Genomic DNA, 144,179 nt, shown 5'->3' with positions numbered 1-144,179 from the left:
AGTTCATAGTGTGCAGTGAAATCAGAGTAAGCATTTTCAGTATAAGAGAGGAGTCTGTACAGCTATGCAAGACTAAGGGCCTGTTCATACTAGAATGCCGTGCAGGAAACCCGCATTCTGTGCCAGTTTCCCGCACCACATTCCCATCTCACTGCCCTTGTGATCTGCAGCAGGTGTCAGTGCAAAGGCAACGACAGCCCAAATGCACATTGCAATTGCAGGGTCCAAACGCAGTGTGTTTGCCCACACCTGATCGCATGGAATCAAAATGAATAGGCGGAAATCGCACTTCACATAACTGCATGTGAATCACACATGAACACGCAGAGCAATCCTGACAGATTCACATTCAGTTCCTTGTGCAACTGGGCCCTAAAAGTAAGGCAGGAGTTCAGTTTGAAGACTTCTTTGGTTTAAAAAGGTGTTAGGCCCCATTCACACTATGACGTGATACAGAGCGTTGCGTTTATGCGCCTTTTGCACACTACACGCATAGGACAACCCATTAATTTCAATGGGCTGCCTGACAACGTGGCAAATATGTCAAAGTAGCTCATTTAGTTTCTTGAGCATTGAGCTTTGTGCGCCCCCCCCCCCCCCCCCCCCCACGCCAATGGAGAGAAACCACACATCTATTTGCAGCATTTGGCATGCCATTAAAGCAGTAGTAAAGTCAAATAAAAATTAAAAAATAAAAGTCTGGTCTGCCTGCAAGATAATATAATGTGCTAGCACATTATGAAAGACTTACCTTTCAACAAAGCTCTGCAGTGGCCCATTGTCAGCGCTGCTGGGGACCCCATGTTCTCCCGTTTAAATGGCCGAGCCACTATGATGTCACTCCTGCATATGCACATGGAGTCGCAACCGTGGCACAGAGCTCTTAAGGGATGGCATGAGTATGCCGCTCTTTCAGAACACATTCGCTGGTGACATCAGCGGCTGCCAAACAAACAAATATATATCCTAAACAGTGCTAGGAGGAGACATTACTTTTACCTGCAGGTATTACCAGTAGATAAAAGTCACAACGTTGAGTGTACCACCACTTTAAGGCTGCTTTCACACTGGGGCGGTGCAGGCGTCGGCGGTAAAGCGCCGCTATTTTTAGCGGCGCTTTACCGTTGTTTTAGCAGCGGCCGAAAAAGGTTTAAACCCGCCCGCAAAGCGCCGCTGCAGCGGCGCTTTGCCGGCGGTATTGCCACGCTGTCCCATTGATTTCAATGGGTAGGAGCGGTTTAGGAGCGGTGAATACACCGCTCCTTCACCGCTCCAAAGATGTGGCAAGCAGGACTTTTTTCACTGTCCTGCCAGCGCACCCCCCCAGTGTGAAAGCCCTCCGGCTTTCACACTGGAGTGAAAGGGGCCGGGTTTTTTCAGGCGCTACACAGGCGCTATTTTTAGCGCTGTAACGCCTGAATACCGCCCCAGTGTGAAAGCAGCCTAACAGTGGATAGTATGGCTATTGTCACAGGCGATTTTCTGGCATTTGGTGAACAGACACGTGATTTGTGATTGTGCACATATTCATAAACTGCTCAGATTTGAATAGGACCTAGGGCTGGTTCTTTTTTTTTTAATACTTTGACCACAAGAGTGGAGATCAGCTTGAAGATTTCAGATTTTGTCATAAACACACAAGCAAAATAAAATATTGACATACATTTTTCTCCTGTCGAATTCTGTGGGTTCTTAATAGACACTATATCGCCATCTTCTGGCATGTTACAATTACTACCAATTTATGAAGGGTACTGGGGTAAAAAAAAAAAAAAAAAATATATATATATATATATATATATATATATATATATATATATATATATATACACACACACATATACATACGCAGTATCTCACAAAAATGAGTACACCCCTCTCATTTTTTTAAAATATTTTATTATATCTTTTCATGTGACAACACTAAAGAAATGATACTTCTCTACAATATAAATTTAGCACTAACCCCCAAAGGAGCAGCTGATTTAATTGGGCTTACCGTTACCTTCTTGACCTCGTGTGCATCTAGGACTTTCCCAAGGGCCCAAGAACTGTAGAGACTGACACCAGATCCACTTAGAGGGATTTTTATTTGCAAAAATAACGAACACAGTCTCTCAGCATAGGGTTAGAGGGTTTAGGTAGGAAAGTCCAGGTACTCTTAGTGCTAAGTGAAATAGGAAAAGTCTCTCACACTAGGAAATCCAGAGAATAGCCATTCCCAACTGGATCCTCACCCTTATCGGATAGTCCTTCTCTCACCAGGCCTAACAGTCAACAGGGTGTTTCAATCAGATACAGACTCTGCCACAGACTTGTTGTAGAACACTTGGTTAAAGTCTCTGCCACAGATTGTAGACGACTCAGAAAATCCTCGTATGGTACCAGTGTCTTGCAGCCGGTGCGGCGATACCACACAAGACTAGATTCACTTGGGGTCCTTGAAGTTGTCCAGGCTCTTGCTGAGAAGCCAACCTTTGTGTGGCCTTCTCCCAAAGAATCCTCCCCTGGAAACCTTCACAGCTCCTGGGCCTCTCCACAAACCGAGACGGCAAGGGACCACCTCTGAATCCTTCATTCAGTTTCATTGTCTCAGGCTAGCCAGCCCCGAGACTTGTAGTCGGGTGGATCTGCACCCCAGGACATGAGAGTCCTGGGGGCTGGTCAGGAGGACCAGGACCAAACAGCCAGAAAGCACTTCTGGACCGGAAACCCGAAGCACATGATGTCAGCACCTTAAGTACCCTCTCCCAGAATGCACAGCATGAGTGACACTCCCACTGGGCTGATTCCGAGAGAGAGTAAATCCTTAATGCACCCAACTAGACTGCATTCTTGACCCTGCCAGGGATGACAGCGCCACCCATGGGTCCAATTAGCCATTTTCCCTCCCCGTTGTCATGTGACTTGTTAGTGTTACAAGGTCTCAGGTGTGAATGGGTGGCAGGTGTGATAAATTTGTTGTTATCCCTCTCAGTCTCTCATACTGGTCACTGGAAGTTCAACATGGCACCTCATGGCAAAGAACTCTCTGAAGAACTGAAAAAAAGAATTGTTGCTCTACATAAAGATGGCCTAGGCTATAAGAAGATTGCCAAGACCCTGAAACTGAGCTGCAACATGGTGGCCAAGACCATACAACGGTATAAAAGGACAGGTTCCACTCAGAACAGGCCTTGCCATGGTTGACTAAAGAAGTTACGTGCACATGCTCAGTGTCATATACAGAGGTTGTATCTTTGGGAAATAGATGTATGAGTGCTGCCAGCATTGCTGCAGAGGTTGAAGGGGTGGGGGTCATCCTGTCAGTGTTAAGACCATACACCACACACTGCATTAAATTGGTCTGCATGGCTGTCGTCCCAGAAGGAAGCCTCTTCTAAATATGATGCACAAGAAAGCCCACAAACAGTTTGCTGAAGACAAGCAAACTAAGGACATGGCTTACTGGAACCATGTCCTGTGGTCTGATGAGACCAAGATGAACTTATTTGGTTCAGATGTTGTCAAGCGTGTGTGGCAGCAACCAGTGGAGGAGTACAAAGACAAGTGTGTCTTGCCTACAGTCAAGCATGGTGGTGTGAGTGTCATGGTCTGGGGCTGCATGAGTGTTGTGGGCACTGGGGAGCTACAGTTCATTGAGGGAACCATGAATGCCAACATGTACTGTGACATACTGAAGCAGAGCATGATCCCCCTCCCTTCAGAGACTGGGCTGCAGGGCAGTATTCCAACATGATAACGACCCAAAAACAAATCTCCAAGTTGACCAATGCCTTGCTAAAGAAGCTGAGGGTAAAGGTGATGGACTGGCCAAGCATGTCTCCAGACCTAAACCCTATTGAGCACCTGTGAGGCATCTTCAAACGGAAGGTGGAGGAGTACAAGGTCTCTAACATCCACCAGCTCTGTGATGTCATCATGGAGGAGTGGAAGAGGACTCCAGTGGCAACCCATGAAGCTCTGGTGAACGCCGTGCCCAACAGAATTAAGGCAGTGCTGGATAATAATGGTGGCCACACAAAATATTGACACTTTGAGCCCAATTTGGACATTTTCACTTAAGGGTGTACTCACTTTGTTGCCTGCGGTTGATCAACTTCCAATCCACGGCATACAGGCATATGGGGCTCAAATGGAAGGAGGAAATCCTTATGCTCACACGTTGAAACCAAAAATCAAAGAAATGTTCCACATAGTGTGATATTGTCAAAAAATTACATTTATTTAAAAAGAGTAACAATGGAACACTCACATTTAAGAAATGCATAAAAGACTCACAAAAAGTCAAAAAGAGGCACAGTAATGTTGGCAGAAGTGGACCCAACACGTTTCATCTGATTAGACGTCATCTGGGGTATGACCTACTGCCAACAACCACGCATTTAAATAGGCTATGTGGCCCCAAACTAAAATAATTGATAACCGGAAGTTCTGGTAAAGATTAGCGTAATTTCCGCACCGTTCCTTGGGTTCGACCCTTACCCACCTCCCAGTACTGCCTCTTTAAGGCAATACAGAACCAAGTATTTTATATGGAGTTTGTTAATGATAACAAGAAAGGCAAAAAAATAGATCTAGCAACAATAGATAGCCCAACGACAATAGATCCCCTCCAGCAACAATGCCTACCCAACAGCCAGCATCAATTGACCATTCAGCAGCCAGCAACATTAGACCCCTTGCTCAACAGTAGATCCCAACCAGCAACGATTGACCCCCTGCAACATAAAACCCACCCCCAGCAACAATAGATCCCCCATCAGCAACAATAGATTCCCCAGCAGCCATCATCAATAGACCCTCCAGCAGCCAGCTACAAAGACCACTCCCTCAACAGTAGATTCCTCCTAGCAATGATTGACCCCCCTGCAACATAAGACCCACACCCAGCAACAATAGATCCCCCACGAGCAACAGAAGTCCTCCCCAGCAACAGTAGACCTACCTCCCCAAGAATAGATCCCCTCCAGCAGTAATAGATTCATCAACAGCCAGCTTCAATAGGCTGTCCAGCACACCCCAGCACCCCTTGCCATTCAGTTCTGGAGGTGGCGGAACTGCGTTCCCCCAAGTTCCTTCTGAAAAACAGCCCTGTATATATATAGATATATAAGTGCTGCATTTTATTTTATTTTTACATTATTCAGACTGGACTATGGCTTCCCAGCAGGGTTGATGGCTGCAGGTGCCTAGACCAAGAGTGTCTGTTACACTCTCTTTCAGGCTGCCCAAAGCCAGCGCTAACAATCCCCCCCCCCCCCCCCCCCACACACATACACTCAGACGAGAGAAGAGAGGGCTCGATCTGCTCCTCTTCCTCCCGTCCCTATCCCACTGTGTCTACTCACACTTCTCAGAAAAGGAACGTGCGGGTTGGAAATTTGAAGTACAGCAGGATCAGATACATCTGGATGAGAGGTGCTGACTGCCAAGGGGTAAGTGAGCTCACCATCCATCCCTGTCTGTGACTGAAGTCTCCCCCTTCTCTCTCTCCTGCCTCTGAGTGAGTACACTAAGGTAAATCAGGGTTCTCAGAACACCCCTTACTTCAGGGTTCCCCTTTACACCAGAGGCCACAGTGTTCCCCCTTACATCAGAGTCCTCTCCATACATCAGCGTTCTCAGTGTTTCCCCTTAAATCAGGGTTCCCAGAGTATCCCTTATGTTAGAGTCCCCAGAGTTCTCCCTTATATCAGAGTCTGCACAGTCTTAGCCCTGTACACATGGTCAGACATTGCACGACCATGCAATTGTCAGTTAAAGCAACGCAGTGCCGTATCACAAAAAATGGCCCGGTCATTAAGGGGGTAAATCCTGAAGGGGCTGAAGTGGTTAAAGAGCACCTGTCATTTCAGATGAATCATGGCAGTGCTTATTAGCGGGCATCCACTCACCTGCTGCCGCCATATCCTTCACCTTGTTGTGTCACTGCCGCATCACCAGCCATCCCATTAAAGTGAGTGGGACTGTCATGAGTCAACAGCTGGTCAGAGGAGGAGCTGCTGTGGGACAGGGATGACAGTTGCTCTTTAAAAATTGTGATTTAAATTGAGTCGATTTAAATCAAGCCTTTTTACTAGTGATTTAAATCACAATTTAAATAGTGATTTGAATTGACATGATTTAAATCAAATCCACCCTAAGCCCTTGTACACACGGTCGGAGATTCCGACAACCAAATCCGTCGGATTTTGTCCGACGGATCTTGTCCGAAACTGTTGCATACTGTTCCAAAGCCAAACAGGAAGTGAGAGGAAATCCCTGTAAATCAAGGCAATCGCCAGTGTCCTCACTGGAAGATTTTCCTTCTAATACTTTTCTAGGGACATCCCAAAATTTGGGCAATTTCTTTAAGCCCTTGTACACAAGGTCGGAGATTCCGACAACCAAATCCGTCGGATTTTGTCCATCAGATTTTGTCCGACGGATTTTGTCTGAAACTGTTGCATACACACAGTCGGACAAAGTTGTCAGAAAATCCGATCGTACTTAACGTGATGACGTTATTTCATTAGGACGGGACTACGTTCAGGCTAGTAGCCAATAGCTTTGGTCTAGGAATTTGATCCGAGCATGCGTGGCACTTTGTCCGATCGGAATTCTCTACACATGATCAGACAAAGTCCGATCAGATCATGTTGTTGGTAAATCTTATAGCCCAGCTGGAAAACTTGGTTCGATGGAGCCCACACACTGTCGGATTATCCGACAACACGGTCCTATCGGACATTGTCCATCGGACTGTCTGACCGTGTGTACAAGGGCTTATGCCTCGTACACACGGTCAGATTTTACGACGGGAAATGTTGGATGTGAGTAGGGATGAGCCGAACACCCCCCGGTTCGGTTCGCACCAGAACTTTCGAACGGACCCCAAATTCGAACGAACTTTAGAACCCCATTAAAGTCTATGGGACTCGAACGTTCGAAATGAAAAGTGCTAATTTTAACGGCTAATATGCAAGATACTGTCCTAAAAAGGGTTTGGGGACCTGGCTCCTGCCCCAGGGGACATGGGTCAATGCCTAAAATGTTTTAAAAAATGGCCGTTTTGGCGGGAGCACTGATTTTAATGACGATTAAAGTGAAAAAAAAGTGAAATATTCCTTTAAATATGGTGCCTGGGGGGTGTCTGTAGTATGCCTGTGAAGTGCCACGTCTTTCCCGTGTTTAGAACAGTCCCTGCACAAAATGACATTAAACGGAAATAACACCATTTAAAACTGCTTGTGGTTTTAATGTTATATCTGGTTCCTGCAATATGGTTGAAAATCATTGAGAAAAATGGCATGGGTAGCCCTCCCTGCCCATTACCAGCCTATTTGGGTCTTGTACGCATATTAAGGGGAACCCTGTACCCATATTAAAAAAAGGAAATGCGTGTGGCCCCCAGGCCCTATATACTCAGAACAGCAGTATACAGGCGGTGCAAACAAGACAGGGACTGTGTAGGTTTGTTGTGTTGAATCTGTTTGTAATTTTCAACTGGTACATTTTTAAAGTGTAGCTCCAGTCAAAAAAACTATTTTTAAGCTTTTTGGAAAACATAGGGAAGGGTTTTCACCCCTGTATAATTTGTTGTGTCGTCCATCTTTTTTCATCTCACTTGCTGTTGTCTCCTTCCGTTTTCAAGTAGGAGATGTTTGTAAATTGGATGTTTGAAAGTAGGGGCCTGCCCTATATGCTCTGCAGAAATGGCGGAACAAGGTGTTGGTTTTGCCACAACATTGTAAGCCCTCAAAGTGACTCTTGGTGGGCGCTGGAGCGCCCTGCTGTGAACGATTACTGTATTTGCTGGCGTATAAGACTACCTTTTACACTTAAAAAAAATGCCCAAAAATTGGGGGTCGTCTTATACGCCGGGTATACAGGTATACGATGGATGTCAGCCCCCAAATGTCTGCTAATACTGTATGTGGCTTCAGCAACAAACAGTATACGCCGTTGAGCCAATCCCGGCGAGCGATGTATTCTATTAATGAATACAGAGCCTGCTTGGATTGGAGTAACAACCACTGCCAATCCGAGCAGGCTACATAGAGTAGCCTGCTCGGATTGGCTGAGAGAGAGAGAGAGAGAGAGAGAGAGAGAGAGAGAGAGAGAGAAGAGAGAGAGAGAGAGAGAGAGAGAGAGAAAAAGAGAGAGAGAGAGAGGGAGAGGGAGAGGGAGAGGGGCTGATGATGCTACAGCCTCTGCCAATCCAAGCAGGTGTTGTATTCATTAAAATAATACACCGCTCACCATACTTCCCTGGGTAAATCCATTCACTGATCTCCTACTACTATACATCCTGCTATTTGCCTTTGAGGTCTCAGGCACCCAAGAGGGACAGGTAAATCTGGGACATATGACAGGGGGGTTATTAAATGCATTTTGGTGGACAATTCCCATAGAATGTAACCCAAAAGTGGTATAGGTTTGGTTAGTGAAAAATTCTACTTTCCAGAGTTGTGGCATTCAATAGATATCTGTTTGTGTTATTATTGTTTGATTTACTTTATGACATAACACAGCATGGCGGATGAGTAGTTGGCATTCTTGCTTTGTATTTTTTAATCGTTCTAATATTTTTTTAAAATGGTGTTGCCTCAGAAGGGGGGTAGTCTTATACCACGAGTATTGCCCAAAACCTATGTTTTCACTTGAAAAATAGGGGGTCGTCTTATTCGCCCAGTCGCCTTATACGCCGGCAAATACGGTATATCAAGAATTGTAATTACATGCCATTGTTGAACAGTGGTAGAAAAATTGACCTTTGGTGGTTGTGGTGCTGGTGCCACAACACTATAAGTCCTCACCGTTACTCTGGGTGGGCACAGGAAGGGGCCCTCCTGTGAAATATTATATCAAGAATTGTAATTACATGTCCCTGTTAAACAGGGGCAGAAAAATTTGGCCTTAGGCACTGCTGCTGGTGCCACCACACTACAACCTCTTCCATATACTCTAGTTTTATTGCAGGAATTAGCCCTGCTGCAAAGCATTGCATCAAAAATTGTACTTAAACGCCCCTGTTAAACAGGGGCAGAAAAATTTGGCCTTAGGCACTGCTGCTGGTGCCACCACACTGCAACCTCTTCCATATACTCTAGTTTTATTGCAGGAATTAGCCCTGCTGCAAAGCATTGCATCAAAAATTGTACTTAAACGCCCCTGTTAAACAGGGGCAGAAAAATTGGGCCTTAGGCACTGGTGCTGGTGCCACCACACTACAACCTCTGCCATATACTCTAGTTTTATTGCAGGAATTAGCCCTGCTGCAAAGCATTGCATCAAAAATTGTAATTAAACGCCCCTGTTAAACAGGGGCAGAAAAATTGGGCCTTAGGCACTGGTGCTGGTGCCACCACACTGCAACCTCTGCCATATACTCTAGTTTTATTGCAGGAATTAGCCCTGCTGCAAAGCATTGCATCAAAAATTGTAATTAAACGCCCCTGTTAAACAGGGGCAGAAAAATTGGGCCTTAGGCACTGGTGCTGGTGCCACCACACTGCAACCTCTGCCATATACTCTAGTTTTATTGCAGGAATTAGCCCTGCTGCAAAGCATTGCATCAAAAATTGTACTTAAACGCCCCTGTTAAACAGGGGCAGAAAAATTGGGCTGATGGAATCAACCAGAACCAGAAATGTTCTTCCAACATATCAGCGGAGGAGGAAGAGGATAGACAATCAACATAACAGGACAGTCACTCAGCATCAGCATAGGCAGTCTTGAAGGGATGTGATATTTAAAAAAAAATTATTCTGTTACATCAGCTTCAGGTGCTTGGTAGCTGTGGGTGATCCAAGACTGATTCATCTTGATGAAGGTCAGTCGATCAACTGATTCGGTGGACAGGCGCACCCTGTGATCGGTAACAAAGCCACCAGCAGCACTGAAGGTGCGTTCCGAAAGAACGCTGGATGCAGGACAGGCCAGTAGCTCAATTGCATACTGTGCAAGCTCTGGCCAGTGATCCATCCTCAAGACCCAGTAAGCCAGAGGATTTTCGGTGGGAAAGGTGTCCAAGTCTGACCTTGCCCCTAGGTATTCCTGCACCATGTAAATCAGACGCTGGCGATGGGTGCTGGAACCGATCATACCTTGGGGCTGCAGACTAAAAAATTGTCTGAAAGCATCAGTCAGATGGCCACCTTCTCCACCGCTCCTTCTGACCGATGCCTCAGCAACACGTTGTCCAGGACCAGGAGTTTGTAACCTCCCAGTCTCTGGGAACGCGTTGCACAGACCTTTCTGCAAGGCCTCCCGGAGATGTCTCATCCTCTGCTCCCTCTGCGATGGCAAGATAAGGTCGGCAACCTTACCCTTGTACCGTGGATCAAGGAGAGTGGCCAGCCAGTAATGGTCCCTCTCCTTGATCCGAAGAATACGAGGATCCTTCCGCAGGCTTTGCAGGATCAGAGAGGCCATGCAGCGTAGGTTAGCTGAGGCATTCGGTCCGGAGTCCTCTGGGTCACTAAGGACAACATGATCCGCAGCTACCTCCTCCCAGCCGCGTACAAGTCCACATGTTTCTTGGGACTGTAAATCATCCCTACAAGACTGCTGCTGCTGCTGCTGCTGCTGCTGATGCTGAGTGCCAGCCTCCACCTCCATGCTGACACAATCATCCTCCTCCTCCTCCTCATCCTCTTCCTGTGTGATGGGTGGCACAGCAGGAACACTGTCTGGATAAAGGGGGCCTTGAGAGGCAAGGAAGTCCTCCTCTTCCTGCCTCTGTTCTGCCTCAAGTGCCCTGTCCATTATTCCACGCAGCGTATGCTCCAAGAGGTGGACAAGAGGTACAGTGTCACTGATGCATGCACTGTCACTGTTCACCATCCTTGTGGCCTCCTCAAACGGTGACAGGACAGTGCATGCATCCCTGATCATGCCCCACTGGCGTGGTGAGAAAAAACCGAGCTCCCCTGACCCTGTCCTGGTGCCGTAGTCGCACAGGTACTCATTGATGGCCCTCTGCTGCATGTGCAGCCGCTGCAGCATGGCCAATGTTGAGTTCCATCTGGTGGGCATGTCACATATAAGGCGGTTCTTGGGCAGGTTCAACTCCTTTTGGAGCTCAGCCAGCCAAGCACAGGCATTAAATGATCGGCGGAAATGCACACAGACTTTCCTGGCCTGCTTCAGGACATCCTGTAAGCCGGGGTACCTGCCCAAGAACCGCTGCACCACCAGGTTAAGGACATGAGCTACACAGGGCACATGGGTCAGTTGTCCCTGTCGGAGGGCGGAGAGGAGGTTGGTGCCATTGTCGCAAACCACCATTCCTGGCTTAAGCTGGCGTGGCGTCAACCACCTCTCAGCCTGCCCCTGCAGAGCTGACAAAACATCCGCCCCAGTGTGGCTCCTGTCCCCAAAACAAACCAGCGCAAGCACGGCATGGCATCGTTTTGCCTGCGTACTTGCGTAGCCCCTGGAACGCCTATGGAGCACCGCTGGTTCTGAGGACAGAGCACTGGAAGAGGCCATGGAGGAAGAAGAAGAGGAGGGGGTGGAGGAGAGAGGTGTGTCACAACCAATAGTAGCATTTTGGAGGCGTGGTGGCGGAACAACCTCCAACACTACTGCACCTTGTCCTGCATCCTTCCCAGCTGCCAGAAGAGTGACCCAATGGGCCGTGAAAGACAGGTAACGTCCCTGTCCATGTCTGCTGGACCATGAGTCAGCGGTAATATGCACCTTACCGCTGACCGCCCTGTCCAGCGAGGCAAGGACATTGCCTTCCACATGCCGGTAGAGAGCCGGAATCGCCTTCCGTGAGAAAAAGCATGGCGTTTGGGGACCTGCCACTGAGGAACCGCACATTGTACAAACTCACGGAAGGGGGCCGAGTCTACCAACTGAAAAGGCAGCAGTTGAAGTGCTAGCAATTTAGCCAAGCTAGCATTCAACCGCTGGGCATGTGGATGGCTGGGAGTGAACTTCTTTCGCCGGTCCAGCAGCTGGGGCAGGGACATTTGCCTGCTATAATCGGACGTGGGTGTACTGCTAGCAGAGTGCCCGGAAGCACTTGGCTGTGACACACCTAATTCTACACCTTCATTCCTCTCAGAGCAGGTTTCAGAGAGGACTGAAGGTCTAGTGGGGTTGGAGATGCCAGCTGATGAGGAGCAAGGAGAGGTCCGCTTTGTTCTTTGGTGTGGGTCTTTGAGGTACGCTTGCCAACAAGCTGCATGGCAGGTCAACATATGTCTGGTCAAGCATGTGGTGCCCAAGCGGCTGATGTTTTGGCCACGTGAGATACGCTTGAGACATATGTTGCAAATAGCAGCGGTGCGATCTGATGCACTCGTCTCAAAAAAGGCCCACACCAAAGAACTTTTAGAATAACGCGCAGAGGCAGCGCTCTGCACAGGCGGAGCTCTGCGGTGTGATTCAGTCGGTGTGCTGCCCCTAAGCTGGCCCCCGGAGGGCATCCTGCCTCGTTGGACATGTGCCTCCTCCTCCTCCTCCTCTCTCCTTCCAGGCACCCACGTGGAGTCAGTGCCCTCATCATCCCCTCCCTCTTCATCGCTGTAGCAAACCTGGCAGTATGCTGCAGCTTGTGGAACATGACTGCCAGATTGCTGTCCTTCTTGAGCATCCCCTCTCTCTGCGCTCACGCTACTGCCTTCCTCTAGCTGAGTGTCATCATCAGAGCCCACAAAACACTGGGCATCCTCCGGGAGCATGTACCCAACACTGTGCTCAAAGAGTTCAGGAGACTCCTCAGGAGGACGTGGTGGGTCTAGGGAAGGAGTCACTGATGATGACATTGAGAGGAGGGAAGACGATGCGTTGGCAGCTGCTTTGCTAGTACCCTGAGACTGGGTGAGAGAGGATGAGGAGGATGAAGAGGGCTTGGTCATCCACTCTACCAAGTCGTTGGCATGTTGCGGTTCAACATGTCCAGCTGCCAAGAAGAAGGACAAGCGTGTCCCATGGCCACGTGCTGATGACAATGCACCGCGTCCACGACCAGCACTGTTGTCTCTAGACACAGAGCCTGCTTGCCCTCTTTTATCGGCTTGCGCCTGTCTGCCTCTCCTTGCTGGCCTTCCAGACATGGTAATGGCCTGAAGGGAGTTGGGTAAAAAAGCAGTTGGGTAGTGTATATTGTGCTAGAGGCACACAACACCCACTAACTCCTGCAGATGCCTTTATTATAGAACACCAGAGATAAAGGGGTATATACAGATGTATACTGTGCTGTGCTGGAGGCACACACAACTTCCAATAACTCCTGCAGATGGCAAGTGGGCTCAAATAGAGAACAGCTATGTAGGTGGATATAGCGGTATGTACTGGGTACAGAGCACGCAGACAGCACGCACTATCTCCTAACACTACTGACTGCAAGCTCTATTATAAAAGATAGATCACTAGCTATATAGGTGAGGTGAATATAGCGGTGTATACTGCGGTCAGGGCACGCAGACAATAACCACTACACAACAGCAAGATCGAAAATCGGCCAAAAACGATCGGTGTGTACTGTGTTGAAGGTACACAGAACACCCACTGCTTCAGACGCCAACACACTACACAAGGCCGCCGCGATGGCGGCCTTATATAGTGTGGGGCGTGCACTACACAGCCTGAGCTATGATTGGCCACAGGCATCCTGCCTGTGGCCAATCATGGCTCTCCTCGCTGCTGGCGCTGCGATTGGCCAAGCATGCGGGGTCACAGTGCATGCTTGGCCAATCATGAGCCAGCAATGCACTGCGCCATTGCAGTGCATTGTGGGCCGTGAACGCCACACGAAATTGGCGCAAACGGACCAAAATGTTCGGACTTCGCCGAACGGACGAACAGCCAATGTTCGAGTCGAACGTATGTTCGACTCCAACACGAATCTCATCCCTAGATGTGAGCTTGTTGTCGGAAAGTCCAACTTTGTGTATGTTCCATAGAACATTTGCTGTCGGACTTTCCACCAACAAATGTTTGCTAGCAGGTTTTCAAATTTTCCGCCAACAAATCTTTGTTGTCGGAAAGTCTGATCGTGTGTACACAAGTCCGTCGCACAAAAGTTCACGCATGCTCGGAATCAAGCACAATTTGTGTGACCATGTGTATGCAAGACAAGTTGGAGCCAACAACCTTCGAACAAAAATCCACAGTTTTGTTGGCGGAAAGTCTGATCGTGTGTACAGGGCATTACAGTGTAAGGGAACTTTCAGATGTAAAAGTGTAAAATGGGAATTTTTACAGATTCAGATGTAAAAGGGGAACTCTATGGACTCTGATGTAAAGGTGGACTCTTATGATTAACTTCATATGATTAGAAATGTTATTTAATTGAAAAATATATGTATAGTGTCAAAAAAGGTTTTTTAAGGTAAACCAAACCTAAGAAAGTGGGATGTTAACGGTGCAATAAATCAAAGTTGTATTCATAATTGAAATTTTTTATACAAAATTTATTTATACATAATTCATAAAAACAGAGCAGTGATCTGTATAATCATACTGAGGTTATATACAACTTTGTGGTCCAATAGATGGTAAAGTTGAGGTAGTTGCGATTGATTTATCCCGACATGTTTCGCTTAATGCTTCATCAGAGGATAAGCCAACTACCAACATAATAAATTCAAAGAGAAAAAACGTAAATTAATTTCGCAAAATACATTTCTTTGTACATCATTCATACAGATAATCGGCATATATAGTGTTTGAGGGACACGAGTAAGGTTCAAAAAACGATGGAAATATGCTCACCCCTATTTTACCGACCCATTCGTACCCCAGGAAGAATTATATGACTACCAGATGGATAGAAGAATGCAGGGCAACAAGTACAGCAGCCAGGCAATATAGCTGGAGAGGGCATAGACGGCGGCTGATTGGGACAGAAAAGTTATATCATATGTCAGCATACTATTTATAAATAAAAGCTATGTTGTTATATTATTTTGTACTGTAATCAATATATAGGAATAACCTATAGCCTTTTTAATGTATTTTATTTAGTATAGCAACCATTTTCAATTTTTTTTTTTTTTTTTTTTGCATTTTACTTTAAATGAATATTTTATATTAGTGGAGCCCAATTACTGTTTATTTAAATACATCCACTTACATTTACTGACGATAAAGTAGAATTTCCTTAATATATTTTATTTCCCAGGTTTTATATTATATCCACCAAGGTATGTAAGGAGTTCCCCTTCAGATTAAAATAAGCCCGGAATGATAGCTCACCCACACGGGCTCTACAGCCTGTTTACACGGTATCTAAGAAAAAAAAATAAAAATGCATTTCCCATTAATTGAAGTGTGAAAAAAGAAAGAAATTCATTCTCAGCAATCTGATGTTAAAGTTACTAACCAGCCAGCAAAAGTGGACTTCCTCCTAGCGCGGCTCCCCCACAATAGAGCCGAGTGTTTTGTGTCCCAATATATATGCCGCCGTCCATCGAGCCGGCGTCTGACGTCACCGGCTCGATGCGGACGTAAACAGCGGCAGTGCGCATGCGCGAGAGAGCCTTCGGGGGAATCTGGAGACTACATTTCCCACAAGGCCTCGGTGCAAACACCGGTATTCAGGGAAACGTAAAGGAGGGGATAGTCAGAGCACAGCTAATGCAATGCTCTGGCCAGCACACTCGTATTGCCCCAAGATGTATGTTTCCCTGTCTCACATGCAGGGACCATCGCTAACCAGTGGGCAGCCTGCCAGATCAGATATAATCCAATCCAGCAAAGGTGCCCTCGGGCGTCCATATGCTCCCCTCCAATGCCAAAGTGCCAAAAGCAGCCGACCAGAAGTCATGCATCACAATTACATGCGACATTCAAATAGCATGAGTCGCATGGCAAACCACACGTGGGGAGCGAAAAAGGTTTATAGATAAAAACCAATGGGGGAGAGAAAGATATAATTAAACAAGGGGGACAAAGGGATATATATACCCCTAATATATCAATCGGTGCGATCGCGATAATGGACCAAATTAATCGCGAAATCCGTGTATATATTTTTTGGAAAACTCCATCTCGTGTCCCAAAAACAAGATTCACAATCAATTTTGATATCGATAATATGAGGTATCACAGACAAGTGTAGATATATCTGATATGTCAGGATAATTAATAATTATATAAATAATAATTAATAAAAAACAGGACGAAATAAAACAAGACTAAACAAGAAAAAACATAACAAATATCCCCCCCCCCCCCCAGACCAAAGATCCAACCTCAATGAACATCAATTGCAGGCATTACATTCTTTACAATCCAATTCCAACTTGATAATTAAACCAGCGGATAAAGGAGGTAACTTGGTTGTCATGGATAAAGAGCAATATGTTCATATGTGTCTCAAAATTTTAAAAAATAAAGATTGGTATCGCCCTATTTCAACTACGATAATTACTAATTATGAGATGCAATTCCGCAATATTATATTTAAAGTATACAGATCAGGAACTATTGACAAAAATACCTGGGAATTTTTGAATACTAAAGATCCTAAGATACCTACCTTTTATGCGCTCCCGAAGGTTCATAAATCCATATTAGAACCTCCAGGAAGACCAATAATATCTAGTTGCCAATGTTTAACGGAAAACAGTAGTTCACTAATTGATAACTATTTACGCCCACACGTTACATCACTATTTTCCTATATAAAGGATACGATAGATTTACTTAAAACAATTGAGGGAATGTCTTTACCCCCAGATTGCTGGCTTGTCACTATTGATGTGGAATGTCTCTACAACGCCATCCCCCATGATAAGGGGGTGGAGGTTGTACGGACATTCCTCAACGAAAGAGGCCCTCGAGGTGCTAAATATACGGACTTTGTAATTGAACTGTTGAACTTTGTGCTTAGACACAATATTTTCCAGTTTGATCAGACCCATTACCTCCAGGTGCAGGGGGTTGCGATGGGGACTAAATGTGCCCCATCGTATGCCAACCTGTACCTGGGGGGATGGGAAAAAGAACTATTCTCGCGAGAAGATATGACACCGATGATTGAAAAAGTCCTTGCCTGGTATAGGTATTTGGATGATATCCTTATTTTTTGGTCTGGGACTGAAATTGAATTAAATCAATTTTTCCAACAAATTCTGATTAATAACTATAACCTTTATTTTACCCTTAAATATGACAGAAGGGAGGTTGAATTTTTAGACCTAAAGATTCATGTTGACTCTGAAGGCCTACTGACCTCCTCTATCTTTAGGAAGCCGACAGCTGGAAATACTATTCTACATGCCAATAGCTCACACCCACCGTCCCTGATAAGATCTATACCGTACAGTCAATATCTCAGGCTCAAACGAAACTGTAGCCAGGAATCAGATTATAAATTAGCAGCTAGAGACTTATATGATAGATTAAGAGTACGTGGATATACCCACAAATGCCTGAAAAAAGCATATAATTTAGTTCAACAAAAAGATAGGAATACCCTTATTTTTACTAAAAAACCTGCTAAAACAGCTAAAACTGTAAGACTAGTTACCCGACATTCTAATCAAAATAGGAAATTTAGAGATATAATACAGACATTTTGGCCTCTACTATTGGCCGACCCAGTGGTGAAGAAATATGTTAATGAATATCCTGAGATTACTTACAAACGTGCTCCCTCTTTGAAGGACCGTTTGGTACATAGTCATTATATTGACTGTGACAATGAACCCAAAATAGGGAAATACGGTTCCTACCCATGCGGACATTGTGATATGTGCAGATATATGGCTAGCTGCAGTAGATTTAAATTACCAAATGGAAATTGGCACCAATTGAAATCCTGTGTGATCTGCTCCACACCTGGCATAGTGTATTTGGCACAGTGCCGGTGTGTAGTGATGGACGAACTTCCGACGGGACGTTTCGCGAACGCGAAACGCGAACGGACACAAACGTTCGCGAAAACGACCGTTCGCCGCGGGCTCCATTGACTTCAATGGGAGGCGAATTTCGCAAACCTTTAGGTCGAATTTGCGGCCACGGGGTAATTATTAGGGGGTAGCACGTAGTCCCACCACCTGGACAATAGCATAATACATGTATGAGGTGAATTTGGGATCGATAACTACAAGCATTTTTTTTTTATTTGGGAAATTGTTCTGACAATTCAGGACTATGGAGCTAATGAAGGCAATGGAGGAGAGGGAAGGTCAGGGACCAGGGTAGGCAAACAAGAGGGTGCAGGAGATACAGAGCACTGACAGCAGCACCGTAATACAGAGCACTGACATCAGCACCGTGACATACAGCGCTGACAGCAGCTCCGTGACATACAGCGCTGACAGCAGCTCCGTGACATACAGCGCTGACAGCAGCTCCGTGACATACAGCGCTGACAGCAGCTCCGTGACATACAGCGCTGACAGCAGCTCCGTGACATACAGCGCTGACAGCAGCACCGTGACATACAGCGCTGACAGCAGCTCCGTGACATACAGCGCTGACAGCAGCTCCGTGACATACAGCGCTGACAGCAGCTCCGTGACATACAGCACTGACAGCAGCTCCGTGACATACAGCGCTGACAGCAGCTCCGTGACATACAGCGCTGACAGCAGCACCGTGACATACAGCGCTGACAGCAGCTCCGTGACATACAGCGCTGACAGCAGCTCCGTGACATACAGCGCTGACAGCAGCTCCGTGACATACAGCACTGACAGCAGCTCCGTGACATACAGCGCTGACAGCAGCTCCGTGACATACAGCGCTGACAGCAGCACCGTGACATACAGCGCTGACAGCAGCTCCGTGACATACAGCGCTGACAGCAGCTCCGTGACATACAGCGCTGACAGCAGCTCCGTGACATACAGCGCTGACAGCAGCACCGTAAGCAGCCCCAGGAGGAAGTCAGCACAGCACAGGGATGGTGTGATCCCCTCATAATAAGAACCCCCAGGAGGAAGTCAGCACAGCACAGGGATGGTGGGAGCCCCTCATAATAAGAACACCCAGGAGGAAGTCAGCACAGCACAGGGATGGTGGGAACCCCTCATAATAAGCAGCCCCAGTAGAAATATGACACCGCTCAACCTCTTCAAAGAGGAGGGTAGGGGCATATAGTACGGTGTGCTTTTTTGGGTCAGGGAAGTGAGCCAAATGAATTAAGAAGGTCTGTGTGCTTGATTCCAAAAATTGTTTATAGACATATACATGGTCTACTGATCACATGTGTTGAATTCCTCCGAGATCCATGCCTCATTCATTTTTAGAAATGTGAGGTAGTTAACACTGTCGTGAGCTAGGCGAGTACGCTTATCGGTCACAATCCCCCCTGCTGCGCTGAACGTCCTTTCGGACAGGACACTGGATGAGGGGCAAGCCAACAGTTCGATTGCAAATTGGGCAAGCTCTGGCCAGAGGTCAAGCCTGCCCACCCAGTAGTCTAGGGGTTCATCACTCCTCAGAGCGTCCACATCGGCCGTTAACCCAATGTAGTCGGACACCTGACGGTCTAGGCGTTCCCTGATGCTGGATCCGGATGACACCTGTCGATGGGTCGGCTGAAAGAATGACCTCATATCCGAAGTCACCAACACATCTTCAAACCGGCCTCTTCTTGCAGGCGCTGTTGGATTGGTACCCGCAAATCCTTCTCTGGGAGTGGGAATTGCTCCTCTGCCAGCGCACGCAAAAGCAGAATGCAGCATTTCTCGAAGCAAGGCCTGGAAGTGCTGCATTCTGACAGCCCTCTGCGACGGCGGTAACATTTCCGCCATTTTGTGTTTGTACCGGGGATCTAAGTACGTTGCCACCCAGTACTGGTCCTTGACCCTCATGCTTTTTATACGGGGGTCCCTATTAAAACACTGGAGCATGAAGGCCCCCATTTGCACTCAAGCGGAAGGTATGTGGTGGTGGTGGTGTTGTTGGTGGTAGTGTCTTTGGGGGTGCACATAGCAGAGAGTGAAGAAGAGGGTGCAGATCGAGAGGATGAGGAGGGTGCAGAAGAATAAGGCTGAGTGAGCCACTCAACCAAGTCTGGTGCGTCCTTTAAAGTAATTGAACGCACCTTCTGCAACTTCCCACTTTGGCTCAAGGCTGTTGCTCCTGCCCTACCCCTACCACCCCTGCGGAAGGGCCTGCCTCTTCCTCTGCCTGTCATTTTTTAAATCACCCTGTGACAAAACTCTTAGTCCCTATACCGCTGAAGGACTGCTGCAGTATAGGGCAGCGGTCAGCAGTAGTGCACGTCAACCCTATGTATTGTGGACCGATAGCGGTCCTTACAGAACAGCAGACTGTACTGCACTCAGGCCTATGTACCGTAGCACCCTATACCAAGTTACCAGTCCTTATAAAAACTTTTGTGGACCAAGCAGGTTGTGTGTTAGTGTTTAGCAGACTGTGCGTCAGTCCCTATACCGCTGAAGGACTGCTGCAGTATAGGGCAGCGGTCAGCAGTAGTGCACGGCAACCCTATGTATTGTGGACCGATAGCGGTCCTTACAGAACAGCAGACTGTAACGCACTCAGGCCTATGTACCGTAGCACCCTATACCAAGTTACCAGTCCTTATAAGAACTTTTGTGGACCAAGCAGGTTGTGTGTTAGTGATTAGCAGACTGTACGTCAGTCCCTATACCAATGAAGGACTGCTGCAGTATAGGGCAGCGGTCAGCAGTAGTGCACGGCAACCCTATGTATTGTGGACCGATAGCGGTCCTTACAGAACAGCAGACTGTACTGCACTCAGGCCTATGTACCGTAGCACCCTATACCAAGTTACCAGTCCTTATAAGAACTTTTGTGGACCAAGCAGGTTGTGTATTAGTGTTTAGCAGACTGTGCGTCAGTCCCTATACCGCTGAAGGACTGCTGCAGTATAGGGCAGCGGTCAGCAGTAGTGCACGGCAACCCTATGTATTGTGGACCGATAGCAGTCCTTACAGAACAGCAGACTGTACTGCACTCAGGCCTATGTACCGTAGCACCCTATACCAAGTTACCAGTCCTTATAAGAACTTTTGTGGACCAAGCAGGTTGTGTGTTAGTGTTTAGCAGACTGTGCGTCAGTCCCTATACCGCTGAAGGACTGCTGCAGTATAGGGCAGCGGTCAGCAGTAGTGCACGTCAACCCTATGTATTGTGGACCGATAGCGGTCCTTACAGAACAGCAGACTGTAACGCACTCAGGCCTATGTACCGTAGCACCCTATACCAAGTTACCAGTCCTTATAAGAACTTTTGTGGACCAAGCAGGTTGTGTATTAGTGTTTAGCAGACTGTGCGTCAGTCCCTATACCGCTGAAGGACTGCTGCAGTATAGGGCAGCGGTCAGCAGTAGTGCACGGCAACCCTATGTATTGTGGACCGATAGCGGTCCTTACAGAACAGCAGACTGTACCGCACCCAAGCCTATGTACCGTAGCACCCTAGACAGACCAAGTTACCAGTCCTGATAAAGAGCTTTGTGGAACAAGTGAGTTGTGAATGATTAGCAGACTGCAGCAGAAGGGCAGCAGTCAAGTATAATATTCTTTCTATATTTGGAAGAAAGAATATTATACGTGTACAAGCCTATTACCGTACCACTGATACCAGTCCTGAAAAGAACCTTTGTGGAACTAATAGTAACAGCAAGTCTTTAAAATTATCCTCACTGCCTGACACACTGCTTCCTGCCTGTCCCTATACAAATTGGCAAAAAAGAGTAGGCTGGAACGATTAGCTGGAACAGCTCTTTTGTGGACCTGATAGTAACAGCTAATGATGATGATGATGATGATGATGAAGAAAGACTAATCTGGCTGAGCTGTCCCTAAAATAGCAGCATACAGCGCTCTGTCCCTTTATCTAAACTGACAAAAGAAACTCAGGCTGCTGACCTAACACCTATACCAGTCCTGAAAAGAACTTTTGTGTACCAAATAGCTAGCGTTTTCTCTGTCCCTACTCCACACAGGATCCTTTCCCTACAGTGACAGAAGAAAGAATGTAAAATGGCCACCGGATCGGGTGTATTTATAGGTTAGGGGGAATGTCCAAGTGTCCATGAGCTGTCATGTCTCAATTGGTTGTCCTGTAACACATGATAAACGTGTCACGAAAGGTTAAAGTTCTTGTATACATTAAACACGTAAGTCCGCCGGGGCGAACGACGGAAAAAGGCGTTCGAACCCGCGGACGGCGAAAGTCGGAAATTCGCCGCGAAACGACCGCCGGGCGAAACGTTCGTCCATCACTACCGGTGTGGAGGATTTTACATAGGCAAAACAAAAAGAGCCTTCTCAATACGGATGAGAGACCATATAAAACCAATTCTTAATAAAAAAATGACCACAGCAATCGGTAGGCATATAGGCCTACATCACGACTTTAACCCAGACTATATTAAATTCCAGGCATTAGATCATGTCCCACTCTCTTCGAGAGGGGGAAGCGTTGACAAAAAACTCTTACAGATAGAAGCAAGATGGATATATAATTTAAAAGCAATAATATTTCCTGGGTTTAATGAAAATTTGAGTTATCGATCATTTCTCTGAGGATCTTTGGTCTGGGGGGGGGGATATTTGTTATGTTTTTTCTTGTTTAGTCTTGTTTTATTTCGTCCTGTTTTTTATTAATTATTATTTATATAATTATTAATTATCCTGACATATCAGATATATCTACACTTGTCTGTGATACCTCATATTATCGATATCAAAATTGATTGTGAATCTTGTTTTTGGGACACGAGATGGAGTTTTCCAAAAAATATATACACGGATTTCGCGATTAATTTGGTCCATTATCGCGATCGCACCGATTGATATATTAGGGGTATATATATCCCTTTGTCCCCCTTGTTTAATTATATCTTTCTCTCCCCCATTGGTTTTTATCTATAAACCTTTTTCGCTCCCCACGTGTGGTTTGCCATGCGACTCATGCTATTTGAATGTCGCATGTAATTGTGATGCATGACTTCTGGTCGGCTGCTTTTGGCACTTTGGCATTGGAGGGGAGCATATGGACGCCCGAGGGCACCTTTGCTGGATTGGATTATATCTGATCTGGCAGGCTGCCCACTGGTTAGCGGTGGTCCCTGCGTGTGAGACAGGGAAACATACATCTTGGGGCAATACGAGTGTGCTGGCCAGAGCATTGCATTAGCTGTGCTCTGACTATCCCCTCCTTTACGTTTCCCTGAATACCGGTGTTTGCACCGACGCCTTGTGGGAAATGTAGTCTCCAGATTCCCCCGAAGGCTCTCTCGCGCATGCGCACTGCCGCTGTTTACGTCCGCATCGAGCCGGTGACGTCAGACGCCGGCTCGATGGACGGCAGCATATATATTGGGACACAAAACACTCGGCTCTATTGTGGGGGAGCCGCGCTAGGAGGAAGTCCACTTTTGCTGGCTGGTTAGTAACTTTAACATCAGATTGCTGAGAATGAATTTCTTTCTTTTTTCACACTTCAATTAATGGGAAATGCATTTTTTTTTTTTCTTAGATACCGTGTAAACAGGCTGTAGAGCCCGTGTGGGTGAGCTATCATTCCGGGCTTATTTTAATCTGAAGGGGAACTCCTTACATACCTTGGTGGATATAATATAAAACCTGGGAAATAAAATATATTAAGGAAATTCTACTTTATCGTCAGTAAATGTAAGTGGATGTATTTAAATAAACAGTAATTGGGCTCCACTAATATAAAATATTCATTTAAAGTAAAATGCAAAAAAAAAAAAAAAAAAATTTGAAAATGGTTGCTATACTAAATAAAATACATTAAAAAGGCTATAGGTTATTCCTATATATTGATTACAGTACAAAATAATATAACAACATAGCTTTTATTTATAAATAGTATGCTGACATATGATATAACTTTTCTGTCCCAATCAGCCGCCGTCTATGCCCTCTCCAGCTATATTGCCTGGCTGCTGTACTTGTTGCCCTGCATTCTTCTATCCATCTGGTAGTCATATAATTCTTCCTGGGGTACGAATGGGTCGGTAAAATAGGGGTGAGCATATTTCCATAGTTTTTTGAACCTTACTCGTGTCCCTCAAACACTATATATGCCGATTATCTGTATGAATGATGTACAAAGAAATGTATTTTGCGAAATTAATTTATGTTTTTTCTCTTTGAATTTATTATGTTGGTAGTTGGCTTATCCTCTGATGAAGCATTAAGCGAAACATGTCGGGATAAATCAATCGCAACTACCTCAACTTTACCATCTATTGAACCACAAAGTTGTATATAACCTCAGTATGATTATACAGATCACTGCTCTGTTTTTATGAATTATGTATAAATAAATTTTGTATAAAAAATTTCTATTATGAATACAACTTTGATTTATTGCACCGTTAACATCCCACTTTCTTAGGTTTGGTTTACCTTAAAAAACCTTTTTTGATATTTCCAAAAAGGGATGAGGTGTCAATTAATGGGGTACTGATGGAGGTTTGAATCATTTCCTTTTTTGACTATATGTATAGTGTATTTATACTATTAAAAAAATGCTGTGCACCACTAAAGTGTTCGGGTTTGACGTGAAGAAAAGGTGGCAACCCTAGAGTGCGAGCTGCATTTAGGGTGCTATTACTATTGTAGCGGATGACATTTTGGACAAAGTGTCATTCGATTGTAAATTTAGTTTTTTGCCTCAGAACAGTAATGGGGTTCTGAGGGTTAATTAGGTAGGTTAACGTTGACATCAGTTTGGCTGGGCTGTGTTAGGCCGCGTACACACGGGCGGACTGTTCGCCCAACTAAGTTCGTCAAACAATCCGACAAACAGTCCGTTCAAAATTAGCATGAACGGACTTGACCACACACGATGAACGAACAGTCCGCTGAAAACGTGCGTGATGACGTGTACAGCACGTACGACGGGACTAGAAAAACGACGTCCTATACACTGCAATGCAACCTTCGGCCGTGTAAACCCTTTCTGAGCATGCGCGATACTTAGTCCGTCCAACTTGCCTACACACGAGCGGACTGTCCGCTGAAACCAAGTTTGGACGGACAAAACCAAGTTTGAACGGACTGTCTTACGGAAATTCCGTAAGACTTTGTTCGTCAGACTGTCCGCTGAAACAGTCCGCTGAAGCCCACACACGAGCGGACTGTCCGCTGAAACACTGTTCAGCGGACTAAGTTGGGCGAACAGTCCGCCCGTGTGTACGCGGCCTTAGAGTTCTGCCTGGTCATGTGTACAGTGAGGTGCACATGACAGGCCAGAACCAGGCCTTGTTGGATGTTTTGGGTATCAGCTTCCATGGAGCCAATCAGTGGGTGTGCCGGGCCCTGCTTGGGAGTCTGGGGAAGGGTACTTAAGATGTTGAGGTCACGAGTTATGGGAAGGTTAGTTCATGAGGCCCTAGCGGTCTGTTCCTGTTTCCTGGACCGGGGTAGCCCCACGAGGGGTCCCGGTCATGGAGCGTTCTACGCTCCGCAACATGTTTCTGTTGGTTACCCCCAATAGACCCGCCTGGTCTGGGATAGGGATCCGTATTTTGCCGAGTCTTAGAACGGGCTGGTCCAAGGCGCAGTAACTGAGGGAGGATTCAAGGCGTCTGGGTGTGCTCATGGCTTGGAGAGGCACCACAGCTCGTGAAGGTGACTGGGGGAGGACTCTTCGGAGGAGGGCCAACAAGCTGGCATCCTGAGAAGTGCCTGGTTACTGAGTTGGGAAGGACATTGACGAATCCACGCTTTTTCCAGTACTCTCAAGGAGACAGAGAATGTTCCCGGTACTGAGGAAAAAGGTTCCTTTTCACTTTCAGTTACAACTTGTTCAAGGTCAGAGATTTTAAAAGTTCTGAATCAAAGTGCTGACTGCCATAATCTCTGGCTAGAGATTTGTTCAGCCTTGAAGCGCCCAGCTGCGAGTGGCTACTCTCTGGGTGGTACTAGAGACTAGTGATGGCCGAACGGTTCGCCCGGCGGTCGTTTCGCGGCGAATTTCCGACATTTGCGGTCCGCACGTTCGAACGCCTTTTTCCGTCGTTCGCCGCGGCGGACTTACGTGTTTAATGTATACAAGAACTTTAACCTTTGGTGACACGTTTATCATGTGATACAGGACAGCCAATTGAGACATGACAGCACATGGACACTTGTACATTCCCCCTAACCTATAAATACACCCGATCCGGTGGCCATTTTACATTCTTTCTTCTGTTACGATAGGGACAGGTTCCTGTGTGGAGTAGGGAGAGATAAACCACTAGCTATTTGGTACACAAAAGTTCTTTTCAGGACTGGTATAGGTGTTAGGTGTTGATAGGTTTGCTGTGCTGCTGATTCTTGCAGCAGCCTGAGTGTCTTTTGTTAGTTTAGAGAAAGGGAAAGGACGGTGTATGCTACAGGGACAGCCAGATTAGTCTTTCATCATCATCATCATCATCATCATCATTAGCTGTTACTATCAAGGTCCACAAAAGAGCTGTTCCAGTAACCACTAATCGTTCTCTTTTTTTGCCAATTTGTATAGGGACAGGAAGGAAGCAGTGTTGTCAGGCAGTGAGGGTAATTTTAAAGACTTGCTGTTATTATTAGTTCCACAAAGGTTCTTTTCAGGACTGGTATCAGTGGTACAGTAATAGGCTTGTACATGTATAATATTCTTTCTTCCAAATATAGAAAGGATATTATACTTGACTGCTGCCCTTCTGCTGCAGTCTGCTAAACATTCACAACTCACTTGTTCCACAAAAGTTCTTATAAGGACTGGTAACTTGGTATAGGGTGCTACGGTACATAGGCTTGAGTGCGGTACAGTCTGCTGTTCTGTAAGGACCGCTATCGGTCCACAATAGATAGGGTTGACGTGCACCACTGCTGACCGCTCACCTATACTGCAGCAGTCCTTCAGCGGTATAGGGACTGACGTACAGTCTGCTAATCACTAACACACAACCTGCTTGTTCCACAAAAGTTCTTATAAGGACTGGTAACTTGGTATAGGGTGCTACGGTACATAGGCTTGAGTGCGGTACAGTCTGCTGTTCTGTAAGGACCGCTATCGGTCCACAATAGATAGGGTTGACGTGCACCACTGCTGACCGCTGCCCTATACTGCAGCAGTCCTTCAGCGGTATAGGGACTGACGTACAGTCTGCTAAACACTAATACACAACCTGCTTGGTCCACAAAAGTTCTTATAAGGACTGGTAACTTGGTATAGGGTGCTACGGTACATAGGCTTGAGTGCGGTACAGTCTGCTGTTCTGTAAGGACCGCTATCGGTCCACAATAGATAGGGTTGACGTGCACCACTGCTGACCGCTCACCTATACTGCAGCAGTCCTTCAGCGGTATAGGGACTGACGTACAGTCTGCTAATCACTAACACACAACCTGCTTGTTCCACAAAAGTTCTTATAAGGACTGGTAACTTGGTATAGGGTGCTACGGTACATAGGCTTGAGTGCGGTACAGTCTGCTGTTCTGTAAGGACCGCTATCGGTCCACAATAGATAGGGTTGACGTGCACCACTGCTGACCGCTGCCCTATACTGCAGCAGTCCTTCAGCGGTATAGGGACTGACGTACAGTCTGCTAAACACTAATACACAACCTGCTTGGTCCACAAAAGTTCTTATAAGGACTGGTAACTTGGTATAGGGTGCTACGGTACATAGGCTTGAGTGCGGTACAGTCTGCTGTTCTGTAAGGACCGCTATCGGTCCACAATAGATAGGGTTGACGTGCACCACTGCTGACCGCTCACCTATACTGCAGCAGTCCTTCAGCGGTATAGGGACTGACGTACAGTCTGCTAATCACTAACACACAACCTGCTTGTTCCACAAAAGTTCTTATAAGGACTGGTAACTTGGTATAGGGTGCTACGGTACATAGGCTTGAGTGCGGTACAGTCTGCTGTTCTGTAAGGACCGCTATCGGTCCACAATAGATAGGGTTGACGTGCACCACTGCTGACCGCTGCCCTATACTGCAGCAGTCCTTCAGCGGTATAGGGACTGACGTACAGTCTGCTAAACACTAATACACAACCTGCTTGGTCCACAAAAGTTCTTATAAGGACTGGTAACTTGGTATAGGGTGCTACGGTACATAGGCTTGAGTGCGGTACAGTCTGCTGTTCTGTAAGGACCGCTATCGGTCCACAATAGATAGGGTTGACGTGCACCACTGCTGACCGCTGCCCTATACTGCAGCAGTCCTTCAGCGGTATAGGGACTGACGTACAGTCTGCTAATCACTAACACACAACCTGCTTGTTCCACAAAAGTTCTTATAAGGACTGGTAACTTGGTATAGGGTGCTACGGTACATAGGCTTGAGTGCGGTACAGTCTGCTGTTCTGTAAGGACCGCTATCGGTCCACAATAGATAGGGTTGACGTGCACCACTGCTGACCGCTGCCCTATACTGCAGCAGTCCTTCAGCGGTATAGGGACTGACGTACAGTCTGCTAAACACTAATACACAACCTGCTTGGTCCACAAAAGTTCTTATAAGGACTGGTAACTTGGTATAGGGTGCTACGGTACATAGGCTTGAGTGCGGTACAGTCTGCTGTTCTGTAAGGACCGCTATAGGTCCACAATAGATAGGGTTGACGTGCACCACTGCTGACCGCTCACCTATACTGCAGCAGTCCTTCAGCGGTATAGGGACTGACGTACAGTCTGCTAATCACTAACACACAACCTGCTTGTTCCACAAAAGTTCTTATAAGGACTGGTAACTTGGTATAGGGTGCTACGGTACATAGGCTTGAGTGCGGTACAGTCTGCTGTTCTGTAAGGACCGCTATCGGTCCACAATAGATAGGGTTGACGTGCACCACTGCTGACCGCTGCCCTATACTGCAGCAGTCCTTCAGCGGTATAGGGACTGACGTACAGTCTGCTAAACACTAATACACAACCTGCTTGGTCCACAAAAGTTCTTATAAGGACTGGTAACTTGGTATAGGGTGCTACGGTACATAGGCTTGAGTGCGGTACAGTCTGCTGTTCTGTAAGGACCGCTATCGGTCCACAATAGATAGGGTTGACGTGCACCACTGCTGACCGCTGCCCTATACTGCAGCAGTCCTTCAGCGGTATAGGGACTGACGTACAGTCTGCTAATCACTAACACACAACCTGCTTGTTCCACAAAAGTTCTTATAAGGACTGGTAACTTGGTATAGGGTGCTACGGTACATAGGCTTGAGTGCGGTACAGTCTGCTGTTCTGTAAGGACCGCTATCGGTCCACAATAGATAGGGTTGACGTGCACCACTGCTGACCGCTGCCCTATACTGCAGCAGTCCTTCAGCGGTATAGGGACTGACGTACAGTCTGCTAAACACTAATACACAACCTGCTTGGTCCACAAAAGTTCTTATAAGGACTGGTAACTTGGTATAGGGTGCTACGGTACATAGGCTTGAGTGCGGTACAGTCTGCTGTTCTGTAAGGACCGCTATAGGTCCACAATAGATAGGGTTGACGTGCACCACTGCTGACCGCTCACCTATACTGCAGCAGTCCTTCAGCGGTATAGGGACTGACGTACAGTCTGCTAATCACTAACACACAACCTGCTTGTTCCACAAAAGTTCTTATAAGGACTGGTAACTTGGTATAGGGTGCTACGGTACATAGGCTTGAGTGCGGTACAGTCTGCTGTTCTGTAAGGACCGCTATCGGTCCACAATAGATAGGGTTGACGTGCACCACTGCTGACCGCTGCCCTATACTGCAGCAGTCCTTCAGCGGTATAGGGACTGACGTACAGTCTGCTAAACACTAATACACAACCTGCTTGGTCCACAAAAGTTCTTATAAGGACTGGTAACTTGGTATAGGGTGCTACGGTACATAGGCTTGAGTGCGGTACAGTCTGCTGTTCTGTAAGGACCGCTATCGGTCCACAATAGATAGGGTTGACGTGCACCACTGCTGACCGCTGCCCTATACTGCAGCAGTCCTTCAGCGGTATAGGGACTGACGTACAGTCTGCTAATCACTAACACACAACCTGCTTGTTCCACAAAAGTTCTTATAAGGACTGGTAACTTGGTATAGGGTGCTACGGTACATAGGCTTGAGTGCGGTACAGTCTGCTGTTCTGTAAGGACCGCTATCGGTCCACAATAGATAGGGTTGACGTGCACCACTGCTGACCGCTGCCCTATACTGCAGCAGTCCTTCAGCGGTATAGGGACTGACGTACAGTCTGCTAAACACTAATACACAACCTGCTTGGTCCACAAAAGTTCTTATAAGGACTGGTAACTTGGTATAGGGTGCTACGGTACATAGGCTTGAGTGCGGTACAGTCTGCTGTTCTGTAAGGACCGCTATAGGTCCACAATAGATAGGGTTGACGTGCACCACTGCTGACCGCTCACCTATACTGCAGCAGTCCTTCAGCGGTATAGGGACTGACGTACAGTCTGCTAATCACTAACACACAACCTGCTTGTTCCACAAAAGTTCTTATAAGGACTGGTAACTTGGTATAGGGTGCTACGGTACATAGGCTTGAGTGCGGTACAGTCTGCTGTTCTGTAAGGACCGCTATCGGTCCACAATAGATAGGGTTGACGTGCACCACTGCTGACCGCTGCCCTATACTGCAGCAGTCCTTCAGCGGTATAGGGACTGACGTACAGTCTGCTAAACACTAATACACAACCTGCTTGGTCCACAAAAGTTCTTATAAGGACTGGTAACTTGGTATAGGGTGCTACGGTACATAGGCTTGAGTGCGGTACAGTCTGCTGTTCTGTAAGGACCGCTATCGGTCCACAATAGATAGGGTTGACGTGCACCACTGCTGACCGCTCACCTATACTGCAGCAGTCCTTCAGCGGTATAGGGACTGACGTACAGTCTGCTAATCACTAACACACAACCTGCTTGTTCCACAAAAGTTCTTATAAGGACTGGTAACTTGGTATAGGGTGCTACGGTACATAGGCTTGAGTGCGGTACAGTCTGCTGTTCTGTAAGGACCGCTATAGGTCCACAATAGATAGGGTTGACGTGCACCACTGCTGACCGCTCACCTATACTGCAGCAGTCCTTCAGCGGTATAGGGACTGACGTACAGTCTGCTAATCACTAACACACAACCTGCTTGTTCCACAAAAGTTCTTATAAGGACTGGTAACTTGGTATAGGGTGCTACGGTACATAGGCTTGAGTGCGGTACAGTCTGCTGTTCTGTAAGGACCGCTATCGGTCCACAATAGATAGGGTTGACGTGCACCACTGCTGACCGCTGCCCTATACTGCAGCAGTCCTTCATCGGTATAGGGACTAAGAGTTTTGTCACAGGGTCATTTAAAAAATGACAGGCAGAGGAAGAGGCAGGCCCTTCCGCAGGGGTGGTAGGGGTAGGGCAGGAGCAACAGGCTTGAGCCAAAGTGGGAAGTTGCAGAAGGTGCGTTCAATTACTTTAAAGGATGCACCAGACTTGGTTGAGTGGCTCGCTCAGCCTTACTCTTCTGCACCCTCCTCATCCTCTCGATCTGCACCCTCTTCTTCACTCTCTGCTATGTGCACCCCCAAAGACACTACCACCAACAACACGACCACCACCACCACCACCACATACCTTCCGCTTGAGTCACTGGAATTATTTTCCGATCCATATCAAGAGGACATTTCTGATGCGCAGCCACTCTTGGTATTGGATCAGGAAGAGGAGGTAGCAACAAGCGCTACTCAGCAGTCTGACGCCAGTACCCAGATCAGCCCAAGGAGGAGGTTGGTCCCCGGTGTTGCTGCCTACTCCGAGATCTCTACTTATAGCGGTGGGGAAGGTGACGTTGATGATGACGTGTCTAGTGATGTCACGTGGGTGCCCACAAGAGAGGAAGAGGAGGGGAGTTCAGAGGGAGATATGGACCAGCAGATAGGGAGGAGAAGCAGCAATGACTTACATTGCACAGCAGGGACAAAGCAGACTGCAAATGTATCAGGAGCGAGTCATCGACCATGTACGGTCACATCTGGCGCTCCCAGGACACCGGCACATGGCTCCGCAGTGTGGGCTTTTTTTAACGTGTCCGCTGCTGACAATAGCGTTGCCATCTGCAATCTTTGCAGTCAACGCGTTAGTCGCGGTAAGCCCAATACTCACCTAGGGACGACCGCCTTAAGAAGGCACATGAGCAGCCATCACCGAGCCCAGTGGGAGCAACGGAACACACAAAGCCACACTGCAGGCTCTCACCGTCCAGCCTCGTCTTCTACTTCTCCTTCTCCTCTCTCCTCACAATTGTCCTCCACTCCACCTTCCATCACGCCAAGCTCACATTTTTCTGCAAAAAGGCAGGCTTCCGTGGGCCTAATGTTTGAGCGTAAAAAAATGATGACGCCGGATAACCCTCTTGCCCAACGGTTGGCGGCTGGCTTGTCAGAACTCATAGCCCGCCAACTACTGCCATATAAACTGGTGGACTCGGAGGCCTTTCGCAAATTTGTGGCCATTGGAACACCACAATGGAAGGTCCCAGGAAGGAAGTATTTCTCAGAGAAGGGCATCCCAGAGCTATATGGCCATGTTCAGCGGCAAGTGAATGTATCTCTGGCACACAGTGTCGGTGCCAAGATACATCTGACCACAGACACGTGGTCTAGCAAACACGGGCAGGGAAGGTATATCAGTTTTACTGCCCACTGGGTGAACCTTCTGACGGCCGTCAAGCATGTAACCCGTGGCACCCGTGTAGATTTGGTTTTACCGCCACGGATTGCATGCAGGCCTGACTCTTCTTCTCCTCCTCCTACTCCATCCTCCTCCCTCTCCTCCTCAGCTGCCTCCTCCTTTTCCGCTGCTAGCGTCTCTTCCACTGCACCGCCCAAGCTCCCCAGAACCTATTCCACATGCCAGGTGAGACGTTGCCATGCCGTGCTGCGTCTGTTGTGCCTGGAAGCAAAGAGCCACACTGGCCCGGCACTCCTTTCAGCTTTGCGTTCACAGGCAGATGAGTGGCTAACACCGCTCAATTTGACAGTTGGTAAAGTGGTGTGTGACAACGGTGCCAATCTGCTTAGCGCATTGAAACAGGGCAAAATCACGCACGTGCCGTGCATGGCACACGTCTTAAACTTGGTCGTGCAGCGATTCCTTGTCAAATACCCTGGGGTCCAGGACATCTTGCGGCAGGCAAGGAAAATCTCGGCCCATTTCAGAAGATCTTACACGGCCATGGCTCGCCTTGCTGACATTCAGCGGCGACACCATCTGCCGGTCAGACGTCTTATTTGCGATTGCCCGACGCGATGGAACTCAACCTTCTATATGCTTGATAGGCTGCTCCAGCAGAAACGTGCAGTTAACGTCTACCTGTATGAACTCTGCGAAAGAAACGGTTCTGGGGAGCTGGGTTTTTTTTCACCGCGCCAGTGGCTGCTCATGCGCGACACATGCAGACTTCTGCGGCCATTTGAGGAGATCACCAAACTGGTCAGTCGCAGCCATGGCGCCATCAGTGACATGGTACCTTATGCCTTCTTTCTGGAGCGTGCATTGCGTCGTGTCATTGATCAGGCTGTGGAGGAGCAGGAGCGGGAAGATGAGGAAGTCGCAATGCTGGATGAATTCCCAGGGGGGGCTACTCTATCTGAGACAAGTCAACAACAGGAGTCTGATGAGGAGTCAGAGGAGGATGGTGCCGGGGCGGATGAGCAGGAGCAAGAAGAGCATGCTTTAAACCTTTCTGGGATCCCTGTTGTGCGAGGATGGGGAGAGGAGAATGAAGAGGACGACATTATCCTGGATGATGAGCAGGAGCCAGGCCACCACACCGCTTCCACTTTAGTGCAAATGGGGGCCTTCATGCTCCAGTGTTTTAATAGGGACCCCCGTATAAAAAGCATGAGGGTCAAGGACCAGTACTGGGTGGCAACGTACTTAGACCCCCGGTACAAACACAAAATGGCGGAAATGTTACCGCCGTCGCAGAGGGCTGTCAGAATGCAGCACTTCCAGGCCTTGCTTCGAGAAATGCTGCATTCTGCTTTTGCGTGCGCTGGCAGAGGAGCAATTCCCACTCCCAGAGAAGGATTTGCGGGTACCAATCCAACAGCGCCTGCAAGAAGAGGCCGGTTTGAAGATGTGTTGGTGACTTCGGATATGAGGTCATTCTTTCAGCCGACCCATCGACAGGTGTCATCCGGATCCAGCATCAGGGAACGCCTAGACCGTCAGGTGTCCGACTACATTGGGTTAACGGCCGATGTGGACGCTCTGAGGAGTGATGAACCCCTAGACTACTGGGTGGGCAGGCTTGACCTCTGGCCAGAGCTTGCCCAATTTGCAATCGAACTGTTGGCTTGCCCCTCATCCAGTGTCCTGTCCGAAAGGACGTTCAGCGCAGCAGGGGGGATTGTGACCGATAAGCGTACTCGCCTAGCTCACCACAGTGTTAACTACCTCACATTTCTAAAAATGAATGAGGCATGGATCTCGGAGGAATTCAACACATGTGACCAGTAGACCATGTATATGTCTATAAACTATTTTTTTAATCAAGCACACAGACCTTCTTAATTCATTTGGCTCACTTCCTTGACCCAAAAAAGCACACCGTACTATATGCCCCTACCCTCCTCTTTGAAGAGGTTGAGCGGTGTCATATTTCTACTGGGGCTGCTTATGATATCCCTGTGCTGTGCTGACTTCCTCCTGGGGGTTCTTATTATGAAGGGATCACACTATCCCTGTGCTGTGCTGACTTCCTCCTGGGGGTTCTTATTATGAGGGGATCACACCATCCCTGTGCTGTGCTGACTTCCTCCTGGGGCTGCTTACGGTGCTGCTGTCAGTGCTGTATGTCACGGTGCTGCTGTCAGCGCTGTATGTCACGGTGCTGCTGTCAGCGCTGTATGTCACGGTGCTGCTGTCAGCGCTGTATGTCACGGTGCTGCTGTCAGCGCTGTATGTCACGGTGCTGCTGTCAGCGCTGTATGTCACGGTGCTGCTGTCAGCGCTGTATGTCACGGTGCTGCTGTCAGCGCTGTATGTCACGGTGCTGCTGTCAGCGCTGTATGTCACGGTGCTGCTGTCAGCGCTGTATGTCACGGTGCTGCTGTCAGCGCTGTATGTCACGGTGCTGCTGTCAGCGCTGTATGTCACGGTGCTGCTGTCAGTGCTCTGTATTACGGTGCTGCTGTCAGATGCCTCTATCACGGTGCATGTGTCATTCCGGTATGTCACGCTGCTGGTGATCATCTCCTGCACCCTCTTCTTTGCCTACCCTGGTCCCTGACCTTCCCTCTCCTCCATTGCCTTCATTAGCTCCATAGTCCTGAATTGTTAGAACAATTTCCCAAATAAAATAAAAATGCTTGTAGTTATCGATCCCAAATTCACCTCATACATGTATTATGTCATTGTCCAGATGGTGGGACTACGTTTTACCCCCTAATAATTACCACGTGGCCGCAAATTCGACATGAAGGTTTGCAAAGTTCGCCTCCCATTGAAGTCAATGGGGCCCGCGGCGAACGTTCGGTTTCGCGAACGTTTGGGTCCGTTCGCATTTCGCGCTCGCGAAACGTCCCGTCGGAAGTTCGTCCATCACTACTAGAGACTTTGTTATGTCTGCAGTTCAAGGTGCCTGAGTTCTTCACCCTTGCCCTCTGTTCCTATATGAGACTGTGTTGTTGGATGTTACCCCTGCAAAATAAAACCTTTCAAAAGGACTTTATTGGTAGTCCAAATTTGTTGGGTATGAACCCTGGGAACCCCTAGACGTGGAAGAACAAGCCAAGTGAAGGTAAACGGTAAGCCCAAAAAGTTAAGGTCGCCCTGCCTGTAGTGGAAACTCATGTGGAAGATGCCTTTTCCCGTATTGTGTTCTGGTGTGAACCAGCCCTTAAAGAAGTGCTATTGAGTTTAGGAAGGGCCATGTACACTGCCCGCACATTAAACCAAAGTCGCTTAGCATGTGGGCAACTGTTAGTTTTGGCTGCAGTGATCCACATGGAGGTGGCAGTGTGATGTGTTTTCAGCACAAACACACACACACAAAAAACACAAAAAACATACACACCTACACAGGATAAACTGGATGGACTGTTGTTTTTATTCAGCCTTACCTATGTAGCAAGGTATCAGGCCTTCTTTAGCCTAATGAGAACATCCAGAGCCAAAAGCTGCTTATATCCTTCAGTATAGAGTGGGTTGTAAGGCATAGTGGGTGTAATGCAAGATAGATTCATGGGTGCCAGACACTTCTTGAATGCAAAGAGATTTTATTTTTCTTGAACAGAATTATGGGAGGGAGGGTTTAGGGCCAGGACACCCTTAGGTAGTTGCAATATTAATTGGCAGACTCCGAGACTTCTACAGGTAGACAGCCATGCAGGGAAAGGCATCCAGCAAGATACCACATCTGCATGTGTAGGAATGCTGTCTCCTATGGCAACAGTCTTCGAACAGTTCCTAACCCAAGTTATAAGGAACTCCTTTAATTTCTCTACAGTCGCTTCTTGTAAATTCTCAACCCACTGAGATACCAGTCTATCTCACTAGAGTTGCTGATTCAGTTTCCACTGAATCCCTTGAGCTCTTCCAATCTTCACTTTAGTATCTTCCTCATGCGTCACCCCCGCTTCTCTGTTGGGTCCCTAGCTTGGCACTCCAGATACTTCTCAAGCTTCACTCCACTGGCCTGCTCGGTCCCTGGCTTGACACACAAGGCTGCTCTGCAAGCGTCACCTCCACTGGCTGGGTCCCTGGCTTGACATCTGCTGAAGCTTGCCAATTCTTCACCATCCCTGGTTGGTGAGAATACTGCTCTGGTACTTGCTTCAGCTACTCACTGTGGTCTCTGGTAAAAAAGCAGTTGTTCCCTTAGAGGCGACAGCTTCCCCTCTAGCTCTGATCACGTCAGGTTCTCCGGCCGGCAGAGCAGTCACTTCTGGTTGGACTGCAAGCCGCAATACCAACGCTACGCTGCTCTCTTACTTCTGTATAGGTCCTCAGACAGCCTAGCAGCCAGATGTCCCCGGAATAGGCCCAAACTCTGGTCTAGCAGCCTGGGCAATACAACACACGTCCACCCAGACAGCCGTCCAGGTGGCACAGAATATCGATCACCTGACTCCACCCATATATATAGGTTCTCTGAGTAGGATTTAAGAAAACCCCCGCCCATTGGCTGAGATACCCCATATACTCCTAATCTGTCCTTGCTTTGCCCTTATCTTATCTAATGTCACCAGGTACCCGGCCACCTAGCGGCAGAAGAGAGAAGTGCAGCAATTCTATAATTAGGGTGAAATCAATTGATCCCTAACAATGAGCCAAGGTAACTACACCTGGCAGGTAAATTTAAGAGCAACATCAGGGTGCTACATTGTTAATATCTTAGAAGCAGTTATGGGGGTTTTTGTCCTACTGTTTTGCAACTTGACATTCATTTTCACTTTTGCAGCTTGATTTCCTTTTTTACATATTCTTGTTATGTAACCAGGGCCGCTGATAGGCCAGTACAACTGGCCCTGCTGTACCGGGCCTGACCAGCAGGGGGGGCCCGGGCAACCTGAACTGCAAAGTCAATTTTTAATGAAAAAAATAAATATTCTCCTCCACCGATCACCGTCCGCACCCCCCGCCATCAACACAGTGCTGACTCTGCTCACCGCTACATGGAGAGATAGCTGGTTGTTTACTGATTGATCGGAGCTCACTGATAGCTCCGCCCCCCCATCTTCGGCTCTCACGGTACCTTATTCATGCCGGTAAGGCAATACAAATGATGTGGATCTTAAAGAGGGCAAGGGGTGCTGCTATAAGGGGGGTCTCTAGGGGGGTACTCTGATGTAATGGGTATCTTTCTTTCCTTCCACTCCCCCTGTACCACTTACCCTCCCTCTGTGCTGTGCCCTCCAGCTCCCTCCTTTACCTTACTCTTTTGTCCTGTGCCCACTTACCCTCCCATGTACTGTACCCTCCTGCTGCTCGGTCCTGTGCCCACTTACCCTCCCCCTGTGCTGTGCCCTCCTCCCCCCTGTACTGTGACCACTTACCCTCCCTCCTGTGCTGTGCCCACTCCCCCTCCCCCTGTACTGTACCCTCCTGCCCCCTGTACTGTGCCCACTTACCCTCCTCCTGTGCTGTGCCCTCCTCCCCCCTGTACTGTGCCCACTTACCCTCCCCCTGTGCTGTGCCCTCCTGCTCCCTGTACTGTGCCCACTTACCCTCCCCCTGTGCTGTGCCCTCCTGCTCCCTCCTTTACTATACCCTCCTGCCCCCTGTACTGTGCCCACTTACCCTCCCCCTGTGCCGTGCCCTCCTGCTCCCCCTGTACTGTTCCCTCCTGCCCCCGTACTCTGTCCACTCCCCCCCCCCCCTGTTCTGTGCCTTCCTGCTCCCCCTGTACTGTACCCTCCTTCCCCCTGTACTATGCCCACTTACCTTCCACTGCACTGTTCCCACTTACCCTCCCCCTGTGCTGTGCCCTCATGCTCCCTCCTTTACTATACCCTCTTGCCCCCTGTACTGTGCCCACTTGCCCTCCCTCCCTGTGCTGTACACTCCTGCCCCCTGTACTGTGCCTGCTTACCCTTCCCCTGTGCTGTGTCCTGCTCCCCCCTGTACTGTGTCCAATTACCCTCCTTATACAGTTATTTATCACTTGAATTATTTTTCCCATTGTGGGTGTGAGTGGGGCCTCATGCCTAAGTTTTGCCTAATGCCCCGTACACACGTTCCGATTATCGGACCACAAAAGTCGCTTTCGGACAGGTCGTTCGATAATCTGATCGTTAGTACGCAGCTTTCGACAGCCGATCACAACAGTCCGTCCAACTAAATCCGAAGGAACACTTTGGTCGGATGACAGCCCATCGTACGACAGTCGTGTAGTCAGTACAGTATGCGTCCGATAAAAGTCATTAGACAAACACCACGCATGATCGGAAACATGAAAATAAACCAGAAGGACACACAGGTCACACGTTTTTGACATCATTTAAAATACGTAGCTACGCACGACGGAAGATTTTTCCCGAATCGTACGACAAAAGTCTTACACACATTTTGCACTGTTGTATTCAATCTTAGTTGTATACAACAAAATGTGAACGATCGGTCTTACGATAATCGGAACGTGTGTACGGGGCATAAGGCCCCACAAAGCCTAGAGCCGCCTCTGCCCTGCCAATACACCTGAAAACTATCTACAGTAAACTATCTTTAACGAGACCTGGCTTGTTGTTTTTTCAACCTTTGTCATTTGTTTAATATCCCTAATTCAATTTCAAAATACCATTTTATTTATTCATTAATGGTTTGTATTACATATAGATATTAACGAGGTCTGTTCTCATCTGAAAACAGTATTTCTTTTGGATAATCAAACCTATAACTGGCTGGAGAAAAACAAATATTACTTGTAGACAAACCTACACTTTGTTTCAAGGCGGGGTCTGGGGAGGGGCAATGGGTGGGGCCAGGGGTGGGGCTGAAGGAGGGACCAGGGGCGGGGCCAGGGTGGAGCTGAAGGGGGCCCCATCAAGTAGGCTGTACGGGGCCCCATGATTTCTATCAGCGGCCCTGTATGTAACAGTTAAAATTATAGTGTTCCTTGATATTTTTTAAATGCATATTTATTTTTATAATTATTTTAACTTTGGACATAAGCCACATAACATATAGGTTGTACCCCAATAATAAAAAGTCAGCCCAGTGCTCTAGAATACCCTCTTAAACCAGGTATTTAGCCATGCATTCAGTTCTCTAATCTCCCTCTGTCTTTTCTGTGTTGTGCATGGCAATATTTCAGGGAATATCACCTTGGAGGTCTTTCCCTTCAACTTGCATCCTAGTTCTTTAAATTGATTCTTAAGGATCCTTCATCATCCATACACAGTAAATTAGCGTGACCTAACACAGACACTATGTGAAGCACAAGGCAGCCTCCGTCTCTGATTTGGCAGGTAAAAAGGAAGAGTTTGTGGGACTTTAAATGAGGCAACGCCATGTAAAGAGAAAATAACAGCATAAAAATGAAATTACAATAGATGATTTATTTATTACAATCTAGAATACATATCAGATATTTTTTATCAAATAGATAGTTAGTCACCAGACCTACACTAAATAGCTCATAGCATGCAATACAGATAAAAAATAGACATGGCAAATATACATGGTAAAATAAATTGATTGTAATAGAACCAAGTAACTGTTGGCATCTAGTGGCACTCTGCAGGATATGTATTCTAGATTGTAATAAATAAATCATGTATTGTTATTTTTATTTTTTGCTGTTATTTTATCTTAACATGGCATTCCCTCATTTAAAGTCTCACAAACTCTTCCTTTTTACTTAGCTTCATCATCCATGTAACCTGTAATTGGTTCCAACATGAACAGCTGGGTCATGCTCGTGCCCTAGTAATTTATCAACCCGGTCCACCACATGAACCCTGGCACCAGGGAGACAGCAAACCACTCCGTTGAGGCAACACATTATTCTATCATTCCTTCTAATTATAGGATCCACTATTATCCCTGTATAGACTTACCTTCATTACCCTCACCACCACTACTAGATGGGCTGCTCTTCTGGCTGTTAGGTGCAGCAATGACATCAAGGTCTGCTACCTCACCTCTGAGTTTTCCACATTTTAAGTTACACTCTTATTATGAGGAAACACAGATACAAAGCCTGTAGTAAAATAAATATACAACAGGTCAGCCAATGAACATGAAATATGGTAGATAAAATGTACAATGCTGAAATATGAGTGCAGCACACAAAATCCACATACATACATTAAACAAACATTGACGTTCAAAACAAAAAACCTAAAAACAGCCAAACATGGATCTAAACTTGGCTGGTTCAGCAGGAACCGGACTAATTTCGATTCATGTATGGGCACTGTGGTTGTACCGAGGTCGATCAATCAACTGGCCTTCTGTACAGCCACTCTGTGGGGCTTTCCCTGCAGGGGGCCTGAGGAGCGCTGCTGCACACAGAAGGCTTTTTATCTTAATGCATAGAATAAATTAAGATAAAAAAACTTCTGCCTTTACAACTCCTTTAATTCTCTGAATAGTCTACATCTATCCTGATGTTTAGGCAGGGCTGCTCCTAAATTCACCTGCCAGGTGTAGTTGCCTATTGTTAGGCTCATTGTTAGGGATCAATTGATTTCACCAAGTCTAGAATTGCTGCACTTCTCTCTTCTGCCGCTAGGTGGCCGGGTACCTGGTGACATTAGATAAGACAAGGGAAAAGCAAGGACAGATTAGGTGTATATGGTGTATCTCAGCCAATAGGCAGGGGTTTTCTTAAATCCCTTTGGCCTGCTGGGAGAGACTATATATTTGGATGGAGTCAGGTGATCTATGTTCTGTGAGGCTGTCTGAGTGGACATTTGTTGAATTGCCCGGGCTGCTAGGCTGGAGTTTGGGCCTATCCCGGGCACATCTGGCAGCTAGGCTGTCTGAGGGCCTATCCAGAAGCAAGGGAGCAGCGTAGGATTGGGCTGTGGCTTGCAGTCCAATCAGAAGTGACAGTTCTGCCTGCCAGAGAACTTAAGCAAGTACCGGAGCAGTATTCTCACCAACCGGGGGCGGTGAAGAAATGGGAAATTTCAGCAGGTGTCAAGCCAGGGACCCAGCCAGCAGACGTGATGCTTGCAGAGCAGCCCTGTGTGTCAAGCCAGGGACTGAGCAGGACAGTGGGGTGAAGCTTGAGAAGTATCTAAGTGCTAAACTAGGGACCCAGCAGATAAGCAGGGGGTGATGCTTGAGGAAGATACTAAAGTGAAGATTGGAAGAGCTCAAGGGATTCAGTGGCAGTGAATCATCAAGTCTAGTGAGAGAGTAGTGACTGTAGAGAAAGTAAAGGAGTTTGTTACAACTTGTGTTAGGATTCATGCATCCCTACACATGCAGATGTGGTGTCGTGCTGGATGTCTTTCCCTGTATGCCCGTCTACCTGTAGAAGTCTCGGAGGCTGCCAATTAACATTGCCATAAGGGTGTCCTGGCCCTAAACCCTCTCTCCCACAATTCTGTTTAAGAGAAATAAAATCTATTTGCATTCAAGAAGTGTCTGGCGCCCATGAATCTTGCATTACACCCACTATGCCTTATAACCCACTCTATATACATAGGGATGAGCCATAACCAGAACATCCGAACATGCAAAAAAGTTTGTTCGAATACGTGAACACTGTTAAAGTCTATGGGACACGAACTTGAAAAATCAAAGTGCTCATTTTAAAGGCTTACATGCAAGTATTTGCTCTAAAAAGTATTTGGGGACCTGGGTTCTGCCCCAGGAGACATGTATCGATGCAAAAAAAGTTTTAAAAACAGTTGTTTTTTCGGAAGCAGTGATTTTAAGAATGCTTAAAGTGAAATAATAAAAAATAAATATCCCTTTAACCACTTTAGCCCCGGAAGAATTTACCCCCTTCCTGACCAGAGCACGTTTTGCGATTCAGCACTGCGTCGCTTTAACTGACAATTGCGCGGTCGTGCCTCCCAAACAAAATTCACGTCCTTTTTTTCCCACAAATATAGCTTTTTTTATGGTATTTGATCACCTCTGCGGTTTTTATTTTTTGCGCTATAAACAAAAAAAGAGCGACAATTTTGAAAAAAACACATTATTTTTTACTTTTTCCTATAATAAATATCCCCCAAAAATATATCATTTTTTTTTTCCCTTCAGTTTAGGGCGATATGTATTCTTCTACACACATCGGACATTTTTGGGACCATTGTCATTTATACAGCAATCGGTGCTATATAAATGCACTGATTCCTGTGTAAATGACACTGGCAGTGAATGGGGTTAACCACTAGGTGGCAGCGTAGGGGTTAAGTGTGTCATTGGGGTGTGTTGCTAATTTTGGGGGGCGTGGCTGTGTTTTACAGATCACTGATCTCTGCTCCAATTACAGGGAGCAGAGATCAGTGTAACTGTTGCTAGGCAGAACAGTATGCTTGTTTACTTTAGCATCGCCCTGTTCTTCCTCTCCGTGAGGCGATCGCGGGTATCCGTGAGGAGATCGCGGGTATCCCAGCGGCGAACGAGTCCACGGGACCCGCAACTGGACTCACGGAGCCTCCCGCAGGCGCGCCAGTGTGCCCCCACCGCCCTTTTAAAGAGCAACGTACAGGTACGTGATTTTGCCTGTACGTGCCCTTCTGCCGACGTATATCGGCGTGAGGCGGTCCGGAAGCGGTTAAATATCGTGCCTGGGGGTGTCTATAGTATGCCTGTAAAGGGGCGCAGTTTTCTCATGTGTAGAACAATACCACAGCAAAATTACATTTCTAAAGGAAAAAAAGTTATTTAAAACTGCTTGCGGCTATAATGTATAGTCAGGTCCCGGCAATATGGATAAAAACCATTGAGAAAAATGGCATGCCCCCCCCCCCCCCCATTACAAGGCTCTTTGGGTCTGGTATGGATATTAAGGGGAACCCCGCACCCAAATTTAAAATCAAAATGGCATGTGGGGGCCCCCAGGCACTATATACTCTGAACAGAAGTATATATACTATACTGCCTGCCCTATATACTCTGCAGAAAATTGTCCCTTAGGTATTGGTGGTGCCAGAACACTGTAACCCCCACATTTACTCTTGTTGGGCGCAGGAACAGGCCTTGCTGTTAAATGTGCGTGTTAAATATGGGCAGAAAATGTTGGCCTTGAGTGGTGGTGCCACAACACTGTAAGCCCTCACATTTACTCTTGGTGGGCGCAGGAACGGGCCCTGCTGTTAAATATTATATCAAAAATTGTAATTACATGCACCTGTTAAACAGGGGCAGAAAATTAGGCCTTGAGTGGTGGTGCCACAACACTGTAACTCTCACAGATAATCTTGTTGGGCACAGGAATGGGCCCTGCTGTGAAATATTAGATCAAAAATTGTAATTACAGTACAGTGCAGGTATAGTGCAGTTGCTACTACTTTTCTGGTGGTGTACACAATACACAATACAGTGCAGCCATAGTGCAGTTGCTACTACTTTTCTGGTGGTGTACACAGTACACAATACAGTGCAGCCGTAGTGCAGTTGCAACTACTTTTCTGGTGGTGTACACAGTACACAATACAGTGTAGTGCGGTGTTGTAAAACAAAATATACATCATGTCCGGAAGGCCACCATGGAGAGGCAGACGCACACAGGTCACTAAAAGAGGGTAAGCAGGCTCTGTGTCTACAATCAATAGTGCTGGTCGTGGACATCCTCTGGAGGTGCCCGTGGGGCATGCTTGTCCTATTTCTCTGCTGCTGGCTGTGTTATTGAATCAGAACACGCAGAACCTACAGTGTCGGGTACATGATGCTGAAGGATGAGCAACGATTTGAAGGCTCCGATGTTGGTTCCCAGGTTGAAGAAGGGAGTAACGTGAGCCTAGAGAGAGGGGGTGCCCAAGAAGGACAAGAAACTGGCAGTCATGTTGCCCCAGCTGCAGCATAGTGCCAAGTTTGCTCCAGTGACGAGCAAGGAGTGGATGATGAGGTCACTGACTCTACTTGGGTGTCTGATAGAATAGAGGAGGAGGAGGAGGCACAACTCCAATGAGGCAGGATGTCCTCTAGGGGCAGCTTAAGGGCAGCCACCCTACTGCATCACACCGCAGAGCTCCGCAGGTGCAGGGAGCTGCTGACTCCCCGCTGATTTTGAAAAGTTCCTTGGTGTTTTTGACACGTGTGCAGCAAATCGCATCTTTGCTGTTTGCAACCTATGTCTGAAGCGGATCAAGCATGGCCAGAACAGCAGCCTCTTGGGCACCACATGCTTGACCAGACATATGACGATCTCCCATGCAGTCTGTTTCCCATATACTATATTTGAGATTTAATATCTCTCAGATATGATTTGGGTTAAATGAGAGTTCTTTGTCCATGAGTGAAATCTTTAACACAGTAACAACATTTATTGCTGAGTAGTTGAAAGTCTAATACACAACCATCTATCTATAGTCTACACCAAGGAAGAAAATATTAGGTTAAAATAAGACAATTACATGAAGGAATAAAGAGTATATTCTTTAAAACATTAACCTACAAAGATATTTAGTTACAAGTAAAATGTAGACCTTTCCCATAATTACCCTTTGCACCAAGGTTCCATTCTGATGGCTGCTCTCCCATAAAAGTGTGTGTTTCCCTCCCATCTAGTCTGTGTATATCATTACAGGCTGATGCCTCATTGGTTGGCATAACGTGGATCTGATTGGTGAGCTTCCCTATTCCTGGTTAAGGACTGGCTACATCTCCAATCCCTATACTTTGCATCAGCCCCCTTTAATGCAAATCCTTATGACTATTCTGAGCTGGAGTTTAACTTGAATTTTCCCAGGAAGTTCAGTATTGATTACGGGTTGGCCTCCCTTCATTGTACAACCCAGAATGGGATCCTTTGAAGTGAGTATGTCTAAAACAATGAGGTTTGGATCCCATTGTTTGTATACACAAGCCTAGGCACCGACTTGTCTGGTCTACCAGAGATTTCTGTGAAGATAATATGTTCCGCCCTACATAGATACAAGCTAAATGAAATATATTCATAATTACAATATTTTACATAAACTCATAAGGCAACAAGTCCATTGGCAATAGCACTTGAAAGACCCACATCAAAGAAAAAGGCAGACTTGCTCCTCATCTGGGATCTCCAAAGTTACTATACCTCCATTCCTCTCTGCACTCCCTGTACTGAGAGGAATGAAGGTATAGGAATAGGTGTCCCAAGTACTTGCAGCCAATCTACTAGCAGTACACTACCCTACCCTACCCTACTACTAATTTCCCTACCCCAGTTGCTAAACCATAAAAAGAAATTTGGTCCCAGCAATCCACATGCTCAGCGTCTGAATGCTAGCTTGGCCAAATTGCTTGCACTGCAACTGCTGCCTTTTCAGCTGGTAGACTCTGCCCCCTTTCATGAATTTGTGGAATGTGCTGTACCTCAGTTGCAGGCTCGAGAAAAGCCTTTTTTTTTTTACGGAAGGCCATTACGACTCTCTACCGGCATGTGCAAGGCAATATTTTGGTCTCATTGGACAGGAAGGTCAGCAGTAAGGTGTATATTACCGCTGACTCATGCTCTAGCAGGCATGGGCAGGGATGTTACAATTCCTTCATGGCACACTGGGTGACTCTGCTGGCACCTGGGAAGGATGCAGGACAGGGTTCGGTAATATTGAAGCTTGTTTGCCACCACACTGCCAAAATGCTAGTGGTGATTCTGCCACAGCTCTCTCACCCACCCCCTCCTCTTCTTCTTCCTTTATGGCCTCTTCTGCAGATTTGTCCTCTGAACTAGCGGTGCTCCATAAGCGTTCAAGGGGCTAGGCAAGCACTTAGGCAAAAAGATGCCATGTGGTGCTTGAGTTGGTCTGCTTAGGAGACAGAAGCCACACTGGGGCAGAGATTCGTTCAGCTCTGCAGGGGCGGGCTCAGAGGTGGTTGACACCATGCCAGATTCAGCCAGGAATGGTTATATGCGACAATAGCACCAAACTTCTGTCCTCCCTCTGACAGGGACACTTGACCCATGTTCCATGTTTGGCACATGTCCTGAATTTGGTGGTGCAGTTGTACTTGAGCAGCTTACAAGATCTCCTGAGGCAGGACAGAAAAGTCTGTGGTCATTTCTGCCAGTCATACAATGCCAGTGTTCGGCTGGCTGACCTTCAAAGGGAATGCAACCTGCCTACCAACCACCAGGTGGAACTCAATGTTGGCAATGCTGCAGACACAGCAGAGGGCCATCAATGAGTACCTGTGTGAGTATGGCACCAGGACAGGGTCAGGGGAGCTTGGCTTCTTTTTGCCATACCAGTGGCTACTGATCAAGGATGCATGTGCTGTCCTGTCGCCATTTGAGGAGGCCACGAGGATGGTGAGCAGAGATGATGCATGCATCAGTGATACTGTCCCTTTTGTCTTCCTGTTGGAGCACACAATTTATAGAATAATGGACAGGGCACTTGAGGCAGAACAGCAGGAGGGTGTGGAGGACTTCCCTACCTCTCAAGGCCCCCTTTATCCAGTATTCCTGCGAGCCCGCCAAACGCACAGGAAGAAGAGGAGGAGGATTGTGTCAGCATGGACGTGGAGGATAACACTTAGCAGTCTTCAAGGGATGGTTTTCAGTCCCCAGAAACCCAAGGAGTTGTACATAGCTGGGAGGAGGTTGTTACGGATCATGTGATCCTTAGTGACACAGAGGACTCAGAATCGAATGCCTCTGCAAACTTACACTGCGTGGCCTCCCTGATTCTGCAAAGACTGTGAAAAGACCCTAAGATTTGTGGTATCAAAGAGAGGGATCATTACTGGCTGGCAACTCTTCTTGATACACGTTACAAGGATACGGTTTTAAAACTCGTCCTGCCTTCGCAGAGGGAGCAGAAGATGAAACAGGAGGCCTTGAAGAAAGGTTTGTGCAATGTATTTCCAGGCCGTGGGAGGTTATAATTTCCTGGTGCTGGACAACGTATTGCTAAGGGTTTGTTCATTCAGAGAAAGAGCAGTGGAGAAGGTGGCTGGCTGACCGATGCCTTTAGACAATTTTTCAGTCTTCAGTTCAAGCAACCATCACCAGTGTCTGCATTACATGTTGCAGGAATGTGTAGGGGCAAGAGCAGACTTGGAGACCTTTCCAACAAATCATCCACTGGGTTACTGGGTCTTGAGAACTAGCTCAATATGCAATTGAGCTACTGGCCTGTCCTGCATCCAGCATTCTTTCTGAATGCACATTCAGTGCTGCTGGAGGGTTTGTAATGGATCATAGAGTGCGCCTGTCCACAGACTCCGTTGGTAGGCTCACATTTATAAAAATGAATCGTCTTGGATCGGCAGCTATCAAGCACCTGATGCTGATGTAACTGATTGATTTTTCTATAGATGTGGGGTCCCTTGAAGATCTGTGAGGGGTTACAATGTTGTGGCACCACCACCATCAAAGGCCCAATTTTTCTGCTGTCCCAGCAGCAGGAATAAAGGACAAGCGTGCCCCATGGCAACCTGCAGAGGATGCACCATGTCCATGACCAGCACTGTTGACTGTAGACACAGAGCCTGCTTTCCCTCTTTTATTGGCCTGTGAGCATCTGCCCCTCCTTGGTGGCCTTCCGGACATGATAGGGATTTTGTTTTGCAACACCACACTACACTGTATTGTGTACTGTGTACACCACCAGAAGTGTAGGAGCAATTGCTCTATGGCTGCACTGTATTGTGTACACCACCAGAAAAGTAGTAGAAACAGTACACCACAGAATGCACTGTAGATATAGGCTACACTGGATGCTACAGTCATTTTAATTTTGAAAGTAATTTTTTTAATTTTGAAAGAAAATTTTTGTTTGGGTACAGTCTGGTATGACTGAGAAATTGTCCTTCAAAGTGTGAGAGAGCGCTCAAAGCTAAAAATTGGTCTGGGCAGGAAGGGTGTATAAATGTCCTGTATTGAAGTGGTTAAATCCCATTTCTTCCCCATTCTGATGCTCAGTTGCTCAGTGTTAATAATAAATGCGGCGCTGCCAGCAAACTATACTATAATATATAAAACAATAATAAATAAATGACCAGTGAAATAAGTGAATCCACCTCACACAGTGTTACTATGTGCAATGAACGCAATAGACACTAAAATTAGTGCGTGTATAAAACCATCATGACATCATACATAAATAAATAATCAGAGAAATTTTGGACGTGACTAAAATAAAAAATATATATAAAAAGTGCACATAAATGTAATAAACAATATAACGTGCTGACTTATTTAAAAGTCCATGAAATAGCTTCGTGAGTGTATAATCAAGTCCATGCAAAAAACGTGATTTCCAAATCAGTGATATTCCAGCAAACAACTTCAGTGCCAAAACAGGTGCACCAAACCGTTTCCCCCAGCCTCTCACCTCAAAAGCTTAGTAAGCAGACTCAGAGTAAAGCCCAAAGGCTATTCCCTTCTCTTCCATCCAGCAGATAGTACAAAGCTGCACATTCCTTTCCCAGACTCTTCCGTTACCTCTCAGTACAATGTACGGCACGCAGAGTATGCAAATAAAGGACAGGGGGGGACTCTCATGTGTAGTAATTCATAAAAAGAATTTAATGAAATAACTATACACTTACATTAAGGCTAAGAACAGCGGGTAACATCGAATCATTCGAACTTCCGGTCTCGGCTGCGACCGGAAATAACACGTGTAGCACCACAGCTCCTTTCCCTGACGCGTTGCGTCACTCCCTCGTGACTTTCTCAAAGGGTTATGGGAGCTGTAGTGTTAGATGGAGCTTATATGTGGTCAACGTCGTCGCCATGGTAACCACGACGGCGCCGCCACAAATACACACTGAATACAGACTATAACATTCAATAGCGGTATTGATGGTATGCATATACCATCCCAGGCATGTGGAAAATACAAATATAGCATATAACTTTTAAACACAGAAGTTGATGTATATAAATAAATATAGAACATCTAATACATATATATACATAAAGGGCGACATCTAGTGGTAAATTACCAAATGACTTCCTCTAATGCAATTCAGCCTTCAAAGTAATAAGTAAATGAAAGATATTTATGCATCATTAAAAAATTATTTTTAAAATAAATATAAACAGGTGTCTTTTTAATGTGAAATGCGAAAAAATATATTAAAATACATAAAAAACCTTAAAATTAAAAGATGGAAGGAATAGTTGAAACAAAATCTGCAAAAGGTATAAAAAAGGGGGGACGTGATGTTTTCTAATGTATTCCCCCATTTACACTACCATCTATACTAAAATGCATGTAGACCTATACAGTACCAAATATAAAAAATATAAAATATGTAAAAATATCTGAGATCTAAAACAATATAATACGGATGCGGTTACCGCAGAATTTAAAACTCACATCAATAAAAAGTTAAAAAAGTTTTTATGAAAATTTCAAAATTAAAAATTCGAGATGAAACAATTAAGATCGAATTCGACATTGTGGCCTAAAGGTGTCAAAGTACGGAGTTCGTGTATCCAGCGAGATTCAGCCTGGCTAATTCTGATCACCTTATTGTCACCCCTCCAATGTGGCTTGTACTTCTGAATGCCACAAATAATTAATGATGAGGGATCTTTTTGATGAAATTTGGCATAATGTCTGGACAAGCTATGTTTGTCGAAACCTTTTTTGATGTTCTGAACGTGTTCCCTAAGTCTTTTCCATAGCTGTCTTTTTGTCCTTCCCACATACTGGATATGGCATGGACATTCTAAAACATAGATCACCCCTTCACTGTAACAGGTGATGAGATCATCAATTAAATATTCTTTTTTAGTTACTGTAGATATGAAAGACTTCTTTTTATTTTTTTCTTTTATATGTCTACATGCATAGCACCTCTTGCATGGAAAGAAGCCTTTTCCTTCAAAGAACGAAACCGGTTTTTTAGGAGGATCTAGGACATTTTTGGCCAAGCTGTCCCTCAAAGTGGGAGATCTCCTATAAACAAACTTCGGTATCTCTGGTAGAATGTCTCGAAGATGACGATCCATTTTAATAATACCCCAATGTTTTTTTATAATCTTTTCTATCTGTTTATATTGTATATTATAATCCATAATGATGGATACCCTATCCTGTTTTTCTGAAGTAGTGGTATTATCTTGTATTAATTTCTCCCTATCTAATAGTGCCACGCTTTTTATTTGTTCTTCAATAAAGTCAGTGTGATACCCTTTCTGGACAAATCTCTCACCAATTCGTTTGGCTTGTTCAAAAAACATTGACTCATTAGAGCAATTGCGTCTTAGTCTAATCATCTGTCCCCTGGGTATATTATCAAGCCATCTATGATGATGGCAACTATCCAGAGGCAGGTAACTATTTCTGTCTACTGTTTTAAAATGGGTAAAAGTGTTCAATATTATCCCTTCTTTTTCAATCAGTTGCTGCCATGTGATTGGCTGATTAGCAATTACCAAGCAATTGAACAGGTGTACCTAATAAAGTGGCTGGTTAGTGTATGTGCTCCTACTATGGAGGCTCTCAAAATGTATAGAGTAAGGACTACAGATAATACTGGGCTGCCTTGTCCGCGGCCTCTACAACTTCGGAAAACAAACACAAAAAGATTTTTGTGTAATTAGTATGGTATTTGTAAAAAAAAAAAAAAAAAACTGTATGACCAAGACCACGCAGGCTCGGAAATGAAAGAATCCCTTACTTCCGAAGTTGTACGCTGTCGATATAAGGCTAGCATGCAAAAAATAAAATAAAAGGGATGATCATCCAATATTCTTATCATGTGTACAAGGCTTAAAGCGTAACTCCACTTTTGTTGAGAAAAAAAACATTCCCCTCTGGGTGATCTTTGTTCATTGCAAGGATTATAACAACCTTTGTTGCAGATTCCTTCTTTTGTTATTCTGAAATCGATGTATGTTCCTCTGTGCTGAGTGGATCTAAAGGGAGTGGTTTCATAATTATCTATCAGCTGTGCACCTGCAGGGCACTAATGAGGAAATCTGCTGGGCCTGCATCTCTTTAGACGTGTTCCTACTGGGAGTATATCACCAAAAATTACATTTTTTTGCAGGGGATGCCTAAAATCCGACTTGTATCTTAGGCAGATTTTGGGCAAATTGCAAATCACACAAATGGGAAAATATGTTTGTGTGTACAGAACAACTACATGTAGCCATATTGCTTTGCATTTAGATCAAATTACAGTGGCTGCAGATTAAAAAGGAAAGGTAATTTTTAATAACATTCAATTACAGTATGACTTGTGTCGCAATTGTATACACTATATTTGAAATGTGCAAAAAAAATAAAAATGATTGCGCTAATCTGCAGGATAACACAAGGAGCAGCTACATATGAATGTGACAAAATTTCTAAGTGTGAAGGAGCAAAAATGTAGCGCTGGTGATTGAAAGGATACCAATGTATAATAAAGTGCATAAATAACAAGTGTTCATAACAAATGTTATGTGAAAAAATGTAAATGAATAAACATCAACATATAACAACTAAACTGGAAAAACGTAAGTCCGTGAAAGGGAATATAAATATAAATCAGTCCAAAAAAGAGTTAGTCCCAATAATCAATAGGACTGCCACAAACACGGTGGTGCATAAAACCAGGAATGATTAGTGGATCTCTGAAGAAATGACTTTGATGATGTAAAAGAAAAGATGGCTACTCTTAGGCTGCTTTCACACTGGGGCGGTATTCAGGCGTTACAGCGCTATAAATAGCGCCTGTGTAACGCCTGAAAAAAACCGGCCCCTTTAACTCCAGTGTGAAAGCCGGAGGGCTTTCACACTGGAGCGATGCGCTGGCAGGACGGTGAAAAAAGTCCTGCCAGCCGCATCTTTGCAGCGGTGAAGGAGCGGTGTATTCACCGCTCCTATACCGCTGCTACCCATTGAAATCAATGGGACACCGCGGCAATACCGCCGGCAAAGCGCCGCTGCAGCGGCGCTTTGCGGGCGGGTTTAACCCCTTTTCGGCCGCTAGCAGGGGTTAAAACCACCCCGCTAGCGCCCGCACACCGCCGCTAAAACGACGGTAAAGCGCCGCTAAAAATAGCGGCGCTTTACCGCCGACGCTGCTCTCGCCCCAGTGTGAAAGCAGCCTTAAGGGCATCAGTAGAAGTCCTTTTTGGACAAAATGCATAGGGCCTGGTTTCTCCGCTCTCCATGTTGCCTTTTTTTTATATATTGTAATCACCATTTTTTGTTTTACTTGTATGTGATTTATATGCAAATAAATGGCCATCTTTTTTTGACCTACACCATTGGAAGCATTCTTCCTTCTGTTTTACATATTACCGGCTTATGAGCTGATTTTAATCTCCGGTGGGTGAATCATTGTTTGGGGGCCTTCCTTCCATCCTCCTGATTCCATCAAGAGAAGACTGGATTCCCTGAGGACATCGTGGATCATTCCATATCAAATGAGGGACTCCTGGCAGCCTGCTGCACTGTCTCTGTACGATCGTGTGTCCATCCTTTTATGCTCGTTTGACCTGGTGTCGCTGAGACGTAGGTCTGTTGGCGCCATCATTTTTTTACATCATCAAAGTGATTTATGCAGAGATCCACTAATCATTCCTGGTTTTATGAACCACCCTGTTTGTGGCAGACCTATTGATTATTGGGACTAACTCTTTTTTGGACTGATTTATATATATATATATATATATATATATATATATATATATATATATATATATATTCCCTTTCACGGACTTAAGTTTTTTCAGTTTAGTTGTTATATGTTGATGTTTATTCATTTCCATTTTTTCACATAACATTTGTTACGAACACTTGTTATTTATGCACTTTAATATACATTAGTATTCTTATACACTATATTATTTTTTTCTTTATTTGCTATTCCCCCCACGAAAGTGGAGCTACCCTTTAAAGCAGACCTCCACCCTAAAGTGGAAGTTCCGCTCATCGGAACCTTCCCCCCTCCGTTGCCACAATTGGCACCTTTCGGGGGGGGGGGGGGGGTGCAGATACCAATATAATACAGGTATCTGCACCCACTTCCAGGAATAGCTAGCCGCAGACGCCCTGCCCCCCGTTGTGTTCTGGGAAACACACACTTCCCAGGACACAGCGGGGACCAGTCTCATTGCACTGCGCAACTCGCACATGCACAGTAGGGAACCGGGCAGTGAACCCGCAACTCTTCACTTCCCGATTCCCTGACAGAGGATGGTGGCGGGGGCAGCCGAGAGATGAGCGATTGCTCGTCATCTGCTGCCGACATCGCTGGACCCTAGGACAGGTAAGTGTTCATTTATTAAAAGTCAGCAGCTGCAGTATTTGTAGCTGCTGACTTTTAATATTTTTTGTTTAAGGTGCAGATTCTCTTTAAGGGCTTTTGTGAATTGGTCTAATATTCACTTGTCATTGTGTATAGGAGAAGTCAGGCCACTAGAGGGCAGCAAACAACAAGGTAGCTGGCCGGGGTTCCAGTGTAATGCCGTTTCTAGGTTACTAGAAAATGACATTATCATATACTGCATATAACAGAGACTTTTGAAAAATGAAAGACCTTAACAACAATTCACATCCTTTACTATTTTTTCTTCTGCTGTTTAAAAAAAAAAATTATGTATAGGAGCACAGATATAGAGCACATTTTACATGTTTGCAGTGTTTTTAATATCACTATCTTTGGCAAATGTTCACTTTGAATGTAATAACAGGATGTTTAATATTGCAGGTGTGCACATATTTTCAGATATTTCTGTATATGTGTTAAATGTTTGTTCCGGAGTGCTGGAGTTGTGGTATCACTTACCTTGGCAAAGGTTTACCTGAAAAGCATTGTAGGGATCAATTATATCGCAGATTGGAGCACAATTTTTGTTGTATATATTTATATACAATATTTGTTACTAATATTTTAGTAGTTTGTTTTTTGTATATTTCAAGCAGCACAACACCATATACTTTTTTATCGATGATTGATATTGTAACACATTGTAGGTGCTAGCAGCAGCTTGGTTGGGTTTCTGTTAATTAGTATAGTATTGTTGATTAACACTTTATTCACATTTTAGTGGTAACACAGAACTAAAAATGTGAAATATTTATATATGAATATATAGGGTGTGACATGACACATTAACATTGCCAACAACTCATTTATGCATAAGTAAAACACAAATTGTTGCTATATTAATACATCACGAGTGAGTAACTATGAAAGTCACAACCTCATTTGCTCCTGCAATCACTGGGCTCCTGTCAGTGCTGGGGCATGTGACCAATGCCACTGTAGTATTCAAGTGGAGTCTACCTAAAAGTCAGCTGTTCAGGCAGAACCAGCCCATCAGTAGTTCTGCCATTGTCCTCAGCACTCTCACCTCAATAGGCCAGCCATGTTAGCCTGATGATCTTTAGTTAACAAATCCTAAGCAGCCTTCTGCGATTTAAAGGGGTTGTAAATGCCCACATATACCCAGTGAAGTGACTGGCCTCAGGTGGTACACAGGGATTAAACAAATACTCCTACGTCAGCTGTACCTGTTTATCTACAGCCATCTGTCCCCTACATTCAAAGTGCAAAAGCAGGGGGCGGAGAGCTGAAGCTACATCAGTGAGGAGAGCTCTGAGAGCTGATTGGAGGAAAGGGACACACTCAGGGGTCAAGTCCTGGGGAAAAAAGTGTGGGAACTCCCACCCAAGATCCACTCCCCCACCAAAAAAAAAAAAAATGTTACGCTCATATGCACAAACGCTTCAAAAAGTGGTATTTTTCATCCAATTTTCGTATTGTGTGTATGAAGCTTAACTGTCAGTACATAAAAAAAAAAAAAACAACGTTCCTCAATAAACATAAATACAGTAATTCTCTGAATAATCAGCATCATTCAATTGTGCTTCCATGCAAATGTGAACATCATGTTCTGATCGTTATTGGGGAATTTTATTTTGTATATAGAGTGTTTATGTGGTGAGTTTACACTTTTCATTGAATAGAGTTTGGATAACACAGGGTTAAATGGAAAGGTCATAAATTAACTGCACATTATCTGGACAGAATGCTTGGGGAGATAGTGATGTGTTCCTGCTTAGGAGATGTAGGTTAGCTTGGGGGGCTGCAAACTCTGCAGGGCTCTAACACACACTCGCTGCTATTCCAACCCTTCACATATTTCCAAATAAACTTCCCTCCTGGCATTAAACTTTGCCAGGTATTGTGCTCAGCTTACCACCCCAAACTGATGTTCTTCCCTCAGCTCACCTCTCTCCCTGCATGTCCTGTGAGCAGAATAGCTGATCTACCCGTCAGCTAGACCTAGACCTGATCTACCCGTCAGCTAGATGTGATTGACAGGTAGATCGAAGCGAAAGCTGTCATGGGGCCCCCTACTGGCAATGCCTGAATGGTCAGGTGTGCGGCACTTACTATTGCGAGCTGTGTCGGCAGCTGCTGGTGTAGCACCTGCCACACAGCTTGCATACTTCAAAGTCTTGCAAGACACGCTGCTAATGGGAACTGAGTTCCTGTTGTGGAAAAAGTACAGGAACTCCATTCCCATGCGTTCCCTCAGGACTCGGGCCCTGGACACACTCCCCTCCACACTGCTCAGAGGAACAGAGCTGAGGCTGTCAGTCAGCTGGAGGTCCCTCCCAAGAAGTGACTCATGCTTATAGCAGAGGAAGGAGGCAGCTGACAGAAATGACATTTAGCGTTCTGGATTGAGACAAGTACACACTATGGAGGGATATGCATTGTTCATGTTTAATGTCTGAGGTTTACAACCACTTTAGTATAAGTGGGCAACTTTAGAGTAACTGACAGAGACGGAATTGGTCGGTAGTTATTTATTGCCACACATACAGTTCAATGTAAACATTTGATGTACTTGTTGACAGGACATTTCACTGGCTGTCTGTAGATTCAAGTAGAACTCTTGTGACTTAACACTTACTAATAGTGCCTGACATTCAAAATATGTCACAGTTAATCTTAAGTGATATAACAAAACAGACGATTTACTGTTAAAATTCCTTTCTGCTCAGAAATTTTATGAGATCTTAGTAACTGTTAAAAGATCACAACATTATACACTATATTGCCAAAATTATTGGGACGCCTGTTTTCTCACATACATGAACTTTAAATGGTATCCCTGTCTTAGTCCATAGGGTTCAATATTGTGTTGGCCCACTCTTTGCAGCTATAACAGCTTCAACTTTTCTGGGAAGGCTGTCCACAAGGTTTAGGAGTGCGTCTATGGGAATGTTTGACCATTCTTCCAGAAACATATTTGTGAGGTCAGGCGCTGATGTGGGCAAGAAAGCCTGGCTCGTAGTCTGGGCTCTAATTCATCCCAAAGGTGTTCTATTGGGTTGAGGTCATGACTCTGTGCAGGCCAGTCAAATTCCTCGACCCCACCCACCTTGCTTTGTGCACTGGTGAGCAGTCATGTTGGAACAGAAAGGGGCCATCCCCACACTGTTCCCACAAAGCTGGGGAGTATGAAATTGTCCAAAGTGTCTTGGTATGCTGACTCCTTAAGAGTTCCCTTCACTTGGGCCAAGCCCAACCCCTGAAAAACAACCCCACACCATAATCCCCCCTCCACCAAATGGTTTGGAGGGATGACCCAATACTTTTGGAAATATAGTGTGGATGAACTTGACTGGCCTGTACAGAGTCCTGATCTCTACCTGATAGAACACCTTTGGGAGTATTAAGTTTGGAAACTTCTCGTCCACAGTCCCTGACCTCACAAATGCGCTTCTGGAGGAATGTCAAATAATCCCATGGACACACTCCTAAACCTTGTGGAAAGCCTTCCCAGTAGAGTTGAAGCTGTTATAGCTGCAAAGGGTGGGCCAACGCAATATTGAACCTTTACGGACTAAGACTGGGATGCCATTAAACTCCATGTGCATGTAAAAGCAGGTGTCACAATACTTTTGGCAATATTGTATACATTCATTTATCAGGTCCTGTAAAACAATCCTTACCACTCAGCATATATATACAGAGCACACTACTACATAAAGTGTAATTCTAGCCCAAGCCTTTCATTTTAGTTTTCAGTAGAGCATGGAAGAGATAGAACATCTGTCTGGTTTTCATGCTTCAGAACAACATATGTAGGGAGGTGCTGGGAACATTCAAACTTGCATGTGCAGTCAGATGTAGGAAAACTTCAAACAAGCCCAATAGCTTCGGCAGGGTGGCTCCCATGCAGAAAGGCTTCCTTCAACCTGCCAGTAGCTCAAACCATAGCATAAAAGAAAGGAGACGAAAGGGTCCAAGATCATTTTTAATTGTTGGTAAATCAAAATTGTATAAAAATGTCCAACATGTTTCAGGAGCAATACTACTACTCCTTCATCAGAGCTCAACCCAGGCTAAAATATGTATGGACTCAAGCAGCAATGAGCATCTAGTTGTCACATTATTACTCCATGAGAATAGTTTATTGCCATTTCTAATATAGATGTGTGAAGTTACCTTTTCCTCTCCTAATCACCCTGTATTCAGCCCCGATGATGACAAAGTTCTCACTGAGATAAAAAATTAGGGCAAATCTCCAGCAGGGCCTAAAACTGCAATAGAAGTCTGACAAAACTATTATTCTTCACATGTTTTGTTAATCTATAGTGCCTTTTGTAGAGACTTTCCCTGACTTCCTGTCCTGGTGACAATGTTGGCTTTAGGACATTAAGTGAGGCTAAATCTCCACAAAGTGGCCACAGAAAGCTCTAAAGCAGTGATTCTCAACCAGGGTTCCGTGGAACCTTAGGGTCCCTCCAGAGGTTGCTAGGGGTTCCTTTAGCATTGGGCCATTTCTGCCTCTCGGATAAGTTTCCACTGACATCATTGATCTTTTTAGCTACCTGTAAGGAGGTAATTCTTCCCAATGACCACAAGTGTAAGGACCATTCTTCCCACTGACCATCACACTAATGTATTAGGAGTTGTAGATTTATAATTTTTAGCAGGGGTTCCCTGAGACTGGAGAACTATTTCACGGGTTCATTTGTGTTGAAAAGGTTGAGAAAGGCTGCTCTATAGAATTGTTCTATACCTTCTCTGCTTTATTCAAAATAAAGTAAAGGACATTGCTAGAAAAACACAGTTATTCTGAGATCCCTATAGATGTAAAATGATTTATCCAGACATAGATAAAAAAGACAAATAATTAGGCTAAAAATGTATAAATATTTTAGACAGCTATGTCAAGTAACTAAGACTAAAACAAGGAGGCTACAGTCTTTGTAAGAGAATAGATGATGAAGTTGACTTCATGTGATATATAGAGGAACAGAGGTCTCTGTAACAATTATCCTGGGGCCCAGGTCTGAGGTTACTTTCTGATCAGTTCTTTCCAAGCTTTGTAGACGTAAGTTAGATCCTTGAAGAAAAACATTCACAAGGCCCCAAACTTTTATCTCCCCTCCTATGGCAGAATCCAGGAAACATTTTACAGAGCTAAAGACAAATTAATTCTGAAGCTGATGAGGTCCGTTCCAGCTCAGAGGAGAAAATCTAGCCTTAAATCTAATCGTTTCATGCAAGGTTTTTCCTGTTGTTCCATATTTGCAATGGAGAGGAAATTAAGAAGTTGGATTGCTGGCTATACTCTTTTGGAGAAGGGTATTCCTGCTAGAAAAAAATTCATAATATGCAGCCCTCGTTTTGTAGGCCAAGACAAACACAACCTGAGATATATTCTGCATGAGCCAAACCTTTGTTCTCCCGTAAGAGGTCTATCTATACCCATTGCTTCTTCAAGATCAATGGCGGGGCCCCATAGGCGACCAAATGACAAGGGGATTGTTCACAGCTTGGTCAACGTTCAATAAGAATCCTGAGTTTGGCCCTTGAGGTTGTTAAGTCTATAGCTGATACTTTCATATTTTTAGAATTCTAAAAAAGTTAACATTATATACTTGCATGTCTGTTGCATTCTCCTTCATTTTCTGCTAAGATTCCACAAATGTTTATCGGAAATATAAAAACAGCATAAGTAAGCCGAGTGCCAAGGTAAGGACTATAAAGAAGACGGCGGCGATCCATACATCATAACTTTGCGTTCTCATGCTAGCTGGAGCTTCAGAAGGGATCATGTTAGTTAGGTTCAGCATGTACCCCAGCGTCCAGCCAATGTCTGTGTCTGCAGCCTGTGGGAGAAGATTTCAAACATAGTTATGTATCTGTCCTGCAGTTTACCAGTTTTCTACTCTTTGTCATTCTACCCGAGCTCTGGGCTTAAATTTGTATAAAGGCCACGTAGGCCAGAATCATCAGTACAAAAGCATTTCATTATAGTTCTAGGCTGGCTATAAATGTGGGGACAGGGGAGGGCTGGGACACTTTTAGCCTAGGTAGGGACAATTTTTACTGTGCACTAAAGAAGGTACACCACAGTGACTGGTGGCCATGGTAGAAGATGGCTATTGTCTTAAAAGAGAAGTATGGAAATGTAAAATAAGAGCCATACTCACCTAGGTGGATGCAGCATCAGTCCAATGCTGCATCTGTCCCCCGCCGCCTTTAAGACCAAGAACAGAGTGATCAAGACTGCTGATCACTCAGTTCTTGGCCTTCAGTGAGCAGAGAGCCGGTGGCTGTCTCTCTGCTCTGCCCCAACATCGCTCACTGGAGTGCCAGCCTATGTAGGTGGTGGGAACAGCATGCTGAAACACCAAGATAGCTGCCGGTTCAGGCATCTGGGTGGATCCCAACATTAAAAGTCGTGTGAATATGGTTTTTGTTGGGGAAAAAAAAAATCATACATCTTGTAATGAACACATTCTAGGCACAAAATAAACCTGTTTAACTACTTGCCGACTGCTCACAGTAGTTTTACTGGGGGAGAAAGGCATGGGTAGGCCAGACAATGTTCCTGTACATTGCTGCCTGTTTTACTGTGAGTGAGTTCCCTGCTGACCCATGCTGTGATTGGACATTTGATCCCAAATACCTAGAAAGGGTAGTTCTGTAATAATTGAGAAAAGTCAAAAAGGAATAAACACAACACCTGTTTCATAAAACTGATGGAATTCCAGTTGCTTTCATTGAACTTGTAGGCATCCAGCAGTAGAGTGAGGATGTAGTTTGCATTGGCGCAGTATTCCCTCAATCGATCCGTCCTCTGCTTTGGGAAACTTGCCTGAAGCTGAACGTCGGCACAGATAGATTTACATGTGCATATAAATAGAAAAAAAATTAAATCCTGCTGCAACTCTAGACAAACTATTTTTCTTTAAGTTGTGCTCAGAGCTAAGGGTTAGATTTTTCCTGCTGCCTGTGTGCCCATTGGGGAAATTTAAACTCCCTTTCTGTCACTGGGACAGGAAGTGATAAGATGTCTATCTGATAGTGACAAAGACACCACGCAAAGCCCATTTGTTTAGAGAATAGTGGCTAAGATTTAGAACCTCTGTCGCGTTTCTATTGTTTATGTCTTCCTATACTGGAGACACCCATTCTACTTTTCTATTTGTTCTGCTTGGATGTCACTGGAACAGGAAGTAAAGGGAAATCTTCACAATAAACTCCCCCCAAAAAATTCAGCAGTATGTACTCTTCTTTTTTGACTGGAATTGGGCTTTAAATAACAGCTCTTGAAGTGAAAGAAACTCCAACCAAAATTTTGCATAGCTTTAGATGTGTGAATGATTAGAACCTCTTTACTGCTGCTTGTGCCACCACTGGGTAGATTTCTCCTTACTTCCATTCCCAGTGACAACATGACATAAGAAGTCAGTTGGGGACAGATGGTAATAAAGACCCTTCTTTCTAAAGATTAGGGATGAGATAGAACCTCTGTTGGGTTTTCCTCTCTGTCCATATCTCCACTGGGGACATTCTCTCCCGATTTTCTGCTTCCATGGATGAACGGAAGAATGGAGAAATCTACCTACAGGGAGCACTGAGAAGCTCTGTGGCTACTCCCATTGAAAACAAGAGACTTTTGGCTAAACCCAAACACCCCATCTACCACGAGGTCCTAGAGCCAGTAGGCCTACTTACCTCAGTCCAGTCTCGTTCGCAGAATGTTTGGATTCTGCTCTTCACTGTTGGCAGATCTTGTCCAGATGTCAAGTTCAAAAAGTCAAATGTATAAAAGAAAGCGGAGAATGCCTAGTAAGGGAATAAAAAATAAAGTTCTAAATCACATAACACAGGACACTTCATGGGGGAATTTCAATTATGTCTTCTACACAGGTACAGACCAATTTAATTGACTTACAAAAAAATTCCCAACAACAGGAGGCTGATAAATTCCCTCGAAAGAACAGAATTCCTTGCCGGTACAGCTGTTGAAGTCATAGATGGTTTTGAGCAGATCTTGGCACTGTGCGGAGTCCCCAGTACCGATGATGGTGATATTCTGCACTAGAGAAGATGACGGGGCGGACTTAACAGTACATGGGCTGTTATAGAGAGAAGATTGGGCAATGGTGGATTTGTATCCTACAGGGTAGCAGGGGATGTTTATAGGTTGACGTAGATCTTTTCCCTGCAAATAAAAGATAAATTATTGTTTTTGGAATTATAATAGGAACACGAGGGAAGAGACTGGATCATTTTGTGAACTAAATTAACTTTGATTTGTCATTTATTTGCTACATGTTACCATCTTGGTTATTATTATTATCATTTATATATCCATTCCAATAGAGATACAAAATACTTTATTTTTGTACTATACAGTACATTGATCACTGGGATTCAGACGAATCAGCATTTGCCCATTCAATGCAACCGGCAGATTGGAAGCTCAGTTCCTGCCAAAAACATTTTTTTTGGTTTGCAATATCATGGGTAAAATTCAGACCCTCAACTTTTTTTTGCTGCCTGCCACTGTGACATAAGAAAATAAATGTAATGTGTGGTATTGAAGTAATTATACTCATGCGGTAGGTGCTTTTTCCAATGAGTTGCACCTGTCCAAACTGTACTTTAGGACATGGCAGCCCACATTTACTGAACAAAATGGAAAGTTTTCATAGATATCAGTTGCCCACACAGGGATTTTCACCTTCAACATCAACTCAACAGTCAACTGAAAATGCCTAGCCACCCGACTCCCTTGTCATAGCACAGCTGCACTTCTTACGACTGCCTCTGGCTGTATTGCCCAGTTCTTCTGGTTCACTTGGCTCACTTAGCCTTTAGTTGCAATGCCCTGCTGCATGACCCACTCCTGACCTCTAGGTAGGGGTTCTCCTGACACCTCAATAAGAGCCCACTTGTCTCCTGTGACAAGACCTCCAGTCTCTTGGCTGGGGTACCTCCAACCCCTGGTTAAGACCTGCTGGCTCCAAACTGGGAGCCCTGAGCTATCATGAGCCTTGATTATATAACAAACCTGCACGCCTGTGTACTCACACAGGTTGTCTGCATCCAGTGTGGTTCCGTCCCATCCAAGACACTTTGGAACTTTCAAGCTCCAGGCCCCAAATCAGGTTTACAAAATCTATAGAGAGCCAAAAACACAGCTTTCTCTGCTCAGAAGCCATAGTCTGTAACATTGTATTAAACCTTAATGCAAATCCTGTGTCATTTTCTTCTACATTTTCACAGTGGCAGGGCCTCGCACTGTCAGATGGTTTAGTCAAATGTTCTCATTGAGAAAAACAGACAAAAGAAAAACAAAAAACCGATTGAGAGTATTTCTTAACCCTTTTTCTAGAACTAAAACTAAACTAAAGACCACCTCCACCACACGTTTTTTGGGTAAATATATATATATATATATATATTTTTTTCCTACCTTTTAAGAAGTACAAAGTTGTACTTCCATCCTAGCCGGGCTGCAGCAAAGTACGTAATTTCCTCTTCTGCAGCGAGCCCTCCTTCTCCCCTGCTGCCTTCTGGGACCTGTGTGTTTCCCAGAAGACGAGGTAGCCATTCAGAAAGTGCCGCACGACTCGCGCATGCGCAGTAGGAACCCGGCTGTGCAGCCTGATTGCCGGTTTCCCTTAGTTATAATGGCGGTACCTGCACGCAAGCCGGTGGACGAATAGGCCTCGGGGGGCGACATTCAGGGCTCCCCAGTTTTTTAAAAAGAAAAACTTTTTGGAGGCCGGAACTCCACTTTAAGCAGCAGAATTTTAGTGAATGCCTTTATTTTTTTTAAAGCTGAATACCAGATATGGCAATTTTTACATAGTTACATAGGTCCAGCTTGGACCAAAGTAAATTTGTATGTGCCCTACCTGTGAAATGGAAGCTGAAAATCACTGTAGTAGGCACCACTACTCCAGTCACCTCCACTGGCTTCCAGGTCCCCTGCTGAGCAGCTGCCCTGCTGTTTACTAGACACAGGGGGTTGCTGTTACTGGAAAAGGAAGACCTTTCATTCATACTCCCATCTTCCAATTATGGAGGATCCAGAGTGGGCTTAACATTTGCTTGGGTAAGTGACAGGTGAACTTTAGGCCACCCGTAGGAGGCTATGGGCATTGAAAGTATGCAGGCATCAAAATTTCCCTTTGATACGCATGCTTCCTGACACTCCAAAAATGAGGACTATGAGATTCCTGTTATATAGCTTAGCGTGTTTGGTTGGTTGGCTCTGCATGGTTGCTCACCTCCACTGCTTTTACCAACATCTGTTTCAGGGCCTGGTTCTGTCCATAGCACAGGAAGCTGTGTGTGTAGATACTGTAGGGGAAGCCATAAAGTTGAAAGTCTGCCCTTTGCCCTGGGTCTGCAATTTCCACCTTTGGAATGAAGCTGATTTGTGTGGAAGCTCCACCGAGGTCCAGAGCGCCGTAAATCTTCGAGGACACTGGGCGAACCCAACGACCACCAAAGGAATACTGTAGAAAAACACAGAGTAAAAACTATATAGGACTATACCCTTTTATACAAACAAAGATGTCACTAAACCACGCAATGTCAATATCATATTTCAAATGAAAACGATAATTTCATCTGCTAGAAATCAAATGATCAGATTGGAAAAGTCAATTAAAATATTGAATCCACTATTACATTGGGTATGGGAACTACAAGGTGTAATATTCCATCATTCAATGGTAATTTTAAAGATTAATCAAGTTCTGTCATTAAGGCATGACTGATACATAAAGAGGATGGTAATAAACTCAGGTTCCATACAGTGTATATAAAACCTAAATTATTCTACACAAAGTTTGGCATAATGCCTGGCTGTGAAGAGTTTTTCTAAAGCAGTATTAAACCCAAAAGCAAACATTTATTATATTGCAGCATACCATTTTTTTTTTTTAAAGAACAAGCTGTCCTGTAGATGTGGCAGTTAGAGGGTTGAGGCAAACCATTTACCACTAAAAGGAGTGCTTGCAATGATCAGCTTTTAATTATGTAAAACCTTTATCCCAAAAAGAACATAACTGTCCCTGTAACTGCCTAAAAAATGTGAGTTCAGGCTTCAATTTATTAGTGTATCCAAATGTGCTAGAACGTCTAACGCTCCCCTTCCCCCAGACTGACAATACTGCTGTCCAAAGGTGCCCTGTGCTCCTCCTTCATCCAGAGTGGGGGCACTTTAATACAGGAGGTATGTTACTCACCAAATTACCAGGTGAAAACAGAGGAGGAAAAGCCCAAAAAATAAATAAAACCTAATGCAGCCACCACATGTAATGATTGGTAAGCTGCAATATATTACATTTTTGGTTTTGGGTTTAATACTGCTTTAAGGTAGAACTATACCCACCTCCACTCCAGCTATGTGGTGTGTATGAGCACCTTCAATGGCTGTTGACATCTTTGATGGGTCTTCTTCCTGGATAACTACTACTAGCTAAATGTTTCTTACCTTAAAGCAAGGAATGCGTTTAGGTAAAAAATTTTTAGGCTTTATAACTACTTTATTGTTAGGATTACAGGGAGGAGTCGTGTTAGGATGACAGAACAGAGAAGGTTAGTGTTAAGATTACAGGGGGGAGGGTAGCATGAAGGTTACAGGGATGTACATGTGAGTGTTGGGGTTATAGGGAGGGTACTAAAGAGGAATAATGTGACGGGTTACTATTAGGGCTACATAAAGGTCAGGGTAAGAGCTACAGCAAAAATGTGTGTTAGGGTTACAGAGAAGGGGTTAGTCTTGAGGTTACAGGAGGGTTAGTGTTAGGATTACAGAGAAGGGGTTAGTTTTAGGATTACAGAGAGGGTAAATGCTAGGTTTAGGTTTACCAGTTGGGTAAGTGTTAGAATTACAGAGAAGGGTTTAGTCTTGAGGTTACAGGAGGTCTAGTGTTAGGATTACAGAGAAGGGGCTAGTCTTGGGGTTACAGGAGGTCTAGTGTTAGGGTTACAGAGAAGGGGTTAGTCTTGAGGTTGCAGGAGGGTTAGCATTAGGATTACAGAGAAGGAGTTAGTCTTGAGGTTACAGGAGGGTTAGTGTTAGGAGTACAGAGAGGGGGTTAGTCTTGAGCTTACAGGAGGTCTAGTGTACCTTTTGTACCACCACCCCCTCACTTTAGAATGTAAGCTCTACGAGCAGGGCCCTCCTATACCTTTTGTATTGTACTGTAATTGTGCTGCCCCCCCTATACATTGCAAAGAGCTGCTTAAACTGTTGACGCTATATACATCGTGTATAATAATAATAATAATAATAATAATAATAGTGTTAGGATCACAGAAAAGGGGTTAGTCTTGAGGTTGCAGAAGGTCTAGTGTTAGGGTTACAGAGAACAGGGAAGTCATGAGGTTACAGGAGGGTTAGTGTTAGGATTACAGAGAGGGTAAATGCTAGGTTTATGCTTACCAGTTGGGTTAGTGTTAGGATTACAGTGAGGTTAGGATTACAGAGATGGTTAGTGTGTGTAGGGCACAGATTCCTGTGGAGCTCTACACCACTACCAGTGCTGATCTAGTCTTGGCTTTCATGCACATCAATGAATTAGAAAAGATCGTAATATTGCAAAACAAGAGCACCCGCCTTCATAAAGGACTCCAAGAGGTAATTGATGGTTATCCAGCCATATGACCCTTCCTCCTTCCCGCTGATGATACGAGCTCCCCGGAAATCAACAGGGTACCTGCTGATGGTCTTTGAGACTTCGGATAGCACCATGTCTGATGCGGTTTTATTCTCAAGGCTATAAAACCAGAAAGAAAGAAAGGGAAATCAAATGTAAATGTTAGACATATTACCGTTTACATGCTAGAGTTACAATGCTTATTGCATTTTACTGCTACTAGGAAAGGAAAGACAACCTGTTTGGTAAACAGAAAAACAAATATGGAAGATGCTTTGCCAACTTGCTTTTCAAGATGCCACCTTTTGGAGCTGTCATTTTCATCTTTAATTCACTTTGTTTTGTTGAGCCACTGGCTTTGAAAATGTATCCTGCCAATGGCTCCAGTATTGCTCTCACACATAGATTGCAATTTTCTCCCGGACAATGTCAATGGTGACATCTTAGATCATGCATCATCCAGGATTAGTATTTAGGTCCAGGACTAAGATGCTGTTTTATAGCTGACACAATCATGTAAATCCCGGTGCCTGCACAGTCATTGGATGTATTTTTGGCAGGAGAGGAAGGTGTAAACAAACAAAAGTGTGTAAAAAAAATAAAATAAATAATAATAAAAAAATATATATATATATAAAATTAAGAAAAAAAATAGGTAGATCAAGGTTTTATCTAGGTCAGGGTTAGTGTTAGGCCAAGGTCAGGGTCAAAGGTCAGAGTCAAAGGTCAGGGTCAGCATATTTTAGGTAGGGTTTTTTTTTTTAAAAAAAAGCATTTTTAAAATGAGTACCAGTATCAGTGTCAGAGTGTGTAGGATGAAAAAACAAAACAAAATGCGCACTATTGTTTCTGGGTCTTACTACGAGTACACACAACAAATAAAATACACATATGAGGCATTGCTGCAATCGCAGAAGCGGGATAATTCATCTTGGGTTGTTCTTTGGTGGTAAAATTATGGTAATAGCCAGATAAATACAGATATATTAAAAACATTTTTTTTTTGGTCCAGTTTTTCTTTGATAACAGAAAAAAAATCAGGAGCTATCTGTTACCACTTACCACCAAATGAAAGCCCTATTTGTCCTTAAAAAAACAAGGTATAATCCACCTGAATACACAAAGAAGTTGTGATCATATGTACAGTTTTACTAACACATGGAGAAAGTTGCAAAATTGGGACTGGTTGTTAAAGTGAAACTAAAGACTATTTTTTTTTTTTTAATAAAAAAACATGTTATACTTACTTCCTCTGCAGTGGATTTGCACAGAGCAGCCCAGATCCTCCTCTTCTTGGGTCCCTCTTTGGTGCTCCTGGCCAGTTTGCTATGGGGGCACCCAAACCGAGCCGTAGCTCTCTGTGTCCATTCAGATACGGAGCTGCAGCCTGACTCTGCCCCCTTTCTCTGCTCATTTGTTCATTGACAGCGGTGGGAGCCAATGGTGCCACACTGCTGTCTTAGCCAATGAGGAGGGGAGTCCTGGACAGCTAAGTCTCTCTTGCAACATTGCTGGATCTAGATGGACCTCAGGTAAATATTGGGGGGCTGAAGGGGTCAGCTACACACAGGAGGTTTTTTATCATAATGCATAGAATGGATTAAGATAAAAAAAAAACCTTCTGCCTTTAGAACCACTTTAAGGTATGTTTCACCCTCAAAGGGGTTAAAGTAATAGTAAATCCTTGTTTTTTGTTTTAAAATAACAAACAGGATATACTTACCTGCCCTTTGCAGTGGTTTTGCAACAAAGCAGCCCAGATCCTCCCCTTCTCGGGTCCCGTTGGCACTTCTACCTGCACCCTCTTGCCAAATGACCCCAGAGCAAGTCACTTGGACTTGGCCCCACCCCTCTGCTCCCTCCTCACTGGCTGTGATTGACAGCAGTGGAAGCCTATGGCTCCTGCTGCTGCAGGAATGAGAGACCTGAGAGAGCCTTGGCTCTCATGCACATTGCTGGATTGAGATCTGGCTCAGGTATGTATTTCGGGGGGCTGCATGCAGAATGATTTTTACCTACTACAGAATGCAGTAAGGTAAAAAAAAACTTCTGCCTTTACAAACACTTTAAACTTAAAAGTGGAACCAAGTGATTTTCAGGAGTGGGACGGAATACTTTCTAAGTCACTGACCTGGTAAAATCATAGAGCCAAGGAACTCCTCATTCAAGGTCTGTGGCTCAGAAGATTTAAACTCGACCACAGCCAGGCAACTAACATGTTTGGAGGCAGACCAGCAATGGCGGCCCATATATTTCTCTTGTGAAAGAAAGGGGGGTCCTGTATAAAAGGTTTTACATACTCTATAAAGCACAGCAGAATATTCTGCATCAATGAATACAATAAAGAATTATAGTTGAAATCTGATGGTTGGGAGGCAGAGGTTCCTGAGAAACAGCAATGTAAGGAAGTAATCTCTAGAGAGAGAATGAAATCAGAACTGCGTTGCAGGTAGAACAAGCTGACCATTGTTCCATAACAAGCTCCGTCGGGCCCCACAGGTAATGAAAACCATAATCACATATTTATAACTATTCCTTGTGTTATGTGACAGGGTACATCTGGCTATAAAAGGGGTTAAACAGCTTAGTGTTTTCTGTAACTGTTTAACTTGTGTTCCCACACTCTGTGGAAGTCTATTCTTGGTCTTTAAGAGGTAAGCAGGGAAGCAGGCCAACCCTTCTCATGGCCTCATTCCAAAGTTGTATTTTAGTTTCCACAATTTAATGAAGACTCCCAGGAATGACCCCAAAAGGTCAGCATAGGAGAAGGTTATTCTTCGAGTCCTTGCATGACTAATGTGGAGTTTGTTGGATCCCACAAGGCTACAAAGTATATTGCTAAGATTGACATTAGCTGGCCACTTACTCAAGCAGTCTCATCCCAGCTGTGGCTCCAAGATAAGCAGGGGCTCCTCGCTGTCCTTCTGGGGGGATAATATTCATCGCTTCTTCTAAACAGGCCACTAGGGACTTGCCTGCGGAAGGGGGGTCATTGGCATAACTGGATATCCCGAGGCCTGCACAAAAGCACATTCATCTTTAACAAAATGTTATACTAAAATGTTCATAATCGTCACGTTCATGCAAATCCATTGTTAAATATTTTTGCAATGCATGAACACATTTATATGTTTTTTTTTTTTAAATGTTCCAAGTACAGAAAAATAATTGTTAGATTGCCAGAAATCCAGTGAGCTAATAATTTCTTGTAGTGAGGTGGTAACCTTGCCTCTGTTGCTCTGAAAAGCTAAGCAATGTTGTCAGCCCCACTTAAAGAGAAGGTCCAGCCTCCTTCAGAAAAAATAAAAGTCAGCAGCTACAAATACTGCAGCTACTGACTTTTAATATCAGGACACTTACCTGTCCAGGGATCCTGCTGTGTCTTCACTTCTTCTCGGGTGCTCCCGCCGCCATTGGCTTCACAGCCGGTTCCCTACTATGCATGCGCTAAGTTCACTACACTTTGTGAATGGTTTAGCGTCAGGGGAAGGAGGAGAGGGTCTGAACTTCCCTGTGATCTCGCCGTGGCAAGATCACCCAGAAGTTGGGTTGGGTACCTGTCAAAAACAGGTACCCGCTCCCCCCCCACTCTGAAAGGTGCCAAATGTGGCACTGAGGGGTAGATAAGCAGAGCTTCCAGTTTGAGTGGAGCTCCGATTTAAGTTATCCCCTGGTGTACTACAGAACACATCCCCTTATGTTAAAAAATTAAGGCAAGGGTAAGTGTTCTGTAGTTCAGCAAGGGGAGAAATAAGTAGGGATTGTGGTGATAGTGCAAACAGGGCACCCCAAAAAACTTTGTGAGAAGATGCAGAGCAGCCATGTTTTTCAAAATTCATAGGTTAGCCATGACATTTTGTAGAACAGAAGACACATAACAGCAATGATTCCCTTTCCATAATTCCAGGAGGGCATCTTCTACAATTCACATACATATAGCTGCATTCTAAACACCCTTATCAGTACATTAATAGGACACAGCAGAGCCTCTTAACCATATCAACTAACCCAAATCAAAGCACGGCAGACAGATAACCTTTGAATTTAGCCCATCGTAAACCCCATTAACAGTACAGTGCATGTCACAATCTAACTGTAATAGCGATCATAAAACCTTCAAGTTTTAGGCATAAGTATGGTAATTAGAAAATTCCGCAGCTATCGGCCCTAATAGTATCAGACTAATCCTCTCTCATAAATGGTTTAGCTGGCATAGTTAGCGAATACGCATTTCTGTCTGAGTATCTCTTCTTGGAGACTGAAAACTTCAGTGTATTTCATAACTCCTGAGCTGATAATAGTACATCCAGAATAAATTTATCTTTACTTTTATTAATATATTAACAGCATTTTAAGCCCAAACACCACAATATTAGAAGGTACAGAAGGTGGGTGGGACACGCTACATCTCTTAGGTGAAATAAGCATCTGATACCCATCAGATTTGTATTCAATCAAAAGGTGATTTCATGATGGACAATAAGTTACCAGACTGTGACCTGTAGGTATTCAAATCTATTAATACCTATAGAAAACTGGATCTGAGGGATGGCAGCTGCATGGTTATAAACACTGTGACATAACATCGGCCAACCCCTCGGCACTCTTGATTGGTCAGATCATTTCTGTCAACACCCTCCTCAGGAACCAGAAAAGAAGGACTGCATCAGATGTGTAGAGCTCTCTTGTACCATCAAACAAGGAACATCCACCAAAATTTATGAAAGTCACTGATCCATCTTATGCTCATTGACTGGATGTTGCAGTAGAACCCACAGAACCAGGGCTTTGAGTATTCTAATTCCTAAACCCCATTTTGCTTTTGTGGAGCATAACTGTTTCATTTTTCTTTGTAATACCTTTTTTCTGTAAATATTTAATTTACACTGTTGTTACTTTTTCTTTTTTTTATTAAACATAGTTCAATAGTTAAAGGAGTTGTAAACCCTCAAGCATAAAGGTGAAAAACCTTTTGTAGTGCATTAGCCCCCCAGAGCCCCTCTTTTGCTTACCTGAACCCGATCATTCCAGCGCTGGGGATGAGCAGATCAGCTACAGCCGTGGTTATCAGGTCCTCATTGGCTCGATTGATAGCAGCAGAAGCACTGGCTCCCGCTGATGTCAATCAAAGTCAGTGATGTGTGGAGTGGGGTCGAGTTCTGCTATCTGTGACAATGGACGCAGCAGCATGATTTAGAAATGCGCCCACACGAGTGCCCCCGAAGGACAGCGGCTCTCCAATGGGGCACTCGAGAAGAGGAGGAGCCAGGAGCGTCGCTGGAAGACTCCAGACGAGGAGGATCGGGGCCCCTCTGTGCAAAATCCTTGCATAGAGGAGGTAAGTATGACAAAAAAAATCTTTACAACCCCTTTAATCTGGTTGAAAACAGACACAAGTCCATCCAGTTCAACCAACATAGAAACAATATTTCAAAGTCATTAATCTTGTCTCTAATGCACTAAACCAGAACAGAATCGCTGTCTCTTTGAAGAATGCTACTATATGGTAAATCTCTGTGTAGCAGCCATAACCCATTGCAGGGCGGCCTTGACTGAATGGGCTTACCGATTACCTTCTGGCCTGCTCCTCGGTGTCTAGGGGTTTCCAGGGTTGATACCCAACGACTTGTACACTGACACAGATGAAGTCCTTTAAAAAATGTTTATTTTGCAGTAGAACTTTCACAAACACAGTCTCTTAGGGAACAGAGGGCACGGATAAAGAACTCAGGCACCTTGAACTGCAGGTTTAACACAGTCTATATTTCCACCCAGAGAGTAGCCACTCACAGCTTCAAGGCTGAACAGATCTCTAGCCAGAGATCATGGCAGTCAGCACGTTGACTCAAAACTTGATCAATCAACTGAGAGTATACAGGAACCTTTTTCCAACCGTGCCTGGAATGTTTCCCGCTTCCTTTGTGGTACTGGAAAAGTGTGAATTCGTCAATGTCCTTCCCAACTCAGTAACCAGGCACTTCTCAGGATGCCACTTGCCGGCCCTCCTCCGAAGAGTCCTCCCCCGGTCACTTCCACGAGTTGTGGTGTCCCTCCAAGCCAAGAGCACACCCGGACACTTTGAATCCTCCCTCAGTTACAGCGCCTCGGACCAGCCGGTACCGAGACTCGGGAAAGGACGGATGCCTACCCCAGACCAGACAGGTCTATCAGGGGCTACTGACAGGAACATGTTGCGGGATGTTGAACACCCGGTGACCGGGATTCCTAACGGGGCTACCCCGGTCCTGGAACCAGAACAGACCACACGGGTCTCACGAACAACTCCGGAACCCCGAACACGTGACCCACACTTGTTTAAGTACCCCCTTCCAGACTCCTCAGCGGGCCCAGCAATCCCGCTGATTGGCTCCGAGAGGGCCGATACCAAAACATCCAACCAGACTTGGTTCTAGCCTGTCATGTGCACCTCACCGTTCACATGACCAGGCAGAACTTTTAAACACAGCCTGGCCAGACTGGTGTTAGGCCTACCTACAATAATTAACCCTCAGAACCTTTATTGTCCTGAGGTCAAAACTAAATTTACAATGCGTGTAACATTTGATCCCAAATGTCATCCGCTACATCTGGATATTACTGTCTGTGGTGACAGTGGTTATTACAGACATTTTCAAAAAGTCAAAACTGGTGAGATGAAGTGAGATGGAAAACCTTTGTGCACAGTGAAGCAGAGAGTGACATTGTCGAGTATTAGTTGCAGCACAGTGTGAGTTTGACTAGTCATTTGTCAGAAGTCAGTGAAGGTGGCTGAGGTCTGATACTGCGTTCTTCACAGACCTGACAACAAGGCTTGGGATTTCAGTGCAGTAGAGACACTATGTTGTCAGCTCAAATGGGAAGTTAGGTTGTTGAATTTCTGGCAGATCAGCAGGCAGCATTTTCTTTGCTTGCCGCATTTGTAAAGGGATAAAACAAGTATAAATGAGTATGTAATGTATGTGCGTCTTTTATTTTGCCCAGACATTGACTTTACGTTGGCTACAAGCTGTTGTACAATCCTGTTTAGCTATAAACCGAATGGATTGGTTAGTTAGGCCCAGATCATACATGGTTGGTTTTAAACATAGAGATGGTTGTGCAGAGAATGTACAATAAGGAAATGTGGAAATTTATATACATTTTATTTTATTTATTTTTGTGGGTAGTTTGTAATCATATTTGTACATGGGGGAAGTTACAAGTAGCAATTATGTAAACAGGTTCTGCTTACAGTTGAGCCCTATTTTTCTAACAGAGAAGGTGTTTCGGAAACCCTAGGCTCTCTCAGCCCCTAATGGTCTTCACATTTACAATTTACTGCAAGTCCAGAGACCATCTCACCTTCATCTAGGCAAACGGCATGACTTCACTGTGGCCTTTCTGATCTGAATACTTGTTTTAGCCTATTTACTCAGAAGTTATTAAAGACACTGGAGCTGCCATTATAATATATTATGTGGCCCCATAGAGCCCCTGGGCCCCGTGTCTCCTCATACATTTTAAAATCCCACTCCCATGTTCCCCCATTATCTAGACCCTCCATCCTTACATCACATCTCTCAAACACAGTTTTCAGGCTGTGGAAACTTGGTACCCCCTCCATCTCATGATGCCCCTAACATGCCTGTGAAACCTCTCTGCCTATAAATGTTGGCTTTTTTCCCTTTTTTTGTTCTGTTTTGTACCCTTGCTACTCCCATATATTCAATAAATCATAGGTGGGTAATAGTAAAGTGTGGCATATGGATGACTATTAGGAAGGCATTGAAAACTTTATAATATTCCTAATAAAATATTAGTGACCCACGCAGTCTATATTGTTTTTAATTAGGTGTTTTTCATGGTCCTAGTAAATATTTTGTACTGTTTGTAGTAAAATGTTTGTATGGTACATTTCATGACAGTCTGGGCCCCTTTGATTGTGCCATTTTGCTAATATATGCTGATAGGAAAGGTGGACTGTCACAGTAGTTGTGTCTGGTCTAACTTTTTTTTTTCTATACAGTATGTATAAATCTAAATGAGAGATTGTACAATCAGACTGTAAAGTGTAAGCTCATCTATGAAGCAGAGCTCCACCCAAAAGGAAAAGTTCTGCATGTTTGCATCCCCCTCCACTGCCACATTTGGCACTTTTTTGGGGGGTGCAGGTGCTTGTTTAGACAGGAACCCAGTCCCACTTCCAGCTCAGATCACTGTGGAAGTCTGGGAAGTGCTTGTAACGATTTTAGCTTGAGGAGGGGTTGTCAAGTTGGGAGGAGAGTGGAATTTGTGATTGGGGGATGCTTTATGTACCCCTGCCCTCTAGGTTTTATGAACCTCTCCCCTCTGCACCCTGTGCATTATATACTTCTGACCCCCATGCTCTGTGCGTCACTTACTCCTGACTTCTGCACTCTGTGCATTACATACTCCTGAACCCCCTGTATGTTACCCACTCCTGACTCCTGCATTCTAGGCATCATGCACCTCTATCCCATGCACTCTGTCCATTTCAGACTCCTGACCCCTGCACTGTGTCACATGCTCATGACTCCTGTACCCTCTGCATCACATACTTCTGACTCATGACTACTTCACTCTGTATGTTACATGCTCCTGACTCCTGTGATCTATGCATTACATACTGCTGCTCCACACTCCTGACCCTTAAACGCTGTATCTTACACACTCCTGGCCCCTGCACTCTGTGTGTTACATGCATTTGACCCATGAACTCTGTACTTTTTCATACGTCTGACTCTTACTCCACATTCCTGACCACTGCACTCCATTGAAGGAAGTGTGTAAGGGAGTGGGTGACCAATTCACCTTGTGTGTTACATGCTTTTTACTCCTGGTCTCTGTGTGTTTTGTACTCCATGTGTTATATACTCCTAACCCCTGAACTCTGTGTCATTACACACCCCTGACACCTGCACTCTGTTTTTACATGCCCCTCACCCCTGCACCTTACACAATCCTGACCTCTGCACTCTTTGCATTACACACTCCTTACTCATGCACTATTTGTGTGTTACATGCTCCTGACACCTGCATTCTGTGTTACATACTCTTGAATCCTACTCCACACTCCTGACCCCTTCACTCCATGTGTGCTCCCGACTCCTGTGCTCTGAGCTTTACATAATCCTGACTCCTACTCCACATTCCTGACCTCTGCACTCTGTTACACACTCTTGACCCATGCACTCTGTTACTTTTTTTTTTTACTCCTGAACTTTGCATGTAACATACTTCTGACTCCTACTCCACACTGCCGATCCCTTCACTCTGTGTGTTACATTTGACTTGGGTATTTGCAAGTACCACACGTTTCTGTACTTCAGCACTGCTGTTACATTAGAACTGTGTTAGACCATGTCTGGTTCACCTAAAGTATATGACAACCCTTACGTGAACTCTTTTTTTGCTCTCTTTTGATCTGCTAGATTTTACCATTAAAATTGTTTTCTTATATTGGTTCAATAAATGCACAAAATACCCTGTTGATAATGTCAGGATATCAGATCTGTCCTGTGCAAATCTGGGGTCGCTTGGTGGCAGGTGATGTGGCAAGTGGACAATCCACAATTTGGTCACATGGCACTCGTGGCCGGTCACATGGCCCTCGTGTGAGGTCACGTGGCACTCGTGGCCGATCACGTGGCACTCGTGTCAAGTCACGCGGCACTCGTGTCAGGCCACGTGGCACTCGTGGCTGGTCACGTGGCACTCGTGGCTGGTCACGTGGCACTCGTGGCAAGTGGACAATACACAACTTGTGGCAGGTGACGTGGCAAGTGGACAATCCACAATTTGGTCACATGGCACTCGTGGCCGGTCACATGGCCCTCGTGTGAGGTCACGTGGCACTCGTGGCCGATCACGTGGCACTCGTGTCAAGTCACGCGGCACTCGTGTCAAGTCACGCGGCACTCGTGGCTGGTCACGTGGCACTCGTGGCTGGTCACGTGGCACTCGTGGCTGGTCACGTGGCACTCGTGGCAAGTGGACAATACACAACTTGTGGCAGGTGACGTGGCAAGTGGACAAATACAATACACAATTTTTGGCAAGTGGACAATGACATACAGCATATGCACTTGCCTTGCGATCGACATCTGTGACTTCTTCAATCAGGCATGCTGACAACTTCATTGATACCATAAATATAAATTAAATAAGATGTTTGTGTTTTTTTTGCACTGGTACACTGCAAGTATAAAAAGTTGATGTGACAGATATATATAAGTATAAGTAACTAACCATCTTCCAAAATTTCTAATTCAAATAGAAAAGATTAGAACAGAATAGAAAAAAATATAATTGAACCGCTTCCCGCCCGCCCTATAGCTGAATGACGGCTATAGAGCGGACGCTCTCGTCCAGGAGAACGTCCCTGGATGTCCTCGTGTTTACTTCCGCAATGCACGCCGCCGCGGGCGTGCATCGGGGAAGTTTTGTGTTTGCCGTGTCCCCCGGAGACAGGCAAACATAGATCGCTGTAAACGGCCAATCACAGCATCCGTTTACAGAGCGATCGGCGTGTCCAATGTGAGATTATCTCATATGTAAACATATGAGATCATCTCTCATCGCCGCTCTCCCTCCTCACACAGACAGCGTGTGAGAAGGGAGAGATGAACAGCTGCAGCGGCCGTAAGTGAAAAAAAAAGTAAAAAAAAGTGCCATCCGCCCCAGTGCCATCCTCCCCCAGTGCCATTCTCCCCCAGTGCCATCCACCCCAGTGCCATCCACCCCAGTGCTACCTGCCCCCAGTGCCACCTGTTAGTGCTATCTGTCCCCAGTGCCACCTGTTGTTAGTGCTATCTGTCCCCAGTGCCACCTGTTGTCAGTGCCACGTATAAGTGCCATCTGTCATCAGTGCCACGTGTCATCAGTGCCACATAGTGCCATCTATCATCAGTGCCACATATTAGTACCATCTGTCATCAGTGCCACGTATCAGTGCCATTTGTCATCAGTGCCACGTATCAGTGTCACGTGCCATCTGTTGTCAGTGTCACGTGTCATCAATGCCACTTATCAGTGCCATATGTCAGTGTCACGCGTCATCTGTGCCACGTAATAGTGCCATCTGTCATCTGTGCCACGTATTAGGGCCACATGTCATCGGTGCCACGTATTAGTGCCATCTGTCATCAGTGCCACCTATATATGTCATCATTGCCATCTGTCATCAGTGTCACGTGTCATTGTCCTGGTGCTCCAGGGCCTTCAAAAGTGTAATAGGTAGTCAACAAGTTAGATGTGTAATTTATGCTCCTAGAACACATGATGGCGCTCCCTGCATGTTGGGCCTCTCTATGTGGCCAGGCTGTGAAAAAGTCCCACACATGTGGTATTGTAATACTCAGGAGGAGTAGCAGAATTTTTTTGGGGGTGTCATTTGTGGTATACACAGGCCATGTGAGAAAAATAACCTATTACAATGACAATTTTGTGGAAAAAATAAAAAAAATAAAAAAATCTTAATTTTGCAAAGAATTGTGGGAAAAAATGACAACATCAAAAAGCTCACTATGCCTCTTACTAAATACCTTGGAATGTCTACTTTCCAAAAAGGGGTAATTTGGGGGGTATTTGTACTTTCCTGGCTTGTTCGGGTCGCAAGAAGTGAGATAAGCCACCAGTACATCAGATGTGATCAATTTTGTGTGATTGGCACCACAGCTTGTAGACTCTCTAACTTTCACAAAGACCAAATAATATCCACTAATTTGGGTTATTTTTACCAAAGATATGTAGCAGTAAAAATTGTGGGCAAAATTTTTGAAGAAAAATTAATAATTTGCATAATTTTGTCACAGAAACTAAGAAATATGCGTTTTTTTTCAAAATTTTCGGTCTTTTTTCATTTATAGCGCAAAAAAAAAACAGAAACCCAGAGGTGATCAAATACCACCAAAAGAAAGCTCTATTTGTGGGAGAAAGGACAAAAAATTTATTTGGGTAGAGTGTTGCATGACTGAGTAATTGTCATTCAAAATGTGAGAGCACCGAAAGCTGAAAATTGGTCTGGGCAGGAAGGGTGTTTAAGTGCCCAGTAGGCAAGTGGTTAATAGAATAAAATAGAAAGAATATACAACCATCTTTTGAAATTCAAATTTGAATAGAATAAATTTGAATTTCGAATAGTATGAATTAAAATTTTTAAATGAATTAATTTTAAATTTGGATAGAAAAGATTATAATAAAATAGAAAATAGACTAGAAAAACTATAGAACAGAATAGTCTATATTATATTTTATTCTGTTCTATTGTTTTTCTAGTCTATTCTTTTATATTCTATTAAAATCGAAATCATTATATACTAAATTTGAATTTCGGAAGATGGATATATATTTCCGACATTTGTATTTTGTATAAAATGAATTCGAATTTGAATAGAAAAGATTAAAATAGAAATAGAGAATAGACTAGAACAATAGAACAGAATAGAATATAGATACTATCTATTTCATTTTAATTTTTTTTGCAGATTACCATTTGTTTTAATACAAAAAATTTAATATATGTTATTATACTGCAGGAAATCTGATGGAAATAAATAGTAATCTCCAAAAAAAAAATGAAATTGATTCTAACAGTCTGCAGGAGATCTGCAGAAAAAAAAGTGAAATGGCTGTTAATAGTCTACAGGAGATCTGCAAAAAAAATAGATGCTAATAGATCTGGTGAGAAAACAAAATATATACTAATAGTCTGCATTAGATCTGCAAAAAATGTAAATAGATGCTAATAGTCTGCAGGAGATCTTATGGAAACAAATAGTAATCTGCAAAAGAAATTAAAAATGAAATAGATAGTATCTATATTCTATTGTGTTCTATTGTTTTTCTAGTCTATTCTCTATTTACATTCTAATCTTTTCTATTCAAATTCGAATTCATTCTATATACGAAATTCGAATGTCGGAAAGAAATATATATATTATAAAACCACCATCTTCCGAAATTCAAATTTAGTATATAATGATTTTGATTTTAATAGAAAAGATTTTAATAGAATATAAAAGAATAGACTAGAAAAACAATAGAACAGAACAGAATAAAATATAATATATTCTATTCTGTTCTATTGTTTTTCTAGTCTATTTTCTATTTTATTATAATCTTTTCTATCCAAATTTTAAATTAAGTTAAAAATTTGAATTCATACTATTCGAAATTCAAATTTATTCTATTTGAAATTTGAATTTCAGAAGATGGTTGTATATTCTTTCTATTTTATTCTATTAAATTATATTTTTTTCTAATCTTTTCTATTTGAATTCGAAATTTTGGGAGATGGTTAGTTACTATATATCTGTCACATCAACTTCTCATACTTGCAGTATACCAGTGCAAAAAAACACACAAATCTTATTTCATTTATATTACTTTTCTGCAGAATAGAATGACATTTTGCGACCTGACTTTGGGGCCACGTATCTCGGGGCCACTTATAGCTAGCAACCCCAAAATTGGTATGCAAACACAGTAGAACGAGCACTACAACATCTCTACAATTTGGGGTTTCTAGCTCCAAGTAACCCCGAGTTACGGGGCCCCAAAATCGGGTCGCAAAATGTCAAGCACTTTTCTGCAGCAGAGAATGACATTTTGCAAAATTTGGAGATTTTGTAGTGCTAGTTCTACTGTGTTTGCATACCAAATTTGGGGTTCCTAGCTATAAGTGGCCCCAAGATACATGGCCCCAAAGTCGGGTCGCAAAATGTAATTTTTCTAATTTGATTTGAATTTTGTTTGAATTCGTTAGCATTGTAATTCGGATGCATCCGAATGTCCAAATAATGAAAATTTGTCCAAATTTCGATTCGGAAAGAAACGAAATGCACATGTCAATATATATATATATATATATATTTATTATTACACACACACCAGCTCTTCCGGGCAGGGCGCACACATGCACGCTGCCGGCGGCCCGCTCCCGCTGTGATCACACACAGCGGGAGCCCAGCAGTGGGTACCTTGGACTATGTCCGCCAGCGCCATCTGATTGTTTAGTACACAAGCAGAATGACGACCTGGCTATGTAATCAAGGCAGATTTCCATACTCTCAGTAGGGAAGGCATTGATCCTGTGTACCTGCCTTCCCCTAGTAAAAGCACCTCCCACAGTTTAGAGAAAAACTCCAAAGACTAGGAACACATTTAACTCTTTGATCGCCCCAGATGTTAACCGCTTCCCAGCCAGTGTCAATAGTACAGTGGCAGTGCATTTTTTTTTTAGCACTGATCACTGCAATAATGTCACTGGGCCCCAAAAAATGTAAAAAGTGTCAGGTGTCCAAATTGTCAACCGCAATATTGCAGTCCCACTATAAGTCGCTGATCGCCACCTTTGCTGATAAAAAAATTTAAAATAAAAGAAATAAAAAAAACTATAGAACAGAATAGTCTATATTATATTTTATTCTGTTCTATTGTTTTTCTAGTCTATTCTTTTATATTCTATTAAAATCGAAATCATTATATACTAAATTTGAATTTCGGAAGATGGATATATATTTCCGACATTTGTATTTTGTATAAAATGAATTCGAATTTGAATAGAAAAGATTAAAATAGAAATAGAGAATAGACTAGAACAATAGAACAGAATAGAATATAGATACTATCTATTTCATTTTAATTTTTTTTGCAGATTACCATTTGTTTTAATACGATCTCCTGCAGACTATTAGCATCTATTTAATTTTTTTTGCAGATCTTTTGCAGACTATTAGTATCCATTTAGTTTTTTCACCAGATCTCCTGCAGACTATTAGCATCTATTTAATTTTTTTGTAGATCTCCTGCAGACTATTAGCATCTATTTCTTTTTTTAGCAGATCTCATGTAGACTATTAACAGCCATTTCACTTCTTTTTATTTGCAGATCTCCTGCAGACTGTTAGAATCAATTTCATTTTTATTTTTATTTTTTTTGCATTAGAACAGCCATTTCCTTTAGATATAGATGCTAATTGTCTGCATGAGATCTGCAAAAAATTTAATATATGTTATTATACTGCAGGAAATCTGATGGAAATAAATAGTAATCTCCAAAAAAAAAATGAAATTGATTCTAACAGTCTGCAGGAGATCTGCAGAAAAAAAAAGTGAAATGGCTGTTAATAGTCTACAGGAGATCTGCAAAAAAAAATAGATGCTAATAGATCTGGTGAGAAAACAAAATATATACTAATAGTCTGCATTAGATCTGCAAAAAATGTAAATAGATGCTAATAGTCTGCAGGAGATCTTATGGAAACAAATAGTAATCTGCAAAAGAAATTAAAAATGAAATAGATAGTATCTATATTCTATTGTGTTCTATTGTTTTTCTAGTCTATTCTCTATTTACATTCTAATCTTTTCTATTCAAATTCGAATTCATTCTATATACGAAATTCGAATGTCGGAAAGAAATATATATATTATAAAACCACCATCTTCCGAAATTCAAATTTAGTATATAATGATTTTGATTTTAATAGAAAAGATTTTAATAGAATATAAAAGAATAGACTAGAAAAACAATAGAACAGAACAGAATAAAATATAATATATTCTATTCTGTTCTATTGTTTTTCTAGTCTATTTTCTATTTTATTATAATCTTTTCTATCCAAATTTTAAATTAAGTTAAAAATTTGAATTCATACTATTCGAAATTCAAATTTATTCTATTTGAAATTTGAATTTCAGAAGATGGTTGTATATTCTTTCTATTTTATTCTATTAAATTATATTTTTTTCTAATCTTTTCTATTTGAATTCGAAATTTTGGGAGATGGTTAGTTACTATATATCTGTCACATCAACTTCTCATACTTGCAGTATACCAGTGCAAAAAAACACACAAATCTTATTTCATTTATATTACTTTTCTGCAGAATAGAATGACATTTTGCGACCTGACTTTGGGGCCACGTATCTCGGGGCCACTTATAGCTAGCAACCCCAAAATTGGTATGCAAACACAGTAGAACGAGCACTACAACATCTCCAAATTTGGGGTTTCTAGCTCCAAGTAACCCCGAGTTACGGGGCCCCAAAATCGGGTCGCAAAATGTCAAGCACTTTTCTGCAGCAGAGAATGACATTTTGCAAAATTTGGAGATTTTGTAGTGCTAGTTCTACTGTGTTTGCATACCAAATTTGGGGTTCCTAGCTATAAGTGGCCCCAAGATACATGGCCCCAAAGTCGGGTCGCAAAATGTAATTTTTCTAATTTGATTTGAATTTTGTTTGAATTCGTTAGCATTGTAATTCGGATGCATCCGAATGTCCAAATAATGAAAATTTGTCCAAATTTCGATTCGGAAAGAAACGAAATGCACATGTCAATATATATATATATATATATATTTATTATTACACACACACCAGCTCTTCCGGGCAGGGCGCACACATGCACGCTGCCGGCGGCCCGCTCCCGCTGTGATCACACACAGCGGGAGCCCAGCAGTGGGTACCTTGGACTATGTCCGCCAGCGCCATCTGATTGTTTAGTACACAAGCAGAATGACGACCTGGCTATGTAATCAAGGCAGATTTCCATACTCTCAGTAGGGAAGGCATTGATCCTGTGTACCTGCCTTCCCCTAGTAAAAGCACCTCCCACAGTTTAGAGAAAAACTCCAAAGACTAGGAACACATTTAACTCTTTGATCGCCCCAGATGTTAACCGCTTCCCAGCCAGTGTCAATAGTACAGTGGCAGTGCATTTTTTTTTTTAGCACTGATCACTGCAATAATGTCACTGGGCCCCAAAAAATGTAAAAAGTGTCAGGTGTCCAAATTGTCAACCGCAATATTGCAGTCCCACTATAAGTCGCTGATCGCCACCTTTGCTGATAAAAAAATTTAAAATAAAAGAAATAAAAAAATATCCCATAGTTTGTATACGCTATAACTTTTGCACGACACAATCAATGTACGTTTATTGGTATTTTTTTTACCAAAAATATGTAGGAGAATGCAGATTGGCCCAAGTTGATAAAGAAATTTGATTTTTATCAATTTTTTTATTGTATATGTTTTATAACAGAAAGTAAAAAATATATATATTTTTTGAAATAATCATTTTTTTTTGTTTATAGCACAAAAAAATAATGCAGAGGTAATCAAATACCACCAAAAAAAAGCTCTATTTGAGGGGAAAAGGACATACATTTTATTTGTGTACAGTGTTGCAACAACGCGTAATTGTGAGTAAAGTAATGCAGTGCCGTATCGCAAAAAATCGCCGGGTCATAAACGGGGGTAAATCTTCTGGAGGTCAAGTGGTTAATGTGCATGTATTGTAGAGATTTACTTCATATGTTTTTTGCCCTCAGATATACAAGAAAATAGACCCAGATGTTCTCTTAGATAGGGGTTATTAGACACCTGAGTCTGCGCTGCCTCACTGCAGAGGAAGTCTGTTTATTATAAACTGGAGAGCTTCATGCCGAGAAAGCCAGATGTGTAGATGAAGCGCAGACAGGATGATAGTAAAAAGGATGTGAGCAGTTTGAGGAAAGGTCCCAGCAACAACCTCTTAGAGGCAGATGGTGAATCTCTCCAGACACACTCGACATGGAAAAACTGAATGCGATAATAATGCAGTGTGAAATTAAACATAAATGATCACCAATCATTTTTTTTTTTTATAGTGGACTTGTCACTTTGCAATAAACATCTTGCTAAAAAGGAAAGTTGGGTAATGCAGATACAATTCTTAAAGCTATAAAAGGGATACAAATTGAATTACACACACCATGGGGGTTATTTACGGTACTAAAGGAAAATCCACTTTGCAGTAAAGTCGCTGTAGATCCGAGGGGGACATGCAAGGAAAATAAATAAAAAACAGCATTTTAGCTTGCACATGATTGGATGATAAAATCAGCAGAGCTTCCACTCATTTCAGATCTACCCCTTAGATTTACAGCGACTGCACTTCCAAGTGCAGTTGCAGTGCAAAGTGGATTTGCCTTTCGTAAATAACCCCCCCGTGTGTTGTTGTCACCTGCAGCCTGGAAGCTGACCTCCACCATCAGGTGCTATATACCTCTAAAGCTATAAAAGCAGTATTCATTTATTGCTGGGGTATGAGAGAACTTGTGATCAGAAAACTATTATGAACTTTTATTGCTAATAATTTTCTAAACATGCTAGTCCATGCTGATCCCCTGGCTTCACTGAGTCAGAAAATTGAGAGTTCTGACTTCAGCCTGACTTCACTTGTTGTGTGCGTGGGGTTGGCAGAAACCGATAGATAGTAAATTATTTTCCAAAGGATGTCAGCAATGGTGACCTGCCTACATATATCTCTTATGACAAGCTTCTTTAACCACTTCAGCCCCAGAAGATTTGGCTGCTGAATGACTGGGCCATTTTTTGTGATTCGGCACTGCGTCGCTTTACCCACTTCCCGACCGGAGCACGCCGATGTACGTCGGCAGAATGGCATGGGCAGGCATATTGGTGTACAGGTACGTCCATTTCTATATGCCGCCCTGCCATCACGTGTGCGCCGCCACCGGTGCACTCGCGTGCCGGTCAGGACACCCGTGAGTCCGGTCGCGGGTCCCGTGGACTCGATCGCCGTGGGAACACCCGCGATCGTCTCACGGGGAGGCTGAATGGGGAGATGCCATTGTAAACAGCATCTCCCCATTCTGCCTAGCAATAAGTGACACTGATCTCTGCTCCATGTGATTGGAGCAGAGATCAGTGTTCACTAGCACAAAGCCCAGCACCCCCCAGTTAGTAACACGCCCCTAGGAACACTTAACCCCTACACTGCCACCCCCTGGTTAACTGCCAGTGGCATTTACACAGGAATCAGTGCATTTGTATAGCACTGATTGCTGTATAAATGACAATGGTCCCAAAAATGTGTCAAAAATGTCCGATGTGTCCTCCATAATGTCGCAGTCACAATAAAAATAAAAAAATGATGATTGCCACCATTATTCACTTATTGCGATTTTTTTTACCAAAAATATGTAGAATATGTATCGGGCTAAACTGAGGGAGAAAAGCTTTTTTTTTTATATATTTTTGGGGAATATTTATTATAACAAAAAGTAAAAATTATGCATTTTTTTCAAAATTGCCCCTCTATTTTTGTTTATAGCACAAAAAATAAAAACCGCAGGAGTGATAAAATACCACAAAAAGAAAGCACTATTTTTGGAAAAAAAAACATAAATTTTGTTTGGGAGCCACGTCGCATGACCATGCAATTGTCAGTTAAAGCGACGCAGTGCCAAATCGCTAAAAAGTGGTCTGGTCTTAAGCCAGCAAAATGGTCCGGTCTGAAAGTGGTAAACTGACAATAGTGCGGTCGTGCGACTGTGGTTTTTATTTTTTATTTTTTATTTTTTTTGTGCTATAAACAAAAAAAGATCGTCAATTTTGAAAAAAAAATATATTTTTTAAATTTTTGCTATAATAATTTTTTAATTAGTAATGGCGGCAATCTGCGATTTTTATCATGACTGCGACATTATGGCGGACACATCGGACACTTTTGACACTATTTTGGGACCATTGTAATTTATACAGCTATCAGTGCTATAAAAATGCACTGATTACTGTGTAAATGACACTGGCATTGAAGGATTTAACCACTAGGGAGCGATGAAGGGGTTAAGTGTGCCCTAGGGAGTGATTTTAACTGTGGGGGGAGGGGCTACCTAGGATATGACAGTGATCACTGCTCCAGATCACAGGGAGCAGTAGATCTCTGTCATTACACAAGGCAGAACGGGGAAATGCCTTGTTTACAAAGGCGTCTCCCCTTTCTACCTCTTGACACTGCAATCGGAGGCCGTCAGAGAACTTTGAGTTCCCAGGACCCACGGCGGGCTTCTCTGAAAGGCGGCAAATTTAAAGGGACATACCTGTACGCCCATTTGCCTGCCTGTGCCATTCTGCCCAAGTACATCTATGTGCAGTGGTCGGCAAACGGTTAAAGCTGCCTGCTCAGCAACGTGCAGTAACTATGTGAAAACCACTAGAGAGCTTCATTACAGTGAGTGATAGCATGAAAACAGAATCGTGAAGGTACTGGTCATTACTGTGCTGGTCACTTACCTTCTACATCGCACACATGTGTCTGGCTTACCACGCCTGTGTTGTTTTCCTTATCTGTGGGCCATTGATAAATAAAAAGCGAGGTGTGTGAGGAGCCGGCGTCAAATACCATCCCATACTGTAAAATATAAATAATAATAAGCATTTGTAATACAGCTTCATTGTTAATATACTGTAAGATTCTAACAGTCTTACATTGGTACATAGTAGGTAAGGAAAAAAGAAAAATAGTCCAACCAGTTCAACCTGTGTAAGTGTATGTGTGTCTTACTATTAAAGATTAAGGATGAGCTCAGGCGTGTTCGCATGGACCACATGCAGAGCCCGCCAGGAAGTCGGGGCAGCGCTGAGCTAATTACAGGCACTGAGACATTGCCCAATCTCTGCAGCCACACATATGGGGCACTGTCTCACTGCCTGTGATTAGCGCAGCGCTGTGCCGGCTTCCTGGCGGGCTCTGCATGTGGTCCATGCGAACACGCCTGAGCTCATTCCTATTAAAGATTAAGGCTACTTTCACACTGGGGTGGGCATCGGCGTTAAAGTGGCACTATTTTTAGCGGGGCTTTACCGCTATTTTAGCGGCGCCATTCGGCTGCTAGTGAGGCACTTATAACCAAAAATGGGTTTAAACCACCCGCAAAGCGCAGATGCAGCGGTGGTTTGCCAGCGGTGCTGCCCCATTCATTTCAATGGGCAGGGGTGCTTTAAGACCCTTTTCACACCGAGCCGCCTAGGGCGTCAGCGGTAAAGCAACGCTATTTTTAGCGGTTCTTTACCGTCGTTTTAGCGGCGCTATTATGCTGCTAGCAGGGCAGTTTAAACTCCCCGCTATCGCAGAAAAGGGGTTAAATCTGCCTGCAAAATGCCGCCGGAGCAGCATTTTGCCGGTGGCATCGCAGCGCTACCCCATTGATTTCAGTGGGGAGCAGCGGTGGAGGTGCGGTGAGTTCACCACTCCAAAGAAGCTGCTGGCAGGACTTTTTGTGATGCCCTGCCAGCGCAGCCCCCCAGTGTGAAAGTCCTCGGGCTTTCACACTGGACTGAATGGAGACGCTTTTTTCAGGCGCTATTTTTAGCGCTGTAGTGCCTGAAAAATGGCTGCAGTGTGAAAGGGGTCTAAAAGTGGTGTATACACCGCTCCTAAAGCGCTGAAAAGATGCTGCTTGCAGGACTTTTTTCACCGTCCTGCAAGCTCACCGCTCCAGTGTGAAAGCCCGAGGGATTTCACACTGGAGGGACAGGAAAGGCTCTTTACAGGCGCTATTTTTAGCACTGTAGCCCCTGTAAAGAGCCTCAGTGTGAAAGCCATAGCCGGCAACACTGATCAGTGTGTTCTGACAGCGGTGAAGGCCCCTTGCTGTGAGAACACAATAGCACAGTGGTAGGATTCCCCCATCCGCCGTCTGACTGCGGCAGAATGGCTCCCCTGTGCGAATTGCCGTAGCTGTACGGCTCACTTAGAAGCCGATGCAAGTGCCCAGCGGCTGCGTTGTCTGCTGGGCACCCGCGATTGATCCTGACAGAGCCAGAACAGGGATTTGTGTGTAAACACTCAAATACCCATTTTGTCAGGGGTGAGGAGACAGAAATGCTTAGGACCAAGATCTCCTCCCCCAGTCAGTCCCATCCCCCCACAGTTAGAACACACACTGAAGGAACATATTTAACCCCTTGATCACCCCCTAGTGTTAACCACTTCCTTGCCAGTGACATTTAAACAGTAATCAGTGGCTATTTTTAGCTCTGATCGCTGTATAAATGTCCCAAAAAAATGTCCCAAAAAATGTCCAATCTGTCCGCCACAATGTCGCACTCCTGATAAAAATCGCTGATCGCCGCCATTATGTAGAATAAATATTGGCCTAAACTGATGACGTTTTATTTTTTATTTTGGGATATTTATTATAGCAAAAAGTAAAAAATGTGTTTTTTCAAAATTGTCGCTCTTCTTTTGTTATAGCGCAAAAAATAAAAACCGCAGAGGTGATCAAATACCACCAAAAGAAAGCGCTATTTGTGGGAAAAAAGGACGTAAATGTTGTTTGGGTACAACGTCACATGACCTCGTAATTGTCAGTTAAAATGACGCAGTGCCGTATTATAAAAAATGGCCTGGATGGGAAGGGGGTAAATTCGTCCGGGGCTGAAGTGGTTAAACCAGCTGGTTGAAAAAAAAAAAAAAAATACTGATACATGCAAGCTTAAGGGTTAATTACTTCTAAAGGGATGCAGCTTGTCTCATTAGAACACAGAAAGTGCACCAGCTGATTATAATGAATTAGTCCCTCCCAGTCAGGAGCAGTCTGCAATCAATCTGGAGAAAGGAGCAGCTATTTCTTCCCAACAAAAGGTAAGAGTCTGCTACAATGTTTGTTGTTGAAAATTTCTGCAATGTACATTCATCAATGTTTTTTGTTTTCTCAACAAATGTGCATTTGCATGGGTGTTTAGCCATGCTGCAAGAATCTACGGATTCCTGTGGCTGAGATTGACAGCTGTGTGTATGTGTCCAGCCACGATCACTGCAGGTAACGACTGTGTGAACTGTCCCGAATAACTGCGGTCGCTGACAGCCTGTCATTGCAATGTATGGGCTCGACAGCTGCAGCTATCTGCACACAGTTGTTACCTCCTGCTGTAGGAATAACTAAATACTTGTGTGAATGTAGCCTGAAGCTGGCCATACATCATGCAATTTACTTTAGATTTATCTTCAACTATGATGTAATAAGGGCCTTCCTGATTGCATACAAATTGAAAGTGTTTAGGTTTGACCTCCCATATTCAGGGCAGGACTTACCATTGGGCTTGACTGGGCTCAAGCCCATGGGCCTCACCGAGATACATAGCCGAGTGGGCTTGGCTCGGCTCGGCTCGGCTCGGCTCCCAGTCATGCCAAGTCCCGCCCTATGATGGACATAACACAGGGACTAGGTGAGATTGTGAGCCGAGTAAACTTGGCTAATCTCAGGACTGTGAGAAGACCCAAGAGCCGCTGTAAGGACATATTCAGCGACCCATCGCAGTTTACTACGGATTGACGTTCCATCGCCGCCATCTTGCTACACCCCACACTTGTCCACAGTAAGGATACACTAAGAAGGGGTAAAGTGGATATGTTGTTACACCCACTGGAGTTTTGTATTTTAGACGTATTTATAACACTAAAGTCAGAATATAGTGAAATACAGGACTTACAACTCCGTCTGACTACTTTGATGTTGAATTTTAAAAGTAGCGAACTTCTGTCAGATTAACAAACCTGGGAGATGAGCAGGGTTGCTGCTGCTTTTAAAATTCGAGATCTAAGTAGTCAGACGGAGTTCTAAGTCCTGTATTTCACTATATAAACTCACTTTACTGTTATATATATATATATATATATATATATATATATATATATATATATATATATATATATATATATATATATATATATATATATATATATATATATATGTGTAAAATGCAAAACTCTGGTGGGTGTAACAAGATGTCTGCTTTACCCCTTCTTAGTGTATCCTTACTGTGGAAGAGTGTGGGATGTAGCAAGATGGTGGCAACAGAATGTCACTTCCGTAGCAAACTGTGATGGGTCACTGAATATGTCGTTGCACGGCTGAGAGGACCCGAGAGCCACCAAGATACACAGGACTCTGTATCTTGGCGGTGCCATTTTTAAACTTCAAGACTGTAATGACAGGGCTGCAAATGACACTGGACAAGACTGCAGATGGACACTGATCAGGCTGCATTGATGGGCATTTAAGTATACGTTTTTTTTTCCCTTAAAATTCCCTCCTAAACTTGGGGTGCATGTTATACACCTGCGCGTGTTATACGCCGATAAATGCGGTAATGTATAGAAGGTAGGGCCCGAAAGTGACTCAAGCCCAGGGGCCCCCACCACCCTAAGACCTGCCCTGCCCATATTATATTGTTTTGATAAATCTAAAGTGAAATTGTCTAATGTATGTCCAGCCTTGGGCTACATACACACTATATTAGATTTTCTGCAGATTTTTGTCTTCAGATTTGCCAAAACCATATAATATGAGGTCAAACCTTAGGAGTTTCAATCTGTATGCAATCAGGCAGGCCCTTGCGCTACATGGTTTTGGAAAATTTGAAGACAAAAATCTGCAGAAAATCTAATAGTGTGTATGGGTCTATAAATGGAATATATTCAAAAATCTTACACAGTCACCATCACATATAAATGTTTAAAACCTATAGATATAAAAAAATTTTTTTCCCAAAGCCAAATACACTTGAGAGTCCCTGTATTAAATCTACAAGGATAAATCCTTGTGAGCTTAACTATGTAAGACTTTGCAAAAGAACATCTATTCATACCGTACAAGTGAAGTGCTGATCTGTGGACTTTTTTGATCAAGAAACTTATTAAGCCTGGGCTCACATTATGGCGTGTCAGGAACGCATGCAAAAATCGCCTTTCCCAACAAGCATGAGAAATGTGCCACTCTTTAGCAGTCACGGTGGGTGCTGTTAAGAATTATTGTCATCCCTCTCAAAATGCCTACATCTTCGCAGTTGCCTCAGCACAATGTGGTTCAATGGGGCGTCATTAAAAAAAGGTATTTTTCTGTGGGTAGTGAAACCTACTGAAATGAATGGTTTGTCACCTCCCATTCCTTTAAACCTGAACACATATGAATTACACAGGGTCTGAGGCTAATTTAATGTAGATAAGGCACCATGTGAGTTTAACCACTTTCAGACCGGACCAATTTGCTGGTCAAAGACCAGACCACTTTTTGCGATTCGGCACTGCGTCGCTTTAACTGACAATTGCGCGGTCGTGCGACGTGGCTCCCCAACAAAATTGACGTCCTTTTTTTCCCACAAATAGAGCTTTCTTTTGGTGGTATTTGATCACCCCTGCGGTTTTTATTTTTTGCGCTATAAACAAAAATAAATATCCCCCAAAAATATATAAAAAAACATTTTTTTCCCCTCAGTTTAGGCCGATACGTATTCTTCTATATATTTTTGGTAAAAAAAACGCAATAAGCGATTATTGATTGGTTTGCGCAAAAGTTATAGCGTTTACAAAATAGGGATAGTTTTATAGCATTTTTATTAATAATTTTTTATTCTTTTTTTTTACTAGTAATGGCGGCGATCAGCGATTTTTATTGTGACTGCGATATTGTGGGGGACCCATCGGACATTTTTGACACATTTTTGGGACCATTGTCATTTATACAGTAATCACTGTAATCACTGCTATATAAATGCAGTGATTCCTGTGTAAATAACACTGGCAGTGAAAGGGTTAACCAGTGGGTGGCAGTGTAGGGGTTAAGTGTTCCTAGGGGAGTGTTACTAACTGTGAGGGGGTTGGGCTTTCATTTAGTGTACACTGATCTCTGCTCCAATCACATGGAGCAGAGATCAGCGTCACTAGTTGCTAGGCAGAATAGACAAATGTTGTTTACACAGCATTTGCTCTATTCGGCCGCTCCGTGAGACGATCGCGGGGATGCCCGCGGCGATCGAGTCCGCGGGTTTCATAGGAAACGATGTTAAATGGACTGTTCTGCAAAAAGCACTAAAAATGCATATTTTGTGAATCAGGCCTAAGGCTGGATTCACACCTATGCATTTTTAGTGCTTTTTGCACTACAGATCACGTGCCCATATCTGCAAAAAGCACTAAAAATGCATAGGTGTGAATCCAGCCTTAGGCTCGATACACACTAGCACATTTTTTGATGCATTTTGCAGAAATGCAAGGAAATTTTTTAACATGGGTTACTATGGAACATGTTCACATCAATGCATTTTTGTGCCTCTGCGTTTTTGGAAAGGGTCGCTGACTTTTTTCATGCAAAATGCAGCATTTTGCAAGTAATAGAAGTCAATGGACCTGCATCAAAAACGCTTTTTTTTTTTTTTTACGCAAAAGTACCGCTTTTTTGCTGCGTTTTTTTCCCCACTGTATATATTTGGTTGCTAAGCAACTACAGTGTAAAAAAAAAATTGCAAAATCGTGGTAAAAACGCGCATCCAAAAACGCAACAAGCACCACAAAAACGCTCAAAAGCAACATGCATAGATGTGCATTGAGCCTAAGGCTGGATTCACACCTATGCATTTTTTGCGCTTTTTGCATTTTGCAGATTTTCACTACAGAACGTGTTCCATAGGAAACCATGTTAAATGGATTGTTATACAAATCTGCAAAATGCAAAAAGCACTAAAAATGCATAGGTGTGAATCAGGTTGCAGTTTGCATATTCAATACACGCTTTTGATCCATTGAAGTCTATGGAACCAAAATCCAGGAAAAAGTCCCTGAGCCTTTCCATAAAATGCACAAATGTAAACTACATCTATAGGAAACCATGTTAAATGGGCTGTAGTGTGGACTAAAAATGCACTCAAATGCATAGGTGTGAACCAGGCCTTAGTCTGTAGGGTTCAATATTGGGTTGGCCCACCCCTTAGGGCTTCAACTCTTCTGGGAAGGCTGTCCACAAGATTTAGGAGTGTGTCTATGGGAATGTTTGGCCATTCTTCCAGAAGCGCATTTGTGAGGTCATGTACTGATGTTGGATAAGAAGGCCTGGCTTGCAGTCTCCTTTCTAGTTCATCCCAAAGGTGTTCTGTCAGGACTCTGTGTAGGCCAGTCAAGTTCCTCCTCCCTAAACTTGTTCATCCAGGGCTTTATGGACTGGTGCGCAGTCATGTTGTAACAGGAAGGGGCCATCCCCCAAACTGTTACCACAAATTTGGAAGCATAAAATTGTCCAAAATGTCTTGGTATGCTGACGCCTTAAGAGTTCCCTTCACTGGAACTAAGGGGCCAAGCTCAACCCCTGAAAAACAACCCCACACCATATTCCCCCCCCCCCCCCCACACCAAATGATTTGGCCCAATGCACAAAGCAAGGTTCATAAAAGACATGGATGAGCGTGTTTTGGGTGGAGGAACTTGGTTGTCCTGCACAAAGTCCTGACCTCAACCCAAAAAAACACCTTTCCGATGAATTGGAGTAGAGACTGCAAACCAGACCTCGTGGACGGCCTTCCCAGAAGAGTTGAAGCTATTAGAGCTGCAAAGCGTGGGCCAACTCAATATTGAACCCTACGGACTAAGCCCTTGTACACACGGTCGGAGAATCTGTCGGAATGAGTCTTATCGGACCGTGTCGTCAGATAATCCGACTGTGTGTGGTATGCATCGGACTGATTCCGTCCAAATCTCCGTCCGACCCAATTTTCCAACATGTTGGAAATATTTCCCGACCAACTGGGCCGGACGGACCTAATCCGATCATGTGTAGAGCATTTTCATCGGACCAAGTGCCACGCATGCTCAGATCAAATTCCTACATCAAAGCTATTGGCTACTAGCCTGAATGTAGTCCCATCGTAACGAAATTATGTCATCACGTTCTAAAAGATCGGATTTTTCGCCAACTTGGCCCGACCGTGTGTATGCAACAGTTTCGGACACAATCCGTCGGACTAAAGGCAGACGTCCCAATACTTGGTAATATAGTGTATTTCAACATTAAACTAGGGCCTCCTATTAAACAATGTACCGCAGCACTTAATTATAATAGAAAACAGAACTTAACAACCTTGTGCATTAACACGAACAAAGTTTAATAGGAATGGACAATCTACATTCCCATAAAGCCAGAAGTAATTGTGCCTATTAAGAGGCTGCAAGCGCATTTTTTTTTGTGAGTGTGTCTCTGTTCTTGCACAAGCTCATTGTGCTGTTCTCACCTTTCTTAATTTGCGTACTGTCCCAGCCTGTTTGCATACAGGCACCGCATGATCTGTTTATAAAGGACCTTGTTGGATTCATATAATTTGCTGTGAAAATACCATTACTGTGAGAAGCCCTGGAACACAAATCTGATTTTTTTTCTATTTGTTGAATAGAAAAAGTCCCACAAATACCTGTTTATTCTGCCAGTGAAGTCCACCTAATGCAGTTTCCTGTGATGGGGTGGCAATGGCGCTGCACTGCTCTTGAGCTAAGAGCAGAGTTGCCCCACTCACGTAGGATGTGCCTGCTTGCACTGCAGTGGGATAAAATAAACCGTTGCTGGAGGCTTGACTATCAGAATTTTTGCTGCTCATTCACAAGCCTGTCGCTTGTCAGTTGGCACCTGGCCCTCCTAGTCCTGCCCTCCTTCTTCTTCTTTTTTTTTTTTTTTTTTTTTTTTTTGATTGACCTCACTGCTGAAACTTTCCCATGAGCTGCAATGTCTGGGAAGAGGAGCATGTGAGATGCAAAGGAGGTGGGCATCATAGTGACCAGGGCCGTCTTTAATAATGATTGGACCCTGAGCAAAACTTTTCTTGGGGGGGGGGGGGGGGGCCCTCCCATGCAGTTTTGCTCTCCACATGCTCTGAGACATACAATAAATAGCAGCTAGACTCAAAATCAGTTTACTGAATCCGATCAGGCAGCTATTGCGATTGGTTGCCAGAGCTTACAGTGTATCATTACCGCTCACTGACTGGTTGCTACAGGTTACAGCACACATTATGGCTCACTGATTAGTTGCTAGAGGTTACAGCACATGATTTCTGCTTGTTGATTGGTTGCTAGAAATTACTGTGGATATGACCTCAGGGGGGCATGATATACATATCAATGCTGCTAGCTGCCCCTATTTACATATGAATTCTGGAAATTTACATATAAACACAGGGTCTGAAGGTGAGTCACCTGTACACAACAATAGGGCAGAGCTGGGCAGCATTAGTAGCAGCACTTCCCACTGAGATATCAGGACACAGCACAGGACTAAAACCTCAAGGGATGAGGGAATTTAAACCAGGATAATTGGCAAGTATAAGGCCCCACAACAATGACAGGGCCCTGGGCAGCTGCCCCTTTTGCCCTGCCTTAAAACCGGCCATGATAGTGACTTAGTAGGTAGCATTTCCACCTTGCAGGACTGGGGTCATCCGCTTGAATCCTGACCATGACATTACATGCAAGGAGCTCGTGGGGGGTTTCCTCTTGCAGTCCAAAGACATGCTGGAAGATTAAAGTGGATGGGGAAACCCCTTTTTTTTTTTTTTTTTTCCCCCGAGTTTACTACTGCTTTAATTGGCTCTTGTATAAAATGGACCTTTGTATGTAATTTAGGGACCTTAAATTGTAAGCTATTGAGGGCAGGTACTGATGTGAATGAACCTTATATGTAAAGTACTGTGTAAATTATCGTCCCTACATAAATACCTGTAAATAAAATAAATAAGGTTGGCTCACTTCGGTCAGGGACAGTAAAGGTAAAAGGTTGTTTGCTTTATGAATATTTCATTGCAAAATAACCGGCTTAGATTGGGAGTGGGGGTGGGGGGGGGAGGGGCAGGGGGCAATCAGTTGCACTGCAGTGAAAGAGCATGCTAATAGGAGGAGAGAGCAGAGTGACAGCGAGATGGGCTTATCAATGTGCTGCTTCTACAGCAAAGTAAATCAGGTCTCCTCTCTACCAGACCAGTTTGTGCTGTGTAAATCTCAGAACCGGATTGACGAAAAATCATTTGGCAGGTAAAACGGCCCCTGATATTTATTTTTATCCGTGTATTTAGCCTAGAGTTTAGCTTTAAAATCTGACTATAGCTCCACTTTAATCATTTAAGACAGAGCTTGTCCGACTACAATCTACGTAAACACATTGACTCGTGGCTGCGATTCAAATATCATTATATTGCAATGACTCAGCTGTGCAAATATTAATTTTCAACATCTTGGCAGAAAATATAAAACTTTAAAGGTGAGCTAAAGTGCATTTGGAAACAATACAAGTTATTGTAATCTCAATTAAAGCCGTTTTTGATGTTAAGTGCTAATTGTTATATTTCTGTTGTGCCTTGTTTTTCATGATGAAATCATACATGCAGATTGTAGAGTCTCCTTTCTGGAGGTATCTGAATGACAGGCAGTGTGTCAGCATCCCTGCTGAACAGCTGCAAAAATAAAGCCTGTGTTTCTTTTATTTTACACATTGAGATGGATTATTTTTTTGCTGTGTTCATAAACATTCCCAATGGTGGCTGCAAAGCTTAAATGGACAAAGTCCACTTGGGACCATCAAGGGTGGTGTTCTCCTTTTTGACCTCCTCCCCCCTTTCCTTTCCCTTCCACATTCCTTCCACATTAGGAGGAGATGGGAGTTTTTTTGCATTACTTTAATATGAAGTGGAAATTGGTGAATAACCAGTCTTTACTCTGAGGAAGGGGGCAAGTCCCCGAAACGCATCAGCTGGTGCTGTCATCCGGTTGGACCTATGAGGTCAGAGGGCGGACTTCTGGTTTTTGAATTTATGACGTGCTACAACATGGATGATGCACTAGGCGCTTGCCCCCCACCCCCTTTTTATTTTATTTATTTATTTTTTCTGTTTGTAAAGTTGTAGTTTCCCCTATTGTGAGGAGGATGGCATTACCACAATAATCCAGTCGGAGTGCACAGTGGTCATTTCATTTGAATATCCTATGGCCAGCTTCTCTGTGACTTAGCGCCGAGGTGGTCAAGTTTCTACTGTTCCTTGCTTTTTTTTTTTTTTTTTTTTTTTTCCTCCATAAAACAGTTACAAATAACTTACATGTACTATCAACTATCTCTTTAAAGAGGAAGTAAACCCTGATGCATAGTAGCCCATTATGTGTCACTTACCTGACACAGGAGCCAGCGAAGTCACCGCTGTCCCCTGTAGTCCGGCGCATCCATCTTTTCGGTGGGGTCTCGCAGCTCCGCCGCTGTCATTCGGCGGAGCCGCGATGACGTCACTCCCGCGCATGCGCACTGAAGCCGACACGCGCGGCAGCTCCGTTGTTGGAAATGCTGCGCTCAGTGCGCCTGCACGCCGCTGTCTACGGCGCATGCGCCGTAGACAGCGGTGCCTGTCTTCAGGCAAATATCTCCTAAACCGTATAGCTTTAGGAGATATTTCTTGGACCTACATGTAAGCCTTATACTAGGTTTACCTGTAGGTCAAAGTGGTTTGTAAGGGTTTACAACCACTTTAAATGTCTTCCTCTGCCACTGTTCAAATTGTCAGCTTGCTTTATTGATGCACTCCTCGTTCTATCGCTCTGCCCTGTCCCATATGAGTCTCCTCTATGTGCAATCTCACACTCTGTACTACAACTCTAAAGCTAGCGGTAGATGGAACTCACTTTGGCCAGTTCAGCAAGGACCAACTGCATTTCAATGAGAGAGTGAGAGACTCCCAGAGTTGTGATGTCACCTATAGGCTTCGATGGTCCAGTCGTTGTTGATGCTTTCTCCTCTCCCCTGCAGCAGCTCAGAATACAATTGCAAAGTGGGGAGGATTCACCTTGTCTTCCTCAAATGTGTGGATGGTTGGGAATCCATCTATGGCCAGCTTAAGTGCAGCCATTATGAGCACAGCACACACAGGCGTCACAAGAGGCATGTAGAGCCTCTGTCAATCACTGCTGGGGGAAGGAGGTGAGGTGTATATTTTTTCTCTGTGTTCCTGGTGAATTGTCCAAAATGTGCTATGTTGGTGATTCTGGCACCAACATATCTTTTATTTTTATTTTTTTCAATGGAGAAATCATAGTAGCTGGTTTGAGAATTGTCAGCCCAACAGCTACTACATCCAATTAGATGCAAGCACCGTTCAGGTATTCTGACAGGTGGTTGCTGGCTGTCAGAATACAATAACTATAGTGGGAGATTCATCATTCTTCTGCATAGCATTACCACAAATGGTTTTATTCAGCCTGCCTGCAGTACAAAAGAAATCTAAGTGCATGGCAGCTTTACCATGGCTGCCTGGCAACAGAAAAGCACCCAGTCATCAGCAAATAAACAATTAAAATTTAGTACACAGTACAATATACTTTTCCTTTTTAAACTTTCATTTCCCCTTACTGTGTTTTAAAATAACACGTCCCTTTTTCTGATGAAGTGGCGAGTAGAGGGCAGAGATGATTTTGCAAGAGCCATACAAACAGGAACTGAAATTTGGTTTGGCAGCAAATATTAGCACAACATTTAACCAAGGACACGTGCACTACATATATTTCCTTGTGCTATACCCTCTGAAGTCATCTGACATCTGGTTCTTTTTGCTGCATTCCTAAACCAGCTCAGGGTCAGATTGGGGATGTACAAATAGCAGCAGGAAAGGTACAGGGAGATGAGGCAGAAGCTGGATGGACCATAGTCTCAAATGGTATTTTGATAACTGTATGCAATGAATACATGTAATGGTATTTGGCATATGAATCCATTAATAATCATAGGTGTGTGCAGGGGGTTTGCCAGGTGTGCCTGGGCACACCCTAATCAGTCTGTGTGGTGCTCATTCCCCCTACTTACCCCCGTGTTGCATCCCCCCCCCCCCCCCCCGCAGTGCTGCTGGCTTCCTTTCTCTCCCCCATGGATATTTCAGAATGGAGAGTGGGGGAAAGGGCTAGTACATGTGTCGTTTACAGGACCTTTAGTTTTTTCTAAATGAACACAGTGAACAGACTCGCTCACTCTGGTCATTCATAACGGAAGCATAGTAGGCTGTATTTACTATGCTTCAGTCTGAATGAAAAGAAAGCCAGCAGCACAGAGCACTATCCCTCTCATTCCCTGTCTAGTTCTTTTTGAGCTTTGGGGTGAACACTCTAATGCAATAGGCTTTTTATTTTATTTATTTATTTGTTCATTTTATTTCACTTGCCTTTTATTTATGTTTTCTTCCACACTGACATGCATTCTGACCTTCCTAGCAAAAGTGATGGTCACAGTGCTTGGTATAAACCATAGCACTGTCAAGGGAGCTGAGCAGTAGCAGCACCAGTTGTTTAAAGAGACCCGGTCACTAACTATAAACAAAAATTCCAGAAAAGAGTACAGAAAAATCAATTACTTTAAATGCTCATGTAGCACTGACACCTCTGCCTACTGATCCTATGTTTATGTTATTATAACGTAAGTCTATGAACAGTTCTGTAACTTGGTATTTGGTGCCATCTAGCGGCCAAATACAGATAGTGGACTTGGATAACTTTTCTTTTCAGAGCATTGAACTAAATACAGGAAGTGACTGTTTATTTACTTTAATATTTGGCCTACCTCTCAGAATGGCAGGTGACCTATCCATGGACACCCTCTCTTGCACTGCATTCTGGGTAGGACATAGAAGGCCCCCGAGCGGCCATCTTAGCTCTCTTGGGAACGCATGGCCTGCCTCTCAGGACTTGCAAAGAGGCCTCCCGGAGGAAGTGGCCTACTGCCATTGGGAGCACAACCCCTGATAAATTGAGTGACTGGATGGTGCCAGAGACACAGCGACCGGATTGGGGAAATCCAGAGACACTCGTTTGAGCATCGGAGGACCGGGTTCACACATCAGGATGGAAGGACAGAGCCAGCGGACATAGACGCAAGCCACACCGGACCAAAGCTACCATCCAGAGTTCCCGATCCAGTTGTTGAGCGGGTTGCAGCCCACAGTTTATTAACTTTTGCACCTAGTCAGACTTATACACAGGCCTTGCTGGGATCCATAGTTCTACGGAGGAAGAGTATAGCAACTGACATTAGACAGGCATAAGGCCTGTCTCTATTGCATCTCAAGTCTTGTATCATAGTTATGGAAGCAACACCAGGACCAGGAGCTCCCTTGTGTTTATATTGTTTATAATTGTTTTACCAAAATTCCTTGTCCTGTCATTCTATGTAGCACTGACCCCTGAAGGAGCGGCTGGTTTTGCTGGGCTTACCGTTTACCTTCTGCACCTCGTTCTTGTCTAGGGGTTCCCGAGGTTGATGGCCCAATAACTGCAGAGACCGACACTTGAATCCCTTTTTAGGAATTTTTATTTGCATAAAACGTTGAACAGAACACAGTCTCTCAGTTGGAAATAGAGGGTATTGGTAGTAAAGCTCATGTACTTTTTGGAAACTGCTGACACTTGACATGTCTCTCTTTAGATGATCCAGGGAATACTACCGGATAAATCCCTGTTTGTGGATTTAGCAGCCGACGGGTGATTTAAGATTAACAAAGTCTCTGCCACTGATTTGATTGTAGAACTTTAAGTTAGCACAGAAACGTATGTGTAACCGAAGGATGAAATTAGGAACTTTCTTACAGTACCAGTACCAGCCTCGTGCGTGGCCCTCTTCCGAAGAGTCCTCATATGGTTGCGTTTTGAGTTGCTGGGCCTCTCCAAACCCGACCCGTCACCGGACCACCTTGAAATCCTCCTTCCAGTTACTGTGCCTCGGACTAGCCAGTCCCGAGACTCGTAAATGGATGGATCCGCACCCCAGGCACGAGGGCCTCTGGGGGCTGGTCAGGAGCACCAGAACCCCTGGAGTCAGAACATACTTCTGGACCTTAACCCAGAACCACGTGACCTCAGCACCTTAAGTACCCTCTCTCGGAATACACAGCGAGACAACGCACCCACTGATTGGCTCAGAGAGAGATACCCAATGCGTCCATCCAGACTGCGTTCCAATGCCTGTCAAAGGTGATACATGCACCTATGATCAGGCAGAACACAATACAGTACAGCCAAACTGATGCCAGAATCACAATTTACATAATTTTAACCCTAAGACCCAACTACGGTCTTAGAAAAAATTTACAAAACATAGCGCATATGCTTCAGGACTACCGGCGCTACACTATGTTGGGATGATGGCAGAATTACTATAGTCACCTGTTTGCCAATATATACAGTAAAATATATCTTGGATAAATACCTCGTTGTGTGGAGTATTGTTTTCTCCCAGTAGGTGGAGCCAGTGGATCCTGAGGTGACAATACAGGTATATTGTACTGTATTGTATTGCACCACAGCTTTGTCAAGGGGACTGAATCAAGTTAGTGGGGTTTATTGGCAGAGTGCAGGCCCAAATCAAACCAGCAGCTCCTTCGGGGGTCAGTGCTACACTCACTTGCAGTGTTTTATTTTCCTTTCCATAAACAAGTTTTTAATTACTTGCTATGGGCTTTTGTAATTGCTAGCAAAATTGACTACTTCAGAAGCAATCACCAGCAAAGGCCCCATTTTTCTTTTAGCTCATAGCCCTCTTCTCTACTGGGAATAATGTAATTACTGTCTGCGCTGACCCAACACCACTACCTCTCCCTTCACCAGATTACCTAACCTTTGTAAAAGCAAGAAGAGTAGCAAAGGTCAATACTATAGTGTCACTTGAATGATAGCCCTGACATCACAGACAAGATGGTGCCGCTTAGCAGCGGTCTTGGGGCTTTTACATGTTTATAAAAGGAAAGCTTTTACAGGTTAATAACATGTATAAAATATGTTAAATGCTCATGTTATGCCAGTGCATTAGACTCCAACGGGTAGAAGGCACAGGTGCACTGTCCAGCCCCTCTGCCTGCAACTTGAAAAATTCTATGGCATGCTGAAAGCTGCTGCAGCTTGACAGTGCCCCAAGTGGTACTAACAGGGAGGACAGTATGTACCAGGGGATGAATGCCCAGAACACAAGATGTTTGCACTCTGGGCACATATTGCCCTAAATGTTAGTACCACTCAGTGCACCATCCAGCTGCAGCAACTTCCAGCCCCATATACAATTTTACAGGTTACTGGTAGAGGGGCTGGATGGATGCGCCTGTGCCTTCCACCCACACCTAAAATCCAGAGTCTCTTGCAACAGCGGTAATTGCCCATTGTGCATTAGGCCTAAGGCAAGATTGTTATTGATTTTAATGGTCTGGTGACAGGGTCTCTTTAAAAGCTGCCTTGGAAGTGTCATTTGTCCCAACACTTGTCACTGTCACGTTTTCTGGACAGTTTGACCTGCATGTAAATATGAAAGGAATGGGACATAAAAAGGAGATAATGTACTGAATGCTATCCTTAAATATATTACAGTGGAAAAAAGAAAGTATGTGAACCCCTTGGAATTAACTGGTTTTCTGCAGAAACTGGCAATATAAATGTGATGTGATGTAATCTCCTCTAAGTCACAACAATAGACACACAATATTTTTAAAGGAATTAAAGAAAAAATAACAAACGTTATACTCCTCTGGTCTGTTTAAAATGTTTTGCACAGAGAAGCCCCGATCCTCCTCTTCTCTTCTCCTCTTCTTCTTTCCCCCACTGGCACTCTGGGCTCCTCCCCTCTACTGAACATAGCAAGCTTTCTGGGGGCTCTGGATCAGACCTGCACAATGTTCAGGAGGAATTTTTGACCATTCCTCTTTGTAAAACTGCTTCAGGTCAGACATATTTTGAACAGCTCTCTGTAGATAATTTAACAGCATGTCTATGAGGTTAAGGTGTGGGCTCTAACTGGGCCGCTCCAATAGGCTTTTTTTTTTTTTCTGACGCCAGTCTGCAGAGGATTTACCTTGATGCTTAGGGTCCTTGTCATGCATTAAAACCCAACTTCTAGGAAGCTTCAGATGGCGGGCAACCACCATGGCATTGTCTTGTAGGATAGTTTGGTAAACGTACAAATTCACTTTCTGTGATGACGGCAAGGTGTCAAGGCCCTGAGGCAGCAAAGCAAGCCCAAATAGTGATGTTCCCCCCACCATACACCGTTGGGATGATGAATTAATGTTGTTTAGCTGTGCCTTTTTTTTTTTTTTTTTTTTTTTTTTTTTCTTTTTTTGGGCCATACATAATGCTGAGTATTCTTCCTGAACAATGCAACTTTTGTTTCATCAGTCCACAAAACATTTTCCCAGTAGCCTTGTGGTGTGCCAAGGTGCTCTTTGGTAAGCCTCAGGCATGCAATAAATGTGGTGTGGTGTGTGTTTTTTATTTGTTTTTTGAGACAGAGGCAATCTGCTTCCTTTGTGGTGCTCTGCCATGGATGCCCTGCATTTTCATAGGCATACATATGGTAGACTCATGTACAGGGATGTCAGGTCCAGTGATGTCTTCAAGCCTTTAGCTGTTACTCAAGGGTTTTTTACCTCACTGAGAACTGTGTTGTGCCTTTAGGAGTCATCTTGGCTGGGTACCCACCTCAAGGAAGAGTAGCCACGGTACAAAAATGTCTCTATTTATAGACAATTTGTCTGGCCGTCAACTGATGGATGCCTAAATGCTATGGGGGAGATTTACTAAAACTGGTGCACACAGAATCTGCTGCATTTGGGCATAGTAACCAATCGGCCTAAAACTTTAGCTTGGTCAATTAAGCTTTGACAATTAAAACCTAGAAGCCAATTGTTTACTATGCACAGCAGTGGCGGCCCGCCCATAGGGGGCGCCCGGGCGCCGCCCCCCCTCCCCCTAGGTGTAAAAAAAAAAAAAAAAAATAAAATAAACGGGCCCTTTAAGACATTTAAAAAAAAAAAAAAAATTTCATTTAACAATTTAACATAGTGTACTGTGGCGCCGGTCACAGTGCACTATGAGAAGCGCCACGTCGATGCAATCACAAGATTGCATCCATGGCGCTTCATTTGCGGGTTAAAAACCCGCCTTGCGGTGCACTGCAGAACGCCGACTAGCTTCCGCCCGTAAAATCACTGTGATTCTACGGGCGGGAGCATTGTCATTCTTAGATAGGCAGGTCGCTTTCGGCTGCTTCACGAAACCCGGAAGTGACGTCGGCAGCTCCGTTCCTCAGCCCGAGCGGAGCTGCAAGACAGTGAGGCAGGAGGTGAGTCACCGCATAAAGGCTTTCTAGTTTCTACTTTGTTGAGAATGTTCATGCATTTAGCTGAATGAATGGAAAAAAAGCTTTCACAGCCAGAAAGGTTTCCCCAGGCCAGGCGACTTTTGCCGTGGCCAATCAGAGAATGAGCTCTGAAGGGGGAACTCCACGCCAAATTTCTGAAAAAAAATTTGACGTGGGTTCCCCTTCCGAGAGCATACCAGGCCCTTAGGTCTGGTATGGATTCCAAGGGGAACCCCCTACGCCGAAAAAACGGCGTGGGGGTCCCCCCCAGATCCACACCAGACCTTTATCCGGGCACGCTACCTGGCCGGCCAGGAAAGGGGGTGGGGAAGAGCGGGCGCCCCCCCCCCCTGAGCCGTACCAGGCCGCGTGCCCTCAACATGGGGGGGTGCCTTGGGGGAGGGGGGGGCGTGCGCCCCCCCCCACCCCAAAGCACCTTGTCCCCATGTTGATGAGGACAAGGGCCTCTTCATGACAACCCTGGCCGTTGGTTGTCGGGGTCTGCGGGCGGGGGGCTTATCGGAATCCGGGAGCCCCCTTTAATAATTCCTGGCATTGCGGCCGGAGAGATCATCGAGTCAACATCTCCTGGAGAAGAAGAACGGGCGGCGGCGGCGGCGACAGAAGACCTGTAAAAGAGCTATAAGAAGGCGCGGTGGCCCGGCAGAAGAACCGAAGAGGGGGACAAGACCCCCGAAGTCGGAAGAAGAGGCCGGCGGCGAGGAAGAAATCCGGGCTCATCCGCTAGCAAAAGAGCTACAAGAAGATAGCGGAGGAGTCCGGCGAGAAGACCCCCCGAAGACGGAAGACCCCCGGAGCTGTGCAATAAAATATTTTAACCCTGTGTTGTGTTTTTTTTGTACTTTTTTTCACAGGTGAATGGGTAGGGGTACATTGTACCCCATACTCATTCACATAGGGTGGGGGGCCGGTATCCGGGGGCCCCCTTATTAAAGGGGGCTCCCGGATTCCGATAAGCCCCCCGCCCGCAGACCCCGACAACCAACGGCCAGGGTTGTCGGGAAGAGGCCCTTGTCCTCATCAACATGGGGACAAGGTGCTTTGGGGTGGGGGGGCCGCGCGGCCCCCCCTTCCCCAAGGCACCCCCCATGTTGAGGGCACGCGGCCTGGTACGGCTCAGAAGGGGGGGGCGCCCGCTCATCCCCACCCCCTTTCCTGGCCGGCCGGGTAGCGTGCTCGGATAAGGGTTTGATGTGGATCTGGGGGGACCCCCACGCCGTTTTTTTCAGCGTAGGGGGTTCCCCTTGGAATCCATACCAGACCTAAGGGCCTGGTATGCTCTCGGAGGGGGGAACCCACGCCAATTTTTTTTCAGATTACATAAGGGGCGTGGTTTATGAGAAGTGGGAGGGGCCAAAATGATGGGCGGGGTCATGATAGGCGGGGTCTGGCCAAAAACTTCACCAGCCGCCACTGATGCACAGCTGTGCCAAATTCTGTGTTCTCCAGTTTTAGTAAATACAATGCTTTGTCTGATAGGGGGTATCTCTTTCCAGCCTTATGTAGATCAACTACTCTTGATTGTATGTCTTCAGAGAGCTCATTTTTTGCAAGGCATAGTTCACAACAGCCGATGCTTATTAAGAACAGCAGTCTTAAAATGTTTGAGTGGCTTTTGTCAATCAAAGTAGCTCTAAAGCACACATCCATACTCATTAATTGGAATATAGATGTTTAAGCTAATGACTCCAATTAGACTCCAATTACTTCAGCAAAAGCTATCTATGGGTTCACTTTTTTATTCCTTCAGCACTGTGAATGTTAATGGGTGTGGTCAATAAAGACATAAGATATTAGAATTGTTTGAGTGTCATCGGCTTAAAGGAGAAGTTTAGCCTGAGCTTGTTAGGCTGGGCTTCTCCTAATGGTCACAGGCGTGCAATTCATTTTGCACGCTTGTGACCCGTTTTGAGCAGAGATCGGTCTGAAGTCTGCTCTGTGCTGACGTCACCAAGATCAATCCAGGCACCGCGTCATCACGACTCTGGGAGTCTGGATCCGCCAGGTGCCTGTGCTGATAGGTATCTCAGAGCCTCTCAGCGAGCTGCTGAGAAGGCCACTCCCTGCCCCTCCACAGCTTAGCGCTACAATGAGCATGGAGGAGCAGAGCAAGAGAGCTGCTGACTAACAGGCAGCTACTCTCTGCTTGGGGAGGTGAGAGAACCAATGCCCATAGTTGCCAACAGTTCAGATTATCCCGGGACAATCACGATTTTTGGGTCCCTCATCCAGATTTAAGCTTGTCCTGATTTATTGTCCCAGGAAAATGGGGAATGTTTTTGGCCATTGCCGCCATGAGTGTTGTTTCCCCTTGTGTTCAGTGCAGAGGAGAGGGGAGGCAAATCGGCTTCTCTCTTCAGTGTACAAATAGAAAATTCTCTTGTACACTGAAGCCTATTGGCCACAGTGATTGGTGACCCCCTCCTCGCTCTCCACTGAACACAAGGAAATGTTCAGCCTCCAGCCACTGCCGCCACCAACCCTCCGCCCCCGTGTGTCTGAGCGGGGACACAGTTACACTGATGGAAGGACCAGGGCTCCGCTGGCTGGGGACACTGATGGTCCTGGCTCCCCCCTTGCATCTCCTCATCACCACACCTGCACCCCCCTCCCCCGTGTCACCACCATGCCTGCGTCTGCCCCCCCCCCCCCCCCCGATGCCAGCACCATGTCTGCGTCTGCCTCCCCGCTCATGCCAACACCATGCCTGGGTCTGCCTCCCCGCTCATGCCAACACCATGCCTGCATCCCCCAGGCCACCATCATGCCTGCACCCCCAAATCCCCACCATGCCTCCACCCTTCCCCAAGTCACCATGCCTCCACCCCCACACCTCTCCCCCTTTGTCACCACTCTTGAGTAGATGTAGCTAGACTGCAGCCAACACTCCGCTGGGGGCACTGATTTGAGGCACTCCACTGGGGACACCTGATGTAAGCCGGCACTCCGCTGGGGACACCTAATGTAAGGCGGCTGTCACGTACCTGGTATGAGAGCCCAGAATGCAGGGAGCGGCCTCTCGTAAGCCTCTGGCTCGAGAACCCTTGGAAGTGGGAACAGGAATTCAAGAGTTCAGAGGGCACAAGTGCCAGGCTGGTGTAGGACTGGTCCGGACCAACAGGAGCAAAGGATCCACAGAAGCGCTGGATAGTAGACACCCGGCAGACCGGTAGGAATGCAGAAGACAGCGGGCACAGGCAGACGGGCTGGAACAGCAGGTGGCAGACAGCAGACGGCAGCAGGCACAGGCGGTCAGGCTGGAACAGCAGGTGGCAGACAGAAGCAGGCACAGGCGGTCAGGCTGGAACAGCAGGTGGCAGACAGCAGAGTCAAGTACAAGCCGGGTCGGTAACAGGCGGGCAACAACGGTACACAGGAAGAGGCAGAAGCGTAGTCAGACGGGCCGGAGGTCGGTGGCAGGCAGCAAGCAAATGTCGTCGGGAACAGGACGGGTAACAGGAATCAGAGGCAAACAGATAGCGAATAGCAGAATAAGCGGACACGCTGTAGACCTGCGTGCGTCCGTTCGCGCTAACTTGCGCCCAAGGATACCGACAAGTTCTTAACAAGGGGATTCTGCGGGCAGGTCTCCTATATGCCATGGGACCACTGGGACGACCATGACAGCGGCACTCTGGGGGCACCTGATGCAAGGATGGAATCTGCTGGGGCACCTGATGGTATCTGATGGCAGATGACGCTCAGGGCTCCCACTAATTCTGCATTATGATGAGTTGAATGATTTAATTTTATATCACAATGTAATAATATAAATAATGCGCTTCAATCATGCTAACACCATAACTACCATGGTGCCGGAATGATTGAATTTCTAACACCAGGTGTTTGGATTATCTTTATCTGTTGATTGTTAAACTCTGGAATACACATATTGCTATTGTGGTGTAGGAGCTGGGGCTGCTGTCCCCCCATCCCCCTCCCTCCCCCCCCCCCCTTTCCCCCTTTCCCTCTTCCCCCCTTTCCCTCTTCATCCCTCATTTATCTCAGACTATAACCACATCCCTTTGAGGCACACCCATTCAAGCCACGCCCACTATTTCACATAATCCACAGCCGTTTTTCAGCGTGCCACATTTTTTTTTTCCTATGCCACGTCTACAAATGCATGCCCCACCCCCTAATTGTGACACCCCCCCCCCCCCCCCCCCGCCTACAGCCAAAAGTGTCCCTTTTTTTACAATGTTTGCAACTATGGATGCCATCGGCGGTGTTCGGTGGCTCAGCTCTCAGTGAAGAGGTGGTGGAGGGACAGATGCAGCATCAGACCGATACTGCATCCACGTAGGTAAGTCTGATTATGGGATAAAAAAAAAAAAAAAACTCCCATACTTCTTCTCTTTTAAGCACATTATGTTGGTCTATTGTGACTTGGATGAGGATCAGGTCACATTTTATGGCAAATTACCGCAGAAAACCAATGAATTCCAAGGGGTTCACATACTTTTTGTGTCCACTGTATATGCAGTTATCAGAACGAAGCTCTGAAGCTGTCAGTGTTGTCTTTTAAAGGGTCACTTCAATTAAATTTGATCTCCATTGTAGGTTGTGTCTGGTCAGTCATGTCTCCTGACAGCTTCATATATGGCTTAGTAACTCTATTGAGTACCTGCCCTCCTTGGAGTTTTGGATGTTTCTTCCTGCCTTTTGGGTGTTGCAGTTCTTCCTATTATTACATCCTCTATCACAGGGGTAGGCAACCCTCACCACTGATGCCTCCCCATCAGCAGAGCAGGGCAGGGAAGTGTCAGTGAGACACTAATGCATTCTAATTTCAAAATTCCCCACACCGCACCTGCACTGAGGAGGAGGCACTGCGCCCCCACACAGTGAAAAAGATGGGAAACATTGGTTCTCTAACATTGCTGTAGCTGTGATAGTAGGCTTTTGTGATGGGGAAGAGATTGGGTGCAATACTGCTAAAGGGCAGTCCCTGTTTCCAGGAATAGGAGGAGGACTGTCATTGGCCAGTTCTAAAGCCAATCACAGTCCTGCTAGCCCCGTTCAACATCTGGAGGAAGATGACTTGCTTAGTTGCCACTACCAATCTCAGAAAGAAGGGATTTCACTATAATTGAGAAAACCACAATCAGGTGACAGTTTGTGGAATTACTGTTGAGCTTCTGGGAACTTTGTTGAAATGATTCCTGAACCTTTGTGTCACTTACTAATGAATCCTTCTGCACTCTGTGTCCCTTTAAGCCACCGCCAGTATTCAGAGCAATGAAAATCACACTCAACTGTTTTTTTCTCAGCTGCGGCGACCCAACCTATGATCCTGCACACAAGGCCCACTGCTTTCGGAAAATGCCCCTGACCTGAGCTGATCAATGCTTATCCATTCCAGATGCCTGTATGTGACATCACATACATCCCATACAATCATGTGGGATGGATGCGAAAGGCAGATCAGCAGGATGAGTGAGCCAGGACAGGTAGATGTGTCTCACCTCTGCATATCACACATATCATTGATGAGAAGAGGGTACAGCGGTGAAGCAGTTGAGTAGGGGGGGTTCAGAGGTGGGACAGGTGTGCAGGGGGTTCAGTGTTGGGGTTAAAAAGCAGGCGTTAGAGCAGTGGGGAAGATGTGAAAGGAGGTGTATTGGTGGGACAGGAGAGCAGGGGGAATAGTGGTGGAGCAGAAGAGCAGAGGGGTACAGAGGTGGGACAGATGTGCAGGTGGTACATTGGTGGGGCAGATGAGAAAGCGGGTTACAGTGGTGGGGCCGAAGAGCAGATGGGTTCATTGTTAGGACAGAGGAAAAGGTGATTTAGTAGTGAGGCAGAAGAGCATGGGTATACGGTGGTGAAGCAGATGTGCAGGGAGGTACAGTGGTGGGGCAGATGAGCAGGGGGGTACATTGGTGGGGCTGATGTGCAGGAGGTACAGGGATGGGAGGGGTGACAAGGGTGTTCAGAGGTGGGCCAGGAAAGCAGGGGGGTGTATAGTGATGGGGCAGATGAGCAGGAGAGGTACAGTGGGGGGACAGATTTGCAGGGGGGGCAGTTATCTGAGGTGTGAAGGAGCTTGAATTGGGGGTGATCTGAAGTGTGGAGTTTCAGGAATTGGGGCTGATCTGAGGCGTGAGTGCAGGATGTTAATTTCTCACTATTAAAGTATTACTTAGCCATCTGCTGTAAATCTTTGCCATCAGTACCCACTTTACTTTCTACATTAACTTCTCCTTCAGGGTTGGGTCACACTAGCTTGCATGGCAAACGCAGCATTTTACTGTGCGGGAGGTTGTCATTCTAAGCCCCAGCAGGGAGGAAGGCAATACAGGTTTCAACGCATCACATGATTTATTTATTTTTTTACCATATTTTATAAATTAAATGTCACAGTGATACTTCGTTCTTGTGTTCACCAGAAGTGCAATAAGTTGTGCTGCAGTATGACATGCAGTGCCATCCACCTGACTTAGTCATGTTTTTATCTGCACTGTTCTATCTAGACCATGTCTTTGGCATTCTACAATTTTTAAAACGGTAGCAATCATACATTGATCCAGCTTACTACAGTGATTCACACAGATGGTATTTGGCATTGCTTGGAGAAATAGCAAAGATTACAAGTTGCAGTGCTGGAAGGATAATTAAAATCCCAAGCATTTGCATCCTTTTCTGGTCTATAACGCAGTGTATGTTTGTGGGCTGTGCGTGGTTATTTGGGCCATTAAATCTGTGGTTGTGGGTTTGTGAATTTTTGCTTTTTTAAATTTGTAATAGGTTTTGATACATTACCATATGTTTTATGTTTTATGTTTTTTTTTTTTTTTATTTTTTTTTTTATTTATAAAACCTGTTGAAAGACAGTGTATTGCTACTATAAACCATTTCTGCTTTTGGTTATAGTTACTAGTCTGCTACACCCATAAAGGTTTAAAATTATTTGTATAACCAAAGGTATTATTTTTATTGGTATAGTGTAAAACATGCCCGTTTTATTGTTGCTACATGTTTCTTAAAGTGGTTATAAACTCTCCAAAGCAACTTTAGCACATTGTACTCATAATAAATAAACCTATTGATTGGTGCCTGTGAAATTCTTCTTCCTGTCCACCGTCCCGTAAAGTTTGTTTGCGTCACCGGCGCATGAGCTTTCCATCCTGCGATTTCACGGCACACTATGTGTGCCATTTCCCCATCCACAGCATAATGTTAACGAGTGCTCCGCTGTCTACGGCACAGCTTTGTTGACTCCCCCCGAGACTGGGCATTCGTCTTTCTGATTCTCCCCTTATGAATGTGTGACGTTTACAGGGGGAGTAAACCACCCTGGTAAACTGACTCCTATAGCGGCAATCATCTTGTGAAAGAGGCTTGGATAATAAATGATTGCACGTGCATGAGATTATAGCAAAGTAATCAAGGAAGGGCAGAAATGATGTCCAAAGATCAGTCAGAAACAGTACTCAAGATGGCGCTGCCAAATCCCTGAAGAATTTTTTTTTACTGTTTTTAGTAGTTTGTAAACAAAACAAAAAAAACGTACGTAAACCGTGATTATGTATACAATTATACTATACAAGAATTGCAAATTCATTTTCATATCATATTAGATAAAAATTGCAATAAGGAGTGCAGCGTTTATGTCTTCTTTAAAGTGGTTGTAAACCTCAGACATCATGAAATATGAGAAAAGCATTTTCTTCTATAGTGTGTCTCAATCCAGAGCTCTAAGTGTCATCCAGTCTGTTGCCTGGTTCCTCTGCTATCAGCATGAATCCCTTCTGCCAGGTTTTTCTGACGCCAAGAGAAAAAAGGTGACGGGGAGGGAGCTCCAGCTGATTTACTGTGTGCTGTGTGGAGAGGGTCCCTCCCCCTCCCCTCCCCTCCAATCAGTTTTCTGACTCCTCACTGAGCTCTGCAGAGTGTAACTTCAGTCCCTCCGCCCTCTTTTTCCTGACAGCTCAGACAAGCTTTATAAATTCTGCACTTTGAACGGCTGAAGAGAAGACTGCAAATAAACAGGTACTTATGTAGGAGAATTTTTGCTTCATCTCTATCACCTGAGGCCAACCACTTCACTGGATATATGTAAGGGTTTATAGCCACTTCAACTTTTGATCCAGTTGTCTGGCATCCTTTGTGACTTTTTATGGGACCACTTAGATACAAGATTATAAAACATACATAATCTTTGTGATAGTTGGCTTGTATATGAGCCCCTTTTAAAAAGAACCCATCTTAACAGAAATATGGAAGATGTCGTAATAGGGGCTGTCATCCTAATCCTTCTTTCATTCATTTGAGAGTCATCTAACATCTGAAAATAAAAAAAACAACTCAGCAATGGCAGCTTCCATATTTCTCTCTTGATATGCCCCCTTTTTAAAAAACACCTGCCATGGAAGAAAAACATGGCCTAACATTGCTCACCTTCTTCTCTTAGAACTGTATCACAGACCAGCAGCAAGTATGCAATCAGTGAAGGCAGATGTGCTGATCTGAATTTTCTTCCATGATAGGGTGGCTGCCAGGCAACTTTTTTCAGAATAGAAGCTTAAATGTTTCTCTTATGACAGGCACTCTATAACATGTCACCAGGTCATGTGAGCGATACATAGTGCCATCACCGCAGAAAACACTGTCGGGTATTACCTTGGTTCCAGGAGGAAGTGGGACATCGCTGCTCTTCACCAAACTCAGAATTAGCGCAATTACCACCGATATTACTGAGGCCACCAGCAACACCAACAGCGCCACCTGCTTGGAGTCTAGACCCATTATGTTCCCTATATTGGATGAGAGAATATTAGAAGTACTTGGGTTAATAAAACAAACAAAAAAAAAAGAATGCACAACCAATCTTATATAATATGGGTGCTTTACACTGGCACTCTGCCTGATCTTTTTTTGTTCTGTGCTAAACCTCTAGCACAAGGTCATGAAATGATATACTTACTTAGATCTACAGAGGGAAGCAGCAAAAAGATAGGAAGTATGTCAATCACATGGCTCCCTTTCTTTCTGCCACTCCAATTTCCATCCTACAATAGCAATGGCTTGATGTTCAGATGAGTTCCTCTGCACATATTACAGAAAACTGCAATTAGCAGCAGCCAGCAATTCAAAAAACAAACAAACTTCATCCTCAAAGTTCACAGCAGAAGCACAGCAGTTGTTGAAGTTGCTCTCTCCTCACCTTACCCTGCTGTTTATTCATATTAGAGAGTAGAAGGCAGGAAGGTCATTGCTAGAAGGTGGGAGCAGAGATAGCTGAGAGATGAGGACAGAAATAGCTTGAATGCTTCTACTATGAAATTTCAGGATGAATTGTTCTATAGTACTTGCAGCTACAGTGGTCAGTGAGGCAGGGGCGTACCTACAGGGGTCGCAGTTGCGATCTCGCCCCATGCTGCAGGGGACCCATGCAGCCCCCCTGAAGCCTGGATAGGAGTGGCATGAGCAGCTGCATATAGAGGAACCAACCTCTCCATTTTCCTCCTGCAGATGCTGAATGCCTGCAGGAGGGAGAGGAGGAGAAGCATTCCTTCAGTGGCTGAAGGAGGCAAATGGAGAGATTGGCTTCTCTATTTGTAGCTGCCCCTGCTGCTCCTCCTATTTAGCTTCTGTCTACTGCACACTGTATGCTCTCCAGCCCCCCGTGCTCCTTGCTGAACCCCTCATCCTCCATCTATCAGGTTGGAGAGCACGGAAGGGGCCGGTAAATGTATGTTCCTTTTCTGACTTGAAAGTCTGTGATCCTTATCGATCACTGACTGTCCATTTATGACTGAAACATAGTAAACACAGTTTACTATTCTTCATTTTGTGAATGAACAGGAAGCTTTGTACAGAGCTATTCATTCAGCACAGCTCAGGCTGCAGAGCAAAATATTGAGGGATGTGTCCTCCAACATCAGAGGTCTGTTTTTAGATGTTTTTCAGTCGAGGCACCCTTTAAACTTATGGACAATCTTGAGGCACCCTCCAAAATAATGGACAGTCCATTCTAAATGGCACCCCATTTTAAAATGTCAAGACTATTCTAAGTTTTACATAATGCAGCAACATCAATACACATAGGACACCCAACGTTAGAGGTGATTTATTCTTCTAAAGCAAATAGACTTGCAAACTGGTACTGACCAGTATTCCAATGTTTCTCTTCTCCCTCTGCTTTTCCACATCAGCTAACTTGACCCCAAAGGCAGATGTAGAAAGGCAGGGGAGGGTCAAACAAGGATGATATGCAAGCAGCTGACATCCTCCTTATCAACTGATGTAATTCTTCGTTAGAAGGTTGTATTGGTGTACAATGAAAACCCATGGTTTTGTGTAACTAAAAGGCAGGCTTCATCCACCCACTGGATTGGATACAATTTTGGGGCAATTTTTTAGGCATTTTGCCAAGGCATCCTGGTTGAAAGGCTGGTTTGGGCCCCTTGTATTTTATCAAAGCCCCCCCCCCCCCCCCCATGGGGGCTCCACAAAAAAAACTGACATCAGGGGCAGAACTACCAGGGGGAGTCGCAAAGGTCGCCTTTTCAACCACTCCTGGCGTTCTGCCACCAGACTCAGGGGGGCCCTTCATGGTTTCTTGCACCTGAGCCTTGAAGGTTTTAGTTATGCCACTGCAGTGAGGGCTAGTTTTTGAAGCTCATTTATTGTTTGTTAGGACCATGTAAATACTTAAATGTCCACAGTCTGGCTACAGGGTCACTTGAAAATAAAACCTAAAGTCTGGTTTATCATGTAGCTAACAGTGGGGGAGTTTAGCCCTAAAGTCAGACTATATGAGACCAGAGGCGTCTTTAATATTGATTGGACCCTGGGAAAAAAAAATTTGTGGGCCCCCTCCTCCATGCAGTTTCACTCTCCACCTGCTCTGAGACATACAATAAATAGGAGCTAGACTCAAAATCGGTTTACTGAATCAGATGAGGCAGAAATTGCGGTTGGTTGCCAGAGGTTACAGTGTATCATTACCATTTACTGACTGGTTGCTAGAGGTTACAGAACACATTACGGCTCACTGATTAGTTTCTAGAAGTTACAGCACATGATTTCTGCTTTTTGATTGGTTGCTAGAAGTAACAGCACATCATCTCCTCACTGCCTGCACACCATGGACTGGGTAGTTGTGGGGACTCATTAATAGACTGAAAACTCCTATGACTCCTGGGATTTATTTATTTTTTAATACTGAATACCAATATAAAGAGGAGTTTCAACCCTGCCACCAATGTAATGGGGGGGGGGGGGGGGGGGTTGCACTGACTACCAATATAAGCATTCACAGTAACTACCAATGTAAGGAGGGATTTACACTGACCACCAATGTAAGGGGAATATTAACACTAGTCACTAGGTGTAGAATCCTTTCATTCACACAAGACCCAATGTAATGAGAAGATTTACACTGATCACCAATGTAACTGAGACATTTAGCCTGCGTTCACATTTGTGTGTCGGGAACGTATGCAAAAAACGCTTTCCTGGCACCACAGAAATGTGGTGCCCTTTAGCAGATACACAGCAGTGCCATCAATTGTTAATGACACCCTCACGCATCTGCTGACATAAGCATTGGCACCGTGTGATTTTGAAAAAGGGTTTGGGACTTTCTTCCACATTTGTAACGCATAGAGCAGCCCATTGAACATTATGGGCTACCCTACACAAGACGTACTATCTTTATCCACCCTGTCAGTACACATTTGCATCCTAAAACCCTGCACCCCAACCCCCCCATCCTCTCCACTCCAGTCTCCCTCCCCTTTAAGCCCTTGTACACACGGTCGTAGAATCCGTCGGAATGTGTCCTATCGGACCGTGTCGTCGGATAATCCGACTGTGTGTGGTATGCATCCGACTGATTCCGTCGGAATATCCGTCGACTCAATTTTCCAACATGTCGGAAATATTTCCCGACCAACTGGTTCGATCGGACATACTCCGATCATGTGTAGCGAATTTTGATCGGACCAAGTGCCACGCATGCTCAGATCAAATTCCTACATCAAAGCTATTGGCTACTAGCCTGAATGTAGTCCCATCGTAACGAAATTACGTCATCACGTTCTGAAAGATTGGATTTTTCGACAACTTAGTCCGACCGTGTGTATGCAACAGTTTCGGACAAGATCCGATGGACAAGGTTGTTGAAATCTCCGACGGTGTGTACAGGGGCTTACTCTACCTGCCTCCTTTGCTCATCTTTGCACCCACCTTCTATAGGCTTAATGACCACAGTTGTAAGCAGGACTTTCAAGCATGTCCCTTTGTCTCCCAGTGGGCAGCATTCAGTATAGGTGATGGTGGATACGGCCTCATAGGGGCATAATATGCATATGAATACTACCTCTATTTACATATGAATGCAGCTGCTATTTACATGTAAACACAGGGTTTGAAGGTGAGTCACCTGTACACAACAATGGGGCAGAACTGGGCAGTATTAGTAACAGAACTTTACACTGAGATATCAGGACACAGCACAGGACTAAAACCTCAAGGGGCGAGGAAATTTAAACTGGGATAGTTGGCAAGTATGAGGCAGCTGGTTTGGGCCCCACAACAATGACAGGGCCCAGGGCAGCTGCCCCCTTTTGCCCTACCTTAAAGACGGCCCTATGTGAGACTATATCAGAGAATATTTTTGCATAATGAAAGCAGGCAAAATGTGGTGTCTGCTGTTAGGAATGCAAATTTAAATTTTAAAAATGTTATGGGGCACAAATTTACTTCAAATGGAATGGAATTTTAATGTAAATGAGGATTCCTGGTAACTACTTATTGCTTAGTTTTAAATATGACTTTTTTCAGTTGGAATTTTTCCTTAATGGTAGGAACATTTAATGCCATTGATTTCAGAGACCGTGCAATCTACCAGTCATTCAATTCCAGCTGTTTATAATAACAAGCTGAGATACTGTCTGACTTGGGTCCCAAACATTTTACTTTTTAAGTGCCCATATGGGAACAATTCTCATATCAAGCAACCTACAACAGTATGGTAACCTATAAACACAACCTTACTCAATGTCACTCTTCTGTTGTTACATCCACAGTATGAAAATTCCCACCAACCATGAATCGAAAGCATGCATGCCATCATATTGAGATTCTGCACAAAATATAAACAAAATAAACTCCTTTTTACATGAATAGGCTACTTACGGTAATCCTTTAAGATTCACATAGACATGCTGTAAAGCTGGCTATAGATTAGGGTTGCAAGAAAGAAAATCGCTCAATTTCCCCATTGACACAGTCAGTGCTGATGGGGAGGAAACCCTTCCATGGAGCCATTGTGTTTTCCCAGTGGGGATGGGAGGGGAAGACATCCCAACCAGGAGAACGCACAGTAATTATTACTAGTGGCTATAGACATTGTTAATAATTGCATGGAAAAATCCAACAGGCTGGTTGTACCCAAGTTGATTGATCAATCAGCTCTGGTACAATTAGCCTGCTCATGCATGGTTCACATCTTGGGTGGTCCCTCTAAATCTTTTTCTCACCCATTTATGGTTGTACATTTGGGATAAGGCCAGTGCCATCGAGGTCTACACAGGACATAAGCAAGCAAACCCCCCCCCAGTATGGGATTGTGGGTTTACGGAATGATCATTCCACAGAATAATTATACAGAGACCACAATCTTGTCATATAAATAAGGGCACCTTTTAACCACTTCAGCCCCGGACCAATTGTCAGCCTAAGGACCAGAGGTCTTTTTATAATTTTGCACTGCACTGCTTTAACTGATAATTGCGCGGTCATGCAATGTTGTACCCAAACGAAATTTGCGTCCTTTACTTCCCACAAATAGAGCTTTCTTTTGATGGTATTTGATTTCCTCTGCGATATTTATTTATTTTTTACGATCTAAAAGGAAAAAAGACTGACATTTAAAAAAAAAAAAACATATTTTCTACTTTTTGTTATAAGAAAAATTGAATGAACTAAATTTTAGTCATACATTTAGGCCAAAATGTATTCAGCCACATGTCTTCAGTAAAAAAAATGTCAATAAGCGTATATTTATTGGTTTGCACAAAAGTTATAGCGTCTACAAACTAGAGTACATTTTCTGGAATTTACACAGCTTTTAATTTATGACGGCCTATCTCATTTCTTGAGGTGCTAAAATGGCAGGGCAGTACAAACCCCCCCCCCCCCCCCAAATGACCCCATTTTTGAAAGTAGACACCCCATGGAAATTGCTGAAGGGCATGTTGAGCCCATTGAATATTTATTTTTAGTTTTTTGTCCCAAGTGATTGAATAATGACACAAAAAAAAAAAGTTTACAAAAAGTTGTCATTAATGATATATTGCTCCCACATGCCATAGTTATATGTGGAATTGCACCCCAAAATATATTCTGCTGCTTCTCTTGAGTACAGGGATACCACATATGTCTAGCCGCGTACAGCACCCCGAAAACCAATCACTGCCTTCAGGATTTCTAAGGGTGCAAATTTTTGATTTCACTCCTCACTACCTATCACAGTTTCGAAGGCCATAAAATGCCAAAATGGCACAACCCCCCCCCCCACCCCAAATTACCCCATTTTGAAAAGTAGACACCCAAAGCTATTTACTGAGAGGCATGTTGAGTCCATGAAATATTTATATTTTGCCACAAGTTGCAGGAATTTTACAATTTATTTTTTTATTTTTTGCACAAAGTTGTCACTAAATGATATATTGCTCACACATGCTATGAGCATAAATGAAATTACACCCCAAAATAAATTCTGCTGCTTCTCCCGCGTACGGGGATACCACGTGTGGGGGACTTTTTGGGAGCCTAGCCACGTACGGGACCCCGAAAACCAAGCACTGCCTTCAGGATTTAAATATAAAACGCTACCAAAAAAAAATATTGGCGATCGCAGGGATCAGGCCTGACTCTGCGAACGCTGCAGTTATGCGTTTAGTGTTTTATAAGTGACAGTGATCGATCGATGCTGCACTTGGGTGGGCTGGGCGGAGGGGCAAAACGCAGGTGCTAGCAGGTATCTGGGCTTATCCCGCTAACAATGCATTTTTTTGGAACCCTAAACTGCTGGGGACGCTAGTATAGATCTGATCAGATCAGATATTGATCTGTTCAGATTCTATACCACTACGGGAGGTTTATGCTTTGCGCGTGGGTGTTAGCGGTACTGGCACTAACCTAGCGCTGCCTGGGGCGACGCAGACCCTGACCCTAAAACCTAATTGATATCACCCGCCGGGTGATCAGGGGGTTAAACCTTTATTGGGTAATAAATGGTGGGTGCCCTGATGCTATAAAAAGCAAACTTACTAACCAGAGTCACCTGTAACACTTATACGGTGATCACTGGTGAAAGGGTTAACTAGGGGCAATCAGGGGGTTAAAATCCTTTTATTAGGTAGTATATGGGGGTCCCTAACGCTATATAAAAACCTGACGGGGAAACTAAATAACTAACTGGCTAACCAGCGTCACCAGTGGCACTTATACAGTGATCGCTGGTGAAAGGGTTAACTAGGGGCAATCAGGGGGTTAAAACCGTTATTGGGTAGTATATGGGGATACCTAGTGCTATAAAAACCTGGCGGTGAACCTAAAAGAATAACTAGCTTCCTAGCGCCACCAGTGACACTAATGCAGCGATCAGAAAAACGATTGCTTAGTGACACTGGCAAAAGGGGGTGAAAGGGTTAACTAGGGGCAATCAGGGGGTTAAAACCATTATTGGGTAGTATATTGGGGTACCTGGCGGTGAACCTAAAAAAATAACTAGCTACCTAGCGGCACTACTGACACTAATGCAGCGATCAGAAAAATGATTGCTTAGTGACACTGGCAAAAAGGGGGTGAAAGGGTTAACTCTAGGGGCAATCAGGGGGTTAAACCTTTATTGGGGGGGGTAGGGGGCTACCCTGGACCTAACACTAACTGCCCTGACAGTTTTTACTGTCACAACTGACACTAAATGCAGTGATCAGTAAATTAATGATCACTGCAATCAAGTGACATTGTGACTGGGAGGGGGGGGATCGGGGAGGGGATTTGTGTGCTTATGTATACCTACTTGTCAGTGTAGTGTTTGGTGCACTTACTTTCTGTGTTCTCCTCGCAGTCCGGTCAAAAAGACCGCCCCAAGGAGAATGATATCACTTCCTCCCTACCTGTGTTTACAATACACAGCGGGGGAAGCTTCTTATTCGCCAGGAGCGATCGAGAGGGGATGGCCAAAAACCAAGGGCCATCCCCTCATCCCGGATCGCTCCTGAAGCAAAATGGACCGCCGCATCTAGCGGGAGGGGGTCTGATCGGACCCCCCACCCACTGGAAGGCAAGCACGTACATGTACGTGCTTGTGCCTGTACATGCCATTCTGCTGACGTACATTGCCATGCGGCGCTCCTTAAGTGGTTAAAGTAGACTGCCATACTTCAGATTTCTGTTCCTGATCACCTGGAGTATTTGGGTGTCCCTGCCCAACTTTGTGTGTTCTGGCTTCTCCTGTTATCTTTCTGTAATATTAATGTAGCGGCCATAACCCTTTTGTAGGGCGGCCTTAATTAACTGGGCTTACCGGTTACCTCTGCTTGGCTTGTCCTTTCACGTCTAGGGGTTCCCAGTGTTGATACCCAACAACTTGAACGCTGACACAAATCAAGTCCTTTTTTGAAAGGTTTTATTTTGCAATGATAACATCCAATAACACAGTCTCTCATGGGAACAGAGGGCACGGGGTGAAGAACTCGGGCACCTTGAACTGCAGATCTAACAAAGTCTCTACTTCCACCCAGAGAGTAGCCATTCGCAGCTGGGTACTGCAAGGCTGAACCGATCTCTAGCCAGAGATCATGGCAGTCAGCACGTTGACTCAAATTTGAAACAATCCTATGAAGGTGTACAAATTGTAACTAAGGGTCAACAGGAAAGTTTTTCTTCAGTACCTGGAACGTTCTCTGTCTCCTTAATAGTACTGGAAAAAGCGTGGATTCGTCAATGTCCTTCCCAACTCAGTAACCAGGCACTTATTAGGATGCCAGCTTGTTGGCCATCCTCCGAAGAGTCCTCCCACGGTCACTTCCACGAGCTGTGGTGCCCCTCCAAGTCGAGAGCACACCCGGACACCTTGAATCCTCCCTCAGTTACTGCGGCTCAGATCAGCCGGTTCCGAGACTCGGAAACAGACTGTTCCCTACCCCAGACCAGACGGGTCTATTGGGGCATCTAACAGGAACATGTTGCGGGATGTGGAACACCCCGTGCCCGGGACCCCTCACGGGGCTACCCCGGTCCTGGAACAAGAACAGACCACATGGGCCTCATGAACTCCTCTGTTGAACACGTGACCCACACATCTTAAGTACCCCTTCCCAGACTGCCCAGCGGGGCCGGCACTCCGGCTGATTGGCTCCAAGAAGGCTGACACTCAAAACGTCCAACCAGGCCTGATTCTGGCCTGTCACTGTACACATGACCAGGCAGAACTTCTAACATGGCCCAGCCAGACTGATGTCAAGGTCAACCTACATAATTGACCCTCAGAACCCCTACCGTTCTGAGGCACAAACTAAATTTTCATCTGCATGACACTTTGTCCAAAATGTCATCCGCTACATTAACAAAAAAAAAAAAAAAACAGAAAGAGAGTGGAAACTCCTCATAATGTCCACAGTGGGTAAATTGGGGGAACTCCGCACAAGATTGCACTGATAAAGTCCCCAAAACATAGAAGGACCTGTCAGGTGCTTTTATAAAAAGGAAATGAACCCATCGATTCAATGGTTTAAAAAACAGTTACATTCCTGGCATGCCGGCAATGTTAACTGTAACATTTGCTGGTACTCTCAACCAAACTGTCAGATGAAAAAGCTGGAATCAAGAAATGGCAGCTTCTATGGTTGAAAAGGATAGGAGTTTTTATTTCCGCTTTAATCACTTGACCTCCAGAAGGTTTAACCCCAGGGGTCTCAAACTGTCGACCCTCCAGCTGTTGCGAAAGTCTTGTGGGAGTCATGCTTGTAACTGTCAGCCTTGCAATGCCTCACCGGACTTGTAGTTTCGCAATAGCTGAGACCCCTGTTTTACCTACTTCATGACTCGGTCATGCAACTCTGTATGCAAATTACATTTTACATAACTTGTTTTCACACAAATAGAGCTTTTTTTTGGGCAGTGTTTTTTCTTGGTGCCTCCATGGCAGCATACCTGTTATTAGCTCCACCCCAGAGTCCCCCCCCCCCCCCCCCCCCCAGGATAGTTAATATGTTATAAAAGTGACAACTTGTATTTTTATTCCCGTTATTCCCCTTCCTTTTTTTTTTTTTCTTCCCTCGAAACTTGCAGGCGTCGGTGGGTTCAAGTGGATTAGCAAGTGCTGGGCAGGTTTCCGGGAGTGACAGAGCATGCCCAGTATGAAGAGTAAGAGGAGGATCAGTGCTGCTCTGTGCAAAACCATTACACAGAGCAAGTAAGTATGACATGTTTATTTTTTTTTAAACAAGCCTTTAATATCACTTTACGTTGCTAAATAATGATTGCTTTCAAGATTATTTAACCACTTTCATACCGGACCATTTTTCTGGCTTGAGAACAGACCACTTTTTGCGATTCGGCACTGCGTCACTTTAACTGACAGTTGCGCGGTCGTGCGACGTGGCTCCCAATCAAAATTGACGTCCTTTTTTCCCACAAATAGAGCTTTCTTTTGGTGGTATTTGATCACCCTTGCAGGTTTTTTTTTTTTTGCACTATAAACAAAGAGCGACAATTTTGAAGAAAACACATTATTTTTTACGTTTTGCTATAATAAATATCCCCCAAAAATGTATAATTTTTTTTTTTTTTCCTCAGTTTCGGCCGATACATATTATTCTAGATATTTTTGGTTAAAAAAATCGCAATAAGCGTTTATTGGTTGGTTTGTGCGAAAGTTATAGTGTTTACAAAATATGGGATAGTTTTATGGCATTTTTATTAATAATAATTTTTTTTTACTTTTTAACTTCTTCTTTTTTTTTTTTTTTTTATTGTGACTGTGACTTTATGGCGGACACGTTGGACATTTTTGACACATTTTTGGGATCCTTGTCATTTATACAGCAATCGGTGCTATAAAAAATGCACTGATTCCTGTGTAAATGACACTGGCAGTGAAGGGGATAACTAGGTGACAGTGTAGGGCTTAAGTGTGTCCTGGGGGCGTGGCTGTGTTGTACACATCACTGATCTCTGCTCCAATCACAGGGAGCAGAGATCTCAGTGTCCCTGTTGCTAGGCAGAATGGAGAGATGCTTGCTTACTTTAGCATCTCCCCGTTCTTCCTCCCTGTGAGACGATCGTGGATATCCCCGTGGCGATAGTGTCCGCGGGACCTGCGATCAGACTCACGAAGGTCCCGATGGCGCGCTCACGCAATGGCAGGGCTGCAAGTTTAAAGGGACATACCTGTACGCCCATTTGCCTGTCCATGCCATTCTGCTGATGTAAATGTGTGTGCGCTGGTTGGGAAGTGGTTAATACTGCTTTTAACGCTAAAGAAGAAACCGCTCCAGCCCACAATGTGGTCTTCATTTTTCAGTCTCCTAGACATCGAAAACTTAGTTTGTACCCCCCATGAAAAAAGTGGGACTATAAATTGGCAAAGACACTAATAAATTGGTTAAAAAAATATGGATTTATTAAACATAAGACAGACTATGCAAAAAAAAATCATCTTCACATGATGATTTATAAAACAAACACTGACAATAGCACGATTACACATAAAATGATATGTTGCAAATGAAATATAAAGGTGTGTGTGTATATACACTCCAATGTCTGATAGTACTAATACGTCCAAGTGGTACATCTTAGTGGTACCCAACGTGTTTCGTTTCAGGTTCAAAATCCTTTCATCAGGGGTAAAAAAAAAAATATATATAAAAAAATGTGTGTACATGTATATGTGTGTATGTATGTATGTATGTATGTGTATATATATATATATATATATATATATATATATATATATATATATATATATATATATATATATATACCCCTTTTCCCCCACCTTTTGGGCAGGCTCGCATTTTCCCAGGTTGTTGAGCTTCTGTCTCTTGGAGAAGGATGCTGTGGGTACTACACCCTGAAGAAAATCCTCAGTACACAAGTACCACTCCACGAGGGCCACCAATTCATTGGCATTTGTAGGATCAGCTCTCCCGGCAAACTGCTGTATAGGGGTTGGGAGGGCTCTCACAAAGCGGTCTCCTACGACTCTCTCCAAGATTTGGGCTGGGGAGATGACCTCTGGCTGTAACCACAGCCGTGTGAGGTGAATGAGGTCGTACATCTGGGACCTTGCAGGTTGGTCCACCTTAAATTGCCAAGCATGGACACGTTGAGCTCTCACAGTCATTGTTACGCCAAGGCGGGCCAGAATCTACGTTTTCAGAGTTTCATACTGCCGGGCCTCAGCAGCATTTAGATCATAATAGGCCTTCTGTGGGTCTCCAGTCAAAAAGGGGACAAGGGCCTCAGCCAATTGCATTGTCCACACGTAGGACTTTGTTAATCAGGGACTGTACCTTACTCTGTATGAGCTTATTGAACTCCTTCTGTTCCTGCTTGGCCGCTTGGGTAGTAGTTATCAACAAGCCGTTAGTTTTTTGTTGGTCTATGCATTCTTGTACCAGCTGTTTGATTAGTTCCTCCATTCTTTTATCAGTTTACTGGTACCAGTGAATTAAGAGCATTGGCTCTTATTTTATTTATTTATTTTATTTTTCAAAAATGCCACTGCAAGAGTATAGTCTCTGGGTCTTGTGCCCGCTTCAAGCCACCAATCGCATGGCATCAGATTCAAGGCAGGGACAAACTCACAATCTCTTTAGGAAAACACCATGTTTAATGCACAGGATATTTCCAAACGGAAGAAAAAGGGCATCTTGCCATCAATCAAACGAAAATAAACTTCTGCTCTACCCAGCCTTACTGTGTCCATAGTCTGACCAGTCCTTGGTTATGTAGTAAATGTCCTTCAAAACAAAAACACTTTGCATCCAAAGTTAGGGAAAACAAGCAGCTATGCTCCTAGTTGCCTCCTCACATGGAGACACACACTCTCTCCCTGAGAGTTAGGACCAGCAGCCTTAGGGCCGGTTCACACAGCGAGGCGAGGCGAGGCGACACGGCTCGCCTCGCCTCGCTCCCGCAAGTCGCCCCCATTCAGTACTATGGAACCGTTCTGAGAGGAGCGACTCGAGTCGCTCCGACTCAGAAAAAAGGTTCCTGTACTACTTCGGGGCGACTTCGGGGGCGACTTGCATTGACTTCTATACAGAAGTCCTCTGCAAGTCGCCGCTGAGCTCCCCGCAGGTCGCGGCGAGGTAAGTTGGAGACGCCTCGCCGCGCCTCGCTGTGTGAACCGGCCCTAAATCAAGACCTGAAAGGAAAACATAAAACTGCAGTCCACGGACTTGGGAGTCTGTTCCCCAGAGCTCTATCAGACTCTCAATAAAACCAGCCCCGGAACAGACTTTAACAACACAGGGTAAAGAACTATCCTTCTTTACCCTGAAGTCTTTGCTGGTATTACCTTAGATAGTAAATCTAAGAATCCGTGGAGGAACATATATCCCACCAATTACTTTTCCTGTCATTTTACCTTGTTTCACCGGCCCCCCCTGCTACAATATACCCAAAGGTGTTCTATTGGGTTGAAGTCAGGACTCTGTATTGACCAGTCAAATTAATACACCCCAAACCTACTCATCCATGTCTTTATGGACCTTGCTTTGTGCACCGGTGTTCAGTCGTGTTAGAATAGGAAGGACCATCTCCAAACTGTTCCAAAAAAGTTGGGACCATTAAATCGTCCAAAATTTCTTGGTCTGCTGATGACTTAAGAGTTTCCTTCATTGGAACTAAGGGGCTAAGCCCAATCCCTGAAAAACAACCCCACACCATAATTACCCCTCCACCAAATGATTTGGACTAGTGCACAAAGCAAGGTCCGTAAAGGCATGGATATGATATATGATTTATATTCTAAACGAGGTAACTGGCACTGCAATTGAAACAAAAAATGTAAATTTTGCAGCAAGAGTAAAAAAATGGCCTTGTCAGTGGATGGTGTGTATTCAGCCTGCACTCCTGGAGTATTTTTGGCCCAGCGGGGGAAGATCAAACAACCTGGTCCTTCCGATGGAAGTTTAAATAGGTATAGACACAAAGCTTGCAGTCTCAAACGAGGGGTCTCGCAGTACAAATACATTGAAGATTATAGTCAGAATCCTGCATTAGTAATAAAGCCGCAGTGAGATGGTCAGTCACTGCCTATAGATGGTTAGAATCTCGGCCGATCCCTACTGAATTGTCCGAAATTCAAACAATCTATGGTCAGCTTACATCTTGTTCTGGCTGACAATATCACGGCAATATATTTTAATGTAGCACCCTGATGTTTAGGCAGCGTTGCTCCTAAATTTACCTGCCGGGTATAGTTTCCTTGGTCAGTTGTTAGGGATCAATTGATTTCACCCTAAGTCTGGAGTTGCTGCATTTCTTTCTTCTGTCACTAGGTGGCCGGGTGTTTGGTGACATTAGATCTCAGCCAATGGGCAGGGGTTTTCTTAAATCCCTTAGCCTGCTGGGAGAGCCTATATATTGTGGTGGAGTCAGGTGATTGGTGTTTTGTGCCACCTGGACGGCTGTCTGTGTGGACGTGTGTTGTGCTGCTAGGCCAGAGCCTGAGGCCTATCCGGCTACTAGGCTGTCTGCGGGCCTATCCAGAATCAAGAGAGCAGCGTAAGGTTGGAACTGCAGCTTGCTGGGGGGGAGGGGCTGTTGGGGTCAGAGGTAGAAGGGAAGCTGTTGCCACTAAGGTACCAACCACCGTATAACCAGGGACCATAGTGAGAATCCTACCAGAGTAGGATTCTCAGAAACCGGGGGGGGGGGACTTCAGCAGGTGTAAAGCCAGGGACCCAGCCAGCGGAGGTGGCACTTGCAGAGCAGCCTTGTGTGCCAAGCCATAGACCGAGCAGGCCAGTGGGGTGACGCTTAAGGAGTATCCGTAAGTGCCAAGCTAGGGACCCAGCAGGGAAGCAAGGGTTATGCTTGAGGAAGATACTCAGTCAGAAGGTTAGAAGAGCTCAGGAGGTTCAGTGGCGATTGGATCTGTAAGTCTAGTTAAAGACTGGGAGCTCAGTGAGTAAAAGTCTACAGGGAGAGACTGCAGTGTAAGAGAATAAATATTCTGTGTTGCCAATAGTTAAATAAAACTTCTGTTAGTGACTGTTACAAGATTGTTGCCATAGGAGACAGCGGTCCTACCTATACAGAAGTGGTATCCGGCTGGAGACCTCCCCCTGTATAACTGTCTACCTATAGTAGATGTCTCTAGAAGACTCGGAGTCTGCCAATTATCATTGCATTTACTGAAGGGTGTCCTGGCCCTGACCCTCTCTCCCACCATTCTATTAAGAGAAAATAGATCTCTTTTGCATTCACAAAGTGTCTGCTGCACATCACTCCATCTGTCTTCAGACCCACCATGCTCACTCTACAGCGACGGATGTCAGCTATCCCTGACTCTGGAGATCACCATTAGGCCTTTGGTACATAGTGACAGGGCTTTTTTTTTTTTTTTCTCAGAGAATAGGTGCAGTAACTCCCCCTTTCTAAATCTCCCCTTTTCTTCACCTCTACCCACCTCCGAGCACCCTCCTACCTATCTCCCATGACTGCCCTTTTAGAGAATACAGAACCAAGTATAATTTTGTGGTGGTAAGTAGTTTGTATGGAATTTTAATGATAACAAGAAAAGCAATAAAATTGGTCTCTTGTAGCCAGTAACAATAAAGCCTCCTCTAGCAACAATAGATCCCTCCCATTAACAACGGGCCACCCGAAATAAAATCCCCCGGCAGCAACAACAGATCTCCTCAAAGCCTGCATCATAGACTCTCCAGCAGCCAGCAACAATAGTCCCCTGCCTCAACAGTAGATCTCTCCCAGCCATAACTGACCCCTCAGCGATATAAGACCCACCCCCAGCAACAATAGGTCTCCCACCAGTAAGATCAGACCCCCCTGCAAAAATAGATCCCCTCCAGGTAGAATAGATCTCTCAGCAGCCATTATCAGTAGACCCTGCAGCACACCCCATCACCCCTTACCATTACATACAGTCAGTGCTGGAGGTGCCGAACTGCGTTCCCACTGAAAAAAAGTCCTGCATATTGATAACTAAAGTTATTTTCTTATGTCTCTCCAGGACTCTAGTAATGATATATTTGTCCTAGCCTAGGGTGTCCAAAACTCTTTTGAAAAGAATCCCGGCATCCTGACAACTTTTTCTAGGAGTAAGGGCCGGTGCACACAGCGATGCGCGGCGAGGCGTCTCCGACTTGCCTCGCCGCGACTTGCACGGACCTCAGCGGCGACTTGCAGAGGACTTCTGTATAGAAGTCAATGCAAGTCGCCCCCGAAGTCGCCCCAAAGTAGTACAGGAACCTTTTTTCTGAGTCGGAGCGACTCGAGTCGCTCCTCTCAGAACGGTTCCATTGTACAGAACGGGGGCGACTTGCGGGAGCGAGGCGAGGCGAGCCGTGTCGCCTCGCCTCGCGCCGCAGTGTGAACCGGCCCTAAAGTGATGACCAAATCAACCAGTACAGTTTCAGCTGTCTCCTCTCCTTGAAACTGGACACCTACTCTGATTGGCTGCTATAAGCAAAAAAAAGCATGTCTCTTTTTACAAACCATCTCCTTTTATAACGTTTTCTCACAGTACAATCCTATATCTAATTTAAAAAATATGAGATTTACCAGCATGTTACTCAGGGCCGTCTTTAATATTGACTGGACCTTGGGCAAACATTTTCTTGGGCCCCCTCTTCCACGCAATTTTGCTCTCCACATGCTTTCAGACATACAATAAAATAGAAGCTAGACTCAAATTCAGTTTACTGAATCAGATCAGGCAGCTTTTGCGATTGGTTGCCAGAGGTTACATTGTATCATTACCGCTCATTGACTGGCTGCTAGAGGTTACAGCACACATTATGGCTCACTGTTATTTTCTAGAGGTTACAGCACATGACTTCTGCTTGTTGATTGGTTGCTAGAGATTACTGTACAGCAATACTGCTCACTGATTGATTGCTAGAGGTTAATGAACATCTCTACCACTCACTAATTGGTCACTGTACAGCATTACTACTCACTGATTGGCTGCTAAAGGTTACAGCACATCATCTCCTCACTGCCTGCCTTTGTAGAACAGGCTGATGTTAGGCTTAATGACCACAGTTGCAGGCAGGACTTTCAAGCATGCCCCTTTACCTCCCCAGTGGGCAGCATTCAGCAGACGTAATGGTGGATGTGACCTCAGGGGGACATGATATACATATGAATGCTGCCTCTATTTGCATATCAATGCCGAGGTCCACGACTATTTACATATTATTGCAACTACTTTTTATATATCAATGCAGGTTATTTACATGTAAACACAGGGTCTGCAGGTAATTCATCTGTACATGGCAATAGGGCAAAGCTGGGCAGCAGCAGCAGAAGTTTACACTGAGATATCAAGACACAACACGGGACTAAAACTTCAAGGGATAAGGGAATTTAAACTGGGATATTTGGCAATTATGAGGCAGCTGCTTTGGGCCCCACTACAATGATGGGGCCCAGGGCAACTGTCCCTTTTGTCCTGCCTTAAAAACGGTCCTGATGTTACTCATGACATAGTAAGATCATGGACTTGAGAGAAAAAAAGAACTGCACAAAGTGAATTTTATTTAGAGACTTTGGTGATTTCACTGTGTCTGTGTACTGTTCAATGCGTGTACAGCTCTGAGGAGGTAAACCAAACAGATCAAATAACCAAAATAGGAGATCTACCCTTCCTCTTATTCTACAATTAGTATAAGGTCAGAGTAGTGCAGTGCTGCTGGGAGACAAGACAAAGCATTATTTCACCCTTTTGGTGTTCAAACAATTATTGTCATGTATTGGAATGACAAATGTCAGCATAAGTTTGTTGGATGATGGGTATGATGATAGGTTCAGTGTACGGTTAGGGAGTTGGCTTACATTTAGGGGTGTATAAAGATTACAGGTTACATATAGGGTTCAGCTGGCCATACACTATACAGTTTTCTTATTCAATTTTTCATTAGATTTACCTTCACTTATTAAGTAGAAGGGCCTGCCTGATTGCATACAAATTGAAAGTGTTTAGGTTTAACCTCATATTATATGGTTTTGGTAAATCTAAAAGAAAGTTGTACAAGAACATTGTATAATGTACTAGGATAGTGGTAATTTTTTCAAGTTTAATTGTTATTTTCTCAGGTGAGATAAATACATGTTTGGGGGTGATAAATATTGGGTGTGTGAAAAAATTAGTACTTTTTTTTTTTTGCCACAAATGAATGTACTGCTCTAGGTAATGTATATCACATGAAGGTAAAGTAAAGTTGTCACTAAATGCAGATCAAAATGTATCTTTACTTTTCTCCCCCTCCTATATTTCTTTTCTTTCATCTTTACTTCTTTAGTAATCCCTCCTTCTCTGCTCCCTTCCTACATTCTTCCCAGGGTGCATTCTTTCCTCCTCCTCCTCCTCCTCCTCCTCCTCCTCCTCCTCCTCCTCCTCCTCCTCCTCCTCCTCCCCCCTCTTTCTTCCCCTCTTTCTTCCCCTCTTTCTTCCCCTCTTTCTTCCCCTCTTTCTTCCCCTCTTTCTTCCCCTCTTTCTTCCCCTCTTTCTTCCCCTCTTTCTTCCCCTCTTTCTTCCCCTCTTTCTTCCCCTCTTTCTTCCCCTCTTTCTTCCCTTCTTTTTCCCATCCTCTTCCCTTCTTTTTCCCTTCCTCTTCCCTTCCTCTTCCCTTCTTTTTCCCTTCCTCTTCCCTTCCTCTTCCCTTCCTCTTCCCTTCTTTTTCCCTTCCTCTTCCCTTCCTCTTCCCTTCTTTTTCCCTTCCTCTTCCCTTCTTTTTCCCTTCCTCTTCCCTTCTTTTTCCCTTCCTCTTCCCTTCTTTTTCCCTTCCTCTTCCCTTCTTTTTCCCTTCCTCTTCCCTTCTTTTTCCCTTCCTCTTCCCTTCTTTTTCCCTTCCTCTTCCCTTCTTTTTCCCTTCCTCTTCCCTTCTTTTTCCCTTCCTCTTCCCTTCTTTTTCCCTTCCTCTTCCCTTCTTTTTCCCTTCCTCTTCCCTTCCTCTTCCCTTCTTTTTCCCTTCCTCTTCCCTTTTTTTTTTCTTTTTCCTTTCCTCTCCTCCCTTGCTTTCCTTTTTTATTTCCCTCTGCCTTTATCATCCAAGGATATGCAGGATTTCAGTGCGCTTACTATACACCAGAGTGATAAGAAGTCACCCCCTTGCGTATTACAGATCATATGAATTGTGCTGTATGTAGGTATGATGCAATAATCACTGTGAGAGAGCTGACATCACCATCCACCTGCTGCAATGTGCAGTATGAAGCCCGCGGGATGGAATTTATTCCTAGAAGATAGCTTGGTTACATAACTTTCAAAAATGATTTTGGGATCGGAGCCTATTTTTAATTTCAAGCTGTATTGTATGCTATTACCTAGACAGCAGTGTGCAGATTTCAAATCCATCTGCAAACATACACAGTTGGGACCTCCTGCTTTTATTTTGGCTTTAGAAGCAAATGTGACGTTGGATCCTTTTTTTACTAGCTAAAGCAAGAACGAAAGAATTTTATTTCTGCAGCTATAAACCTTAAGGAATCCTAAATGCAACAACATTCAGCCTTTCTTAACCTTTTCAACACAGAGGAACCCTTGAAATAACTTTCCGGTCTCAGGGAACCCCTGCTAGAAATTCCTTTATCTACAGCTCATACATTAGTGTGATGGTCAGTGGGAAGAATGTTCCTTACATTTGTGGATGTTGGGAACAATCCCCCCCCCCCCCCTTGCAAATAGCTAAAAGGGTCAATGGTGTCAGTGGGAACTTATCTGAGAGGTAGAAATTGCTCATTGCTGAAGAAACTCCTAGCAACCTCTGGAGGAAACCTAGGGTTCCATGCAACCATGGTTGAGAAATCCTGATCTAAATGAAGAACCTGGATAAGTGAACACTGTTGCATTTAGATGCCTGTTTGCTCTATAATTTTATTTCTCTTCATCTTCCCACTGCTGTGAAATGACAGTAGGTTACACACTCCGAAGACTGTACTTTGACAGCAATGAAAGACAGTTTTCAGTTGTGTAGAACATGTCTAAATTTTACTGTCCAGAAGAATTTCAAAAGATTTAAATCTTACGTATCTGATTTTTTTTTTGTAACTACAATACAGGTATACAACAGTTTTAACATTTTATATATTTTGTGGCATGTAGAAAATGAAATCTCACCCACAGCAACACTGCCCTTCAGTACGTCAGTAAATCAGAACCATGAAATAAAATTAACGATCGTTTTTTGTTTTTTATAGGGGGCGTTATTTTAACTGTTGCTCTTTGTTCATTACAAAACAAAAAGGCACAATGCAAATTCTTAAAAACCACATATTGTCAGATGCACAACCCATGGTGCTGTATTATGCAAATTACAACCACAGCGAGCTTGCATAGTTGAAGCCTGCAGACCCACTGCACTGCTCTTTTTTTAACCTAAGACATAAGGTAATATTTTATATATATATATATATATATATATATATATATATATATATATATATATATATATATATATATATATATATATATAATTTATTATTATATGTAGACACAGCACACCATGTTTTGGCATCTTAAGGGTGCCATAATAGTGCCATAATAATTGTCAACCATCTTTTACACAACTATTTTTAATAAACTAAATTCTGATTGGCTGCATTTCAGATTATTATAACATTTCTCACTTCTTAAAATACATCTAAGGCTGGATTCACACCTATTCATTTTTAGTGCTTTTTGCATTTTGCAGCTTTGCACTACAGAACGTGTTCCATAGGAACCCATGTTAAGCTGGCTGTAGTGCAAATCTGCAAAATGCACTAAAAATGCATAGGTGTGAATCCAGCCTGTCTATGTCTGCACATCAACATTTTAGTGTGGCTCCTTTAAACAAAATCCATATTGTACTTATCAAATGTAAATTCCAAAATCTTTTCCGGACAGCTTCCTATTTGAATTATTTTTTCAGTTTTAAAGAAAGTAATTCATACAACTGTTAGTGTTAAAAGTTGCCCATCCTTAACACTGTATGCTGCCTCCATACACATAGTTATTACTGTGCAGAAACTGAGCTGGTATCAGGATATTACATTCTCTTATGTTCAGATCCCCAGAAAACTAACAAGACCAGTTTTCATATTTCCTTACAACATACCTGTATCTTGGCACTGGCTGCTGTGATCTGCTCCTCCTGCGATGCTGAGCAGGCCAGGACAAAAGTGAAAGGCTGCTTCGCCTAAACTCAATTTAAAATCTCTCTTCCCCTCCCACTAACTGTGTACAGAGAGCTCAAACCCTCCTTTACTGCAGCCATACCTAATGCTTGTTCTGGAATCTCACTTAAAGGCACTTAACCTGTTATTTGCTGCCTATGCCATGATTTATTATGGGCCCAAGTAACTGAATATAAGTGCACACCCCTTCCCCTTCATAGAGTCAGCCTTTCCCAATGATTTTTACAATGAGATCCTCTTTAAATAAATGTCATGTCTGAGGGAACACCTGTTAATAATTACTATAATCTACAACTCATGATACATTAACGTGATGGACAATGGGAAGAATGTTCCTTACATTGGTGGTCAGTGGAAAGAATGCTCCTTACATTGGTGGTCACTGGGACAAATTCTTCGTATATTGGTGGTCAATAGAAAGAATGCTCCTTACATTGGTGGCCAGTGGGAAGAATTCTCTGTACATTGGTGGTCCGTGGGAAGAATACTTCTTGCATTGGTGGCCACTGGGAAGAATACTTCTTGCATTGGTGGCCACTGGGAAGAATGCACCTTGCATTGGTGGCCACTGGGAAGAATGCACCTTGCATTGGTGGCCACTGGGAAGAATGCACCTTGCATTGGTGGCCACTGGGAAGAATGCTCCTTGCATTGGTGGCCACTGGGAAGAATGCTCCTTGCATTGGTGGCCACTGGGAAGAATGCACCTTGCATTGGTGGCCACTGGGAAGAATGCACCTTGCATTGGTGGCCACTGGGAAGAATGCTCCTTGCATTGGTGGCCACTGGGAAGAATGCTCCTTGCATTGGTGGCCACTGGGAAGAATGCACCTTGCATTGGTGGCCACTGGGAAGCATGCACCTTGCATTGGTGGCCACTGGGAAGCATGCACCTTGCATTGGTGGCCACTGGGAAGCATGCACCTTGCATTGGTGGCCACTGGGAAGCATGCACCTTGCATTGGTGGCCACTGGGAAGCATGAACCTTGCATTGGTGGCCACTGGGAAGCATGTTCCTTGCATTGGTGGCCACTGGGAAGAATGCTCCTTGCATTGGTGGCCACTGGGAAGCAGAGGTGTATCTTGAAGCTTGTGGGCCCTGATGCAAATGTTGACCTGGGCCCCTCTCCCCACTACTTCCAACATGCGTGCAAATACATCCACTGCACGCGAAGATCCACAAAGTGGCTTGAGAGTTTTGAGTTCTTCTTTACATCAGAGGATAGGGATTACCTCTGGAGAATCAGAGGACAGGGACCCCTGGCAGGTCACTTGGCAGAGCTCCTTTCCCATTCCAGCACTGTATACAGACACACACACAGACACGCACACAGACACGCACAGACAGACACACACAGACAGACACACACAGACAGACACACACAGACAGACACACACAGACAGACACACACAGACAGACACACACAGACAGACACACGCAGACAGACACACACAGACAGACACACGCACACAGACACGCACACAGACACGCACACAGACACGCACACAGACACGCACACAGACACGCACACAGACACACACTCACTTCACAGGGCTGAAGTCACATTCCTTGACACAGTTTCAGTCATCACAGGGTGTATCTGGCTTGTATGTTGCCCTTCTGACTTGTGAAATTCTCTGGTCAGAACGGCAGTGTAGTTGCAGTAGACACATACACTGGCTGTGTTGTAAAGGAATGTGATTTCAGCCCTGCGGAAGAGGAACAGTATAGAGTGCTGTTATTGGAAAGGAGCTCAACAGCTGGGCATAGCATGCAGGGTGGAGGCGGTGGTCAGGGGGCTTCGGGGGATGGCAGCTTAGATCTGGGAGGGAAAAGCCATGTGTCACAAAATCTGGAGCCTGCAGCTCTTCAGGGGCCCCTCAGGAGGTGTTAAGGGATTTTTTATTTTTTTTTGATCATACTTAAGTATGATCAAAGTATCACGGACAGTACTCACTTATTTTTTTTTTTTAATTTCTGAAGGTTTCCGTGTCAGTGCTGGAAGGTGTTGGGGGAAGGTCACCTCCCGGAAGGGGTGTGTCTTTTTCCCAGTTGTCAGGGAAGTGGGGTAAGTAGACATCCCCGGGTGAGGGGAGGGGGGGTACAGAGAATCTCAGCTGGTGACTAGGAGACACTGAGCAGTGTCATACCTCACCATTGACATCGGTCCCATCATGGTCACAGGACGGCACACTCTTCCTCTAGCCTCGTTGAACTTGGTTACCATTCCATGTTGCCAGCACACAGCACAGACACTTCCCCATCCTGGGCTGTTCTCACCTTGTGCTCTTCTCCATTTAAGAAATGGCTCACGACTTCTCCCCAGCCAATGGAAACAGAGGGGTGTGGACTATGGAAGGCAAAGTAGAAGCTCACTACTGGAGTGTGGCTGTGGGGCCCTAGGGCAGATCAAAGCTGGATTTTGTGGAGGATATGATGTGACGGGAGGCTGCAGGGGCCCCCTGGAGCTAGGGGCAGACGTACAATTGTGATCCCTGCAACTCCCTATGCTACGCCTATGGTGGGAAGAATGCTCCTTACATTGGATTTCAGTGGGAAGAATGCTCCTTACATTGGATTTCAGTGGGAAGAATGCTCCATACATTGAACTTCAGTGGGAAGAATGCTCTTGATATTGGAGGCCAGTGGGAAGAATGCTTCTTATATTGGAGTTTAGTAGAAGGAATTTAAGGCATTTTATGAAAGGGGGCAGTCTTGAGCGAGGGACTAATTGTGGGTTAATGTGCAGAGGGGAAGCTGATCCCCCCCCCCCCCCCGAAGATCACAGCTTTTGTATGTATAACATACACATACTTGCATTGTGTCAAGATGGACCAGTGTCAGTATACAATACAGATCATAAATGGAGGTCCGCTTTAATTTTTGTTCATGTGAATTACACATATCTGTTACACATATCCAGCCAACAGAAGGGATAAATCTCACTGAGGGACACCGATTGTCATAAAAACACTCAGAGGCTTTAACACCTCCCTACTCTATCCAAAATTGAAATAATTTTGGGATTAGATACACTTAGGCCGCGTACACACGGGCGGACTGTTCGCCCAACCTTGTCCGCTGAACAGTGTTTGGGCGGACAGTCCGCTCGTGTGTGGGCTTTCAGCGGACAGTTTCAGCGGACAGTTGGACGGACAAAGTCTTTCGGAAATTCCGAAAAACTGTCCGCTGAAACTGTGTTTGAGCGAACAGTCCGCCCATGTGTGGGCCTGTCCGCTGTACTTTCGAAATGAGCGGACTGTTCCCGCTCGGAAAGTCCGCCCATTTCGAGCGCGTGTACAGGTAGGCGGGGCCCGCGAAGGAGACGTCGCGGGCTCCGCTGCCTGGAATGGGCTTAAAGGGGAACCCCAACGCCGAAAAAAATCGGCGTGGGGGTTCCCCCAAAGTCCACACCAGACCCTTGTCCGAGCACGCTACCCGGCCGGCCAGGAAAGGGGGGCGAGCGAGCGCGCCCCCCCTCCTGAGCCGTACCAGGCCGCGTGCCCTCAACATGGGGGGTGCCTTGGGGAAGGGGGGGCCGCGCGGCCCCCCCACCCCAAAGCACCTTGTCCCCATGTTGATGAGGACAAGGGCCTCTTCCCGACAACCCTGGCCGTTGGTTGTCGGGGTCTGCGGGCGGGGGGCTTATCGGAATCCGGGAGCCCCCTTTAAGAAGGGGGCCCCCGGATACCGGCCCCCCACCCTATGTGAATGAGTATGGGGTACAATGTACCCCTACCCATTCACCTGTGAAATAAAGTACAAAAAAAAACACAACACAGGGAAAAAATATTTTATTGCACAGCTCCGGGGGTCTTCCGTCTTCGGGGGTCTTCTCGCCGGACTCCTCCGCTATCTGTGTGTAGCTCTTTTACTAGCGGAGGAGTCCGGCTTTCTTCCTCCCCGCCGCCGGCCTCTTCTCCCGACTTCGGGGGTCTTGTCCCCCTCTTCGGTTCTTCTGCCGGGCCACCGCGCCTTCTTGTAGCTCTTTTGCAGGCGGTGGCCCGGTCTTCTGTCGCCGCTGCCTTCCGTTCTTCTGTCGCCGCCTTCGGTTCTTCTGCCGGGCCACCGCGCCTTCTTGTAGCTCTTTTACAGGCGGTGGCCCGGTCTTCTGTCGCCGCTGTCGTCGCCGCCGCCGCCGCCTTCCGTTCTTGTTCTTCTTCTTGTTCTTCTTCTTCCCCAGGAGATGTTGACTCGACGAGCTCTCCGGCCGGAATGCCAGAGCCGTGCTGTGCGGTCACTTATATAGTGACAATGGGGCGGTGTCACATGGTATATGTCACATGGGTTGGTCACATGGGTTGATGTCACATGGGGACTATGACATCGTAAGGGGGCGGGGTCAGAAGAAGAACGGAAGGCAGCGGCGACAGAAGACCGGGCCACCGCCTGCAAAAGAGCTACAAGAAGGCGCGGTGGCCCGGCAGAAGAACCGAAGAGGGGGACAAGACCCCCGAAGTCGGGAGAAGAGGCCGGCGGCGGGGAGGAAGAAAGCCGGACTCCTCCGCTAGTAAAAGAGCTACACACAGATAGCGGAGGAGTCCGGCGAGAAGACCCCCGAAGACGGAAGACCCCCGGAGCTGTGCAATAAAATATTTTTTCCCTGTGTTGTGTTTTTTTTTGTACTTTATTTCACAGGTGAATGGGTAGGGGTACATTGTACCCCATACTCATTCACATAGGGTGGGGGGCCGGTATCCGGGGGCCCCCTTCTTAAAGGGGGCTCCCGGATTCCGATAAGCCCCCCGCCCGCAGACCCCGACAACCAACGGCCAGGGTTGTCGGGAAGAGGCCCTTGTCCTCATCAACATGGGGACAAGGTGCTTTGGGGTGGGGGGGCCGCGCGGCCCCCCCTTCCCCAAGGCACCCCCCATGTTGAGGGCACGCGGCCTGGTACGGCTCAGGAGGGGGGGGCGCGCTCGCTCGCCCCCCTTTCCTGGCCGGCCGGGTAGCGTGCTCGGACAAGGGTCTGGTGTGGACTTTGGGGGAACCCCCACGCCGATTTTTTTTTCGGCGTTGGGGTTCCCCTTTAAGCCCATTCCAGGCGGCGGAGCCCGCGACGTCTCCTTCGCGGGCCCCGCCTACCTGTACACGCGCTCGAAATGGGCGGATTTGCCTCCGCCTTACGTGGGCGAGTCCGTTCATTTCAAAAGTTGAGCGGACTGTTTGGCAAACAGTTCGTTGAAACAGTCCGCTCGTGTGTGGGCAAGTCCGCTCATGCAAATTTTGAGCGGACTGTTTGCCGAAACTGTTTGACGAACAAGGTTGGGCAAACAGTCCGCGCGTGTGTACGCGGCCTTAAAGCAGTATTAAAACCAAAAGCAAACCTATATTCTTTTGCAGCTTACCAATTCTTAGATGTGATGGCTGTATTTGTTTTTTCTTTTTGGCCCTTCTTTCATCTGGTGATCCAGCCAGCAAGTTTATTGTTTTTTCAAAAGCACAAGCTCTGCAATGCATCAGTTTACATGGATGAGACAAACCACCTACACTGGTGGGTGACTAAAATGGTCAGCTTTTATTTATTCATGCCAAACCTTTTTCTCAAAAGGGGAAAAAAACTGTTTGCTGTAACGGATTATAAACTGTGAGATGGAGTTTGGCTTCAATTTGTTGGTGTATTTAAATCTGCTAAAACATTTAACACTCCCCCCAGAGTGACAATGCTGCTATCTACTGTGCCTCCTGTGCTCATTCATCTAAGGCCTCATGCACACGAGACGCAGGTGAAAACTCTGCTCAAAAAAAGCGGCGTTTTGCCGCATTTGCATGACGCGTTTAGCCGCGTTTGCGTTTATAGGCATTTATAAAGATAACATCATGTAGACCCTCCCCAAGCTCTCAAAGCATTTTTTTAAACTATTTCTGCTATTTTGATCAGAGTGAGCAGCAGCAGCATAGAGAGCAGTTGTACACTTGCATTTGCATCTCTTTCTGTGGTATATATTTTGAAATGGATCCCATATTGAATATATGTCAGGAAATGCTCCTGATGTTGCTCTTGATGAGACGGCAACGTCGTCGCAAACTTCGTGAGAGGTCCAGAGTCAGAGCTCATCGATATTGGACCCATCCATTGATGGGACAGCGAATGTCCGTTGGATATTTCACAAACATGTATGTGCAGCTGTGTACCTACCCCGACAAGTTTTTTAATTTTAGCCGGATGTCTATTATCATATTTGATCTGCTCTTAGAAAAGTATGACCTGGTCTGACATTCGTGGACACCAATATGAGAAACAGTGTGTCACCAGAGGAACTGCTGTTGGTAACGATCAGATATGTGTATATATTTATAAAATATATTTATCTATAGATGTACAGATTAATTTTTTTTCTCTGTCCTTTATTTAAAAAAAAATGTGTCTATTTATAGCAAATTATCCAATTTTTGAAAATATCAAAATTTCTTGTGGCAATTTTTAACATGTTTTCATTATTGCTAATATAAAACCAATATTAAAATAGTTAATTATTTATTTTTTAATCTTAATATATGTTTTTATTTTTTCTAGTTTCAAATTGTTTTATTTAAAAGCAAATCTATGTTAATTAGATTTTTTTTATAATTGTTTTAAATTTATTTGGCCAATTTTTAAATATACTTTTAACATGTTAAAAATTGCCACAAGAAAATTTTAGATATTTAAAAAAATTGGATGATTTACTATAAATAGACATTATTTTTTTTTAAAATAAAGGACAGAGAAAAAAATTAATCTGTACATCTATAGATAAATATATTTTATAAATATATACACATACCTGATCGTTACCAACAGCAGTTCCTCTGGTGACACACTGTTTCTCATATTGGTGTCCACGAATGTCAGACCAGGTCATAATTTTTCTAAGAGCAGATCAAATGTGACAATGGACATCCGGCTAAAATTAAAAAACTTGTCGGGGTAGGTACGCAGCTGTACATACATGTTGTATATTTTTATCGTGAAATATGTATTGATTAATATATTTTAATTCTTTGCTGCTGTATATGGTAGTATAATATTTTTTAATGCCTTATTAAAATATCCAGAATCCTAACCCTAACCATTCATCCTAACCCTAACCCCTAACACTAACCCTACCCCTAACGGCTAACCCTATCCCTTACACTAACCCTAACCCTAATCCAACCCTTAATCCTAAACAATAACCCTAACCCTAACGGATAACCACTTACCATAACACCCAACCCTAATGACCAAATTACATTGCCGCAGATGGTCACAGTTGACTTTGAGGCCATGTATCTCTGATGCAGAAAAGTGTATGACATGACATTGGGGTTCCTGGCAATAATTGGCTATGTTGTAGTGCTAGATCCACAGTGTCTGCATACCAAATTTGGGGTTCCTGGCAATAATTGGCCCCAAGATATGGGCCCCCAAATTCGGGTCACAAAATGTCATTCTCAGATCATATTTCTGAGTTTTCAGGTCCAAAAAATTGGGTTCCTTTTAAAAACGCATATAAACGCAAACGCGGCTAAACACGGGTGCCGCGTTTAGCCGCATTTTGCGTCTGAAACGTGGAAATTTTTGCGTCTGAACCCATTTTTTTGCTTCTGGAAAAACTAGGTTAAACGCAACTGCATAAAAACGGCAAAAAACGAGACGGTGTACATTGACACATAGGATAACATTGAATGAGTTCAGGGGCAGTTGAAAAAAGTGTCCAACTGCATCTGAACACGCGTTTAACAGCGTCTCGTGTGGATGAGGCCTAATACTGGAGGTGTGTTACTGGCCAGATCACCGGGGGGGGGGAGCCAAAAAAGAAAAATGAATATAGCCACCACATCCAATGATTAGTAAGCTGCAATATAATACATTTTTGGTTTTGGGTTTAACACTGCTTTAGTTGGACTAAAGGATCATTTATATGTGTTGGCTGACTTTTTTTTAAGATGAATATTCTACTGTATAGCATGAGTAATGGAAATACAAAAAAAAACCCACCAAATGCCCGTCACAGAGCACTAGTACGTGGGCACTGACACAGTTTCTTTCCTGTGTGTCTGTTGTGGTTAACCAGTTTTTCTATGAAATCGCAAGAGCCAATAGTCAATAACAGCTGCATCTCTGTTAACAATGTCATAAAAAACAAAGGACAAGTGACATTTGGTGAGCCTCCCCCACCCCCTTCCTGAGCATCTTTTATACATCTTTTATATACAGAACTATTTTTCATCTGTACGGACCACAAAATCTGAGACAGAAACTCAAAAGCTGCAAAGAGTCTTCTGATTCCTCTCAACATTGCCTGCATCTACTTTTCTACAGTTCTTTTGCTGACCTCAGCCATAAATGTCCAGAAGAGGGAATCAAAATAAGAACAAATCTATCACAATTTGTGTATTTTGAGACTTGGTGCTGCAGCCCTAGGCCCCGGCACTACCATAGAACTCTATGTAGAGCTAGTCTACTTATTGACCTAGACTAGCAAGGCTTTTATGGAACTTGTAGTTCACCAAAAAAAGGTACAGTGTTGCACATTCTGGAATTTTACAAGACTTTCTCCAAGTTCATGTCTTGGAATGTGAGTGCTACGTGTTATCGCACATAAAATCTAGCTGATTCCTTCTGGCGAGGGGAGCCCCTGACCTCTAACATAATCAGCAGATTCCATGTATATACTGTACGATATAGAATTTTAGTCAGCCCATTTTATTACACACTGCTGAAACCATATCACGCCCTGCACATTGTGAGATGTGACATACAGACAGGATCTTATAATTTTAATCAATTTAGTTAGTATTATTACCTACTGTGATGCTAGCTAAAAACTCAATGGAGCTTGAAGCTCCAAAATGCTCAGCATCCAAAATCCCATGGTCTTCAATTGTCCTTGTGCACACCTGAGCGTAGGGTCACTTGTAACCTCAAAAATTACATGAGCTACAAGCTTCAATTACTTTTGGCCCCAATAGATGCACATTTTCTCCCCAGTAACTTTCCATTGGAAAGATTTAATTAAAACATCAGATGCCTGCAAAAACACCTGTACAAACACTGATAAAATAATAATAAAAAAGAACTATAAAACGACACTTGTCTCAACTGTGAATGCAGCCTAAATCTACCCATGCATGAACTGAAATTACTGCTGCTGAACCAGCCAAATTTAGATCCATGTGTGGCCACGGCGGTTGAACAGGAGTCAATTTACTAATGGACTTCTGTTCAACCACCTTGGTAGATAAAGGTTGCTCAATCAGCGCTGTAGGCAATAGGCTGCAGTGCTGGTCTATGTATTCTGACAGTGGAGGCGTTGAATGTGTGGATGGGGGAATCGGTTCAGCTTTTTTCATTTAGCCCACTGGCAGAAAGGAAAAAATGGAACCATGTTTGAAAAGATTATCGGTAACCTGCTTAGGTACTTGGGTAAGTCAATATTAAACCCAACCCGAAAATGTATCATTTTACAGCTTACCAATCAATAGATGTGGCTGCATTTGTTTTCTTTTCTTTGGCTTTCTTCCTTCTGTTGTCCCCTGGTGATCTGGCCAGTAACACACCTCCTGTATTAGTGAAACACCGCTCTGGATGAATGAGCACAGGAGTCAAGTCAGTCTGGGGCAGGGATGTATAGTCAGGGGAGGCAGGTGAGGCAAAGGCCGCGTACACACGGGCGGACTGTCTGCCCAACTTAGTCCGCTGAAACGTGTTTCAGCGGACAATCCGCTCGTGTGTGGGCTTCAGCGGACTTTTTCAGCGGACAGTCTGGCGGACTCTAGTCTTTCGGAATTTCCGTAATTTTGTCCGTCCAAACTTGGTTTCAGCGGACAGTCCGCTCGTGTGTAGGCAAGTTGGACGGACTAAGTATGGCGCATGCTCAGAAAGGATTTACACGCCGAAGGTTGCATTGCAGTGTATTGGACGTCGTATTTCTAGTCCCGTCGTACGTGCTGTACACGTCATCGCGCAAGCTTTCAGCGGACTGTCTGTTCATCGTGTGTGGTCAAGTCCGTTCATTCAAAAGTTGAACGGACTGTCTGTCGGATTGTCTGACGAATTTAGTTGGGCAGACAATCCGCCCATGTGTACGCGGCCAAAGTCTCACCTGCCATAAACGTATAAAAAAAATGATTGAGGGTCGTAGCTTGGTGACCTTGGCTCACAAATTTAGGATTTAGGAAGCCAAAGTCCTACCCCAACACTGGTCAAAATTTGGGGCTCCTGCTTCCTATGGTTCCGATGATACAGGCCTCCTTGCATAGCCTGTCAGAAGCTACATACAGAGCAGTCAGTTTAAATACAAGCTGGCACACTGTTTGCAGCAGACTGAGAGGATGAGCTCACAGTGCATCTCACTTGTCAGAGGCACTGAGCTCAATGGACAGCTTGGAGCCTTGGGCCGATGGTAAAGCACCATTGGTACAAGCTGTCCAATAAAAATGCTGCAGTGGCAACACACTGGGTGGCTGGTAGAGAACCTGCATCGCAGAGCTCATGTAATTCAAGCATTCTACCAATATATCAGTAATGGTTACTGTCCTGCCTTTTTATTTTAGTTAAATTGTGTTTGGGGGGCCCACATAGCAGACCCAACCTGTGTGTTGTGTCTTTTTGTTGAACTTTAGTTAGCT

At 44.6% G+C, this 144,179-nt stretch overlaps 1 protein-coding gene across 1 annotated transcript; it reads right to left on the bottom strand.

The window, feature by feature from the left end:
* Positions 1–56,269: 56,269 nt before the first annotated feature.
* Positions 56,270–133,660, bottom strand: LOC143974933 (ectonucleoside triphosphate diphosphohydrolase 8-like). Its single transcript, XM_077476774.1, has 10 exons — positions 133,503–133,660; positions 112,804–112,937; positions 86,495–86,612; positions 69,276–69,426; positions 66,370–66,529; positions 64,028–64,258; positions 61,681–61,950; positions 61,461–61,571; positions 60,466–60,603; positions 56,270–59,605 (listed from the first exon to the last, which is right to left on the bottom strand). Exons 2-10 carry the CDS (start codon positions 112,927–112,929, stop codon positions 59,426–59,428), a joined length of 1,485 nt encoding a protein of 494 aa, XP_077332900.1. The 5' UTR covers positions 112,930–112,937; positions 133,503–133,660; the 3' UTR covers positions 56,270–59,425.
* Between the last annotated feature and the right edge of the window lie 10,519 nt (positions 133,661–144,179).

Source organism: Lithobates pipiens, unplaced genomic scaffold, assembly GCF_037356315.1.
Source record: "Lithobates pipiens isolate NorthernLeopardFrog02 unplaced genomic scaffold, aLitPip1_a1.2 Scaffold_1, whole genome shotgun sequence".
Lineage (NCBI taxonomy): Eukaryota > Metazoa > Chordata > Amphibia > Anura > Ranidae > Lithobates > Lithobates pipiens.
This window is presented reverse-complemented; position numbering and strand designations above follow the sequence as displayed.

Excerpts from the sequence above, each read along its gene's own strand:
- LOC143974933 (XM_077476774.1), bottom strand. The coding sequence starts at position 112,929 with ATGGGTCTAGACTCCAAGCAGGTGGCGCTGTTGGTGTTGCTGGTGGCC. Across the intron at positions 69,427-86,494 it reads ACATGTGTGCGATGTAGAAG|GCCTCGGGATATCCAGTTAT; the intron begins GTAAGTGACCAG and ends GCTTTTGTGCAG. Across the intron at positions 66,530-69,275 it reads GCTGGGATGAGACTGCTTGA|CCTTGAGAATAAAACCGCAT; the intron begins GTAAGTGGCCAG and ends CTGGTTTTATAG.